This window comes from Macaca nemestrina, chromosome 1 (genome assembly GCF_043159975.1).
Source record: "Macaca nemestrina isolate mMacNem1 chromosome 1, mMacNem.hap1, whole genome shotgun sequence".
Taxonomy (NCBI): Eukaryota; Metazoa; Chordata; class Mammalia; order Primates; family Cercopithecidae; genus Macaca; species Macaca nemestrina.
The window spans coordinates 64,795,023-64,938,441 of record NC_092125.1 but is presented as its reverse complement, the minus strand read 5'-3'; the positions used below and the strand labels follow the sequence as shown (position 1 = coordinate 64,938,441).

Here is a 143,419-nt window from a genome sequence, read left to right as displayed (position 1 = left end):
TTCTATGCCCATCCCAAGTATAGCTGATCCTTCCACGGGCCAGACTCGGTGCTAGGTACCAAGTATGCAAAGATTAATAAAACAATGCCCTGTTTCAGGGAGCTCAAAGCTGATTGGGCAAGGCACGATGTGTACACGAATGACAACCATGGTAGGGTTGTAGGTTTCCTAGTAAGGTAAGCATAGGGCATGATGGGAAACAAAGGAAGGAGGGGTTCACAGCCTCACCCAGAGTTCAGAACCCCTGGCCTGCCTGGTGTCTGTGCTGAGTCCACTTCTGGAACACCCAGCTCAGAGAGCGGGCTAACCCTGCAGGCTAACACAGACACAGCCCAGAAAACCCAGGAGCCGAGGGGGAAGGAGAAAGGTGCAAGCAGGGGAAACCCAGGTCCTGGTCCCCTTCTCTCTGCTTCCTGGCAGCAGAACTCAGACAGAACCCTTAAGCCAGTGTAAGGCTGGCAGGACCAGTAAGTTCTGAGTTAGCTCCATACTAGTTTCTAGAAGGCTCTTTCTCACTTCCTGATTCTTAGGTTTCTACATTGACACTCCCTGAAGAGTTGGGAAGAGACACCACAGTCCCCTGACCCTGATCCATAGGTCACCACAGCAGGGACATCCATAGGCTGGGCCTGGGCCCTCTCATCCCTCCCTCCCATTCACTCTATGCTGGCTGGGCCCCAAGGTGTTTGCGCCCCTTGCAGTGAGTGACCTTCTCCAGTGGAGCAGGCTCAGAACCTTCTGCCATTGGAGATGTCCCATTGCTGATGCAGGAAGGTGAAGAGCCAGCAGAACACTGGGAACGCCCTCCATCTGGGTCCATGGCTACTTGAACTCAGTGCTGCCTGGCAGGCAGGAGGACAAGTGCTGTTGCCCTGTTGGGACAGATAAAAAACAGACACAGGGAGGATGAGTGACTTGCCCTGAGTATAGAGTGACAGGGCCAAGGCAGAGCCCAGGCCTCCTGCACCTAGGCCAGTGTTCCTCCCAGTTACAGTCTAAACTGGAACAGCAGGCAAAGTCCCTGTGGAAGGGGAAGGTGAAGTCTCAAAGGATCCCCAGAGACTTTGCAGATATCTGAAGAAGTCCTGATGTCGCTGTCCTGGTCCTTCACCAGGTAGAGCAATGCTCCACGCCGCAACTCAACTGGCTCCCCTTACCTTGTACACACACACACACACACACACACACACAAACAAATCCAAGACAACACTACTAAGGCTTCTTTGGGAAGGGGAAGTAGGGATAGGTAAGAGGAAAGTAAGGGACCTCCTATCCAGCCTCCATGGAATCCTGACTTCTTTTCCCTGTTATTACAACTTCTTCCTCCCCATCTTTTAAACTTTAGACTCCAGCCACAGAAGCTTACAACTAAAAGAAACTCTAAGGCCAGTTTAATCCAAGGTTTCATTCTATGTGTTGGAGATGGCATAGAGTAGGGTGAGGGAACCAAATTCTCAGTTGGCACTGGTGTACCCTTGTACAGGTGATGTAATCTCTCTGTGCCTCAGTTTGCTCACTATAAAATAGAGATGGTAGGGGTCATGGTGAGCACTACCTGACTAGCATATAACAAGCTTTCGGCAAGTGCAGACTACTCTTACCCACTTCCCCCAAGCACAGTTGGGGTGGGGGACACCTGGGACAGCTGAAGAGGAGGAAATGTGTGCCTGAGAATCCAAATGAAATCAGGGTAAAGGAGCCTGGAGCACATCCTGTGACCCTGCCTGTCCTGTAGGAAGCCGGTCTCTGGAAGGTAAAATGGAAGAGCTGCTTGGGAGCTTTGAGGATATTTAGCCCATCCCCTCATTTTTACTTGGGGAAACAAAGGCCCACAGACCTAAGGTGACTGTCTAAGTTAGCAAGGAGAAGTCTTGGGTATTCACCCTGGGTTGGGGGGACCCAATTATTTCTCAATCCCATTGTATTCTGGAATGGGCAATTTGTCCACGTCACTGTGACCTAGGAACACGCGAATGGGAACCCACAACTGCGGGCCTCTGCGCACAGAACAGCTGTTCTCCCCAGGAAATCAACTTTTTTTAATTGAGAAGCTAAAAAATTATTCTAAGAGAGGTAGCCCATCCTAAAAATAGCTGTGCAGAAGTTCATGTTCAACCAATCCTTTTTGCTTACGATGCAAAATTTGAAAACTAAGTTTATTAGAGAGGTTAGAGAAGGAGGAGCTCTAAGCAGAAAAAATCCTGTGCCGGGAAACCTGTGATTGTGGCTTTTTATGAATGAAGAGGCCTCCCTGAGCTTACAATATAAAAGGGGGACAGAGAGGTGAAGGTCTACACATCAGGGGCTTGCTCTTGCAAAACCAAACCACAAGACAGACTTGCAAAAGAAGGCATGCACAGCTCAGCACTGCTCTGTTGCCTAGTCCTCCTGACTGGGGTGAGGGCCAGCCCAGGCCAGGGCACCCAGTCTGAGAACAGCTGCACCCGCTTCCCAGGCAACCTGCCTCACATGCTTCGAGACCTCCGAGATGCCTTCAGCAGAGTGAAGACTTTCTTTGTGAGTATGATTCCCTCCTGTGCTTTCTCTCTTCCTGGGACTGCCTGAACTAGGCATTTTCCTGGAGCTATAAGAAGAACCCTCCTCCTGTGCCTCCACTTCCATCCCCAACACCTATTTCCCCAAACTGAAATTCTTAAGAGAATCCTAGATCAAGCCATAGGTTTAGTGAGTTAAGCTAAGCCAGATGATACAGTAAATGTGCAGGAAAAGCTGCCTTAAAAAGTAAATGCATTCTTTCTCATGCTAAGAAACTTATTATAAGATCCTGCTAGAGCTCTATACATTATTGGCTAGGAGAAGTAAAGAAAGGTCTGATTTGAGGTGAAGATGCTCCCCATGCCCTGTAACAGGGAAGCTTAAATTGCCTCTGCTTAGAGCCTTTCCAGACCAGAAAGACCAGTGGTTTGGGGAAGCACTCTACATGAGGGAAACCTGCATTAGAAGGAGCTTCTTATTCCCTGGGATCATTTCCAAGCTGAACTGGATGTCTACAGTGGGGAGAAAGAAAAGCAGAGAACAGGACATGAGAGGGGGCTCGAGGCACCGAAGGGTTGACATAGGTGTTCCTTAAAGCCGAATGTAGCTCTGCAGAAAGAAGACCAGGACTGAGTCAAGTTTCTGCTTTCGCTTCAAAATCGGCCAGATTTTTTAAATAACTTGACTCTGAGGAGGAGGACCAGATTTCAGTGATGGTCCCATCACTGTTGAATCCTCTGTTTTTAAAACTCCCCTTTTGATATTTTGGGCCAGAGCCAATTTGATTTTAAAAAAAACAAAAACAAACAAACAAACAAACAAAAACTCGAAACGCAAGGGCATCAAAAAGAGCGCATTTCAGTTATTTCCCCAAACCTCAAGTTCATTCTCCTTTTGTTCTTCATGCAGCAAATGAAGGATCAGCTGGACAACATATTGTTAAAGGAGTCCTTGCTGGAGGACTTTAAGGTGAGAGCAGGGGCGGGGTGCTGGGGGAGTGTGCAGCCTGATTAAGGGAAGGGAGGCTCTGCTTCCTGATTGCAGGGAATTGGGTCTGTTTCCTTCGTTTTGAAAACGAGAAGTGGGAAGATCTTAACTCAGCACATAGCAGCCAGAGGGTTTACAAAAGGCTCAGTCCTTGGGGGGAGGCTTCTGGTGAAGGAGGATCGCTGGAACCAAGCTGTCCTCTCAAGCTATTTGCGGCAGCCCCTCCTCCCAGCCACCTCCACCAATCTCTCACTCACCTTTGGCTCCTGCCCTTAGGGTTACCTGGGTTGCCAAGCCTTGTCTGAGATGATCCAGTTTTACCTGGAGGAGGTGATGCCCCAAGCTGAGAACCACGACCCAGACATCAAGGAGCATGTGAACTCCCTGGGGGAGAATCTGAAGACCCTCAGGCTGAGGCTGCGGCGCTGTGTAAGTAGAAGAACAGTTCTTTCCCTTGCAGCTGCCCCCAAAATACCATCTCCTACAGACCAGCATCCAGAGACACTCACATCTAGAGACACAGCAAAGACACAGACTGGCAGAGCTAGCTGTAAATGTGGAAAGACTCTTGGAGTCAGATCTCTTGCTCATTTCTCTTTGAGCACGCGTGGGGGGTGGCTGCTAGGCATTTACATGTGAAATTTGCGAACAGCTTTCCTGTTATTTGTGAGTCATTTGTGGGTTATTAACTACTCCCCTCTCTCTCTTCATGAAAAGAGCCCAGAGCTTCAGTCAGGCCTCCACTGCCTCTTTGTAACTAGACCCTGGGCTGGGAGCTAAGGTTTCCAAGCAGAGGAAACATCACTCACCTCTTTTAATCTCAACATTTGGAAAGCAAAGCTCTAAGAAGGGCCCAATTGACTGACAGGACTTCCCCTGGCATTTTAGAAGGGACAAGGGGACTATTCATCCCCGGGTTAGTGTCTATGAGTAATTCCTCTAAGTAATTTATTTCTCCAACTGACATGATGCCCTCACTACTAATGGTTTCCCTTGTTCTCTCACCAATATTGGAAAAACAGTTGGTGCCTATTTGTAGGACAGGGCTATGTGAAGGGTTTGGTGCCAGTAGCTTCCCTCCTCAGATGCTTAGAAATGGTCCTCAGTGGCTGTGACTGACAGGGAGGGACAGGATGGAGAGGCAGAAAAGGACAGGCTGAAGAATGCCCCACTAAGCACTGCAGGAGATACTGTAGAGTTCCGGGGGAGGAAGGAATCCCAAGACCGGGGTTGTCATCCAAGCCTTGCGAACATCTCGGAGTGGGTCCTGGAGAAATACATTTTATCTCCCAGGGCCGTGGTTCTTCTCTGACCTTTGGATAGTTAGTAAGGGTGAAGCAGGGCTCAGTTCTCTCTGGGAGCTGTGAGGCGAGGCATTTGGATAAATCTAGCACCCTCATGATGCCACCAGCTTGTCCCCCAAGTGTGATGGACATGGAGCTGGGAGCCGGGATCACCAACACTTTCTCTTTTCTTCCACAGCATCGATTTCTTCCCTGTGAAAACAAAAGCAAGGCCGTGGAGCAGGTGAAGAATGCCTTTAGTAAGGTGAGCTTGGATGGTGGCAGAGAGGGTCTGCAGAGCACAGCCCATGCCCACTCCCCAACCCCAAAGCGTGGAAGGTGGTGAGGACTCAGTAGGCCCCATCCTTCATTGGAAGGAGTGTGGGAACCTGACAGATGGTATGACCTGCTCAGCCAGTGAGGAGCTGCCGCCTTGATTGTATTTGTTTTCTGTTAAGTGTCTTTGGGGGTTTCTAAATGACTGCTCGCTGCCTTTGCAGGCTTGCGGGTTAGGCTGGCCGGCCAGCCTGTGAACACAGTGAGCTGTGTGCTGGGGAGAGTGACAAAGGAAACAGAAAGTACAGAAAGTAGCTTGTTGGGAATCTAGGCTGAACCCACACGTGCAGGAAGCTGGCACATAAATGTGCACATACAAATACACCTGGGGGTTCAGCCCAGACTCCCCAGAACTCAGAGTGAGCAGGAAGCCGGATTCTCACTTAGCTGGAGTTGGTTCAAGCCCACTTTCCATCTGCCCCTTGCACCTGCCAAGGTGCCTGAGAATGTCAGCTCCCAAACCAAATAGGGTTTCACACTTCCAACTGTGCGTGAACTTTTTCAGTCTGATTTCCCAGAAACCATGCGGCCTATGTCCTCCTCGTGGGCTGGGGACAGACACTGCACAGAGTGCCAACACTGTAGTGTTGAACAGTAGTGTGAATTTCTCATAGTAGATCAGGGCGGCAGGGCAGGGCCTGTTCAATGTGTTGGTGGGAGAACGCAGACATTTAAAAGGCTCCCTCCTCTCCTTCTCTCACCATCTTGCTTTCAAAGTGCTTCCTCTAATGTCTTTTCATCACACTCTGCATAATCATCATGTGAATACGTGACCTTTAAAATTGTTGCAAAGGCATCATTTTGAAGACAGCGCTTTGCAAAATGAATGCTCCCTTTGCTAGGCAGTAGCCGTACTTCAGGCCTGGAGGAGATGAAGGTCAATGCACTGCCTTTCCCAAGGCAGCTGGGCCTATCCTCTGGTTCACTTCCCAGCGTGAGGGAGAATAAGCAGCCTCTGCACTCAAGGTCATGCCCATCCATGAGCATGGGAAAGGGGAGCCTATTTCGTCCCCAGAAGGGATTTAACTGAATGTTTCTTATCTCTCTGCACAGCTCCAAGAGAAAGGCGTCTACAAAGCCATGAGTGAGTTTGACATCTTCATCAACTACATAGAAGCCTACATGACAATGAAGATACAAAACTGAGACATCAGGGTGGCGACTCTATAGACTCTAGGACATAAATTGGAGGTCTCCAAAATCAGATCCAGGGTTCTGGGATACCTGACCCAGCCCCTTGGGAAACCTTATTGTACCTCTCTCATAGAATATTTATTACCTCTGATACCTCAACCCCCATTTCTATTTATTTACTGAGCTTCTCTGTGAACGACTTAGAAAGAAGCCCAATATTATAATTTTTTTTCAATATTTATTATTTTCACCTGTTTTTAAGCTGTTTCCATAGGGTGACACCCTATGGTATTTGAGTGTTTTAAGATAAATTATAAGTTATATAAGGGAGAAAAAAAAAAACCTTCCTTGGGAAGCCAACAGAAGCTTCCATTCCAAGCCTGACCACGCTTTCTAGCTGTTTTCCCTCACCTCCCTCTAATTTCTTTTGTCTGTGGGCTTGGGGCTTCCTAACTGCTACAAATACTCTTAGGAAGAGAAACCAGGGAGCCCCTTTGATGATTAATTCACCTTCCAGTGGCTCAGAGGGCTTCCCCTAACCTCATTCACCAACCACTTCATTCTTGAAAGCTGTGGCCAGCTTGTTATTTATAACAACCTAAATTTGGTTCTATGCCGGGCGCGGTGGCTCACGCCTGTAATCCCAGCACTTTGGGAGGCCGAGGTGGGTGGATCACTTAAGGTCAGGAGTTCCTAACCAGACTGGCCAACGTGGTGAAACCCCATCTCTACTAAAAATACAAAAATTAGCCGGGTGTGGTGGCGCACACCTGTAATCCCAGCTACTTGGGAGGCTGAGGCAGGAGAATTGCTTGAACCCAGGAGGCGGAGGTTGCAGTGAGCTGATACCATGCCACTGTACTCCAGCCTGGGTGACAGAGTAAGACTCTGTCTCAAAAAAATAAAAATAAAAATAAATTTGGTTCTAATAGAACTCAGTTTTAACTAGAATTGATTCAATTCCTCTGGGAATGTTACATTGTTTGTCTGTCTTCTTGGCAGATTTTAATTTTGAATAAATAAATGTATCTTATTCATATCATGTTCTGGTGTCCGTTGACTCTTGTCTGACTAAAATTGTTCTCTCGAAGATCCCAAGACAAAAGAGAATGGATGAATGAATTCTGCATTTCAGAGAAAGGAAGCCAGCTACCCCCTCCCAGGAGAGAGGGAAGGCTCCAAACCCGATCAGAGAAAAAGCTATTCTCACTGCAAAAGCCAACAGCAAAGACACCATGGTCTTCCCACAACTCAATCCTTCAAAGATTTGCTCCTAAGTCCTTAAAGATCATGCTGATTTTCAAGGCTAAGGAGTAGATTCTATAGGTACCAAAATTAGAAAGGAAAACGGGGGAAGTTTTTTGGGGTTTGTTTTTGGTTTTGTTTTTGCTTTTTGAGATGGAGTCTCTCCCTGTCTCCCAGGCTGGAATGCAATGGCATGATCTCGGCTCACTGCAACCTCTGCCTCCCAGGTTCAAACAATTCTCCTACCTCAGCCTCCCGAGTAGCTGATCTACAGGCTCATGTCACCATGCCCGGCTAATTTTTTGTATTTTTAGTAGAAACGGGGTTTCACCATGTTGGCCAGGCTGGTTATGAACTCCTGACCTCAAGTGATCTACTCGCCTCAGCCTCCCAAAGTGTCGGGATTACAGGCATGAGCCACCACCCCTGGCCAGCGGAAGTTTTTAGGGTGAATACGAATTGCCTGGGTTATCCTGAGGATTAAGATAATGAGCTCACAGGGCTTCTGTCACTAGCAGATGGTCACAGTGCATACAGTTGGTTGTTATTGGTCATCACAACCAAAAACTCCCGCCAAATCCTCTTTGAGCTGAGATCAGAGGCAACAGGGCTGGATCCAACAGAGTTGAAAATAAGTAAATTAGCCCACTTGAGAGGATAGCCAAGGACATCAGCTGCTGCTCTTTCTATCCCCTCTCTGAGCCACCAGACAAATGTGAGACTGGCTTCTGACTGCGGTCTGCTGGGAGGGGCACGGTGGCTGGGGAAGCCCTACTCAAAGCCCCATGACTTAGAGAAGAGAGGAGGAAAAAAACGGGCTGAGTAAACACTAGTCTGCCTCACGCTCTGCCTGGGCAGCCCTGGTCTGGGGAAGGCTGGGAGCGGACAGGCTGTGGTCAGTTTTTCAGTAAGACCTGACTCACTTTGATTAAAGTAACCATAGGAAGGAAGTGGGAAACATCAAAGCGAAAATTCTGAGATGAAAGGGTAGGAATAAGAATGGAGGTTAGCAGAAGATAAGGAGAGGGGCCAGAAGCTGTCTACTCTGAGGCTGTCCATACTGAACTGAAGAAGACATCCTGAGTCTGTGAAAGGAAAATCTTGGGGCCTCAAAATCACTAGGCTAAAGGGAAAAGTCAAGCTGGGAACTATGCAGGGCAAACCTGCCTTCCATTCTATTCAAAGCCATCCCTCTGTTCACTGAGATAGATGCATATCTGATAGCCTCCTTTGGAAAAGAATCAGAAACTCAAAAGAATGCAACCATTTGTCTCTCACCTACCTGTGACCTGGAAGCCCCTTCCCTGTTTTGAGTTGTCCCCATCTTTCTGGATGGAACCAATGCACTTCTTACATATATTGATTGATGTCTTGGATGGAACCAATGCACTTCTTACATGTATTGATTGATGTCTCCTGTCTCCCTAAAATGCATAAAACCAAACTGTGCCCCAACCACATTGGGTACATGTCATCAGAACTTCCTGAGGCTGTGTCACAGGCACGTGTCCTCAACCTTGGCAAATAAACTTTCTAAATTAACTGAGACCTGTCTCAAATTTTCAGGGTTCACAAGTCCCCTGGCCTGGAAAGCTTAGGCAGTTAGCCTTCCAGGCATTGCATACTGACTTTAGTTTGAGGCTGGCATTTCATTTGAGGGAAGTGGGCATCTGAAACAAAAAGAAACTCACCTGAAAAAAAGCTGTACAGCTGATAAGATGTTAATGATAGCTACAATTTATTAGGCAACTACAGTTTATTAAGCTAGTCACTTATTTTAAGCCATCTGGTAGTATTATGTAGCAATTACATGGCATTATTGCTGTTTTCTCTAAGAGGAAGCTGATACTAAGTCATTTTTTTCTGTTGCATTTGCTCTAACGGTATTTAATAATCTAACATTCTGTAGATCATATTTGACAGTCAAGGCTTCGGAACAAGCATATTAACTCAGCTCTTTAAATCATGAGTTGACCACAGGTTAACCTGGGAGAAAACATAGGCTCTGCACTTCCAATTTATCGTCTGTTTGTGTGTATAATTGTTCCCGTATACCTGATATTTATGTTAATGGCAATATGAACATTGACTAAAGTCATTTGCTGGCTACTTTGCTAAGTATTTGATATATATTAGCTCATTAATTATCATGTAAAACTATGAGGCACTATTAATATCTCCATGTTTTCATGTAGTGAAAATGAGACCCAGAGAAGCTATGTAATTTACCTTTGGTCATCCAGCTGTTAAATGACAGTCCATGGTCTTAATGATTATCCTACACTCCTAAAGTCATTTTCACAGGTAAATCACTGCACCATTCTTCTTTTCTAATATAATTCTGTTTGTATCATGAAACACTGAGATGCAGGTTTTATAGTATGTTGTGTATCCACTTTTGTTTGTCTCAAGATGTTTTTAAATTCTTCTTTGACCCACTAGCTGTTTGGGAGCATGAGAAATGTCAATCTGGCTTAGACACATGGGAAACATGGAGAATGGAGAACTGTGTATAGAATAAAATACTTTTCTCTTTGTATTATTTATTTATTGCTGTCTTCAAAATTTAGCAGCTTAAAACAACACTCATTTGTTATCTCAGCTTCTGTAGGTCAGGAGTCTGGGAGTGACAACTAGGAATTCCATCTCAGGATTCCAATGAGGCTTTGTCAGAAGGACAGCCAGGGCTGCAGTCACCTGGTGGCCTGACTGGGCTAGCAGATTCATGAGTAACATGGCACACTCATAGGGCTGTTGGCAGGTGGCCTTGGTTCCTCTTCATAGGGCTTCTTGAGTGTCCTCACAACATGGCAGCTGTCCTACCCAGAGCCAATGATGCAAGAGAGAATAAGGAGAAAGTTGCAGTATATTTTATGACCTAATTCCAGAAATCTCACACCATCACTTCTGCTATATTCTATTTGTTAGAAGTGAACCAGTAAGTCTAGCCCACATTCAAGGGAAAAGGAATTAGATTCTGCCTTTTGAAGGGAGGAGTGTCCAAGAATTTGTGCACCAGTTTTAAAACAATCACAACCTTCTAAGAATCTAGAAGAAATAGTTTTGTGCTCTTGAGCTGGTAGGGAAAAGGGGAGGAATTGGGTGGGCCTCAGTGTGCCTGGATAGGCCATCATCATGCACACTCCCACCCTCAGTCCTCTCTCATAGGCTCACTCTGATAGATTTATTTCTCTAAGGTTTAGTTTCTCATCTGGAAAACTAGCAAAACGTCTTCCCAGGTGCTATGGCCTGAATGTTTGTGTCTCACCAAAATTCATATTTTAAAGCCCTTTCCCCCAGTGTGATGGTACTTGAAAGGGGGACCTTTTGGAGGTGAGTAGGATTAGATGAGGTCATAAGGGTGGGACCCTCAGGATGAGATTAGTGCCCTAGAGAACTTGCTGTCTTCCCCCCACTACCCCCAAGTGCGCTCAAAGAAGAGGTCATGTGAGCACACAGTGAGATGACGGCCACGTCCAAGCCAAGAGAAGAGGACTCAGAATGAAACTTGCCTTGCCAGCACCTTGATTTTGGACTCCCTAGCCTCCAGAACAGTGAGAAAACAAGTTTCTGTTGTTTAAGCCACCCAGTCTGTGGTATTTTGCTGTGGCAACCTGAGCTGACTAATATACCAGGTTTGCTATAACTGCCAAATGAAATCTCAGGTATGAAGGTACGTATGTGTTTTGAACAGGGAGCGCAGAGATGAGATTTTGATGGGATTTGTTTTTCAACAAGCCTTTATTCTCTAAGAAAAGCAACTATCTCCTCTCTTCCATGTCTACACTGTGCCCTTACACCTGAGTCTGAAAAATAGTGGAGAATGAGAATCTCTGTTTGTCTGTGATCCTGGCTTTGGAGGTAAGGAAGGTGGAAGCAGTGAGAAGTTCCTGCAATCTGTGATGACAATGTAGTTACCTATGGAGCCACTGACAGAAATTAGAGAAGAAGCAAATAGGTTCTTCCACCCTGGGAGTGAAGCACAAGGCAGAAGGAAGGGGAAGAGATCAGAGATGAAAAGAGAGAAGAGGTCAGGTGCCATGGCTCACACCTGTAATCCCAGCACTTTGGGAGGCCGAGGCAGGTGGATCACCTGAGTTCAGGAGTTCAAGACCAGTCTGGCCAACATGGTGAAACCCCATCTCTACTAAAAATAAAAAAATAAAAATAAATAAAAAAAAAAAAGTCGGGCGCAAGCCTGTAGTCCCAGCTACTTAGGGGGCTGAGACAGAAGAATCACTAGAACCTGGGAGGTGGAGATTGCAGTGAGGCAAGATTGTGCCATTGCACTCCAGCCTGGGCAACAAGAGTGAAACTTAAAAAAAAGTAAAGAAAAGAAAAGATAAAAGAAAGAAAAGAAAAGAAAAAGAAAGAGAAGAGAGAGAGAGAAAGAAAGAAAGAGAGAGAAAGAAAGAAAGAAAGAAAGAAAGAAAGAAAGAAAGAAAGAAAGAAAGAGAAAGAAAGAAAGAAAAGAAAGAAAGAAAGAAAGAAAGAAAGAAAGAAAGAAAGAAAGAAAGAAAGAAAGAAAGAAAGAAAGAAAGAAAGAAAGAAAGAGAAAGAAGAAAGGAAAGGAAAGAAAAGAAAAGAGAAGAAAAGAAAAAGAAAAAGGCAAGTTAGCTCAGTGGCAAATATTGCCCATTCTGTGACATGTGTCCCTCTCAAAACACTTATATGAGTAGTTTTAACTGTGGAATGTGGGAACCAGCTTTAGTCCTGGGGTGATTTAGGGAAAACCAGACATAACACTCCAAGGAAATGGGAACTGAATTGTAAGAACATAAACCTAGAATTTTAAATGATGGGAAGATCTTTCAACTTTCATATGCGACAGAACTGTCTACAGAATGAACCAGTCAATTGCATATCTCTGAGGGGCTAGTGGGTCCCAGGTGACACATGGGTTCCATTATTCTATTCCCCTTCTAGGCACTAACTCACTTGGTGACTTCAAAGATTTTACTTAACTCGCCCGGGACTCAGTTTCCTCAATAGTAAATAAGAAAATAAGTCTGAATCAATGGTTTCCCTTGGGGAAAACCATTCACCCTTGCGGCCACTACAGTGGATCCAGTCGCCCCTGAGCCAATCGCCCCTGGGGCCACAAGAGTGACAGCACTCAGAGCATGGGATGGGTAGTCTGAGCAATTTCCAAAATTTGTAAAAGCCTCATAGAAATTGTGCATTCAGCAATACCTCCTCTCATAAGTCTGCACAAGCTTATTAAAAAGCACTTCTCCCTGTCTGGATGGAGTCATCCACTTTGTGTGGAACGACAGGTTGCCCCATGCCAATCAGAGTTCTATTTGGCAGTTATCTATTACATCTTTTTTTTTTTTTTTTCAAAGGAGTCTCGCTCTGTCACTCAGGCTGGAGTGTGCAGTGGCACGATCTCGGCTCACTGCAACCTCTGCCTCCCAGGTTCAAATAATTCTCATGCCTCAGCCTCCCAAGTAGCTGAGATTACAGGTGCCCACCACTACGCTTGGCTAATTTTTGTATTTTTAGTAGAGACGGGGTTTCACCATGTTGGCCAGGCTGGTCTTGAACTCCTGACCTCCAGAGATCCACCTGCCTCAGCCTACCAAAGTGCTAGGATTACAGGTATGAGCTACCACGCTCAGCCCATCTTATTACATCTTTGATTAAGGCAATCAGAAAATGGAATTATTTCTTTAAAAGTTTTTAAGCAGTCAAAACATTTTAAAATAGAGAGTCTCTGGAGGAATTTAATAGCAGCAGTCCTTAAATTAAAAGCTTCAAAACCACTAAAGTAGATGACCTCTTAATTCTGTTCAAGCCTGTAGTTCCTCATTCCAGCCACTGACTCCTCCAGCCCACCAGGCCTATTCCCACTGGACCCTCCTCCAGGACTCATTCCTATGTCTACAGCATCTGCACTCCTAATTTTCCAGGCAGTTCTCACTTGTCTCTGTATCATCAACAGCTCCCTCCCCCAGCAGAATTGAGCTGCCATTGAGCCTTCAGCTTCCAGAGGCCTCCTTGGCATCCTGGCTGGAGAAGACAAGGGGGACATAAAAGACCTAAGGAAAGTGATATAGCATACCTCTGACTCTACAGCACAGGGTGCTATGCACAGCCTCTGGAGTCTAAGCCCAGGCTGCCACTTACTTCTCAGCTACATGACCTTGAGACATTCCATAGCTTGGTATTCTCCTCTGTAACATGGAGAGAATAATTACTCTTTCAAGGTGTCATTGTTAGAAAAAAATAAGGGTGTGAATACATAAAAATCTCCTGGCACAGAGTAAATACTTAATAAAAGCAGCTCTATCGTAGACATTTGGGAAAATGCTTCCATCCAACCAGATGGAACTATAGGTGCCAACACCATGGAAGATAGCTGGACATGCCTTGCACTTGTACGAATCATAGACCTGGGATTTTCCTAACAATGCCTTCTGCCTCCCTACCCACTATTTCTGGCCGGAAAGAGTAAAAGGTTCGTCCCTGCAGTTGGAAGGGAAAAGAAAGGAAGCAACAGTTTTTGAGTGCCTACTTTCAATTTCTTGAAGGTGACCTCAGAAATGCTTGGCTTGGTGAAGTAAAAAAATACATGTTATGAATTATAGCCCCTAGAGTTCTATAAATCCAGTGAACAGCTTAACATACATGCCTAACTGCCATTTAGAACAATAATAGCTACACATATTATTAAGTATGGATTAGATTGAACACGTAGAAAGCTTATTTGATTATAGCACTGGACTTTGCTCAAATATGCTCATTCTCCATCATTGCTGCTGATCTGCTAGTAATGTGAAATATGATAATTCAGGCAACTATTCTGCTTCTCCCTTACTATTATTCAAGAAAAAAATATTTTCCAAGATCATGAAGCCATTACATAACAGAGCTCATTGTGTGTCCAGTATGCAACGTGGAATCTTATGCCTTTTTAAAGAAGTCTTCTTGCATTACTTAGGGAAGTGGGGTGTTATTTCTGCAAACCGACCCTGTTATACACTCTTCACCAAGGCTAAATTAGTAACTTTGGTCAGTATGTGGCATTAAGTAACTAATTGAATCTCCCTACATAATAATCTCCACATTCATATCTGATGATCATGACACCCCAATCAAAGCAGAAGTAGACTGCTTCTCCATAATCTGCAAAGATGGAGTCATCCACTTTGTGTGGAAAGACAGGTTGCCTCATGCCAGTCAGAGTTCTATTTGGCAGTCATCTATTACATCTTTTTCTTTTTTTCTTTTCTTTTTTTTTTTTTTTTTTTTTGAAAGGAGTCTCCAAACCTCTGGCTTGGAGGCAAGCCAAGCCAGAGGTTTTACAAGATATACCCTTATTCCCTTGAACCTATTATGCTCTAGGTACTATGCTGGGTGTCGAAGAAAAAGCAGTGAATAAGACAGACATAATCCTTGCCCTCATGGATTTCTTTTAATTTTTAAAATAGAGATGGGGATCTTACTATGTTGCCCAGGCTGGATTCGAACTCCTGGGTGCAAGTGATCCTCCTGCCTCAACCTCCCACCAATCCTGGCTCCAGCTATATGAATTTAATAGCTAGATGTGGAAACAGATATTATAAAGTTAACTATATAATTTTATTATAATTGTGATTATTTCTATTAATTAGAAGTGTGAGATTTAAGAAAGCAACTAACTTAGACTCAGGGCTATGGGATGCTTTCATGAGATGGTAACATTCAACCGGACATGAAGGATGAGCAGGAGCTGGCCCAGTGAAGAGAGAGGTGGTAAGAAGCAGAGCATTTTGCAGATTTAAAGACTTCTTGGAACAGCAAAGAATGGGGGAGAAGAGGTTTACCTCTGGAGCAAAGGTAGATTTGTATCAATTCGCGACCCAGCTGGACCCTGGGCTCCCTTCACAGCCCTCTGACTTCTCCATCCCATCTCATGTTCTGAGGCCCTGAGGCAAGAAGAAACTTAAACTGTTTGAGAAACTAAAAGATGAATCACAGAAAGTAAGTTACATTATACGTGACAGGGAGAGATTTAAGATGAGCTTGAAGAAGCAGGCATGGGTCTGATCATTCAGGGATGGTAGACTATGGTCAAAAATTTAGACTCTAAGAGCAAAGGGAAGCCATTGAAGGCTACTAAGCAGAGAGGAGAATATATACCTTCTGTATGAGACCATTTAGGAGCCATCTGCTTCCAGTCCAGACAGGAAGAAATTGTGGTCTGGACTAAGGTGGTAATAAACAGGAATTGAGAAGAGCGCAAGGTTTCAAATAGTCTGCAATTATTTAGGTCAGAATGGTGAGAGTGGGTGACGGCCAAGATGAACCCTCATCTCTGGTCTGAGCAGTTGGGCGGAGAAGCAGCAGGTTTGAAGGGGAAGATGATCTGGTCTACACTAGCCCTGCTGAGTTGGAGGTGCCTCTGAGACTTTAAGTGAAAATATACACTTGGTCAGATGGACATCAATATGGAGTCTGGAGATCATTATGTGGGGGTCATTGATACAAAGATGATGAGTAAAATCTTGGGAGTGGATAAGATTACCAAGGGAAAAGAGTGCAGAATGGAAGACAAGAGAGCCCAGAACCAAGCTCCGAAGAACCCAGATATTCATAAGCCAGAGCAGGAGAAACTGTCAAAGGAACTCATTAAAGAGTGGCCTGAGCAATAAAAAGAAACACCAGAAGAGAGTGGCATCCCTGAGCACAAGGAAAGAAACCATTTCAAGAAAGAGAATGGTCAGCTGGATCAAATGCTATCAAAAGGTCAAGTAAAATCAAGACAAAAGAGCCCCTACTGCATGGAGCACATGAAGGTGCTGTTGACTTTATCAAAAGAGCTGTAGGGATGTACAGCTGTAGGGATGTAGAGTGGTAGGGATGGAAGATGGACAGTTGCACATGAAATAGGAGGTGAAAAAATTGCTGACGCCTGCAATACCAGCACAGTTGCTCATGCCTACAATCCCAGCACTTTGGGAGGCCAAGGCAGGCAGATCATTTGAGGTCAGGAGTTCAAGACCAGCCTGGTCAACATGGTGAAACCCCATCTCTACTAAAAATACAAAGTTTAGTCAGGCGTGGTGATGCACGCCTGTAATCCCAGCTACTCGGGAGGCTGAGGTGGGAGAATTGCTTGAACCAGGGAGGCAGAGGTTACAGTGAGCCAAGATCGTGCCATTGCGCTCCAGCCTGGGTGAGAGAGCAATAATTATCAAATAATAATAATAGGATGACAAGCGTTGACAACTATTTCAAGACATTGGGCCAGGAGAGGAGAAGAAGAAGTTGAAGACAGAAGAGTGAGATGGGAGAACTGATGAAGTCAGGTTACTCAGAAAGCAGGACGGGGTGGGATGCAGGCAGAGGAAAGAACTATCTTTGAAATGAAGAGGGCACCTCCTCTGAATAATAACAGGAAGAAAGTAGAGACGGTGGGTACAGAAGTAGGTTGGTTTGAAGAATCGTTGGCAGGAAGTTGAGGTTAATTTCATCAGATGACTTATATTTATTCTTAAGAGAATGAATAAGGAGGAGAGAATGCAGGGCGGTTTGAGGAGAGAAACAAAGATTTGAAATGATGTTTGCAGAGATACGGAAGACAAAAGACTCTAGAGAAATGTAGTAGATTCCCAGGCAATGTTGAGCCCAGTTGAGGTAGGTGATCGTGAATTAAAGTGATCTGCCAGACTGTATCATTTTTCTCAGGATTCTTTTGGCAGCCTGGGGAGCAACACATAGAAGGCAGAATTGCTTTGCCCTGTGAGTATAACAAAAAGACAAGGAGGAGGAGTTGAGAGTACAAGCATACCTCATTTTATTGCACTTCACTTTATTATGCTTTGTAGATAATGCAGGGTTTTTTTCATAAATTGAAGGTTTGTGGCAACCCATGACAAGCAAGTCTATCGACACTATTTTTCCAACAGCACGTGCTCAGTTTGTGTCTCTGCGTCACATTTTGGTAATTCTCAGAATATTCCAGGCCGGGTGCGGTGGCTCAAGCCTGTAATCCCACCACTTTGGGAGGCCGAGATGGGTGGATCACGAGGTCAGGAGATCGAGATCATCCTGGCTAACACGGTGAAACCCCCTCTCTACTAAAAAATACAAAAAACTAGCCAGGTGAGGTGGCGGGCGCCTGTAGTCCCAGCTACTCGGGAGGCTGAGGCAGGAGAATGGCGCAAACCCGGGAGGCGGAGCTTGCAGTGAGCTGAGGTCCGGCCACTGCACTCCAGCCCGGGCGACAGAGCGAGACTCCGTCTCAAAAAAAAAAAAAAAAGAATATTCCAAAGTTTTCATGATTATTCAGTCTGTTGTGGTGTCCTGTGATCAGTGATCTTTGATGCTAATATTGTAGTTGTTTGGGGGCACCACAAACTGTGTCCATATAAGACTGAGAACTTAACTGATCAATGTTGTGTGTATTCTTTTTTCTTGCACAAAATATAAAATGCTTTAATTTCGTCCTATAAATTGCTATCACTTATGTTGTAATTTTTATCTCTTAAAGCAATATCTAGAACCATATGCTACATCTTAAATTATTTCAAAGTTACCAGTTTGCTCAAATCTCTCTACAGTTAAGATTATGGCTTGTTCTATAATGAGCAGAAAACAGATTCCATTGAAATTAGTTTGAGGATTATTTGTGCATGAATTTTTGCCTTCAAAGTCAGGCAAATATTTTCCTTGCTCTGATTTTCTTATGTTGTATTGAACTGTCACTTTTGTTCATATGTCGCATGCAGTTTCACTCAATTTAAATAGTCAATTTTGTCTAAAATTAAAACAAAATTTTAAAAAGTGAATCTATTTTTGGTTTTGTAACCTTTTAATAACTTTATTGATATAAGTGATACACAAAAGCTTTATGGTAGCAAATATAAAATTAATCTTATTTTTCACCAACAACTACAATTCACTCTTTACTTAAGGATCTTCTAATGTTTCACTTATACATCTTCTGTCTTGTCTAGACTAAGTCTAATTGCTTTAGTAGCATTATTTTAGGGGAAAAGAGAATTGTTCATTTTCCTCCATGGGGCTTAACAAGTAATTTCACATTTCATTTATGTTGTGTGTGCTCTGACTGCTCCATCAACTGCCTGCTCCTCCATCACTCTCCTTCTCCTAGGACCTCTCTATTACTTGAGATGTCACAACACCGAAATTAGGCCAATTAATGACCCTACAATGGTCCCTAAGTGTTCAAGGAGAAGGAAGACTCACACATCTCTCACTTTAAATTAAAAGCTAGAAATGGTTAAGCTTAGTGAGGAAGGCAGGTTGAAAGCTGAGACAGGCCAAAAGCTAGGGCTTTCGTACCAAACAGCCAAGCTGTAAATGTGAAGGAAAAGTTTCTGAAGGAAATTAAAAGGGCTAATCTACTGAATACACAGATGATAAGTCAGTGAAACAGCATTATTGCTGATACAGAGAAAGTTTGAGGGGTCTGGATAGATCAAACCCACCACAATACTCCCTTAAGTCAAAGCATAATCCAGAGTAAGGCCCTCACTCTCTTCAATTCAAGGTCCTTGCTCTGGATTAGAAGAAGCTGCAGAAGAAAAGTTGGAAGCTATGTGTAGTTGGTTCATGAGGTTTAAAGAAAAAGAGCCATCTTCTTAACGTAAAAGTACAAGGTGAAACAGCAAGTGCTAACGTAGAAGCTGCAGCAAGTTAACCAGAAGATCTAGCTAAGATCATGGATAAAAGTGGCTACATTAGAGAATAGATTTTCAATGTAGATAAAACATTCTTATATTGGAAGAAAATGTCATCTAGGGCTTTCATAGCTAGAAAGAAGTCAATGCCTAACTTCAAAGTTTCTAAGGACAGGCTTACTGTCTTGTTAGGGGCTAATGCAGCTGGTGACTTTAAGTTGAAGCCAAGGTCCTTTTTTTTTTTTTTTTTTTTTTGAGACGGAGTCTCACTCTGTCACCAGACTGGAGTGCAGTGGCATGAACTTCGCTCACTACAACCTCCGCCTCCCAGGTTCAAGTGATTCTCCTGCCTCAGCCTCTCGAGTAGCTGGGACTACAGGTACGCACGACCATGCCCAGCTAATTTTTGTATTTTTAGTAGAGATGGGGTTTCATCATGTTAGCCAGGATGGTCTTGAGCTCTTGACCTCGTGATCTGCCCACCTCAAGGGCATTTACCATTCTAAAAATCCTAGGACCCTTAATAATTATACGAATTCGACTCTGCCTGTGCTCTATCCATGGAACAATAAAGCCAGGATGACAACACATATCTTTACGGCATGGTTTACTTAATATTTTAAGCCCACTGTTGAGATCTACTGCTCAGAAAAAAGATGTTTTTCAAAATATTGCTCGTCATTGACAATGCTCCTGGTCACCCAAGAGCTCTGATGCAGATTTACAAAAAGGTGAGTCTCGTTTTCCTGCCTGCTAACACAACATCCACTCTGCAGCCCCTGGATCAGGTGGTAATTTTGGCTTTCAAGTCTTATTATTTAAGAAATGCATTGTGTAAGGCTATAGCTGCCATAATGATTCCTTTGATGGGTTTGGGAAAGGTAAACTGAAACCGTTCTGGAAAAAATTCACCATTCTAGATGCCATTAAGAACACTGGTGATTCATGGGAGAAGGTCAAAATATCAACTTTAGCAGAAGTTTGGAAGAAGTTAATTTCAACCCTCAAGAATGACTTTGAGGAGTTCAAGACTTCAGTGGAGGAAATCACTGCAGATGTGGTGGAAATAGCAAGAGAACTAGAAATGGAGACTGAAAATGTGACTGAGTTGCTGCAATCTCATGATCAAACTTGAACAGGTGAAGAGTTACTTCTTATGAATGAGCAAGGAAAGTGGTTTCTAAGAGGGAATCTACTCCTGGGGAAGGTGCTGTGAATATTGTTGAAATGACAACAAAACATTTAGAATACTCCATAAACATAACTGGTAAAGCAGCAGACAGGCCTGAGAGAACTGACTCCGCTTTTGAAAGACGTTCCACTGTAGGTAAAATGCTATCAAACAGCATTGCATGCTACAGAGAAATCTGTTGTGAAAGAGTCAATCAATGCAGCAAACTTCACTGCTGTCTTATTTTAAGAAATTGCTACAACCACCTCAGCCTTTAGCAACCACCACCTTAATCAGCAGCCATCAACATCAAGGTGAGACCCTTGACCAGCACAAAGATTACAACTCACTGAAGGTTCACGTGTTATTATTACCACGTTTGTTATTGAGGAATAACAAAATCCAATCTGTAACCATTAGAGCAAATTGCTGTGTAGAGGCAAAGAAAAGGTCATTGGAAATATAAAAGTCACAGAATTGAAAAGTCACATTTGGTCAGCCATAATGGTACTGAAGCCCATCAGACTCATGGCAGTAGAAGGGAGATTAGTAGAAAGCAGTAGAAGGAAAAATATAAGTGTTCAAATCATTTGTGAATGAAGAAGAGAGGGAGAAGATATTTGAGCATCCTGGAGTTTCTGATAAATTCTAGTTTCCACATGTGTAGTATTCTCAAAGTTTCATATACTGGACAAATGATCATTCCAGATTTCTTAAAACTTTTTCTTTGACAGAGTCTCACTCTGTCACCCAGGCTGGAGTGTAGTGGTTCATTCCAACCTCTGCCTCCCAGGTTCAAGCAATTCTCACGCCTCAGCCTCCTGAGTAGCTGGGATTACAGGTGCATGCCACCACACCTGGGTAATTTTTCTATTTTTAGTAGAGACAGCGTTTCACCATGTTGGCCAGGCTGGCCTCAAACTCCTGGCCTTGAGTGATCCACCTGTCTCAGTCTCCCAAGGTGTTTGAACTACAGGAACAACACCATGCCCAGCTTAGATTTCCTAAAACTTAAAGGAGAATAGATCTAGGTTTCTTGGAAAGACTCCCTAGCACAATTGGAATTTCCTAATAAATGAAAGGACCTCTTTGTTTATAAATATATCTTACCAGATTGAAGTCACTTTTATGTCATAAAAGTAATGCATGCCTAAGTATAAACCACACACAACCTTAGAGTCACTGAGCTCAAGAAGCTTTTATTTTTAGCCAGGATGAATCATCATTCAATGACACATCCAATGGGGAACCTCCAGCAAATCTCCAAAACAGACCTTCCTTTTAAGGCACAGATTCTTAGTCCCTTGAGTCTCTTCTGTCTCACATGTTACCATGGAGCTCAGTCTCTTTCCTACACAGCAAAAAGATGGAAAATCACCATCAAGAAATTGCTTCCTAAGGGGGCCAGGCACAGTGGCTCATGCCTGTAGTCCCAGCACTTTGGGAGGCCAAGGCAGGTGGATCGCTTGAGTTCAGGAGTTCAAGACCAGCCTGAGCAATGCGGCAAAACCCCATCTCTACAAGAAAAAATAAAAAATTAGCTAGGTTTGGTGGTACACGCTAGGTTTGGTGGCACACGCCTGTAATCCCAGCTACTTGAGCAGCTGAGGTGGGAAGATTGCTTGAGCCTGGGAGTTTGAGGTTGCAGTAAGTCGTGATCATGCCACTGCACTCCAACCTGGATGACAGCACCAAGACCCTGAAAAAAAAAAAAAAAAAAAAAGGAAGAAGAAAGAAAAGAAATAAAGAAGGAGGGAGGGAAGGAAGGAGAGAGTGAGAGAGAGAGAGAGAGAGAGAAAGAAAGAAAGAAAGAAAGAAAGAAAGAAAGAAAGAAAGAAAGAAAGAAAGAAAGAAGGAAGGAAGGAAGGAAGGAAGGAAGGAAGGAAGGAAGGAAGGAAGGAAGGAAGGAAGGAAGGAAGGAAGGAAGGAGGGAGAAAGAAAGAAAGAAAGAAAGAAAGAAAGAAAGAAAGAAAGAAAGAAAGAAAGAAAGAAAGAAAGAAAGAAAGAAAGAAAGAAAAAGAAAAAGAGAAAGAGGAAATTGTTTTCTCAAGTCTAATATAAATCTCTTGATGAAAATAGACGTCCTGGAGGGTGGGGGGTGGGAGGAAGGAGAGGATCAGGAAAAATAACTAATGGGCACTAGGCTTAATACCTGGTTGATGAAGTAATCTGTGCAGCGGAACCCCATGACACACGTTTACCTATGTAACAGACCTGCACTTGTACCTCTGAACTTAAAATTTCAAAAAAGAGGCTTAATTTTCCCTGTGACCATTTACTTTAGAAAACTTATAAGTTCTTTCTCTACCTGTTTGAAATTATGTAAATCTTTTTAAAAGGTAAATAAGCCTCTTGCCAGCTTTCTTCCCTTCAGCAATGTCTTTCTCAAGTACCTGGGAGCCATCTCTTTGAAATGCAATCATTAAGGAAGATAGTGCCCCTACTTCCCGTCTCTTCTAGAGAGTAGGAGCCTAATGTGGGCAGGCACCTCTCTCCAAAACTACCTCTTGTCACAAAGATATGACAAATTTATTTTTCCTTTGGATAAATCCAATTAGCAAACACAGATGGTCACCCCAGCTACCAGGTGAATCTAGGATGTGTAACCAATAGTGCAGTCAAGTCCTCTCCCTTGAGGACTAGTCAAGTTGAGGACTAGCCGTGTTTATCTTGAGAACGTGTACGGAAAAAGGATTGTATGGGCTTGTCTGTATAGAAGGGTGAATTTTGTTTTCTGACTTTGCAATCTATTTGCAAATTGCCTATGACGAACATCCCGTTCTAGTTAATGCTTACTGAATAATAAAATTTTCTTCTTCTTCTTAAAAAAAAGAAAAAGAAAAGAAAGGAAGAAAGAAAACAGAAGTCCCTATGAAAACAACGGGCAAAATCTAATCTCTTCCTCTGATGTTTGCCTTAACATTACAACCAGTAATTTTCCCACCATCACCTCAGCAAAGGCATCCAATCGTTGAATATCTTTAGTTGCAGCCCAGGGAAGAGGACGGAGGCAGAAAACTGTCTGAATCAGTGCTACTCAGTGTGGGCTGAAGACCAGGGCTGGTCCATGATCTGTTTGTTGCCAGTTTGTGGCAAGGTAAGTACAGAAATTAAGAGTTTGGAAAATCTTATAGCAATTTGACGGATTATTTGTGTGTGTGTGTGTGTGTGTGTGTGTGTGTGTGTGTGTGTGTTATACTGAATAATTTAAAACAGGGCTGTGTTTTGTATTATTATATTTTCATTTCATTTTCCTGGTATTTCTTTTTTTATATTTTACAAAAAATGTTGATCCATAATGGATTAAAATGTTTTAACAATCTGACTCTTAGCCAAAGGGAGTTTGATAAGCACAGGTCTAAGCCACACTCCCAGGCTTGTTCCAGACTCATAGAAGATTTTAAGTTGGAAGAAAGACATAGTGAGACATACACTGGACAAACACTTATGTTATACGTGGACTAACCGGATTTCATATTCCCACTCTCACTTACTATTGACCTTGGGTAAGTTACAAATTTTAATCCTTTACCTGAAGATAGGAAGAATAATTCTTCACTTGCAGATTTGAGATGAAGATTGTAATAGACACTGTGCTGTGGGCCTAGCACAATACTAGGCTCATGGTAAGGGTTGTAAGTTGCCTTAAAGGTCATCTGATTGAACGTACAACCTACTGCTCCAGTGAGAATCTCAGTCCCCACCAAGGAACCAACCACAGCTACCCCAGCACAGCCAGCATATCCTGATTGGGGCCCCCAGCTCAGGTAATGCAAATAGTACTGGCCGGTTCATCTCTACCCTGGTCTCCATTATCCCTGAAGAACTTAGCATCCTAACTCAGGAGAAAACATGACATCCTTCTCTCTCATGATAACAAACCCTGATTTTGTTCAGGTATCAGGCATCCATGTGCTTCAGGGGAAGTGGACCCCTTCCATGGTAATTCACCTGTCCGGTGACTGGTTTAGGAAAGGGTTTGTGATATAACCTGGACAATAAAACATGGAGAGAGGTCTGAGTCTCTCCAGGACCGAAGGAGTATCAGGAAATATTGTCTTACTCTTAAAAGCAAGGAAACTACGCTTTTTTTCTGCCTCTAAATGTCCACATTTGAAGCCTGGAATTGCCAAAATCTTCTGGGAACCATGAAGGGACTCAGTCAAAGAGGATAAATCAACATGTGAAAAGCAACAAACAAAATAACAGAAAGAAGTAGGACAGCGATGTTTTTGTTAAATCCATGAATTAACCAATCCAAGATCAGAACTACTTCAGCATTTTCAATATGTACGATAATAATTTTTCCTTTAAGTCATTGGTAATTGGGTTTTCAGTTACTTGCAGCCAAAAGATGTACAAAATAGACACATGAGCTCTGAGGCTGTAAACAGTTGGGCACCTTTGATCCGGGGCTTCCCCTACTCCCTTCCTCCTTCTGAGCAGCTAAGTCATCTCCGACTCACCCAGTGAACCCCGAATATTTAAAGGAGTTCAGGATAGACAAGGAGTTCATTCCCTTTCACCACAGGACATGACTCCTGCATTTTAGCAAATTCTCAGGCCAGCCCCATCCCATCTTCCTCATTGGTTTCAGCTAAGGAAATCAGCAATGCAAAGCCCACTGCAGACTCCAAGGCTGTAAATGAAAGGTATGAGGCGCGCCGGCTGTGTACTGGCCACGTCTGCTTCTCTCTCAGGTTCCACCATCAGCTCCTTCCTCCTAAAGTGGACCCTCCCTCCACCTCTTCCCCATCCACTGTGACCGTTTTCAAGCCTCTCCCCTTCTGTGATGCCTTCCAGCATAACGCCAGCCCACACTCTATATTGAACATTTAGACACTCGGTGATACTCTGCAAGGTTCTGCCTTCAGAGTGTGAACTTGACACTGTCCCTCCAACCTGGCTGCGCATCTTTGAGCGCAGGGATGAGTGCAGATCTCTGCATGTTTCCAGTGGTCCTCAGCACACATAAATGCTTGAGTTCAAGTAAAAAGTAAACTTTCCCCACAGCCATACAATCACAGATAAAATTTTGAGTTAGGGCCTCAAAAGTTCTCTTGTCCAGCTGCTGCCTTCAATGATCCTACAGATGGAGTTCGATCCTACAGACTTCAATCTTTGCAGTAAAGCAGAACTCATTACTTTGGGTGCCATCTGTTCCATTTCTGGACAACTCTCAGGATTGGAAGTTTATTTCAATTTTATTATCAGGCCTCAATTTGCTTCCCTATAACCTGTCTTCAGCTCTTTTATTTATGTTTCTGGGATTTAAAAAAAAATGTATTCTATTTTCACATACTAGCCCTACAAATATTGAAAGCAGCTATTATATCTGTTCTAAATCTTCATTTGTCCAAACTAAATATCTTCATTACTTAAATTATTCTGTAAGAGGGGAGGGTTCCAGAAATTTGTTTCATATTTCTTGTACACATTCCCATTAGCCATTTCTCTGTTAAGATCTCATTTATTAATTCAACAAATATTGATTGAGTTCTTACTTTATACAAAACTTACATCAGAGAATCTGACTTGGAGCTTGCAGTCCAGGGGGGAAGACAATTAAACAGTGACAGTGAGGAACAAAGTGTGCTGGCTCATGCATTGCCCCATTTCAGGGGCACCATTCACACATAATACAATGCAAATTTCACCCTTGGAGTTGTGCAACTTGGTGACAGGCACTGATGGGAGCAAGCAAATTGTGGGTCAGGAAAGGCCTCCCTAGAAGAAAGGACATTTAAGCTGAGACCTGAACTATGAGTGTCAGTTAATTATGTAAAGCAAGGGAGGAACAGTGTGCTGGGCTAAAAGAACAGCATGTGAAAAATGTGGGGGAGAAAGCAGGAGGCAGAGGAAGTGACAGAAAGAAGAGGGAATAAAGAGAAATGAGGCTCGAGAAGTAGGGGTCAGAGCTTGCAGTGTCTAGCAGGCCATGTTAGGGAGGTTGACTCATATCCTAAAGAGGGTGGGATTCCACTGGAGAGATTTAAGCAGGAAAATAATATGATCATATTTGCATTCAGCTTGCTGTATGGAAAGTGGATTTGAAGAGAATAAAACCAGAAGCTGGGAGACCGTTTCAAAACCTGTTACAGTAATCCAAGCCAAAAAAAAAAAATTAGAGGGTGGCCAGAAACCAAGGTAGTGGTAGTTAAAATAACTAGGACATTATGTAGACACATTTGTGAGCTAGTTCAAATGTAAAGTCAATTAGACTTGGTGACTGACTGGATGTGAGGAGTGAAGGAAAGGAAGAAATCAAGGACTTCACAGGCAAATGGACAGATGGTGGTGCCACCTACTGAGGCTGGAAATCTTGAAGGAAGCCTAGGTTTAAAAAAATTAAAAAGTGTCGGGGCAGAGGGGGTAGGAATTGGCTGTCCCAAAGGTAGCACCTTATATCAATTGATTGTTCACAGTCAGGTACAGATCAAATTTCTTGTTATCCTCTCTCCCTGCTTCCTAGTACTGCATTTCACTAGTCTTTTAAAAACTTAAATTTAATTTAATTTAATTTAAAAGGACTACAATAAAGAGCCCAATTTAGGCCAGGCACAGTGGCTCACGCCTATAATCCCAGCACTTTGGGAGGCTGAGGCAGGTGAATCGCTTGAGGTCAGGAATTTGAGACCAGCCTGGCCAACATGATGAAACCCTGTCTCTACTAAAAATACAAAAATTAGCCAGGCATGATAGTGTGCGCCTGCAATCCCAGCTACTGAGAAGAGAAAGTTTAAGCCACTGAGGAACACGGTCATTTACTGGTTGAGTTGAGGAAGAGGTCTCAGCAATGGAGACCAAGGGGGAACAGCCAAAAAGATGAAAGGGAAGATGGGAGTGTGAGGTCATGGAGCCAAGGGAAGCCAGAGGAGCCAAGTCCTGCTGACAGCCCTGGAGCTGGCCTGGTCCAGGCAGCTTAGGAGGATCCTCCTCCTCCTCCAGGATCGTCTGTTGTGATGCAGCCTCACCACTATTGCTGATCCTTCAGTGGCAGCTGCACCATGTTGTTGACCACACTGGGTGTTGTGGGTCGAACTGTATCTCCCAAAATTATGTTCAGGTCCTAACCCCCGAGTACCTGTGAATGTGACCCTGTGAATGTGACTGTGTTTGTAAATAGGGTCTTTGCAGTTGTGATCAAGTTAAAATGAGGTCACACTAGATTAGAGTAAGCCCTAATCCGATGACCAGGCCTGATAAGACTAAAATTTGGACACAGAGACATACACACACAGAAAGACAACCACATGAAGACAGAGACAGAGATTGGAATTAAACTGCCATGAACAAAGGATTGCGAGCAACCACCAAAAACTAAAAGAGGTAAGGAGGATTTTCTCCAGAGCCTTCAGAAGAAACATGCCTGCAGGTACCTTGATGTTGGACCACTAGCATCCAGAATTATGACAGAGCACACTTGTTTTTGTTTTTGTTTTTGCTTTTTTTGAGACAGAGTCTGACTCTGTTGCCCAGGCTAGAGTGCAGTGGCACAATCTTGGCTCACTGCAAACCTCTGTCTCCCAGGTTCAAGCCATTCTCCTGCCTCAGCCTCCCAAGTAGCTGGGATTACAGGCATGCACCACTACACCTGGCTAATTTTGGTATTTTCAGTAGAGACGGGTTTCACCATGTTGGCCAGGCTGGTCTTGAACTCCTGACCTCGGGTAATCAGCCCACCTCGGCCTCCCAAAGTATAGGGATTACAGGCATGAGTTACCATGCCTGGTCATTTCTATTGTTTTAAACCACCCAATTTGTGGTAGTTTATTACAGAAGCTCTAGGAAACTAATACCCTGGGGTCAGCTAAAATCTCAAGCCTTTTTTATCTCAACTATTTATTTGCCTCATTTTCATTCTGTGTTGCACACTGAAGCTTTTTAAATTAATGACACGCTCATCCATGTTTGCTTTGCTCTTAGGTATTTTGGGCAATTGATCTACCTTTTAAACTTGTTTTCTACACCTTTGCCCAAGTTGACAAAACATTAAACATGGAAGGTCAAGGCCATAGTATATCAGATACCAAGGTCCTTCTCCTAGTTAGATGGCCAAGTGTGGTGGCTCACACCTGTAAGCCTAGCACTTTGGGAGGACGAGGTGGGTGGATAACTTGAGCTCAGGAGTTCCAGACCAGCCTAGCCAACATAGCGAAACCTGGTCTCTACTAAAAATACAAAAATTAGTTGGGTGTGGTGGCAGGCACCTGTAATCCCAGCTACTCAGGAGGCTGAGGCAGGAGAATCACTTGAACCAGGGAGGCAGAGGTTGCAGTGAGACAAGATCATGCCACTGCACTCCAGCCTGGGCAACAGAGTGAAATTCCATCTCAAAAAAAAGAAAAAAAAAAAAAAAGGCCGCCTCCTAACTAGAAGTAATAGAAGACAGCTATATCTTGATGACTTCTTATGTGATCAAAAGTCTGCTGGAAATCCATATCTACCAGTCCAGTGACCATATGAAATGAGCCACTTGTCTGGACCAGAATGACCTCAAGTCTGCTGTCTCCACACAAGTCAGGTATCAGGCAAAAGTATCTGTTCATTTGGAGTGAACCTCAATTTCTCTACCCTCCATAATCTGACCCCCAACTATGTCACTTGTTCTGGTCTTGCCTCAGCCTTCACATTTGAGGTACTTTGTCTCACCAGGCATGACTTTGCAGCTCCTCTGAAATCTGACTCTGTGTCCACATCTACAGGCTCCTCCTGACACAGTAGCTCCTAAGCACAGTCCCAACGGATACCATTCACAGCCTTAAGGTGGGACCTGAACAGTGAATGCTTACTGGATCCTAACAACTGTTGCCTTCTCTTCTGCTTGCCCACAGCCATTGGTTTAACAGTCTGCCAATCCACTCTACTCCATTCCTATGACAGAAAGAAGCAGGAGGGAGCCTTCCACAAAGAAAGTGGGAGTGAGTGGGAGACTGAGAAAGGAGAGGAGCACACGCATTGGAACTATTCTGTTGATGTGAGAAACGTGTCACAGAAGCTGAGGCTTGTTAAGCCAAAGATGGTACAAATGTATCTCCATGTGTATTGCCAGGAACCAAAGCTTTGTGTAAATGTTGCATATAGAAGGAAGGAGGGTGGGAAAGTGTGCACCTGTCTGGATTCATCCCTTCCCTTCATCCCTGACTTGCAGCTCCCTTGGGCCTGGGTGACTACCTCACTGGGGTACATTTATCTGATGGTTGATTCTGCTGTAATGGGTTCTTCCTTTCCTTCCCCTATTGTTTCATGACATATGCTAACCCTCTCCTCCATCCCCTCTTTTTTCCATGGGAAAATACTATAAATGAATAAAGACATATTACTACTGTAAACCAAAGAAACGATCCATCATTCCAGAACTATGACACCTTTCTTCCTGTATCCTGAATCACAAGTCTTCACTATCCACAATCTCTTCGCAAGACAGAGTCAGCACCTTCTCTGTAGCCAGAAAGAAAAATACCCAGTGATTTCTTTTTTTCTGATTTCCCAAAAGCTACTGGGGATATTGGCATTAATTAGACAGAAAATGATTAGAACTAGAGACAGCTTTGTCATCAGGTATGCTAGTTAAGGTAACACTAGATGCTATAACATAAAAGCCCTGAAATCTTAGCAGTGTAAACACACAGGAGTTTATTTCTCATTCCCAGAAAGAATATATGTGGAGGGGGCAGCAGTGAGGGGAGGTGGGGAGAGGTACAAGCAAGAGCTCTGCTCCACACAGTCACTCATGCTGATGGAGGCTCTGGGTTAGTCACTCTTCAGAAACAGGATGGACCCACACACCCCAAATGTGTTTCAAACATCAAGACAGATGATGCCATGCATGCACCAAGAAGTTATAAAAGGGTTTTTTGCTCACATAATAGGGCTTTCTAGGGAGAGCTGGGCAGGTTCCCAGGTAGGTCCAAAAAATGCCTTGAGAGAGAGATAAGATGGGCAACTGGCTTGGGTTTTATGATGGTTAGGGGAAGGGATAGGGTTAAGGATCTCTGGGTTCAAGCTTGGATTTGCACGGTTTGAACATCCTGCCAGTGCCAAAGAAGGAAGTGCTCAGACTTCTTTTCAGCTTATGGGGCAGATGGGGTTAGAGGAGTGGTGGGCTTGAAAGCTGTCAACAAATACCAAAAATAGAGTCAGATTCCACTACACTTTGCTGCTGTCAATGCATGGCTTCCAAGGTTGCCCTAGATGTCAGCATGCATCCAGACAATAAGAAAAGAGGGATAATGGAGGATTGCACAGGTCTCCGTAAGTCAGGCCTGGGGATGGTGGTCATGTCCCTTCTGCCCACATTCCACTGGCTAGAACCAAGTCCCCTAGATGCAAGAGGGGCTGGGAAATGTAACTGGCTGGGCAGTCACTTCCCAGCAACAACTACCAAAGGGGGAAGGAGTTGAGTGTATAGTCAGCCTCTTATTCCACAATGGAATACAAGCAGCAGTTCATCCAGGTTTCGTGGGGCCCAAAGCTTGAATAATTTGGAAGCTGTCTTCAAGAAGAAAATAAAAATTACAGATACCAGATAAGCAAAGGGTCCTTGCAAGTCAAGGCTCTGTTTTGTTGTTGTTGTTGTTGTTTTGGTTTGGTTTTTGTTTTTTGTTTTTTGTTTTCTGTTTTTTGTTTTTTGACAGCATCTCACTCCATTGTCCAGGCTGGAATGCGGCAGCACGAGCTCAGCTCACTGCAACCTCCACTTCCCAAGTTCAAGCAATTCTCCTGCCTCAGCCACCCGAGTAGCTGGGATTACAGGCACATGCCAGTATGCCCAGCTACTTTTTGTATTTTTAGTAGAGACAGTGTTTCATCGTGTGAGCCAGGCCAGTCTCAAACTCCTGACTTCAAGTGATCCACCCGCCTTGTCCTCCCAAACTGCTGGGATTACAGGTGTGAGCCACTGCATCCGGCCACAAGTCAAGGCTCTGAAGTTCAGCATTCATTGGCTTCCCCATGAAAGCCTCGGGTTATAAGTTATCACAGAATGAAGCTAAAGAGGCATCACCAACCACTCTTCATGTCCTATGAGGACAAATCAAGAAGAAAGGGGTGTGGTTTCCAATGTGGCTACAGAACTCCTTCTTGGGAGTAAGTACATTCTGGGATTGGTGACTTCAATTATAGAGTTCATGGAACTCTAGTCTAGATCCTATGAAAACAATTGCAGGTGTGCTATGAGAATTGGGAAAAATAATAGAGTTCTCTAAGCTCTGTTAGTGAAGATTGATGAAATGTTCTCTCTTTGCAATCACAATACCTAAAACAATTCCATCCCCTCAGTTTGTGCTCTATATATGGCTATTCAGAGGTTTGGAGTCAGTACATCTTTTAAGTAAAAAGTTTGCAGGGGTGGAGCATGGCAAATATTATGATTTGGTGATCTATGATTTCAGAATGTTTGAGAAATAAACAAAAGTATCCTTTCGTGGGCCTCTAGCCCTGAGATTCTATGACTCAGAAATACCCTAGAATGCCCATGTCTCAACCTACTCCTCAATATGCCTGTTTAGGGACATGTGATATTAATATAAACACAGAGAGCAATTGGGACCCCATAAGAATTGTGACACTCCACTTCTCCTATAAGCATGAGGACCAAGTGACATACTCCTACACCCACAATAGGGTTGTGGCCCAGGGTTGCCCTCAGAATGGCTCATTGGAGGAGCAGGGGGTCTAAACATCTAGACAACAGCAGGCTTTACTATCTGGGTTTCAGCTCCACCCGTTTCCAGTGAGTGAGAGCTTTTGGTATGTATCCTCCTCTCCCTACATTCTCGTTATTATTTTCCTATTTCCTTGATTTTGTGCCACACAGAATACGATCATGCAAGCTTCCATTTGGGAAAAGTGGCATAAAATAAAATGCTAAATACAAACACATAGTTAAGTAAAAAAAAAAACAAAAAAAAACAAAAAAAACACAGAAATTTGTTTAAATGATGCCACTGTTGTGTCTAGACAGAGGCTGAATCATTTAAATGCCTTCTCAGAGCATCTTTTTTTATTCTTTTCTTCTTTTTTTTAGGGCACTGCCACCCTGGCTGGAGTGCAGTGGTGCTATCATAGCTTACTTCAGCCTTGAACTCCTGGTCTCAAGCAATCCTCCTGCCTCAGCTTCCTAAAGCACTGGGATTACAGAAATGAGCCACTGCACCTGGCCTCCAGGCATCTTTTAACTCTCAGCTTTGTCCATCCACTCATCCTATATTTACTGAGCATCATCTATGTGTTGGGCTTCATGACAAATGCCAGGATGTGCATCCATGGGTTCAACCCTACTCCGAGAGCAAGCTGTCTGCTGCTTGCCCCTTCCAGGCTGTACAAGCCTGTGGGCAATTTGTCTGCAGCAGCCCATACTTAGCCTGCTGGGACGGTGGGGTGAGGAATGAGATGGGCTGGAATGGTTAGTGTGGTTACCGCCACAGGACCCACTGAGGGTAGAACAAGAGGAAATGGGCAGAAAGAGCAGGAGCGATCTGGGTTTGAAAGAGTGAAGCTTTCCTTCTATCAGGGCAAGGGGAGCTGTCTCAGCTGCTGGGGGAGCTAAAGAAATTAGAGTGCCAACTAACCTCCTCCAGGAGAGCTTCCCTGGATCTCACAGACTTCTGGGGACCTGCTCCTGGCCCCAGCACGTGCTGCTGTCTCTACCACAGCCCTTGGCACTGACTCATACAGCGCCTTGTGTTTTCCTCCACGAAACTGTCAAGTCAGGGAGGTTCATCTTCTTTCTCTGCAAAGAGTACTGGATGCCAGCAGGTTCCCACCAACTTTCAACAAGTAGCTGAAAGCTGCTATGTGCCAGGCACTGGGATGTGTCCACGGATAAAAGAGACACAAATCCCTGCCCTTGTAGAGGTTACACGTCCGCCATTATAAACAAGTTATACAGATTTTTAGAAAGTGATCAGATCTATGGGAGAAAATTAAGTAGGATAACTATGTGTATGTACAGAGTAATTCAATAAAAATGATTTTTAAAAATAGAGCCATGAAGGGTTATAGAGAGTGCCCAGAGTGAGGAGTCAAAGGTGGGAGGGAAAATTGCAGTTCTAAATCAGACAGTAAGGGTAGATGTCATTGAAAAAGTGACATGTGGCCGGGGGGCAGTGGCTCACGTCTGTAATTCCAGCACTTTGGGAGGCTGAGGCAGGTGGGTAACTTGAGGTCAGGAGTTCGAGACCAGCCTGGCCAACATGGTGAAACTCCGTCTCAACTAAAAAATACAAAAAGTAGCCGGGCGTGGTGGCGGGTGCCTGTAATCCCAGCTACATGGGAGGCTGAGACACAAGTCACTTGAACCCAGGAGACGGAGGCTGCAGTGAGCCAAGGTCGTGCCACTGTACTCCAGCCTGGGAGACAGAGTGGGACTCCCTCGAAAGAAAGAAAGAAAGAAAGAGAGAAAAAGAAAGAGAGAGAGAGAGAGAGAAAGGAAGGAAGGAGGGAGGGAGGGAGGGAGGGAGGGAGGGAAGGAAGGAAGGAAGGAAGGAAGGAAGGAAGGAAGGAAGGAAGGAAGGAAGGAAGGAAGGAAAAGAAAAAAGAAAGAAAGAAAGGAGGAAGGAAAGAAGGAAAGAAAGAAAGAAAAGAGAGAGAAAGAAAGAAAGAAGGAGAAAGAAAGGAAGAAAGAAAAAGAAAAAGGAAAGAGAGAGAGAGAAAGAAAGAGAGAGAAAAGAAAAAGTCACATGTGAACAACACTCAAAATGAGTTTTGCTGATAACTGAGAAATGTTCCACTGCGAGGACCTGGAGGATGGAAAGTGGCTTCTACCGCACCTGTCCAGCTCTGCAGCTCCGTGAACTTTGCAGGTCCCTAAGCTGTGGCTTGGCCTTGAGCCTCTCTGAGCTTCAAATGCCTTCACTGCCTCCCGTTTGCCTTTGGGAGGTGTCCCAAGGAGGCGATAAACCTCCGTTGAACCCCAGGGTCCTGTACTACAAAGGATTGTTTCCTAGGTACTTAATCAAGCTGAGCCTCAGTTTACAAATCTATAAAATGGGGATAATTATTTCACTTCCTATGGGAGATCAAAAATTCAAAAGAAAAGAAAGAGTCACAAGGCGGAACTGGCGGTCTCTGAACTGAAGCTGAGAGGCTCTTCCTAGGGCTTTAATTTAGGAACTGGGCTAAAGGTTAACACTGATTCGCTATCTCATTCTCACAACAGCACTATGACAAAGATGCTCTTAAATCACTGTTTTTACTAATGGGGGAATTGAGGCATAAAAACACTGAGGGCTCTGAGCTGCCTAGTGCTAGAGCAAGACCATGAATCCAGAACTGTAGGAGTCTGGGGTTCCAGCCTACACACCACACAACCTCTCTTGATTCTCTCAGGCCAAATTTTCTTTGGTGGTGTGAGCAGGAAGAGCCAGGTTCTAAAACCTAAACTAGACACCGCTGTTCTCACATTTCCTCCCAATCAGCCCTAATCTCTGTGGCCTCCTTTGCTGGGATACAACCCAGCGGTTTTCTCTGCCGCATTCTTATAAGAGCACGATTCCCCCCAAAGCTGAGGGCCTGATTAATCTGGGCGACTGTGGGAGGGAGAGAAGGGGAGGCATTCTTAGAACTGGGGCCTAGGCTGGGGCTGGCGGGCTCCACTTTCAGCACATTTTAGAGACCATGGGTATGGGGGTTTTGAGAGAAACCTGTGACTCACCTCGCCTCTCATGGTCTGTTTCACTCGGAGGCTCACTGTCTTCCCATCATCCTCCCTCAGCCCCCACCGCCAACTCTGCCCGGCTGCCAGCACCCCTCAGTGACCCACCCACCTACTCCTGCTACCTCCCAGCAAGCCTACAGCTCAGCAGGGCAGGGGTTCCTCTCTGCGGGGCTAGAGAGCCACAAATCCACTGGGTCTGAACGTCCCTGCAGCAGACCCTGGTAGCAGCCTCCCTTCTCAATGAAAGCCACTCAGCGTTAATCACCTTTATCCCAAAAAGAGGAGTCCAGGGCCAGCCTAGGGAATTAACAGTAACAACTGCCACTCTTATAAAAAGGGCACGTGTGAGGGGATAGAGAACTCAGGAGATGATGGAGCAGGGAAGGGGCAGGAAAACAGGCTTCTTGACTCCTAAATGCAGTCTCCTAAGTTAAATCAACCTGCTCACACCAGTACGATGATGGCTACAGTACGCACTACATAATACTGATAATAATGAGTGCTAACTATGTGCCACACTAAGGCTTTTCCATAATTGTTTAAATGATTTAACTATGCTAAGTCTTTCATATGATTTTTTTTACCTGATTTGTCATTTAGTCCTCACCACCTTCTAAGGTTGGTGATAATACCGTAGTCTAGATTTTCCAAGCAGATGCCAAAACAGGGTTACACATACAAGGGTTCAGTTAGGGGAAATTTCTTTATGAGAGAAAATAGGGAGTGTGAAGCGAGGCTGGGGAACCACCAGACAGTGTGTGACCCCACTAAGGAAAGAGAGAAAGGAGGATGCGCACAAGGGCCCCAGGCACAAGTGTCTATGAAGTTGCCAGGGACGAAGCTGACCATCCTTCGAGTCCTGGTTCTCCCAGGAATGGTTGTGCCTTTGCATCCCTGTTGTGCTGTCACTGGGAGCAGGAAGAAGGAAGTGTGGCCTCCACACAAATGAGACAATGAATTTCAGAGCGCAGTAGCTGGGGTCCTTGGACAATTAAGCTCCCCATAATAGGAGGCCTGTGGGGCATACGTTCATGGGTGCCTCAATAATAATTCTCATTTTACTGGGTTGACAAGCTGAGGCTCAGAGAGGACTAGTCATCTGCTCATAGTTGGGACCCAGCTTAGAGTAACTCCAAAGATTTATCTTGTGCCATATGCAAATGAGCTACTGACCACCGTATCCCAAGCCATCCCCAAGACTGATGCCTCAGATTCGGTACCCAGCAGAGGGCTGGGCACACAATCAGTGTCACATTGGGAGGCAATGTGGCTGAGCTCCTGTCTAGTGAGCTCCTATATAGTGGGACCTGCATGTGTCCTGTGTGCTCCATAACACCTATGACCCCGAGTCGAAGCCGCCTCCTCCTCCCTGCTATTCCTAACCAGAGGAATGTGCTCTGTAACTTCCCACAGCACTCTGGGCCTGTCTTACAGCACCCACCAGAGTCAGCCTTATGTCACTTACGTTATGTGCACACCTGTCATCCCCCACAGGCATTTGCATGCCAGAGAAGTAGGTAGCCTGGTCAAGATCAAACACCAGGAGGCCGAACAAGGCTGAACCTCAGATTTTTGTCTTTGAGCCATTCTGCCTACACGCCCAAAATGTATGCAAATAATCATAATTGAGTGAGCAGTGCCACTGATGTGGGGAGATGTTGAAGGAATCCCCTAAACCCCTCTACATCTGACTTTTCCACTCACCCACAATGTGACCAAAGGTCTACATCTATCAGTTTTGGGAAGTGCTACAAATGCCCTTTTACTCTCGGCTGACTGACTCTACCCCCAGATTTGCTGCTGACAGCAAACCCTTTCATAAAGCTCTCACTTGGAAAGCAATATGCAAAGTGCATTCATTCATAAATCAATACTGTCTTTTTGACAGTCCCTATCAAAAACTAAAATGTGTATACCCTTAGATCTCGCCATTCCACTACTAGGGATCTCTACTACAGAAATCCTTACGCATGTGCTCAAAGATACTGTACAAGGTATTTGTGAGATCTATGTAAACAGTAGAAAAAGGGGGGCAGGTAGTCCTTCAGTGCAAATGAGGTTAAAAGACAAAGAAAAGAGGCGGGGAAATATCCATTCATAGCAGATAAATTGTGGCACATCATATTATAAAATACTCTGCAACTATTTAAAAAAAGAATGATAGTTCTATGAGTTTGGTCATGGAAATTCACAAGATATGCTAAGTGAAGAAAGCAAGTTGCATGTTGTTTAATGGGTATGAAAAAGTTCTGTCAGTTGCACAACAATGTGAACATACTAGTGAAGTGTACAGTTAAAATGTTTAAGATGGTAAATTTTCAGTTAAGTGTATTTTATCACACTTTTTTAAAAGCAGCTTGCAGAACAATATGCCTAATGATTCCATTTATACTTGTTATAACTGTCAAAGAAATTTCTCAGTTGTGCTTATAAGTATATTTATATCTAGATAAATTAACAAATTTTTGGACAAAAATTTCAAAAAAAATAAAGCCATTCAATGAAGTTATTTCTGGAGAGGGAATTGGCATCACAGAGGTGGAGATTATAAAGAGAAAGGTTCACACCTCACTCTGTATGTCTGTGTATGTATATATAATGTCTTGTTTGAGTTACTAAAATTACTTGTGTTAATTTTCCTTTAGATGCATTCATCCATCCAACAGATACTAAGCACCTACCCTGAGTAAGCTGAAATAAGCCTGAAATAAGCCAATCAGACTGAATTTCTCATCTACCCTTTCTCTTCCTTGCACACGGCTCAAAGAATGCCTGGCTATCATCCTTTCCCTCCTGCCCTCAACCCTCCTGTGGGTGGGTAGGGCTAGAGTCTCATTATGAGGACCATTTCCTTAGAATAGGTTTGTGACCAGAAAAGGAGACAGCTGAGTGCCAGAAAACCAAAGGCCCCTCTAGGTCTTACTACAAATACCAGGTCTCTCTGCACCACAGACTCCATCTAACCAAGGTCTCGGTCTTAAGACTTAGATGAGATCGTGGTTTCTTTAAAAAGTAAACCTTTGACTGGTGAATTCAGAACCACATGTCTGCAAATCAGAGGGTAAGGGCTGAGAGAACTCAGCTCATTCTGAAACTTGAGGCCTTATTACCCCAAGAGGCGGTAGCTGTTTGAGGAACAAGAGACCCACAGCTGCCTGGACAGAGGAAGGAGCAAGATCACGTTTCACACACTCAGACAGCAGTAGTCAGAGCTAGTAACTGCCCTGGGCTAGGACCAGAGCCACCCAGACAGGATGCTCATTTGCATAAACTTGTACAGATATCCGGGTCCTGGGAACACTACTATCCTAGGATCAGAGAGGTTGAGACTAGTATTTGGTCACACAGGACCTCAGAGACAACACCAAAACCAAGGGGTGGGGGAGGACTTAGGAAGGAAGGAGGACTCGTGAGCAGGGAAAAGGGAAAATCAGTCCTGGTATTTCACTTGCAAATCCTGGCAGGGGTGTGGGATGGTGGTAGGAAACTTTACTGTCCCTGAGAGCAAGAAAGTTATGCAAACAAATGTATTTGCATGGCAGCCGTGGTCCCTAAAAATGACTTATCATACACAGGTTCCACCACCTCGGCAGCCCCACCTGAAATCCTGCAGGCTTGACAGCCAAAAGACTTCCTGGCCAGAGGCTCTGGGCAGCAACTTACCTTCCAGGCAACTATGACTCCCTCTAGAGGAGACAAGTAAATTCCTAGGTAATCCTGGGTTCCAGATGGTGGTGTGTTAAAAATGGAAAGGGTGGATGCCAAGTATATTGACATTTTTGTGTGAAGTGCCAGGGAGGCTCCCAAGGGCTCCACTTTCAAACTGAGTGGAGTAAGAACCATGAAGACAAAGAGATGAGAAAGGCTTTTTAGAGGCAGAGGGAAGAGGGACAAGGAAGCCCCTAACAATCCTGCTCTTCCAGGAGGGCTCCCAATTTCATGTAATGTCATCATTTTCCATGATGATTCATAAAGTGCCCGACTACAAAAGATCTAAGTTTAAGGTGTACCACTGTAACACTTTTTAAAAAATTAATGAATTGGGTGAAATGTGGCAAAATCCCCATCAGACCACATCCCCAAATTTTGGTTTTCAGGGAGCAAACATCATTTATGAAGGGAATCCAAGTTGGAGGGGCTGGAAAGGGAAAATGGACAGAAAACACCCCAAGGGCACCCCACAGAGGGACACAAATCAGATTTCTGTGAGCAGAACCCATGAGGGGTCAAAGGTCAAGCTAACAAGATGAGCAGACAGCAGTTCAGACCAAAAGACAGGAGGGGCGAACCTGTTGGAGAAGGAAGGATCTAGCTCTTGCAGAGAGAAGCAAGAGTAGAAATGCAATGGGGAAATCTCCATCATGCTGTTCCATTTTCTACCATCAAAACTGTCAGTCAGGTGCCAGCTCCAAGGGCTGCTAGGAAGCTCTCCTGGGTCTCTAACAGAACAGCTCCATCTTATGCACCCCAACCACCTCTGCTCTTGTTTTGGAGAGCATCAGTTCTCCTTCTGTTACAACAACGCCCGCCACTCCTCTACACTGAGCTCCACAAAGGCTAGCCCCACTTCTGGAGTCATCTGTGTGTCTGCAAAGTCCTGAGCACTGGGCGTGACACAGAGGAGGTGCTCAACATGAGGTGAATGTTGAAAATGGCATTTTTACTCTTGGATAGTGGCTGAAGGTCTTCTTTTTAAAGAGCAGCCTAGGCTGAAAAGGCCAAGGCACTGACCTGTCTGAATGGTGGCCTGGAGCTCGGGGGCAGTCCTATCTTTCCACATATGAGTTGCGCTTCCCCCACCTTTCAAAGTCTTGGCACAGCCTCATTTAATCCTCATGAAATCCTCCCCAACAAGGCATGGATGTGAGGTCTTCGTCCAGAGGACGAGGATCCAGGGTGTGGTTTGCTTTTTTGTTTTGGTTTTTTCACCTCACTCATGGTCATCTCAAAACCTCTGGGCAGCTGCCCTATGCCACCGGGGCTTGGATGACACATTGTTCACAGTCTGGAACAGCCCCTAATGTGTCCAGGCCTGTGGGTACAGGGAAAGGAAAGACAAAGTCACTTGCTTCTGCACACAGGCATTTTGTATCTCCCCAACTAGGTTCTCAAGGGCAGGGACTGGGCCCTACACTTCATTTGTTTCTCCCAAAGCACAGGGCATACACCAAGTGCCTGGATTATCTAGCGGTCGAGTATGCTGGGGAGCCACACTGTTCCGACTGCGTGCAGGGAGGCGACAGGGAGATGAAGTCAGCAAAAGGACCCAGGGGTGGCTGGAGCCCCTAAATGTAGGGATCCGGAGACAGAGGCCGAAAGGAGCTGCATTCTCAGGGCTGAGGATGCAGTGGCTGCCCCTCAAAGCCTCCCCTGTCCCCACTCTGCCCCACCTGGGCAGTGCCCAGAGGGTTTGTTTATATTCACCAGTAAGTGGGCCAGCCACTTTCCCCAGCCTCACCACCCTCACCCTCCTCCCTTGAATAACTGAATTTCCTTCACACCCTGAGCAGGCCCGACCTACCCGACCTACCTGCTACCCACTGTACCCACTCGTCACTCACAGCCTCCTGCATTTCCTGTCTCCAACCCAGTCAAAGGAAACTCCCAAATTTACTGTTACTGTTTACCAACCCAACTACCTGCTCACCCCAAGGCACAGAGACCCTCCCTGAAGCTCAGGGCAGGAACATGGACAAGGCCTAGGCCACTGACTTGACTCCAAGCCTGGGGCTCCCTGTGCCCCCACTGCTGAGCAGCTCACTGAGGGGTGGGACCCTCCTGGTGATAAATGCCACCTGGCAGCTGGCATTTTAGGAGGCATTTAAATCCACCATCTAGGCTGGGCACAGTGGCTCATGCACTTTGGGAGGCCGAGGCAGGTAGATCAGCTGAGGTCAGGAGTTCGAGACCAGCCTGGCCAACATGGTGAAACCCCATCTCTACTAAAAATACAAAAATTAGCTGGGCATGGTGGCACGCACCTGTAATCCCAGCTACTCAGGAGGCTGAGGCAGGGGAATTGCTTGAACCTGGGAGGCGGAGGTTGCAGTGAGCCAAGATCACACAACTGCACTCCAGCATGGGTGATAGAGTAAGACTCTATCTCAAATAAATCAATCAGTCCACCATCTCACTGAATTCCTTAAAACAGCCACGGGCCTAGGACTATCACCCTCCTTCCATAGCAAAGAAAACTAGACCTTCCTCAGTGGAGCGGAATCCAGCCTCATATCTCTTCTCCTCCCCGCCCCCCCTGCACTTGCTTACCAAGACAACGTCCACGTGCTTTGTTAAAGCAGCTCTCAACTTGGAAACAGGAGATCCAGGTCAGAATCCCTGACTAGCTGTGTGATGCTGAGCGAGTCCCTTTACTCCTCTGAGCTAGAGTTTCTTATAGGTAAGCTGGAGACGAGACTGACTACCTCAGAGGGTTCTGATGATGAAGAGATGGAGGCGAAGAGCCCAGCATAGGTGCTTGGCAGGGGCCCAGGAGTGTCTGTAGGCTCCTCTTTACATCTCACACCACTTAAGGGTGTTCAAGAAGCACACCTGCTCCTGAACTCAGGCAAGTCAGCATCTGCCCTTAGGGACAAAAGTTTCCATTGCCATCCCACCCAGGCATTTAGCAGAGGTGTTAAGTTCTCCCTAGAAACAGGGACTCGCAGGGCCACGCCAGCATGGAAGGTCAAGGGCATGGGCATGGGGGGGTGGAAAGGTGTGGCAAGACCCCACTAACCACGCCAGACCCCTCCTGGCCCTTCGCCCCAGCCATTTTCCCTGAACGCCAACCCCAGGCTGAATCCTTGCTGACCACAGAAGCATCCTCCTGAACTGGGCTGAGTCAGGGAAGGAAGCAAAACACAAGGGCCAACATTGGGCACAAGCACAAGAAGGCTGTGAGATGGGCCTCTGTGGCAGAATCCTGGCCCCCAGTGATGCCCACGTCTTGGTCCCAGACTGTGGCTATGTTCCCTTACATGGCAAAGGGGACTCTGCAGGTGGGATTACAGTTAAGAGCCCTGCAATGGGGAGATCATCCTGGATTATCTGGCTGGGCTCAATCTTATCACACCAGCTGGGTCAGAGATGTGACCAGAGGAGGATCAGAAAAACGCAAGGTTGTAGTTGAAGATTGAGAAAGGGGTCCATGACCCAAGGAATGCAGGAAGCCTCCAGAATTGGAAAAGGCAAGGAAACAGCCTCCAAAGAGGAATGCAGCCCTGCTGAGACCCGGACTCCAGCCAGCCTAGGAAGACCCTATCACGCTCCTGACCTACAGATCAGGAACACCATAAATTTGTGTTGTTCTAAGCCATAAAATTAATATGGTAGAAGTTTTGTTAACAGGAAACTAATACAACTTCTAAAGATAGCAGAACTCTGACAACTTCCTCTCCTTCTCTCCCTCACTCCCTCCTACCACCCCTCATTCCTCCTTCTCGGGTTATTGCTTCTAACACCTTCATATTTGCACACAAAATAAATGGATTTCTCTGAAAGCAAACCCCCATGCTGCTTTGTTTTGAGCTGTGATTTTAGAGTGATGAGTAGTGTCTCAAGGCAAGAACCAACTTCAGCAACCATTGTCATGAAGGGGAGGTCCAGGGCCTGATGTTCCCGTGAGCTGACGGTGGAGACATGGTCCCTCTGGCAGCAGAGGGGACAAGCAGGTCTCTCCTCCAGCGGGAAGCGGGATCTGATTTCCAATCCCACCACGCAGCTGCAGCACATTATCCCGCCTTCTCAGTCACTTTCCTCACACTAAAACAGCAATCAGCAGCCACCCTATACTGTCTCTCGCTGGCAGCTCTGAGGGCCACATAAGAAAATGCGGGTGACACAGTGAAGGATATGCCGTTTTCCCGTCTGACCCGGAGGGACTGCAATGGGGCAGGTAGCCCAGTTTCCACTTTAGGCTCTGCTGCAGGTCAAGTCATCACATGGCCCCGGCTCTGGGCTTCAGTCTTCTCATCTGTGCACTGAGAATGGGCCACAGGAATCCTGAGCTCTCTTCTAGCTCCAAGGTAGAGCATTTGGTTGCTGCCTGACCCCTATCACCGCCTCCTAGAGAGTGCCGGTACTACACTAACCTGCTCCCCTGGTATCTTTTCCAGGATTTCAACAAAATTCACCAGCACTCTGTCTTCCCTGGAGCCTATACCAGTCGGCTTTCACAGGCTAAAGGTGCCAGCACCTGGTGGTGGTTATGTAGGTCAAAGAATCATATGCCAAAAAGAGCTTGGCTCCTGATTCTGCATTTGGCAAAAGAACATGGGCTTGAGCCTTGCAGCCTCCCTGTCCTGCTTTGAGGATGCCCTACACACATCCTGCCCAGGTCCTCACCAATGAGGTGCTGGCTCCTGCTCGCCCAGGAGGCCCTCTGCTCCTCTCCCAGGACCCCCAACCCACACCCCCACCACCCAACAAAACCCCTCTGCACACAGAGGGATTGGGGTCTAGCGCCTGAGCCCCAGGAAGAAAGAGAAAGAAAAACTCTCAACTATTAAATCTGTTTAGTAAAGACAATTTCGCTCATACAAAACAACAGTTTACAACAATCGAGTGCTGGACACACCATCTGAGACAAGGGAGGCGCTGCAGGCACCCAGCACCTTCCCCGGTGCACAAAGACAACCCCGGGTGCCCCTCCACCACCTGCCCCTGAGGGAGAGGAAAGGTGAAGCATTCCTGCCACCTCTCCCTCCAAGGGAAGGGGGAGTGGGGGGCCATGGCACAGAGAGCCTACCCCAGCTGCTCCTCAACTGTGCTGGGGGAGGCCCCTCCCTTCACCGGCCCCGAAGCTGAGTTGTTTGGGGTGATGGCAAATGGCTGATGGGCAAGGGGGCAAAGTCGGGACATCTTTGGTGCAAAGACTCCCCCTGACCCACCAGGCCACACAATGGAAATCTGAGGGAAGACCTCAAAAATGGCCCTGCCTTTGCCCACAAGGGGTAGCTGGCTGATGCCCCAGAACCCAGGAGAAACACAGGAAATGCAAAAGCTTTGTCAACAGAAGCTGCCCAGGCTCACCCACATGAGCTGGGCGGCAGCCCATGGAGAAATGGCTAAAAATTTAAGGAAAATAAACAAAAATGGGTTAATAAATGGCAAGAAGGGGAAGTAGAGAGGTCATTCAGTAGATGAGTGCCTCAGAGGACCTAGGACCAGCACTAAGTGGGGGGAAGGGGGCCCTGGGGCTGGGGGTCCAGTCTTCCTGATCGCTGTGCCAGTGCCCGGTCACTCCTCTCTGCCTCCCGGAACCCAGCGAACAGAGACAGGCCACAGAGGGCCTGGTTCAGAATTTGGATGGGCTTCCCAGGCACTTTGGCAGGCTCAGTATGGGCAGGGCAGACCCAAGAAGGGAGAAGGTTCCTAAGCCCCAGCAGGGCCGTCTCCCTCTGCAGCCCTGCCTGCCCCTGGCCCCTCAAATGCACGATCCCAGGCACAGATCTGCGCACTCGTACACACGTGTGCACACACACACACACTCACTCCTTTTTGTCTGGCACACTGGAGATGTCTGAGGGCTCCGAGAGAGGAGGTGCATGGCATCCTCCTCCAAGGTGGCCTTGAGCTCCCAGAACGCCTGAGCCAGCGGGGACGACCCCAGGCTGTTGTGGAGAAAACAGGGAGGGCAGATGGGACAACACAGGGACAATCCCTATGACAGTTTCCACAAATACCCTCTAACAAACCACAAGCCTTTGCAGTATCCAGAGAGGAAGGCGTCTGGTGGAGAGGAGGAGTGGGGCAAGGACAACAAAAGAGGTTTCATAAAAACTCTAAGTCAAATTACTGATAAAATTGCAAAATGAGCACAGGTTCAAGAGCACCTTGCTCACTTCTCTCCATAGCCTCCCAACCTCCCAACCTCTCCCACTCTGGGGTGGCCAGAGCCAAGGCAGAATTCAGCCACTGACGCAGTTCCAGGCTCCATGCAGCTGAGGAGAGGCGGCGGATGTGGACAGTTCCGTGTCTCTTCGTTTAAAAAATATATTCCTGTAGAGAGTTATTGCTTGTCCTCCCGCGGGCAGGAGGGCGCGGTGGCTCAGTGGGCCAGGGCCGCAGCCTCCAGGGCCCGAGCTTTCTTCCGCCTCTTCAGCAGCAGAGGGTTGGACGCATCCTCAATCTTTTTTATCTTGATCTGCTCGTAGTCGACGCGCATTGTGGCCAAGGCACTGGTCATCTCCTCCTGGGGGCACAGCAGCACCAGGAAAGGTACAGAGAGAGCCAGAAGACAGGAAGGAGAGACAGCAGAAGAGAGATGTAAGAGCAGAAGAGAGACGTGAGAGACAGAGACAAGAGCAGGGTGAGGGCGGCAGGGGTGGGAGCACAGAGAGAAGACGGGCTGCTTAGTGGTCCACGCTGACAATGGCAGCCTCACCCCAGCACTGAGCAGCAGAGAGCTTGGCTACAGCACTGCTGCTGTTCCCTGAGAGCCCCCCAGTGACCCCGCAGGAAAGGAGGAAGAGCCCCGGGCCAGGAGTCAGGAAACCTGGGTCCGGTCTGCCCCAACCAGTCACCAGCTGCGTGACCTTGAGCAGACTGCCTGTCCCCCTGCTCTGGGGCCTCAGTTTCTCTTCTGCAAAATGAGAACATTATACCAGATGGTCTTTAAGGTCCCGTTAGAGACCCAGGGAGTAAAGGGATTCTAAGAAACAGTCCTGAGTTTGGACAAGAACACAGAATTCTCTGTTCACAACCTAGTCAGCCAAGTGGCCTGGTTGCTGTTCTTGTAATGAAGACACCCCTGGGATGAAAGAGGCAGAATCAAGCTCTCCCCTACCAGCACCATGCCTCACACCTGGGCAATCCCTGCAAGCCGCCCACCCCACCCGGAGCCCCTCTCGCCCAGTGGTGCCCCTCACCTTGACATCCTCCCACCGCTCCTTGTCCTCCTTCAGGACCCGGCTGGTGTGCAGTGGGGTTTGAGGGACCTTCGTCGATTGCTGAGAAGACAGAAAAGGGGTCCGAGTGAAAGCCTGGGGTGGGCAGGGTCCTAAGACTCTGTCCCGTGGAATAGTCCCGTGGGACCCAAGGTTCCCCAGTCTGCCGAGCTTACCATGATCCAGGGGTGGTTCATAAACTCGGTGATGGTCATTCTCTGGGTGGGCTCTGTTTTCAGCAGGTTCCGAATGAGCATCTTCACTGTGGGATGGGGCAGGGGGCAGTGACAGCTCAGGGGCCACTCTCGCTGGCCTGCTCCTTTCCCCAGTTTTCATGGGGAAACCAGATTCAAAGAGGGGTTGCATGGAGGCAGGCTGCCTGAACAACTAGCCCCAAGGACCACGACGGCTCTACCACTTGATAGGCCCTGCACAGCCCCACAGCCTCGGCCCTGCCACTGGCCCTCCACACAGGCAAAATGAGGCAGGACGCACCCCGCAGGCATGGGCACAGGTGTTAACCCACAGTTACACCAGGCACATGAGATGGAGGCCCATACGTGTGTCTGTGTGTACACACACACACACACACACACAGAGGCTCTTCCCCTTGTCCTGAAAGCCTGGGTTCTTACCTTCCTCTGATACTTCTGACCATTCTGGGTTGGGAAATTCATACTGGCCCATTCGGATGCGAGTCTTCATGCCCGGAGAGATGGCAAGGCCGTGGTTGGAGTAGAAGGGGGGATACCCACACAGCCTGCATCAACAGGAGGAAGGAAGTGGGAGACACAACAGCTGTCACTTAGGGGCCCTGCACCAGGAACAGGATGAGAAACAGGCTCTTCTCCTTGTAAAGGTCACAGAGAAATCAGGGCTCATTGACACAGGCACAACATACAAAGCCAAGGACGGGGCCCGGGAATCCAGCATAGCAAGTATCTAAGGCGCACACTTTCCAGTCCATGAGCTGGTTTACACCCGCCACTTAGCTATCGGAACTGATAGAAGGGGCACGCAGGGGACCTCCCCTGTAGAAAGAGGAATCTAACATCTGCCTCTTCCTCTTGTCCTGGAGAAGTACTGGCCGCCCTGACTCCCTGCCCCACCCAGCGCCCTCCCCAGCACACTCACAGGATGTACATGATGACACCCAGGGACCACATGTCACAGGACTTGTCATACTTCTCTGGACCCAGCACTTCTGGAGCTGCAAACCAAAGGTCAACATGGGTGGGCCAGCCCTCAGAATCCTGTGATCCACTCAGTTTCTCTGTGAAAGATGCTCCCCATCCCAACTTTCAGCCTATCATGAGGTGGCAGCAGCTGGGGTGCAGAAGGAAGAGCTGAAGCCCAGCCCAGGGACTGGAACAGAGTATCCTCCTCCACGAGAAACCCTGGAACTAGGATCTTAAGATTTTAAAGATCCTGAACTGCATGAGACTTTCAGACCTATGCCATCCATTTAATTTCACAGATGCTCTGAACATGCTTTGAAAGCTTTTTCCATGCCAATCAGCTGAGGCTCCAGAACAAGACCTGGGTCCAGATTCCACTGAGAATCTGATGGAAACCATGGCTCTTCTCAGAAAGATCCCAGCAGATCCTTTCTTACAATTCCTCCACTGTAGCTTTGCTCTGACAAGCCCAACTTCTCAGCAGGTCCCAGCAGAACCAGCACCAGAAGGGGCCATAGACACAACTCTCCTAGGATTTGCGGCGCCCCCCGACAGTCAAGAGGAGGGGCTGAGAAAAGTTCTGGGAAAAGACTAGGTCCCTGGGCCCCCTGGGGACTTACCCACATAGTATGGCGTATAACAAGGAGTGGTCAAAGAGTTGTGGCTGGTGGTTTCCTTGGCAAAGCCAAAGTCAGTGAGTTTCAGGATGGCGTTGGGCCTTTTGGAGGTGTATAAGAGATTCTCAGGCTACAGAAAGAGAGACAGAAAAATAGCAACCCTGCTGGACCTGGGAGGGGCTATCAGAAACAAAAGGGTGCTGGTTCCTTCCTTCCTCTGCTCATCCAGCAACCATTTGCCTATCCCGGGCACTGCCCACCACAAGAAGTGGCAGCTCTCTGCGGGTGTCTGCCCAGCCCATGCACTGCCCACTACAAGGAGTGGCAGCTCTCTATGGGCAAGTGCCTGCCTCTGCAGGGTTTCCAGAGTGCCTGGAGATAAGAGAGTGACACACAGAACCCACAGTAAACACCACAGGGACAGAGAAACCAACAGTGTGACTGGGGGGTTCTGCCTGAGGAGAACCACAGGGCTGAGTGGGGTCAGAGAATGCTTCACTACTGGGTTTATGAGTTTGCCCATGGGCAGAGAGGGCAAGGTCCTACAGGGCAGAGAATGGCATGCTCAGGAACCAGGCAGCAAGGACGTCGGGTGGCCTGACAACCATCCCTGGGGTGGCCAGGCCCCCCTGTTGCCCCCACAGCACTCGGGCTTAGGGCTGTGAACAGTTGGCACCTTGACATCCCGATGGGCAATGTTGATTGAGTGCAGATACTGGATGGCCTCACCGATGCTCTTCATGATTTCGGATGCCTCTGTAGAAGGGAGGGAAGAGAGAGTGGGAAAGAAAGTCACAAGGACATGTCATTAGGCTTGAAAACCCAGTGCACCAGTCCCACCTCTGTGTAGCCTGAGGCTCCCCACAGCCACCACCCACCCCAGAAACAAAGCCACCAGGAGCTGCGCTGGTCAGCTGAGGCAGCCCTTGCAGTGTGCTGGAGGGGACAGCAGCCTCAACACCCTTCCCCAAGAGCAGGCACTGCAGAGGCCCCCTTCACACCCCCACTGCCCTGCCTGCCTGCACCTGTTCCCACAACAGACCCTTTCTACCTCTTTCTGTGAACGCCTGGTCTCCTCGGTCCTGGATTCGGCTAAAGAGTTCTCCACCGTCCAAACTGAAATGAAGCCACAGTGAGATCCAGAGAACACAACAGCCCACCGCCACTCTCTACTGACTCCCAAAAAATCAAGTGTTTACATTTCAGGCTTCAGGCCCATCCCTGGGCTGTTCTCAGAGGGCAACGTGCCTGAGTGAGGAGAGGGGACAGACTGGGCCGGGACCCGAACAGTGGCTGCTTACCATTCCATGACAATCAGCAGGCACTTCCTCCCTGCGTACAGATTCTCGTACACATCCACGATCCGTACGATGTGTGGGCACTGGGAGGCCCGCCAGTGCAGCTCCACCTCCCTGCGGGCCTTGGGGCAGTCCTGAAGCATCTGCAGGCCAAACAGCTTCCTGAGTGACTGCGCTATCACATGGCCCTGCTCTAAGCCCCCGGCCCGCATGCCCTGACATTGCCACCGACACACCACAAACCCCCCACTCCTGCTGGCCCTTCCTACCAGCCCCCCTGGCACATTTCCTGAGGCCTCTGCATTTCCTTATCTGCTCTATATGAAATCTCACGATGACTCTTTTGGGGCCTTGACAGCTACACTGAGATCAGCCCTCGGGCCATTCAGTCCAGCTTAGGCCTGTCTCCAGCTTAGGCCATGAAGTCTACTCTAGAAGGCAAACAGCACTCAGGTACTGGGAAGCAGGGGGTGAAGGGGCTTCAGGAAGAAAGGCCGACTGAGAAAAACCAATACAGTATGGGAAAGGGGGCTAGAGAGAACAGAGACTCCAGAGTCCAGAGGAAAAGGCACCTCCTCAATTACTCAGACCCAGCACAACAAATCCAGAGTAATGTTCTCTCTACCTCTGTGGCTGACTTCAACCAGGCAACAGATGGCCTTGGAAGTCAGCTAGATGCCGATTTGAATCCAGTTATTACTAGATTTCCAAGCCTGAGCAAGTTACTTAACTCACTGAACCTCATTGATACCCCTTCTCCCTGGACAAGTTGGCTGGGGGTATTAAAGAAGGCTGGCTTCTCACCAGCCTCAGGGGTTCAATCTTGACTTGTCTAAGCCAGTCTCATTAATTCCAGTCCCTTTGCTAGTGACTGGCTTGGGAACGAGCCTACAACCCAACTGGCCAAGAACCTTGTAAGAAATCTGCTAAGAGGCTTCTTAAAGGGAGCACAAGAAACCTACATCTCTCTCCTGTATATGGCACCTGGGACCATGACAGTCACATCATTACCAGTAAGGGGGGCCTAAGAGGATAAACCAATGCACCAAGGAAGGCAACCAGGAGAGATGGCAACTACCTGGATCCTTGCTGACATCACCAGGGATCCCTCAGGACTTATTTTTGACAAGATAATAAACTCTTCTTACTGTTTAAGCTGCTTTTCGTGAAATTTTTTATTGCCTGGAGCCAAAATCATCCTGATCTACCCTTCCTTTGTAAAGTGGGGATGGATAATGGCTTCTGTTTCACATATTTGTTGTGAGGATTAAGTGAAATATTTCCACAAAGCACCTCACAGAGTGTCTGACATATATGCTCACTAATAGCTGTCATTTTTATCACCAATTGTCTGCTAAGTGCAAGCACAGGTGCCAAAATAATTAAGACAACGACACTCATAGATTTAGCATCTTCATGGGAAGTCAAGAAGAGCCCTATATGGTCTACACTCCAACTGCTTTGGACATTCAGAGGGCTGGGGTGTCCAAGAGACAGGCTGGGAAGGAAATGGACAGGCAGAGGGAAGGCATGCAGGCAGAGGGGAATGTGGCAAGCAGGTGCTGACTGACTGAGATGGAGTGGAGCTGGGGTGATACAGCAGGGAGGCCTAAGAACCTGCTAGAAAGTGTCTGAAGCTTGCAAATAAGATCAGATGGCCACGATGGAGCCAGCTTGCAGGGGGCAGGGAAGGGCAAATGAGCATTTCCAACAAGAAAGCTGGCATACATTCATGCTATGGCCCATGGTATGTTGGGTTTTTCCTAACTGTACATTTGCCATTTTACAGGATGAGGAAGCTGAGGCTCAGGGAAGTAGCATGCCCAAGGCTAAGTTTCTGAGAAAAGGCAGAGCCAAGGTTGGAATCCAGGCCTGGTAGATTCCAAAGACCAAGGCTTTCCACCACACCACCCAGTTTTTAGAGGAGGCTGGAAGCCAAGATTTCTCTGACTGACTTTGCAGAGGCAATTCCCCAAACAGGTGTCTAGAAGGAATCAATGGCTAGATACCATGGAGTAACAGGTGGCTGGAGCCAATAGGTGCAGGAGGCAAGGTTCCCATGAGGTCACACTGCCACCTTGTGGCCATATGAGGACACGGCATGGGTCTTGAGTTCTGCCACCTTTAACTTCCTTCGAGATTTTTTGTTGTTGTTTTGGGGACCGGGTCTTGCTCTGTTGCCCAGACTGGAGTGCAATGACACAATCTTGGCTCACTGCAACCTCCACCTCCCAGGTTCAAATGATACTCCCACCTCAGCCTCCTGAGTAGCTGGGATTACAGGTGTGAGCCACCAGGTCTGGCTAATTTTTTGATGTTTTTAGTAGAGATGGGGTTTCGCCATGTTGGCCAGGCTGATCTCGAACTCCTGGTCTCAAGTGATAACCTACCTTGGTCTCCCAAAGTGCTGGGATTACAGGTGTGAGCCACCACGCCCAGCCTTCGACTTCATTCATTTGGATGTACCAGGAAAAAAGTTTATTTTCCCATGCTCTAAGGGGAGCAAGAGAAGGCAATGGCCAGTTTCCTTTGTATATAATTCAATCCAACAAGCATTTACTGAGCTCCTACTATGGGCCATGCATTGCACTGAATGTCAAAACCAAATAGAACAGTCCTGATCTGGAAAAGCCTAGGCTAGTGGAGGCAGAAGAAGATATGAGGGGAGACACAGAAAATCCTTAAAATCCAGTGAGATTATATGCTGTAAGAGTGCTAAATTCAAAGGGTTCAGGAGGAACAAGGTTTCCAGAGCAGCCACGCAGAAAGAACCTCGATCGCCCCCTACAGGCACATAAGAACTGGAGCCCAGAGGAGAATTAAAGTTGTCAGATTTACTCAGAAGCAATGCATGGTTGTAGAGCTACAATCAGGGAAGACTTGGCCCAGTCTGAAAATTGTCAGTTTCTTCTTGCACAGCTTCACAGAGAGGTCTGCCTTTCAGAGCCTGTGCCACATGCATTTAGGAGCGATGATACCTGCCTAGCCTCCCCTTCACAGAAACATTATGAGCATCTAATGAAATAATACCTCTAAAAGTGCTTTATTGTCAGAAAGGCATTCATCACTGTTAACCAGTACCATTAATGCCACAGAACGGGGGGTCCCTCCGTCACCAGTGAGTAGAGCCTGGAGCATGTAGATGTAACCAGTACAAGTTACTAGCAAGACTGTAGGCTGGGTTTCTGTCTTCAGTGCAGTGACCACCACCAGGACATCCGCCAACCAGAGCTGTGCTAAGTGAGGATGCACCAAGGTCCAAATCCAAATGCATGCTCCTTGGCACCCCCTGAATTGCAAGCGCCCACTGCAACCTCCACACTTTCTGCCCTAGACACGTTAAGAGTGCATGGTACAAGGCAAAGGAGAGTTTGCGCAAGAAGGGCTGGGTTCACATCGCACTTCCAGACTTGCACAAACTCTCTACCCATTAGAGGAGGCGGGTGTAGCACAGTGAACCTGGGTTTTGCAATTACGGGCATTTTGAATCCCAGTTCTGCACTTCCTAGCTTGTGTCAGGCAAGCCCACCTATCTTTCTGAAAAGGGTTTCCTCATCGGTAAAATTAGATTCAACTTCGTGAAATAATATCCTTGAAGGTGCTTCAGAAACTCTATACAGGGTAGTTTTTACTTTTAAAAAATTTACCCTTTTGCATATTTATGCCTTATCTGCCCAACCTAACTGAGTTTCTAATGGGCAAGATCTAATCTGATTTCTGTTTACTCCCTCCCCTCTCCCTTCCCTCACCTAGTGGTTAGGAATTTCTGAGCCAATACCGCCTCATTCTGTTGCTTCTTCTCCCTACTAAACTCTCCCACAGTGACTGAGTGAGGGTGAGCTGTCCTTTCTGTCCTGAATTGGAAAAGGTAGTATTTTTAATTTCTTAGAGAAACACAGCAAGAATTTCCCATGAAGACTGGTCATTGCACATCCTGCATTTGTATTCCAGAACTTACATTAAATTTAAAAAAAAAAAAAAAAAAAAAGGACTGGTCATTGACATTCATCCAGGCACATGTTTATCAGAAATCCCTGACTGGATAGGAAAATCAGCCCAAGCAATGAAAGACCTTCAAATGGGTGAGGCAGGCTGGCTGACGTCATGGGCGCACAGCCCTGAAGTGCCAAAGTGGCTTTGTGGACAAGTGTGGAGCGCAGAAAGCCTGGAGAGAGGAAACCAAGAATGTGCTAATCTGGAGTACAGGGCTAAGTAAAGAACAGCAGGGGAGGTGGCCTGCGCTCCAAGCCAGAGAAGAGACAGGGAAGGAAAGCAGGACTCCTAGGGCACTGCCAGAGGCCATCAGCAGAGTGAGGCTGGGGGCCCACCCAGAAGCCAAGGCCCCCGCTCCTTGGGCATGGGCATGGCCATGGGCAGTGGAGGCCAACAGGCCCTGGACCACAGCTCTGAGGACTGGAGACTAGAAGAAGGAAGGGTCTTCCCACTGAAAGACCACAGATCGTTAGTCAAGGAATGCCTGGAGGAATTGTGAAATATTTTAAGCCCAAACTAAGTCCCGGTCCAACATTGTGACTCACCTCAGCCCCACACAGTTTGTGCCTGAAATGCTCTTACACGTAGAAAAGGTTAATGATTGCGTGTGCTCAGCTGCAATGCAACAGGCAAGGCCCCCTGCCAACTGTGGCAGGGGCAGGGGGTCAAGCCACAGAGCCCATTGCCTGGGGAGGAAGCTCTAGGACAGTGGCAGTGAGGGAGCTGCGGGAGCTGCCTAAATACAGTCCTATGCCTCTCTGTCTCTGCCAGAACCTGAGGGGAAGAAGGACAGGACCCCTCCCCCTATTCAGGGTGTGCATGGTTCCCCTCATCTCCTCCTGCAAGTCTGCCATTGTGGAGCCACGTGGAAAGACTCAGGAGTGGTCGGCATTAGAAGCCTGGCTGAGCCAGAGGACAGGAAAGCAGCCGGCACCCAGGGCCTGACGTGCCACTTGCCAGCAAGGTGGATATGAGGACAAGACTGGGAAGGAGGAGGCCCCAGGCCCTCAGTAGGACCCCCTTCACAAGCACCACTGCTCACTAGCTATGTGAACTTGGGAAAGTTTCCAACCCCTTTGTGCCTTGGTTCCCTTATCCATTAATAGGACAGTAACAGCCCCTACTTCATGGGGTTGCTATATGAGATGAGTTAATAGATGTGCATGATGTAAATAACTAAGAATAATGATTGGCATAATAAGTACTGCATCCGTGTTTGCTATTATTATTCTGCTCCCCACTCCCCATGTGTTGGAGTTCCACTGGGGTGGGCAACTGGGATTCCATTACACCCATTTCAATGAAAGTGTTATTAATAGCTCTGGGCACTGGACAGAGAGGGGACCCCGGGATACAGGGAGGAAAGCAGGCTGTGGTATCCCAGCCCTAGGCGCTCCCTCACTACACCACCAAAGCTGGGCAGCTGGGGGCGGGGATGCACATGTAATGAGAGAAGGAAGACATCCCTCCCAAAGACAGACTGATTCAGCACCAAGAGCGATGCAAAAGGCTCATTCTGGCACCAAGTGTGTTGTGGGTGTGTGGTGCGGTATGTGGTGCGTGTTGTCAAACAAGACCTCCTCTTCACTCCCAGGAGGCAGCTGGGGGTCGGGGGAAAGCCACGTGTGTCACACACTAACCCACCGTGCCTCCAGGCCAGGGCCACCCTCTCCGCCTCCTGGACCACCGGTGCCTCTGCTGCACCACATGGAGGATGGCTGGCCCGGGTGCTCTGCAGGGTGTAAAGGAAAGAGGACTCGGGAGGGCAGCTGCTGCAGCAACCTCTTAGCAAGGTGCTGGAGCAGGCTGCAGGCCGAGGGGCGCTGGCAGTGCTCTGTGCTAAGTGGCTACTAAGTACTGTCGGCCCTTGAACAACCTGGGTTTGAACTGTGTGGATCCATTTATACAGGGATTTTCTTCTGCCAGCCCTGCAACAGCAAGGCCAACCCTTCTGCTTCCTCCTTCTCTTCCTCAGCCTACTCAATGTGATTTTCTTAATGATGTGTATTTTCTTTAGCTTATTTTATTCTAAGAATAAAGATAAAATACCCATAACAGACAAAATATGTGTTAATCAACTATGTAATCAGCAAGGCTTCGGGTCAACAGTAGGCTACTTTTTAATAGTAGTTCTGGGGGAATCAAAAGTTTTCTTTGTTTGTTTGTTTTGTTTTGATTTTTTGAGACGGAGTCTTGCTCTGTCACCCAGGCTGGAGGGCAGTGGTGCAATCTCAGCTCACTGCAAGCTCCGCCTCCCGGGTTCACGCCATTCTCCTGCCTCAGCCTCCCAAGTAGCTGAGACCACAGGTGCCTGCCACCAAGCCCGGTTAATTTTTTGTATTTTTAGTAGAGACGGGGTTTCACCGTGTTAGCCAGGATGATCTCGATCTCCTGACCTCATGATCCACCCGCCTCAGCCTCCCAAAGTGCTGGGATTACAGGCATGAGCCACTGCGCCCAGCCTTTTCTTTTTTTCTTTTTTTCTTTTTTTTTTTTTTTTTTTTGAGACGGAGTTTCACTCTCGTTACCCAGGCTAGAGTGCAATGGTACACAACTTCCGCCTCCCGGGTTCAAGTGATTCTCCTGCCTCAGCCTCCCGAGTAGCTGGGATTACAGGCATGTGCCACCATGCTCAGCTAATTTTGCATTTTTAGTAGAGATGGGGTTTCTCCATGTTGGTCAGGCTGGTCTCGAACTTCAGTCTCAGGTGATCCACCCACCTCGGCCTCCCAAAGTAGGAATCAAAAGTTTTCTGTGAATTGTTGACTGCTGAGGGGTCAGTGGCCCTAACCCTTGCATTGCTCACGGGTCAACTGTCCTTCTGACACACGTGGTGCCAGAACCAGCCTTTTGTATGCTGAAGTACACTGAACTGCACTTCAAATGGGCCATCTCTCCCACTTCACCCCTCCCTGGGAGGAAACATCCTATTTTATAAATGAGAAAACTCACTGAGTCATTAATTCATGACCTTTTGGACAGTTGTCCCTGGCAGGGTTGGAATCTGAATCCTGCTCTAGCTGCTCCTACAGCCTCCTTTCCACCACCCCACAGTAAGGCAAAGAGTTCAAAATCTGCCCAAGACTGCCTGCAACAGCAACAGCCAGAAATGGAAGTTGAAAATGCCTTAAAGTACAAACGCTTTGATGTTAAAATTCTACTTTCAGAATTTCATCCTCAGGTATTAATCATAGATGTATCTTTAAGAAAATATACATCTCAAGAGTTATTTACCTTTACCAGAAATAGCTAACAAACTTATTAGTCTACTTTGTATTGCTATTAAGAAATACCTGAGACTGGGTAATTTATAAAGAAAAGATGTAACTGGCTTATAGTTCTGCAGCTGGTACAAGCGTGGCACTAGCATCTGCTTTTGGTGAGGCCTCAGGAAGCTTACAATCATGGTGGAAGATGAAGGGGGAGCAGGGGTGTCACATGGCAAGAGCAGGAGCAACAGGGGCGGGGTGCCACATACTTTTAAACAACCAGATCTCCTAAGAACTCACTATCTTGAGAATAGCACCAAGCCATTCATGCGGGATCTACCCACTGGGCCCAAACACCTCCCACCAGGCCCCACCTCCCACACTGGGGATTACACTTCAACATGAGATTTGGAAGAAACAAACATCCCAACTAGATCACAAACTTAAGGCCCAGAGATAAGTAATAGAGGTTGTTTTATTTAAAAGTGAGTTTAGCTACACAATCTACAGTCACTAAAATGGTGTTTCAGATGAATATTAAATGGGGAAATGTGGATTCCTGAGTGTCTACTAGATTCTCAGGTATCATCACTGTCATTGTCTAGAATACTATCCTATTTTTTCTTTTGCAACCCAAATCCCAATGTGTACTTTCTTTAAATTTCGTTATCAGAACATGTCTGATGGTAAATGAAAATTACGAACCCTTATGTACAACATAAACTCGGTGCTATATGGATATTTATTTGGATCTGTATATAAAAACAATAAAAGCATAGGTGCCAGGCACGGTGGCTCACGTCTATAATCCCAGCACTTTGGAAGGCCAAGGCAGGCAGATTACTTGAAGTCAAAAGTTCATGTCCAGCCTGGCCAACACGCTGAAACCCTGTCTATCAAAAAATACAAAAAAATTACCCAGGCATGGTGGCACGCACCTGTATGTAATCCCAGCTACTTGGGAGGCTGAGGTGGGAAAATCACTTGAACCCAGGAAGTGGAGGTTGTAGTGAGCCTGCACTCCATCCTGGGCAACAGAGTGAGACTCTGTCTCAAAACAACAACAACAACAACAACAACAAAAACAGTAAAGGCATTAAGACTCAATGACTTGTTAAAAGTAATGATCTCTGAAAGAATCACAGGTTTAATTTCCTTTATCATATCTTTATTTTCTAGGTTATTTACAATTAGTATATGTTACTTTTTAAAGAGACGAAGCTTAGCTCTCCAAATTTTAGTCAGAGGGCAGCCATCCATGCCTCAGGCCCTATGGCCATGGAGCATATCTCTGGGGCTTCCAGAAACCCTGCCAGGTAGAAGATCTGGAGTCAGAGAGGGACACAGGAGGAGACACACGAGCACTTGATCCCATCCTCACAGAACGGATCACTCAGTGAAATCCCAGAGTGCCCAGCATGCGCCACACACTGGTTTAGAGGATGCCAAGGGTATAATAGAGAATATGACAAATAAGGCCCGTGACCACCATGGAACTCAACATTTTAGTGCAGGAGGTACACAAAAAACAAGCTCAAAGAAAACAGTTTTAATTATACACTGTGATTTGTGCTACAAAGGAAAGAAATAAGATGCAGCCACAAAAGTGGCAATGGTTTTAAGGGAGAATCCCTCTCCTCTCTCAAAATTACAGACAGCTGCTTATAGGCTGGAGCGAGACGTCACACTTCTCAATTAGCCCAGCTTGGAAGCATAAGAGGTGGCAGACAGAGCAATCTTGGCTGAACTACTGACTTTCCTCTACATTGATGGGGGAAGAGACTATATCCTCCTTTCAGAGCCTCTGCAAAGTTCAATGAGGAGTGACAATGGTTCTCCCCTAGAACCATGGTCTAAACATAAATCTAACAACAGATTTTAAAAGGCTTAGAAGGTTGATGAGATAAAGATACCACACAGAACCTTCACATGGATGCACACATTCCCAAACATTTGGTTGGGAGGCAAAAGCAAGTCTCTATTTGTTATTAATGTTCATTAATATGATGAGGAAAAGTCCCTAACCAAAACAAAGCTAAAACTTACAACGGGGAATCCCAGTACCAAAAGCCTTAAAACAACCACGCGGCACTGCCCAGAAGATGGGGCCTGGCTCGACTGCGGGCCACCGTCCCTGTCGGCCCCCTCTCCAGAGCTGTCACAAAAGCCTAGGGCTCAACCAAAAAGTCAAGAGGCCTAAAAATCGCACTGTAGATGACAAATATTTAAAATATTTACATCACATGATGGATAAAAGGCTAACTTAACTCAGACAAATCAATTGTTGAAGATCGCCAACCCAGTATAAAAATGGACAAAGGATAAGAACAGGCAGTTCAAAGCAAAAGAAACACAAACGGTGAATGGAAGATGCTCAGTGTAGCTCAAAGAGAAATGTTTATAAAAACAATGATAATCTCACCAGACTGGCAAAAAAAAAAAAAAAAAAAAATTTAACGTTTGACCAAAACAAAACCCCCGGGTTTATGCAAAGATCTAGGGAGAAAAGGCACTCTCTTACACATTCAGTTGGTAGAGAAATAAACTAGTATTTTTGGGGAGGTATTTAGCCATGTCTATCAAAATTGTAAACATTCAAACCTTGGACCCAGTAATTACCCAGCAAGAAACCATCCTACAAATTATATTCATAAAGCATTTTAATGGCAAAAAAACTGGTAACAACCTAAATGCCTACCAATAAGAGGCTGGTCAGATAAACGACAGCAAATCCCTACAACGGAGTAACGTGCAGCGTCGCAGAGGAAAGAGGCAGCTCCCCATCCGCAGCGACGGGGACAGCAGCATGATATTAAGTGGGAAAGCAGATAAGGACCAAGATGATATAATACTTTGGCTTCATCTTTAACATCCTAATTTTTTTAAATGGAACTGCTTCCACCTTACTTAAGTAGCTTTTAAAGTATATTCAGAAAGACAAGCAGCAAACGCACCAAAAAGTTAATTAGTGGTTAATTTAAGTGGTAGTAATAGGGATGACATTTTCTTCTTTGCATATTTTTTAAATTTTCAGAAACAAGTAAAGTACTGAACAGAATACATAGCATAATCCCATTTGCGTAGTTTTGTTGTTATTGTTTTGTTTTTTATGGGAGAGGGGAGAGGATATATGAAATTGTAGATGTTTAAATTTTTTTCTGGAGGAATTTACTTCCCCTGCAAAAAAAAAAAAAAAAAAAAAAGGTAGCAGTGTTGACTACTGGGGAATAGGTACTAGAGAAAGGTGTGTATTTTTTTTTTCTGTTTTATATCTCTCTGTATTGTTTGAACCTTTACCATCTGAATGAAATTTTTTTTAAAAAATTAAGTGAAAGGGTTTGGATTCTGAGGTGCAGTATGATTCAGGTCTTATATTTGAACCCCTGGTTTGAGACGGTGACACGAATATGCCCCAAATGTAGGCCAACCTTCCTGCTGGAGGCAGGAGAGCAAAGATGAGAAATTTCTGCACTGGCCACAGGAGGAAGAGAGGCCTTGCATAACTCTAGGTCAGAGGCCACACTTGACCAGGCCTGGCATCTTCCCAGAGGATGTAACCCTAAGAATTGATAAGGAGCGAGCAGAGGCCGCAAAGCCCCAAACCACTGCTGCAAACCACTTCTGACTTATATGGACATGAACACTGCACACAGCAGTGATGTCAACCACACAGGAGTCTTGGGTAGGAAACTGAAAGATGGGGACAGAGATATTTCTGTTTCTTCCAGCAAATGACTTTGAAAGAGAAAGAGGAATTTTCATATAAACCGCATCAATCGTGTACCAGGTGCACTTTATATATAGAAAATATTGCTATATTTAAGCTTCCTAGCAGCCCTACAAAACAGGATCCATCGCTGACTCCATCGTACAGGTGTGGCAACCAAGGCCCAAGGAAGTATTAATAATTTGCCCAAGGCCAGATGGCTAGTAGGTGATAAAGCCAGGACTCAGATCCAATTCAGATCTAACCTTTTATTCACAACGGAGGAGGCTTTGACAAATAAACCCTGAGTTGGTAATATTAGTTTACCATTGGCCTCTCTCGTCCCCTCCTAAGTGACTCGTCTTTGCTCTGTTCACAGGCCTGCCCTATTCGCATCAGGCCTGGGGCCAGAGCCCAGTAGAGAAGAGCCACAATAAACACTTACTGATTAAATGGGCAGACTGTACACCAGAACAACAAGATACAAGGCATCTTTCCCTAGGAGACCAGGCAGACAGTGGTAGGAAGGAAAAACCCTAAATGCTCCAAGTTGGCTTTAAGCTAAAATCCAAGTGGCAAGAAGAAAAAGATCATGATCTTAGTAGTATCGAGGTATCTAGTATCTACTTAAAAAAAATCCACAGAGATGGGCAAACTAGCAAGAGAAAGTAAGATGGAAGGAGGTCAGCAACACGGTGCCTCTGGCCTAAGCAGCCCCCATGCATATGACCCTGCATGGCTGCCAAAGCAAATCTAAAATCTCACTTTGAAGTGACAAAAGCAATCTCACCTTCATCACCCCAGCTGAGCAGAATGAGACTCACGGCAATATATACCTGAGTCAACAGATCTCATAGCGGGCAGAGGGGAGTTGAGACAGAATGTGGAGGAAGAGAAGGATCCTACAAATCAAGAGGACAGCTCACACACACATCCTCCACCCGGTACACAATTCCATACGCCTAAGACTGGAGACTACTGGGTGAGAAGAGAAGGAAAAAGAACCAGAAGATAGATCATTGTTGTGGTGACACACAGCAGACTACATGGCCAGGGAGAAGACAGGAACCATTCTTTCCTACACAGTGAGAGAAACGGCCCAGACACAAGCGTGAGTTCAAGCCACCAACACAAACACAAGGTCACCTGTGAGAGAGAAGTCGCGTCTTCTGCTACGAGCAGGGCACCTGATAAATTCTCATTCTACATCACCTTTCACACAGCTGAAGACACAAGGAAGGGAACTATTACCCTGTACTTACTTCTGACCAGGAAGAAAAATCTAGTAAATTATGTTAAAAAAAAAAAAAAAAAAAAACTTCAGCTAGCAAAAACAATAATAAGAACACCACATTGGGAGGAAGTAACCTTGTCAATTCCGAGTTCAAAGGAGGGAAATTAAAAAAAAAAAAAAAAAAAAAAAAAACTGAGACAAAAACAGTTGTTTTGCCTAGACTTCAAAAAAACCAATATTTAGGTCAGGTGCAGTGGGTCACACTGAAATCCCAGCACTTTGGAAGGCTGAGGCAGGAGGATGGCTTGATGACTAAGAGAATATAAAAAGGAGAAGGAGGAATTCAAGACCAGCCTGAGCAACACAGGGAGATCCTGCCTCTACGAATAATTTAAAAAGTTAGCGGGGCATGGTGGTACTAGACTGTGGCCCTATCTACTCAGGAGGCTGAGGGAGGATCACTGAGCCCAGGAGGTCAAGGCTGCAGTGAGCCAATGATTGTACCACTGCATTTCAGCCTGGGCAACAGAGTGAGACCCTGTCTCAAGAAAAAAAAAAAAAAGAAGAAGAAGAAGAAAGAAAAAGAAAAAAAAAACAATATTTAGATATTGAGACCAAGGAGTATGATGGGCAGAGATCCCAAAAGGGAATGCATTTTGAAAGACATGGTCCAAGTCTCTAAAATGTGAATTCTGATCATCTAAAATACAATAATCGCCTAAAGAAGAAACCAGGAGAAGGCAGCCACAAATGTCAACGAGGAGTGATGAGCTGAGATAGTAAAGGATGTGTGCAAAGACATGAGCAACTGCCCCTGAGACAGGACAGACCCAAAGGGAGTAGTCTGGGCTCACTAAACAGAATGAGCAGAGCTTGTGAAAATGCAAGAGCTGCTAGGAGCACGTCTTCAAGCTATATCCAAAGCCACAAGAAGAACCAGGGAGGAAGTGGCCCCGGGATGGGGACAGAGACTCTAATACACAAAATGACACAGAATGGGGGAATGTTCATCTCCAGCATTTCCCATCTTTTCTATGAAGGAGAATGCTCCAGACTAGAACAAACTAAACAGTTACACACATTCTTTCTCTCTCAAGAGAGGCCTCACATCTAAGCTAGACCATAAACCAACTTACAATCACCCAGAATTACACCCCAGGATGCAGAAGGAAAGTGCAGGTTGATTCCGGAACTACTGCTGGCAGTGGTTCAGGAGCTGAGGGGAGAGGAGGTGGCGGCGTTCTGCTTTCTGGCAGCACACATTCTCTCGGTACCCGGTACCCACAATGCTCCAGGCACTAGACCAAGCTCACAGGGCTTCGAGGTTCTCAGTCTAGCCAAGAGGGAAAAAGAAGCAATATGTAAACAAAACTGTTAATAAACTATGATGACTAAGAGGATATAAAGAACTGGGGTGTTGGCACTTCTTTTTTTTTTTTTTTTTCTTTTGAGACGGAGTTTCACTCTGTCACCCAGGCTGGAGTGCAACTGTGCGATCTCGGCTCACTGTAACCTCCACCTCCCAGATTCAAGCGATTCTCCCACCTCAGCCTCCTGAGTGGCTGGGATTACAGGCGCCTACCACCACGCCCGACTAATTTTTGTTTTGTTTTGTTTTGTTTTAAGTAGAGACGGGGTTTTACCATGTTGGCCAGGCTAGTTTCAAACTCCTGACCTCAGGTGATCTGCCTGCCTCAGCCTCTCAAAGTGCTGGGATTACCGGCGTGAGCCACTGCACCCAGCCAGCACTTTTGTTTGTTTAAAGGCAAGGGGATAAATAGGATAAACTCCTTAACATCTGTCTCTGGAAAAGCTCTAGAAAAAAACATAATCTGAACCATCACAAGCTAGCCTGGGTCGCTTAAGAGGCCACAGCAAGCTAGTCTCGTTTCCTTTTTAGCAGAGTTTACTGAATTATAGACCAAAGGAATGCCAGACGCAAGAGGTCTGGACCTCTATGATGTGTATGAACACGGTCTCCTGCCAGACCTTAGGGATGACAAAGAAGGAGGCAGTGCGATGACAAAGCATTTAGATAATATTTGCAGTTGTTACAGATGACCAGTAATAAAGTGCTGTTTGGTGGATCTAGGACAGGCTGCTGAACATGCACCCAACTCAACTCACCGCCCCCTTGAATTCGCTCCAGGATCTCAGTAAATTCAATATAATAAATCTTGAATACTCATCCTCAGCCTCTCTCCCTCCCTCACCCACAGAACCAATCCAATTTTGTCTCTGGGAAGATCTCCCAAATCCATCTTTCCTTTTCCAGTCCTGCTGTTGCTTACTGGGTTGCAGCCCCCTTTTCTCTTGTGTGCTTTCTCTTTTTGAGACAGGGTCTCATTCTGTCCCCCAGGTTGGAGTGCAGTGGCATGACTTCAGCTCACTGCAAACTCCGCCTCCTGGGTTCAAAGATTCTCCCGCCTCAAGCTCCTGAGTAGCTGGGACTACAGACATGCAACCACCACGCCTGGCTAACTTTTTATTTTTTGGTAGACACGGGGTTTCATCATGTTGGCCAGGCTGGTCTCAATCTCCTGACCTCAAGTGATCCCTCCACCTCGGCCTCCCAAAGTACAAGGATTACAGGCGTGAGCCACCATGCATGGCCTACTCCTGTGTGTTTTCTAACTGGTTTCTAGAAGGGAGACTTACTTCATCCCAGTATATCCTGGGTCACATGCTGAAAAGCAAAGCTGAGCAGGACATTTTCTTCCTTAAACATCTCCACTGGCTGACATGATAAAATCCAAATTCCCTAACTTACTCTTCCGTAGCTCCTACCCACATTGTTGCTACCCTCACCTCCCGATACATCCCCTATATTGAAGCTACAATGTACTTCCTGACCTCAGGCAAGCCAGGCCTTGTCATGACATCACGTCTGTAAGAACCGTGGCAATGTCACCTCCTCTGTGAAGCCTCTCTGACCACTTCCAGGCAGAGTCAGCCCCTCTGCCTCTCTGTGCCCACAGAGTCTTGCTAAACTCCTACTTCAGCACTCACCAGTGGGATTTATAAAATGGTTTCTCTTCTCACTGTAGACCATGTACCTCTTGGAGGCTGGGACAATGTCTTGTTCATCTTTTTATTGCAAATTCTAGACCCAGTATATGGCATTTAGGAGGTGTTCAATGAGTATTTGTTGACTAAACCCAAAGAACAACCTCAGTGGCAAACCTATTTGTGTGTGTGTGTGTGTGTGTGCGCGCGCGCGTGCACGTGTGTGTGCGTGTATTTGTGTGACGGAGTCTCACTCTGTCGTCCAGGCTAGAGTGCAGTGGCGCGATCTTGGCTCACTGTAACCTCCACCTCCTGGGTCCAAAAGATTCTTGTGCCTCAGCCTCCTGAGTAGCTGGGACTACAGGTTCTCACCACCACAGTCAGCTAATTTTTATATTTTAAGTACAGATGGGGTTTTGCCACGTTGGCCAGGCTGGTCTCAAATTCCTGATCCCAAGTCATTCACCCACCTCGGCCTCCCAAAGTGTTGGGATTACAGCAGGCGTAAGCCACCGACAAGCTGACTAAAGACATTGTAGGCAATAAGCTTATCATACTTCCAAGTGACACCCCCTAAGAAAACAATGGGAGAGGCAGGCTGTGCTAGGTAGTAGAATTTTTTTTTTTTTTTTTTTTTTTTTTGAGACGGAGTCTCACTCTATCACCCAGGCTGGAGTGCAGTGGCACAATCTCAGCCCACTGCAAGCTGCGCCTCCCGGGTTCACGCCATTCTCCTGCCTCAGCCTCCCGAGTAGCTGGGACTACAGGCGCCCGCCACCAGGCCTGGCTGATTTTTTTGTATTTTTAGTAGAGATGGGTTTTCACCGTGTTAGCCAGGATGGTCTCGATCTCCTGACTTCGTGATCCGCCCGCCTCAGCCTCCCAAAGTGCTGGGATTACAGGCATGAGCCACCACGCCCGGCCGCTGGGTAGTAGATTTTTAAAAGATTACAGTAGGAGAAAATATATGCCAAAACTAACCCCCAAAAAAAAAAATCTATAACAGCACAGGATGAAAGAGACTTTTCTCAAGTCGTATCTTTATAACATGAATGAGAGCCAAGGTTCTAAGCCAGGCTGCATGGGGGCAGTCCCAGCTCCTCCATTAAACAGCTGTGGACCCTGAGCACCTTTCCTAACCTTCTTATACCTCAGTTTTCCTTCACTGCAATTCAGGGATAACAACAGTATCTAACTGGCAGGTTGTTATTTAGTGAATAATAACAATGTAATTGCACTTAGAATTGTGCCTGACTCAGTAAGATCTTTTGTTATTATTTGTTGTCATTGTTAAAAGCTGCTTCTAAGAACAGGGAAGAGAAGGTGTAAAGCATTGTGATTAAAAGTAAGGGCTCCGAAATTATGCTACCCCAAGTTCAAACACCAGCAGCGCTAAAGCTTAGTAGCTGCCTGACCTTAGCCAGTTACTTCACATTCTAAATCCCCATTGAACTCATCGATTAAATGGAGTTTATGATAGTATCAGTCAAAAATACTCACTTCAGCATTATTTCAAATTGGGGGACAGAAGGAAATAAACTAAACACCTGTTCACAGAAAACTGGGCCAGGCACAGTGACTCACACCTGTAATCCCAGCACTTTGAGAGGCCGAGGTAGGTGGATCACTTGAGCCCAGGAGTTTGAGACCAACCTAGGCAACATGTCGAAACCCTGTCTCTACAAATAAAATACAGAAAAAACTAGCTGGCTGTGGTGACAGAGGCCAGTAGTCCAAGCTACTTGGGACGCTGAGACATGAGGATCACTTGAGCCTAGGAGGCAGGGGTTGCAGTGAGCAGAGATCATACCACTGCACACCAGCATGGGGTACAGAGTGAGACCTGTCTCAAAAAAAAAAAAAAAAAAAAAAAAGAATGAGGTAGATTAAGACATACTGAAATCAAAAGTTCTTCAAAAATACATTCTTCTGGCTGGGCGCAGTGGCTCTCACCTGTAATCCCAGCACTCTGGGAGGCCGAGGTGGGTGGGTCACTTGAGGTCAGGAGTTCAAGACCAGCCTGGCCAACATGATGAAACCCCATCTCTATTAAAAACACAAAAATTAGCTGGGTGTGGTGGTATGCACCTGTGGTACCAGCAGCTACTTGGGAGGCTGAGGCATGAGAATCACTTGAACTCCGAGAGATGGAGGTTGCAGTGGACTGAGATAGCGCCATTGCACTCTAGCCTGAGCAACAAGAGAGAGATGGTGTCTCAAAAAACAAACAAAAAAAAAAACTTCCATGAAAAAGCAAGTTGTAATTTGATACATATAGGCTGATCCCATTTTGTAAAATGTTTTAAAAAGAGAAAAAGCACGTGTGTGTGCATGCGTGTGTATTCACCCACACTTCTTGTAAATACAGGCAGCTCTTGCTTTGCACAGTGATAGGAACTATAAAAATGACCATGCAAACCAACCTTAATCATCAATGAGGAAAATTATGATTTTTCCATGACATTTAAAAATTTCTGTCAAAACATTAAAAATTCTCTTGCTATCAAATTATAAATAAGGAAATGAGAAAACAGTAAAAACTATTTATTTTGTATCCTCTAATTTAAAACATTAGATTCACTGAGAATGAGTGTTTTATTGCTTTGTAAAAACCTTATCCAGAGTAATCTGAACAGCACTTGCCTTCTTGTTGTTTAACATCCAATATGAAATGAGTATCTTACGTATGCCTTTGCAAACTGTCATACTCCTTTCTAAGTTTGGATCTGTTTCTAACATTTTATCCTTTGCACTTTCAATGTTGTGAAATATGTTCAAGGATGCCTTTAATATGAAGTTTCCTTCTGCAGTGTCACCTCCTCTGGGACCTCTTCGTCCTTTTCATCAAACCACTTTCCCCATTTATGCTGACATGCCGCCTTCACTGAGTTTCCCAGGCTGTACATGTAGTCTTGAACAGTGGCAGTGTTGACAGTCCCACAGTCAGCTATTTAGTCTATAATTCCATTACGTTTGGCTTGAATTTCACTACCAGCATTACCACATTTCATTTGAAATTTCATCATTCCTGGCCAATTCCCTCATCAATTGTCCATTTTTGTAAAATGCCACATGAGTTTCTCACTAGGAGACAGGGAGGCAACACAACTACACACTTTCCTGTCTGCGTGTGAAGTGAACAGACAGGCAGTGACCAATCACCAAACGACTCTTCAAGAAGAAACATGATTGGTCAGTGACCATGAAGAGCATCTGTTACGTACATAGTGATCTGTGGACTGCAGAGCTAACAGCAAAGTTTGTACTCCATGCACCTGCTTATAATACAGATATCTTGGCAACTCAAATTTGAGTCAAATTCTTGGAGGACTGATGTTATTTAACCAAACCATAGTAACTGCAATTCATGCAGATTAGAACCATGGAAACTGAGGACTGCCCGTAGAAAGAGCATAATCTGTAGGTATATATGCTAAAGAGCTGACAGGGATTACCTTTCAGGAAGAGCTATATTGTTTAAATTTTTTATCAGTGACTAAGCTCTATACCTTGGGAACAGTTCTCAAGCTCGTGTTAATTTGCCCCCCAGGGGACATTTGGCAATGTCTGAAGGCATCTTCTATTGTCATAACTTGGGGGGATGGGTAGATAGTTGCAACTGGCATTGAGTGGGTAGAGGCCAGGGTTGCTGCTAACTCCTACAAAGCGCAGGACAATCCCCCACAACAAAGGCTTATCTGGTCCAAAAGGTCAACAGTGCCAAAGCTAAGTACTCTTGTTTTAAATCAAAGGGTTTTTATTAAGCTATTTTGAACAGTACCTTTCTCACCAAGTGGTAGGCAAAAACTAAATGACACAATGGCAAGTAGAAAGTTCACAATAAATGCCGTTAGTATCAGAGGTTCGGACTGACTTCAAGCTGAATGGATATCTTAATATGAGATTTGTGGTATTTTTACAAACATTAACTCATCTGATCTGATGCCATGACGTGGCTGCCAAAAAGTTAATCTTTCCTTCAGCTCATAGACAGATCAAGTACCTAGCTCAAGACAGGGATCCAAATGCACCCACACTCTGTATTTCTCCCATACCTAGAATCCACATGTAGATCACATCGAGCAGCGAGCACTCAGTTCTGGGCAACACATCTGTAAAACAGTATTATATTTCCAGAGGAGGACAACCAGGATATAAAAGATCTAAGGAGCATAACATATGAGCAACAGTTCAATAAACTGGGGTGATATGCCGGAAGAAGAGAAACCCTGAAGGAGCAACTGAGGGACTGGATGTGATAACAGTCGTAAAACACTTGGGTGCACAGTACAATGAGAGGGCAGGGCAGAGAGTCAGATAGGAACAATAAGTAACAGCCTCCTGTAACCCGGCAATCACACTCCTTGTTGTTTACCCAGGAGAAATGAAAACATTACGTCCACAACAAGACTTGTGCAAGAATGCTAACAGGAGCTTTATTCATCATAGCCCAAAACTGGACACAGCCCAAATGTCCATCAACAGGGGAATAAAGAAGCAAATTTTATATCTATACAATGGAATACTACTCAGCATAACAAACTACTGATACATGTCACCATGCAGATGAAATTCACACAAAAGGGAGAGTTCACACTGATTATCCCATTTATATGAGGTTCCAGAGCAGGCAAAACTAATCTACAGTGAGAAAACATCAGAACTGTGATTACCTGCAAAGGGGTATGTGTTGGGATGACTGGGAAACAACACAAGAGAACTAACTAGGTAGTAAAACTTTTTGTTCTGTAGTTGACAGAGGTTTGGGTTGCAGAGATAGAGGGATTTATCAAAGCTTATCAGGTGATACCTTAAAAGTTGTGCATTTTTCACTGTTATATAAATATTATCATCAAAAAAATGCATGAACAAATATTGAACTCAAATTAATGCCTGTGTATGCTGAGATATTTAGGGGTAAAGTACATTGATGTCTGCAATTTACTACGAAATGCATCCCCAAAATAAGATGGACTGGTCAATGGATAGAGAGATTCAAACATGCAGAGACGTGATAAAGTAAACATAGTAAGAGGCTAATGGTAGAATCTAGGTGGTTTGGTGTAATCCTGTTCACTGTACAATTCTTTCGAGTTTGCTGCACATCTGAAATGTTTCATAATAAAAAGTTGTGAGGAGGAGTAGGAAGTAACAACAGGTGGGAAGCACCACAAGGGAAACAAGAGGTGGCTGGGAGGTCACAGGAGGAAAGCGCAAGGGGAGGAAGAGGGCTAGTTTCAGCCAACACAGGGGCCTGCAAAGGGCAGAATTGCAAAAGGCCAGGGTGACCTGGGCACAGATAATCTTAGCCAACAGGGAATCTTAGCACATGTTAGGCTGCTACCCAGAGCTTTACTGTTGTAAGTTCTTGTTCTGACTGTGTGGTCAGAGCAAGTAAGTCCCTGCCCCTCTCTGGCTTTGGTTGAAGGGATCAATGTACAATGTAGAGATAGGTTTAAAGGATCCCTACTAAACGCTTTCCAGCTCTGACAGTCTATTCCTCACAACATTTGTGGAAACCATTTTTTTTAGACAGGAATAAAAGAATGCAGAGACACAATTACAGCTTCAGCAAAATCCAGGTGGTTTCACACAAGCAAAATGCAAGGAGCCTCCTGCTACATCACTGTATTCTCAAAGAAAGGACCTGGGTGCAAGTAGCTCTTAGGTGTCTGCATGTGGACTGTCCACTTTGTAGTTTAGCCACAGCAAACACTAAATCAGTGAGCAGGAGTCCCCTGCCCTACCCCCAAGTCCCCACACACACAACCCAGCAGGTCTCTGGGGCACAGAATCTGAGTGAAGCCAACGTGTTCCCCACCTTAGGCATCTTGGTGGAAACTAAGGTGCAGAGAGTTGCAGGTGTTTACCAAGGTTACACAGCCCGTTAACACAGTGAGGGCTACAACCCCAGGCCCTGGGAGGACCATGTGGATTCCCCAGAAAAGCGCTGGGACCCAGAGAACTCTCCTCAATTTCAATGCCTACAACCAGCCCCTTTTTTCTCTGCCTTTGCCACTCTGGTTTCCAAGGAAACTAGAGTCTAGTGCTTCTGGCTTCACATCTTAAAGAAGAGGGAGAGATGTATGTTTCTCAAAGCAAAGTCTATTGCCTCACAAACCAAAAACAACTTCTGGCAGAACTTCCTTCCCACCATTCTCCATGGGGGGAGGTGGAGTTGGGGACAGACTACTTAGAGGTCACCACTGGAAAGTGGGGGTCTAGAGGAAGTCTCTGGAGTGCCTGGGGGTGGGAGAAGTCCTGCTCCCACCCTGGAATGACTATGGTCATCACCTAGGGGAAATCTGGGATCCTCATCATGCAGGATAACAGGACACTCCGTCTAGGTCCAGATGTGCCACAGCTGCAAGCAGGGCCCTGACAGGAAGTGGAGGCCCAACAAGAATAAGACCTGTGGGAGAGAGAAGGGTGCGGCTGCAATGCCATCCCTTCCTCCAACTACATGCCTACTAAGCTCCAGCTGGAGCCACAAGGCTGCCAAGCTGATCAGGGCTGATGGGTGGAATGACAGGTGAGGGGAGAGAATGAACGAGGGGTAGGAAAGGGGCTCAGACACTGCCCTGCCTTCTAGCCCCGAGGGGCTGCAGGTAAATGCTCAGCACTCAAGCCAGGACCTAGAAAGAGCACATCTGAAGCCTCTTCTGAACAAGTAAAGCCCCACCCAGGGGCAAGAAAAAATTTCCATCATGACCGATTTGTCTAGAAGTGGCCTGAACGTCTTCCCAGCAGCGGTGATGCATCCCCAGCTGAGAGGAAGGAGGGAGTCATCTGCACACTTCTCCTGCTCCCGAGGCCTTCTCCATCCTTACCCCACACCCGCCTCGGTGAGCTCAGAGGTTCTTGGCAAGGGCTTGCTCCCTGGGGACCACAGCAAGCCCACGGGGGTCAGAGCTGCTGGTCCCTTCAGAGAGCCTGGAGCCTGCGAGTCTGCAAGTACAAGCCCAGTTGGCAGCTGCAGCTAATACTCCCGATTCCCAAACCAAACCCCAGCCCACCCAGACGTCCTGCAGGGTGGTGGGGGTAACTGTGGAGCAGCATCTGCCCTTTCTCCACTAACAAAGGGGCAATGATGAGAGGGACTGGCTTTGCTCTGAGTGACTCTGGGTCTCCGTGGCTGTGGCCAGGGAAAGGCAGGGAGAGGGCCAGAAGGACTGGGAGACGAAGGACACCTCCCCTAGCTCCTTCTGGGAACAGACTAACTCCCATCCCTGTGGAAAGACCCGGAGGGGAAAAGCAGCCTTTTAAGATTAAGCAAATAAATAAATAAATAAATAAAACAGAGATAGGAAATCCTGACCCCGCCTTAATTACACTGGAAGCATATAATCTTCAGGAAGAGTAGCTGATTCCCACCCCACACTCCCATTTACTCCCAGTTGCCCATTTCCTGAGAAATAACCACTGCCTCACAGCGAAGCTGCGCCAGAAGGGTGCTGAGGCCTGCAAAAGGCTCCGGGAATTCCCTAGGCCTGGGTTTGTTCCAAGCGAAAAATCCAGTAAGGCCCCAGGCATGTCTCGGGGAGCCGGCCATCTGCAGGACCCATCATTCATATCCACCTCCGACCAACGTTCCAAGCACAAGGCCAGCCAGGGCTCTCGAATTTTCAAACTCCACAAACCTCCATAAATCCAGTTCACAATTCTGAATTCCTCCTTGAATTTAACCCAAAATGCCTTCATCTCAGCTCCCCTGGGTAACAGAGAGCTAATCGCCTTTCCACCCTGGTCCACCCTCCAGATGCCCTTGGGTTGGTGGACAGAGGAGAAAGCATCCAGCCCACCTGCTTCTTCCTGGCTGTCCCTCAAGGGTCAACACAACTGCCCCCATCGGAAAGGAGAAGGCAGAGAGATAAGGGAGCTAAATCTTGTTCCCCTCCGCTTCCAGGATTAGCAAGCAGCTGCCTCAGAATCACCAGGCTCTCCCTTGTCCAATACCCAGGCACTCTCGGCAGCCTGGCCCTCCAGCAGGAGTGTCTGCTCAGGCACCCCCATGCTGCACACTGCTGCTTCCCAGGCATGACAGATGCAGCTGCTATTCAGTATTTTCATGCCAGGACAAAAGCTTCTCCAGAAGCACAAAGCCAACAGGGAGGCAGACAGGGCTGACTTCAATAGAAGCCACCTGCCGGGGCCCCTCCTCTGCCACACCCCTCCCCCCAACCCACCGCACATACACATGCAAACATACATACACCTTTTTCAAATCTCTCCAACTTGTGCTGACCCAGAGTCAGGTGACTTTTGCTCTGAATCACTGAACAGTTCTCCCAGAGGACAGGGGACTGTTGCCATTTCTCAAATAGTATTCCGTAGGATGTTAATAAGTGCTAAGTAAAAAGGGGTCGTATAGATGGCAGAAGCACTAGGTTAAACAAAGTTAAACAGATTCTTTCACTGTAGAACTTCTCAGAGCCTTTAATTCAGTAATGTGCATTGCAGACCGTTCCCCAATTTAGGATCACAGAGTGTCTCGGGACTGGCGCAGCACTTGCAGAAAAGGGCGGCTCCTTCTTCCAAGTTCACCCAGTTCCCTGAACATAGCTCTTCTACCACTTGGAGTACATAAGAAATACCTTGCTACGTGTTTCTCCCTCAATAAGCCTGCAGTGAACAGATGAATGGACAGATTAATAAGTGCACACACACACTTGTGGTGCACTCATCTTCACTTACTCAGTTCAAATGATGATGAAGCTTCCGGAAGGACCATTAGACTTCACAAATGGGACTAAACCCATGCACACCCTCAAGTCAATCTTGACTGCAGATCATCTGTGCCTATGTCACCACAGACAGATATCAGCCCCCAGATGAGCCAGCTGGTTTTATTCCCTTATCAAATCCTCCCCCACCCTGGACCTCAGGCACTGTTTTGCATCTGGCTATAAAGGAAGTTGGGTGACTGCTTTCAACGTACTATACACATCAGCAGTCAGTGAGAAGTCACCATCTTAACCATCACACACAGTCTGGGTGAGCTGAGCCACCACCACCACGAATTCCACAACCTGAAAGGAAAAGCAGGAAGGCCCACCAAGCTTGCCCAGGAAGGGGACCCTGGGAGACTCCATCCAACCTCCTCCATCCGTGGGCCAGGTAACGAATGGACAGGTAACAATGAGTGAGAGACACTCAGACAGGAGTAAATCTTCAACATTTCCCAGAAAGTCGAGTGCGTTCACATTCGAATGACATATCTCAGATTTTCTTTTGGATCTGAAAGTAGGACCCCTCCCCAACCCCAAGAAAAACTATCAGACAGACTCTAACTTTGGGTTGAAAAAATACAGCCTGTGTACCCTGGGATAGACCCAGCAGCCTCTGTGATTTCCTGGGATAGGTTTTTTGCTTCATTCATAATGAAGCAGACCCTGAAAGGGTGTCTCCCACCGACTTCCGCAGGCAGCTGAACCCCGAAGCAGATGCTCACCTCCCCCAGGATGGGGTGCAGAGCACTCTCAAGCTCCCCGCCCTCACAAGAAGCCTCTGCCTCTTTAGCAGGCTGCCCCTGCTCTGAAGCCACTGACTGTTCCTGGCCTGCATGTTTCTTACAACGCCTTCAGCAGAGATGCAGACTGTGGTTAGTGTCTGGGTACCTCAAGGGGCTGGGGAATTCCTCATGCTCTGGTTGTGATCTAGAAGGGAGGAGGCTCTGATGTCAGCTCTCCCCTCCTGCCCCCAGGAGCATCAAAAGAAAATACAATGAGATATTACCAGGCACTACGGAAAAGTCTCTATCGCTGAATACAAGTGTGTGCTGCATCACCTTAGGATAAATGTCAGGGTTGATGCCTACCCTCTGTTTCCCAATTTTTCTTCTTGGTCACTTGGCAAAATTAGTCCAATCTATAGAAACTGGGAATGGAAGAGAACACAGACAGCCCTTTCTAGGGAAGCACCTCCCACCTGCTCTCCAAGCAGCTCCAGCCCCACCCCAGAGAACAGAAACATGAAGGCCCCTCTTCCAAGCTCCTGCCAATATGCCACCCAGGCCTCTTTCCCCTGGACTCTTCTCAAGGCTAGAGAGAAATCTTTGGTTCCACTCATTATTCCATTTATCTTCTCTAACTGGGCAGGATTATGTTTGGAAGTAGCTGCTTCTGAAGCTGACACTTTAATGCTTGATTTTTAAAAACCTTACTGTTTAAATACCAGTTTTGCCTCTGAGGCAGCCAAACCTCACGTCCTGTCTGTTAATTATCAGCTGCTAAGTAGCACTTTTCTCATTGGAGCTGATGAGCTCTGGGCCACTGAGGGTAAGAATACCAGGGCTGGAAAGAGGGGCTCCGGCACCGGTGCTTGCTTGCACTTGGGGATATCAAGCAAGACATAGTTCTTATCCTCAAGGAGCTGGGTCTAGCAGAGAGGGCCTGGCAGGGGGCTGTAATTCGAATGCATAGCAGTCATGCAGGCAGAATGAACCATCACTAGGGCAGAGGAGGGAGGCAGTTCTGCCTGGAATTGGGCAGGGGAGTAAGGGGGTAAAATCTATTATGAGCCTTGAAAGATAAATACAGTTTACAGAAAAAACTTAAGAGGAGCAAATGTAAGATCCAAGAGAAGATGCAAATGTAAGTTCCAAGCAAACGAATGCATGGCAGAGCAGGAAGGAGTGCTCTCCTGGAAGGGAGAGGGTGGAAGGCAGGACAAACCAGCTTGCTTGAATGCCATGTTTAGAAGTTTGAATTTTACACTGGAGATGAAGGGAGGCTACTGAAGATCTCGAAACAGAAATGACATCTGTCATCACCGGGAATGGATGGCTGAATCTCTCAATGCCTCTGAAGAAAACCAGGTCGGTGTTAACAAGTGCTAACGTGCAAAGAAACAGGGACTCTTCCCTACAGAGCAGGATGCAGAGAGGCAGAGGTACACATGGCCCTCACCAGCTGGATGGCCCTTGGGCTGTCCCTATAGGGCTCCACTGAGATTCAGACCTTTCCTCTGGGTCTCAGCAAGGCCTGACAATTGGAAGGATCCTGGAATGATGTTGCATCTCTGCATTTCCCTAGAGCCCTTGGCAGATCAGGCATTCTGATGCGTGCCATGACTTGGAGTGGCAGGGACCACACCACAGCTGACCTCAAATACCTGCTGAAGACTGAGTGCGGAGATGAAGATGATGCGTTCTGCAAGGCTCTGAAGACGCAATGAGTACCAAAGGATTTCACGACCTCAAAGAACCAAATCTCAAGATTTGAAAAACATAGAACTTTAACAACAGCAAATTTTTCTTTAATGGTAAGGTTTTCTCAAAAAGGGATAAGCTCCTCACCATTGGAAGAATTTAAGCATAGGTATGATAGGTTGGTGGTTGCCAAACCCAGATAATTATCACTTGGGGAGCACATTAAAAATGCACATTCCGGGTTACCTTGTCTGAAGAGTCTTGGACTCAATTAGACACAAAGAGTGGTGCCCAGGAATCTGAATCTTGAAATGCTACCCACAAGTGAGTCTAACAATCACCCTGCTTTGGGAGCCACTGGGCCAGGTGACCATCTGTTAGGATGTAGTCCTCAACAAGGTGAACTCCTTTTTTTTTTTTTTTTTTTTTGAGACAGGGTCTCATTCTGTCACCCAGGCTAGAGTACAGTGGTGCAATAATGGCTCTCTGCAGACTTGACCTCCCAGGCTCAAGTGATCCTCCCACCTCAGCCTCCTGAGTAGATCGAACTATATGTGCATGCCACCACGCCCGGCTAACTTTTGTATTTTTTGTAGAGACAGAGTTTCGCCATGTTACCTAGGCCGGTCTCGAACTCCTGGGCTCAAGCAATTTGCCCGCCTCAGCCTCACAAAGTGCTGGGATTATTGGCATGAGCCACTGCGCCTGGCCCTACAAACTAAAAACTTTTTAAGATCCTTTTCTAAATGAATACCTTCTACTTGACCTCTCACCTGGGCTTCAAAACCTCTCCCTGCACCCTTCCTCAAATCCCTTTCCAGCTCAGATAAGTGTTTACCAGGATTAGAAAAATTATCTCAGAATCTCGCATTGTCTAAGAGAATATTCTGTGATGATAAAATGTTCTCTATCTGTGCTGCATAAAACCATGGCCACCAGCTAACTACTGAGCACTTGAAATGTGGCTGGCACTACTGAGGAACTGAATTTTAAATTTTATTAATACTTAATTTTAATAGCCACTTATGGCCAGTGGCTACCACAGAAGCCAGCATAGCTTCTCGTGAAAGAGAGATTCTGTATTCTCAGTGGGATCCAGTAAACAAGTAAATTCTGGCCCCACTTCCTCCACCACTCCTCTAAGCTTGTCTCCAGTCTGAAGAGATGCACCTGATCACAGGGAGATTAAATTCAAAGAAGACAGCAGGACAGGAGGGGCTCTGCAGCAGCTGTACCAGAGGCAACAGGTACAGGGAACACAGTGCCTGAACAAAAACTCTCGCCCCCAAGGACTTTACCCTGTTCTGCCCAGAAACATAATTAACACCAACAGCTGTCACCCCATCCTGGGCAGCAGGGCCTGACACCTGGTGCCATTTCCTAGCTTCCCTGGAGCAAGCAGACCTCATTCTCAGGGATGACCTAGAACATCCCTTAGTTGACTAATGCTGGAGTCTCAAAACTGGTTTGTACTGGAACTTTTGGCTCTACTGGGGTATAGAAGTCCAAGGGAGAGAAACTGAATCTCAAAAGAGGGAAAGAGAGAAAGCGAGCTAAGTTTATTCCAGATATCAAAAGGTTTCATCAGGAAAATAGATCATCTGTACATTTCCAAACACAACTGGCTTCCTACCCAGCTATAGCACACAGGCCAAAATCAAACCTGACCAAGTACTCCAGATTAACATGTGTGGTCTTCTAGCCTTGATTTCTACCTCATACACACATTCTGGGCCCTTTTTCCCAGCATCTGCCTTGACACAGACACACACTGAATCTACCAACAAGGTGGTTATCTGAGTTGAGAAGTAAGTATTCCCTCGGCCTTCTGAGACACAACACAGACCTGTGCAGCAGAAAAAAAAAAAAAAAATGCCAGGTGGGAATCAGGAACCACCTGTCACATTTAAACAGTTCTCTGTCTAGGGAGAGACCACCAGCAACCTTCCAGGTGTGAGTTGGTGCAACAGCTCTCTCACCTGGAGGACAATGGAGAGGATTCTTTCTCAAGGTTGCCTCAGTCCAAGCACTGACTACTTCCCTTTGGAGACACAGCTGGCCTGCTGCAGAGACACAATCTCTCAGAGGAAAGGAGAGTGGAAGGTGTAGATGGGAAAGGAAAAAAGAAAAACTACACAGGAAAAGCACTGCAAGGGGAGGGGCAAGAACCACCCATCACAGACCAGATACTTTTTCTGACGTTTCCTAGAAGATGGTTTTACCTGCTTCTTTATTTAAAAAAAAAAAAGGAAGAAGAAAGAAAGAGAAGAAAAGAGACAGAGAAAAGAAAGGAAGGAAGGAAGGAGAAAGGGAAGGAAGGGAGGGAGGGAGGGAAATGGAAAAAAGAAAGAAGAAAAGAAAGAGAGAGAGAGAGAGAGAAAGACAGACATGTTGCAACTTCCTTTGTCACAGGACATGCTCAGGAACGAACAGACCCGACCCATTGCTTCACTTTCCCATCTGCACTAACCGAAGCCCTGACCTCTGTTCTCTCAGCTCCTGAGCTGCAGGGCACACACACAGCCTCCCCATCTCCCTGCATACAGTCTGCCCACTCCTTCACCTAGAAGGCTAAACTCAAGAAGGATGAGATTCTTCAGAGCAGAAGAGAAGCCATATGAGGGCCCAAAGGAGGATAAAAAAGGCTGTGCCACAGCTTCAGCCCAGCCATTTCTTTTTCATGCCTCCTTCGTGACTTCTCCCGGCTCTATGTGACGGTTCGGTTCACACCAATCTCAAGCATTGCCTATTACCAGATTCCTGGAGAGGCAGCATCTCTCCCTCCTTAGCCAAAATATGGGAGCCCCAGTGCAGTTCCTCACACTTCTCCTTAGAAACCATCCCACTGGACGTATTTTCATCTGCACCCTCCCCTGGGTGTGTCACAGGTATGTGTCCATGAAGTATCCTCTGCCCATGCCAGGCAGTGATCCCACCCTCTACTCCCTCCCACCTTGAAGAGCCCATTGTGTGTCTCTGCATCCTTCATTGGCCACCCTGGTGCCCAGACACTTAACCCCCACCCACTCCCTGAACCTCTTCCTTCAGATACAAAATGAGGAACCACATCACCTGGCGCCTACAAGAGTCAAATGACAACATGCAAGAAATGGTACAACCTGGATTTTGAGAGGAAGTCTTCTTTCATTCATTTTATACACACGGGTGTTCATTCCTCTAAACTGTATGTTTCCCAAGGCAGGGCCTACAACTTATTCATATCATCGTAGCAATGTGCACAAAGTAAGTATCCCATAAATATTGGATGATAAACTTAAATTGCTAGGTCATCTAAGTACCCAGTTATAATGGAGTCACAAAGGACCATTAGAGAGGCAATACTGTCAGCTGGAGGGAGCCTAGGTTTTAGAGCTAGACACACTCATTAATAAGCCTCAGGCTTTTGCCTTTGCATTTGCTATTCCTCTACCTGGTCCCCCTTCACACCCCCCAGATAGCTTTTTTGTCTGTTTTATATACTGATGTATATCCAGAACCCAAGATAATGCTTAGCACTTAGTAGGTGCTCAATAAATAACTGCTAATGAATTATTCTGTATATGTTTGAACATGTTTCTTCTGTAAAACAGGGACTTTCACTTTGCACTAAAAGGATTATTTTAAGGATTAACAAGAATGTAAGTAAAACACCTAACACAATGCCTGATATACAGTATCTGCTCAATAAAGACTTATTATTAATCTAGGAAACCTTCACAGAGTTGCTAAGTTTCCTACAGTGATCTGAATAATAGAAAATTGTTATATTGTATCAAACTCTATCTGCTGTTTTGAGCTATCCTTAGGGAAGCTGTACAAGTCACTCTTGGCATTGCCAATTAATTTTCTTGAGTAGTAAGTTGCTTTGGATCTCAAGGGTATAGAAGGCACCCACAGGCAAATCCTGCTTAGAAAGGCAGGGGTCCTAGTCTAAGCTGCTAGAAGGAATCAATGTTCTAAATTCTTCTCATCTCATATAGCAGAGGTATTAAAGGGGTCTAAACCCAAGAGGATGACCCTTGATTGTTCTGCCATTCCAAGCTAATCCTGCCATCTGGGCCTCCTGATGGCCAGTCAGCAGGAAAGACAGGAGGCAGGCATGGAGAAGAATAAACATTTATAAACATTGTCTGAATGAATAAAAACACTGTAGCCAGGAGAAAGGTGAAGTAACACTGTCCTGCAGAAACTGAGGACAGACATGATGGCTCTTAGTCCCGAAGGCTCCCTGGGACCCAGGCTGACCACTTGTTTCCCAGCATTAGGTTATTTTCCCAGCAGTGCAGATGCAACAACAGTGATGAAAGGCCTTCGGTGCAAGAGTCCTTCAAGGTCAAGTCTGGTCCTGTTCATTTACAATGAGGAGACTGAGTGAGGCCCAGACAGGTCCTAGGACTTGCTTGGGGCCACATAGGTAGAGTTAGTAGCCAGGTCTCTCAGATTCCAGTCTAGTGTCAGGTTCTCTTTCCTGTGCAAATCTGTTGTGGCATGGAGTTAAGAAGCCCCCTGAGATTCAAACCTCTGACCTCAGTCCCGGCAACTGGGTACTTGATATAGTTTGGATATTTGGCCCCTCCAAATCTCATGTTGAAGTATGATCCCCAGTGTTGGAGGTGGGGCCTGGTGGGAGATGTTTGGGTCTTGGGGGCAGATCCCTCATGAATGGCTTGGTGTCCTCCCTTGTAGCAATGAGTTCTCACTCGGAGTTCATACAAGATCTGGTTGTTAAAAAGAGTCGAGGGCCGCCCCCACCCCCATGCTCCCTCTTCTCAACATGTGACATGCCTGCTCCCCCTTAAACTTCCCCCATGAGCAAAAGCTTCATGAGGTCCTGACCAGAAGCAGATGTTGGTGCCATGATTCTTGTACAGCCTGCAGAACTGTGAGAAATAAACCTCTTTTCTCTATAAATTGCCCAGTCTCAGATACTCCTTTAGTGCAACACAAAATGGACTAATACAGTGTTTAACACTGGTCCGTCTTGCAACACACAGGAGCAGGACCAGCAGATAGAACACCATGGACTGCATCTGTGTGTCTATGCCATGTCTGTAGCTAACTAGAAAATGCCAGGAGCTGTAGGAAAGTTGGCAAGCTCCACATCTGTCCCTCCCTCAGTTCAAGTTCTCCAAAGGGCAAAAAGGTCATCTCCATGACTGAACAGGAATAGGAGGGGCCCTGGAACAGGGAGAAGAAGGAGAGGTATCAATGAGAAATTGTGGTCAGGGTCCTTGTAAGAATGAGAACTCTGTAAGCAGAAATAGAAGGTGCCTGCTTGAGTCAGAAGATCCAAGTGGGTAGAGGGAAGAAATGCTCAGAAGACTGTCTAAGAGCAGCTTTTCAGCAGCAGGAAAAATAAAAACAGACACTGTCAGAGATCATCACTCTACCCCAGCTCAGTCCCACAGAGCACAGCGCAGTACTATCCCACTTCTGGGGCTGCCACCGCCCCTGACTCTGAGGATTACCTCTAGTACATTACATTTAATATCTGTGGCATCCACTATTACTCAGTTATCACACCTTTATTCAGCAGCTAAGTATAATGTGTATAATGCACAGTGCCAAAATACTCTAGGATTCTTTTTTCAGAGACAGGGTCTCGCTCTGTCACCCAGGCTACAGTGCACTGACATGATCATAGCTCACTGTAACCATGACTTCCTGGGCTCAAGTGATCCTCCCACCTCAGCCTCCTAAGTAGCTGAGACTATGGGTATGTGCCACCACCGCTGGCTAATTTTTTTAATTTTTTGTAGAGATGGGGCCTTGCTATGTTGCCCAGGCTGATATCGAACTCCTGAGTTCAAAAGATCCTCCCACTTGTCCTCCCAAAGCACTGAGATTACAGGTGTGAGCCACCATGCCTGGCCTGTTTTTCAATGAGGACATACAGTCACTACATGAAAATAAGAGCATACAAAAATAATGAAGATGTGGGTTTTCAAGGAATTTACAATCCAATCCGATATCTAAAGAGGTGCCTTGAGTTCCTGTGCGGAATCTGGAAACAACATGCAGAAATGGCACCTTGAAAGGGGAAGGAAAAGAAGAAAGGTCATCAGCCTCAGAGCTCAGGTAGCTGAAGGAGAGAAATGTATTTGGTGTCTGCCATATCTTTGCATCCTTCAATGACACTTTTGTCCATGTCACTGATCTTTCTGGCAAAGAAATCATCTGCCGTGCGACTGGTGGGATGAAGGTGAAGGCAGGCTGAGATGAATCCTCACCACATGCTGCTCTGTTGGCTGCCCGGGATGTGGCCCAGAGCTGGGTATCACTGCCCTACACATCAAACTCCGAGCCATAGGAGGAAGTAGAACCAAGACCCCTGGACCTGGGGCCCAGGTGGCCCTCAGGGCTCTTGCCCGCCCGGTTATCAAGATCGGACAGATTGAGGACGTCATCCCCAACCCCTCTGACAACACCCACAGGAAAGGGGGTTGCCGTGGTCACTGCCTGTGCGCAGGACTCCTCAAATACTTTCCATTAACAAACTGCCTTCCTGTTAAAAAGAGAGAGAGAGAGATGCCTTGCACATGGAGAAATGCACTTAAACAGAGAAATAAAAGGTAAGAGTGTATCACCAAGTTTGATGGAGAAGAATGGGAAGACCCGCTTGTGGTGTGAAAGGTTCTGGAAAAGCAGCATCTGTGCAGGGTGGAATAGGTAGATATAGACAGGACGGGGGACGGGCATGGTACAGAGAAGACACAGATGGATAGATGCTAAGGTGTGTGGGTGGAAAGCACAGTTCTGTTAAAGAAACAACATATATAAGCCACTTAAGCCGGGGAGAAAAAAAAAGCACGTGTTCCAAAAAAAAAAAAAAAAACAGATTGGGGCCAGATCTGGGAAGGATTTGGATATCTCATGTATTCTGCAGGCAAAGAGACCCACTGAAGGGCTTAAGCTAGGAAGCTACATGATCAGGGCTGGCCTCCAGGCAAACTAATCCCCCACTGCACACCAAAGAATCATGGGGGCAAGACCTTCCTTCCACAGCTGAGGGTTCTCAGAGTTAGCCACATGTTTCAACCACCCATCCCACCCCCTACTACTCTCTATTCCTTCCCTCTCTGGTTACATCTCAAACCTAATTTCCTTTTAAAGCATCCAAGCCCAGGTAGCCAAATCAAATGCATAAAGTTAGCCGAGTTTGAGACCCAGGAGAGGGGGCACTGCCACCCTTCCTCCTCCTCTCTGTGAGCACAGGTCCCTAGAGCACATCAGGGGAAGAGAACACAAAGGGTATGAAGTCACTAAGAGTCCCAGGTGGGCTCTGCTAGAAAGGACATGAGGACATGATGCTCGTGAGCCTGGCAGTCAGAGGGAATGACAGCACTTGGCATGTCTGCAAGCGCAAGCATTTCCAAGGCAGGTTACTACGTATGCTCATTTTCTCCCTGTGGCCTCCCCATCTGCCAGAGATCTGGGTGCCTGTAAGGATGGAGAAGGCATGGGATGACCCCTCGCTGGGCTGTCCAGCTCAGCTGTGCAGCCAGGCTGCTCTGAGCTGCAGGGCACATGCAGCCTCCTCATCAAGCCACTTGCATTCCTAAGATGCTCCAAGTTCCAGACACATGGCCTTTAGTGTCCAGGACTCTCCCCGCAGGACCCTTTGAGCTCTGCAGAAGCCAAGCATGATGAGCAACCTGCAGATTCCTCACTCAGAGAGGCTGCCCTTCTCCAGCTCCTGTGTAAGCCTGGCCTTTAGAATCCTACTAACCTTCTTCTAGGAATCACAGAAGCCAAGGAAGGCAGTTGGGATAGGGAAAGACAGAGGATATGGCTATTCTGAGGACAGGGGCTCCTTCTGTCAGAGTTAAAAATAAACACTTAGCAACTATAACCAACTCTTCCCCGGCACAGGCCAATGGGCCCTGGCAGATTAATCTTCCCTTGCAGAGGAAATGAGGCCCCGGGGAGAGGTGGGAGAAGGAGGCCATGGACACATGGTCAGAGGATGTAACTCTAGCTGAAGGCAGAGGGTTCCTCAAGTCCTATGTCTTGGTTGCCATTACCATCACTCTCCACCATACACCCCTTCCCCCAAATAAACCGTAATTCCCGAAAGCAGACATAGAGCCCTCCTAGGTCACGATTAGTATCAACACCTGTCTAGGGATTAGAAAAAAAACATAAAGAATAGTAACGCCATGCTGAAGAACAGAATGCCAATGTCACACTCTGCCCAGTATCTCTCAGCTAAGCAGATATTCTAGCTACCTGAGCTCCTTTCCTCATCTTGCTCCACAAGTCTCCAGGATCTCTGGGGAGCAGAGGAAGAGGCCACACCTCCATGGACACACATCAATACTGCAGTCAAGAGGTAGAAGAAACCCATGCACTTGGTGATATTCTGCACGTGGCTGAGCTGGGAGGGCCAGAGGTGCCATGGCCTGACTCAGGAAGGAGGTACTGAGAGCCAGGGCCCAGTTTTTCTTGGAAGCTGACAAGATGACGTCACACTTTTGAATGTGGTAGCCCCAAGCCTCACAATGCGGGTGGAGAATATAACGTAGCAACAGGGCAGGAGTACATGGTAGGTAGCATGCTCAGTGACAGGGCAGTCAGGGTGAAGGCCTGGGGCAGACTATGCCCACATGGGGCTGTCCTAGCATCCCTAGGTAACTCTGGCAGAGAAGCCTGCTTGGAGGTAAAACTGGAGGAAGCCAGGTCTGGAGGCGAGCACAGTAGAAGGTCTGATCCACTCTGATGAGCTTGGTCACTCTCCTTTTTGTCTAACCCTTTCCCTACTGGGAAATAAGCAGGACAGCTTCACAGAGCTTTCATACACACAAATTCTAGGCACCTGGAAACATAAAAACCATAGCGCATCTCCCAGCACTCAGAAGAGTTAGCCCCAAATCACCTACCAAGCTCAGGCTAGAAGAGAAAGGGGTAAGCAGGGAGAACATCAGCAACAACTGAGAGAAACAGGTCAGCAGTGTGGCAGGAAGCACTGGGACAGCTAACAGGGCCTGGCTGTGAGGGGAGACTGCAGCAGTGGCAGGTTTATTTTTAGCTGTTGGGCAGAGGGGCTGAGTAACAGTTCTGGGCCCTGGGCAGGAGGCCAGGCTACTAAGGTCTGGTGTGTGCTGAGAGCCCCCTAACAATATGGATCATTAAAATGGCAGCAAACAATCAACTCAATCATCTCCCTGTAGACAAGCAAGAGGATAAGGAGCCCCGCAGGAGGACGAAGGGGGAGGAGTCAGCAAGGGGACAGTCAGTAGATCTCCTATTCAGCCCCTCCCCTTGGAGAGATTTCACCTTTGCTTCTGGTTCAAAAGAATCTTCATGGAGATGAGCCAGAGAGAAGGCATCAACTGTACAGCTCCCTCAGCTCCCTCATATGCTCTGAAACAGAAAAGGCTTCCATCGGGCGGCCACTGGCTTCCGCCTCTGGCCACCACTCTTCACCTCTCAGATGAGTCCAGGATGGACAGTGGCCACAGAGAAGCTTGGAAATGTCCCTCAAGAATAAGATGCCCTTTCATATGACCCTTTTGGAGAGCTCAGGTTCCCAGCAGAATGAGCACACAGCTTGGCTAGTCTTGGAGGAGAACACCAGATACAAATATGGGCTGACCTTGGCACCCTGTCCCAGCTCATTCTGGCACACAGAGGTGTTTACTGATCAGAGAATAAAGACCCCAAGAACCTTTCACTGCCAGAGGCCCAGCCCAACTTTATGTCTCCTTCTACTGTGGTTTTCTTCCTCCTCCCACCAAACCTGATGACCCAGCACAGAGGACCCCACAGTCCAAACCTCCAGGGCTGAAACAGCTGCTCTAGCGTTGCATGGGCAGGAAGAGGAGGAAAGAGAACAGACATCACCAGGCAACCCCTTTTCTTCCTGCTTCCTTGGATTCCTGATATCTCTTCTTACTCAGGCCTGTCTCAGGGGCTGAGGGTCACCTGAATATAAATCCTAATTTCCTCATCAGCTCTGGGAATCAGTCCCCAACTCTAAACTCAGAACCACCCCTAATCCATAACTATACCTTTGGTGAATTAGAAAAAGGCACTCCTTTGAAAGAACCCAGCCACACACAAAGACAAAGTCGAGAAAGGGGACAGTGGCTAGACTTCAGCCCTCCCTTAGCTCCTCAACCAGATCCCTGTGCACAGGGCACAGGCTGCACCAGCAATCACAGTGGCCTTCGAATGCCCCATGACTTGAAATGAGAAAGGAATCTCAAGTAGGGAATAGAGTTCCTCATCTCTACTTTGCACCACCACTACACCATGATTCTTCTGATTTTAAGGAAAGAGAAGATGCACACCCTGCTAAATTATGTAGTCTATCCTCTCTGCCGAGTCACCAGTTAGAACACTTTCTAAGTCTTCATACAAGAGAAGGAGCAGCTGGTCAGTGACGATTACTCATTAACTGAACACAGGCTGCCCTGGAGCCCGGCATTAAGCCCACGAAAGGGCATCTATGCTGACCCAAATACTGCTGATGGTCAGACCCGGAGCAAGTCAGCAAGCTATCCTGCCTGCCCTCCGCCTCTGGCCTGCAGCACCACCTTCTACTGCCTCACCCTGCCAGTGTTCAAGAAGCTGCTCGAGCCGACCCTCTATGCAATGAGCCCTGGCAAGTTTAGCCGACCTGTTCAAGGTCATGTAACTTGTTAGCAGCATATAAACACTAGAACCTTTCTATTTATGTATGTACTTATTTTTGCTTTCTTATCTAGCACATACCCCATGGTAACAAGCTCATCTCTACATATCTGTATCTATATATATCTTAAAATACAAAATATCAGTATTTTCCTAAAAACTAGAAAAGGTACACAGCAATCTGATTTGGGTTCTATAACTGCCATACATGATCACACTGTCCAGTAGCACGGCCCTTTCTCTTCACCAGTGCCCCCTTTTACAAGGTGACCTATGTGGAAAGATCCTAGCTGATGCGTTAGTGGAGCTCAGTTTTGCTCCACCAGGTCTGCAGTCTTCTAGCAACCAAAAACCAAAGGAGCCCAGACCAAGAGCAGGTCCCAAGGAACCAGGTCTCAAGATGTGGCTTGGATGCCAACACCATGTAAGACCTTGGACATGCCACTGAACCTTTCTGCACTGGCCCAGCTTCTTCCTCAGTGATGTGCAAGGAATCAAGAAAGACGGCGAGGGAGTGTGGGTTCTAAGTTACTATGAAGTGTGGGTCGCTTTGCCACTGGGCCTCAAACTATTACCAAGAAAAGCTGCAGTCCCTGCAAAGAACAACTCTTCTCTGCCCATCCACCTCCCTCCAGGACGCAGAACCATCTGGAAAGATACAGTGCAGGGGAAAGAGGGGGAAAAGAGACCTCACATGACCTTTGGCAGGGCCTGAAGTAGAGGGAAGGTAGGAGAATAGAGTGAATCCTGCACCACAGACATCACGCCACCAGGAAGAACCCTGGCTCAAAGCACGGCAAGGCTGCTTGGGAACTGGGCAATGGCTCAGATGCAGACAACTATGCCCTGCTCTTCCCCATCTTGGCTGACATTCCTCTTGGCACCCACTCAGCACACTCCTGGGCTCTGGGTAATGGGAGCTTTGGCCCCTCCCCTAGCCCAAGGATTAAGTTTGCCTCCCGCAATTCTGAGGCTGGACTCTTCCAGGCCCTCCTCCCAATCCCTTGTACCTGCTTCATAAGAAAAATCATCAACTGTGGATGGCCCAATCCCTCAGGTCCTAAGTAGTAGAAACGTCACAGGTCCCAACACCTTCCTCCTCCCATAAAGGGGTTCTTTTGTTTCCTAGACACCCACCAATATTTGGCCCTAAGGCCCAGGGACTGCTTTTCTCTCCCTTCCTCTCAAACACTGATCCCATATCTTAGCTGGAGATGGTCTCCAAGCTCAGTCAAAGCCCAGAACTCACAAGTGAAAAAGGACAATGAGCCAACCCGGCTTCGAACCTGCCTCAGCGGATACCAAGAGCCCTGCTGCAGGAGCCAGGGTCCAGGGCTAGGGCCAGGAAGGACAGGATCTCTGAAACCAGAAACCTGACCCTTCCCTCACAATTCTGCAAGCCCAACCTCAATGATCCCTAACCTTTTTGACACCTTCATGCCCCTCAAAAACTTTAAAGCCTGCTTTGACACAAGATGAGTTAGCTTCAATTTCGAGCCACCAACCCCTGACCACTCTGACCTCCTGTTCCTCTCCTCAGTTCTAGCCAGGCCAACATCACCACACCTCTCACAGACTTGCTTACTCCTCAGAGGCACAGCCATGTCCCACTGACCCCAGCCGGAGCCTCCCTTAGCTCCCAGAGTCACCACAGATTCCCCTCTTTCAAAGTTCCTCTATCCCAGCCACATGATTTAGCTCCCAGACCAGCAAAGTCTAGGAGAACTTTCTGCAAGTATGAAAATGTTCTTCTGCACTGTTCAATTCAATAGCCATTAGCTACATGTTTACTGAACACTTGAAGTGTGGCTAGCAACTGATTTTTCAAATTTAATTTAGTTTAATCCATTCATGTTAATTAATTTTAATTTAATTAGTCATGTGAGGGTAGTGGCTACCAAATTGGACAGTGCAGCCCTAGCCTACATGTGTTAATTTCACCTTCTCTAAATAGGTTTCTTGACTCAAAATTTTACAGGCCAGTTTTTACATGTGTGTCCTCCATGCAACTAAGCTTATGACAGATACGCAGCAAACTGTTACCTATCTGTAACCATATTGCATATAAAAGAGGCAGCTTGGTCAATGAAATTTTCCTAACCTTGTGACTCCTCCAGCAAACTCCAGTTTGGGACACTGCCTCTCACCTAGCCACACTACCTGTCTTGCCCTCCACAGGTACACAGTATGAGGTGTGCTGGAAAGGAGATGGTGCCTGTACTGTGAGGATGTGGGAGCTCTGGCATTTCCCTCCAACAGCATCCAGAACAATCATGAGAGGCTCTAATCATCTCCCCTTCACCAGAACAAAGGAAGTCACATCGCAGTGGCACTTCCACGACGACGTAGGGAGAGAGGACTGCTGGAGAAAGGAAAGAAAAAGAAACTACAGGACCTTGTTTTCTCTAATCCACGCAATGGAAAGATACACAGAGATAAGTTACGACAACATTCTATAAAGCAGCAACATACCTCACCTAATCAGAGTTGCACCGCAAAGAAGAACAACGATACGGTCTTTAATTAAATTTGTTGAGCTAACACCTAAGGGTCACCATGACACAGTGAAGTAGCAAGCAGCTGAGGAACCCTCCCGGGGAATACAACTAATTAATACACAAGTGGGTTGAGACTAGGTGTCCTTATCAAAGAAATAATAGAATTCCCATGTTCTTGTACAAAAAACAATAAGTAAGGTGTCTATCAAATACTCTCTTAAAAAGGGGAGGGAGTGGTTAAAAAAATGCATAGAGCTACTGTTGAAGTTCCCCTCCAACTTTGGGGACTGTGCTCGAGGGCGGGGGGGCAGGGGGGCAAATACCCACCCATCCCCCTTCGCTGACCTCCTCTCCTGTCAGTCAGGGCCTGAGGTGACAGAACAGCTCCTCAGGCTGGAGGCACCCTGGAGCAGCAGCTGGCCATGTCCCTGAGCCTGTGGCTCAGTTAGGAAGTAAGTGGCAAGAAGCCTGAGATTGGGAGTCAGGCAACCTGGGTTCCAATCCTGCCTCTGCCAAGTGAATGGCTATGGTACGTTGAGCAAGTCACTCCCTCACTCTAGGCCTTGGTTTTCTCTTCTGCAAAAGGAGGGGGCTGGACAAAATGACCTCTCAAGTCCCTTGCAACTCTGACTGGAAGCATGACTCAGAACTTAGCAAAAGCAGCCAGGAGAGATGGTGAGGTAAGGTCAAAGCACCCACCAAAAGCATTTAAATGGGAGCTCTCTGAGGTGGAGGGAGAGAAGCAGCAGGGTGAGCTGGGACTGTTTTTCAAACGCTGATTTCACTTAACAGGGCTAAGAGGTCACCAGACTACAGGCAAGGAGAAGAGCATCTAAGCACCTGCCAGCTGCCATCAACTCTCAGAGCTGCAACATAGCAGACTTCTGAACCCCAGCAGAGGCTGGGCTGCTGCCCCCCAGCTCTGCCCTAGCCCCCAGCATTGGCCTCTGCACACTGCAGAATAGAGGTCTCCTCCCCTTTTCTCAGGCACCTTCCCAAGGGGGTAATCCCTCCTGCCCCACTCCATCTTCCTCTCCTGCTTTATAATCATGAGACTTCTGGTTTTGAAAACCATTTCACTACTCAGCATCTGAGGTTAATCAAAATTCAAGATCTAGAAATCTCTTTGGTGTGTGTCTCTGGAACAGGGTTCTTTGAACCAGATTCCCCTCACAGCTGTAATTATGTCTCAGCCAATATTTGGATATGGAAGTGCTGTTAACACTGCTGTCAGACTCCAAATGCCTTGTCTCTCCTTTATTCCCCCATTATTACGTTTTAACACAAAGATGTGTGTGGGAAATCCACAATTTAACAGTTGAGTCAACTTAAAAGATCTGGGAGCAGGCTGCCTGTCAAAACAGACTGACTTCACTCTTCACCCACTTCTAACCTGAGAGGGATAAACTATAAGTGTTATTTAACACACTGCTGGATTTTTCCTTCCAAAACTATTCAAAGTAGAAAAATATCTAAACCTCTATCCCATTAGTTACAAGAGAAATCTGAATTGCCACTCAAAAGCATTTTACAGGATGATTTTGTGCATGTGTCTATTACACAGAATACAGAGCAGAAGCTGGGAGCTTTTGTTCTGAACTCTTTACATAATATTCCAAATATCCAAGAAAATGAACAGCCAGTGTTCCCAAACTACTAATGGGTGAAGGCAGATGGTGTCTCAGAGGGGACAGCAAACGCTCCTGTAAAGACCGTCTGTCACTTCCTCAATGATACAGGTTAACTGTGGTCAAACTGTATTCACCCAACTCCAGTCCCCAAGGTCATGGAGTTGGGTGAATGGTCAATCCAAACAATTTCTCCTCCTCCTTTCCCTTCAGTTATGAGTAGGGAAAGAGAAGTCTAAGGCACAAATATTGAAGTGTTGAAGATACTTATTCCCTCTCCAACAGCCAACATTAAACAACAACCGAGATCCCACAACAAGAACTTACAGCAGAAACCACAGAACTCTGACAGGGTTGGGTATGAGAGCAGCAGGAAAATAATTCTAGAGGCCTCAAAATCTAGAAATGGAACATGCTTGCTCTGTACAACTTCGAAGTACTGGTGTTTTTCAAAACATCTGATTGTATATTCCAATAGTTCCACCCATACCTCATTTCTGAGTTTTGTATTTGATAACTGAAATACAGCTCGCTATGGGGGCTGATGGGGAAGAGAAAAATACAACACAGGAAGTATTTTTCTCCTCCTCCAATCATTGAGACACCCCAGGGGAAACAAACCTGAAATGTCACCTTTAGAGATTGGTTTGACCTGAAACCCCTGTGAGAGGAAAACCTTGTTGGTGTCCCTGCAAGACCGGCTCACACTTCACTGGGGACCCACCCATCTCCAGAGACCTCCCACTCCATTCTGTTTAACTTCTGAAGTCGATTTTCTCACTTGAATCCTTATTCTCCCCACCACCACACCCCTTAAAGAAAGAAAAGGGATGGGCTTCCCCGGCTCAAAGATAATGTTTCCTCAGACTGCCCATCACCGCGCGAGTCCAGGACAGCAAGTGGCCCTCTCCGGGAGTCGGAATCAGCACGGGTCCGGCCGCGGGTTACAGACTCAGTTCACAATCATCAGCCGGGCCGCGGACACCGCCGGCCTCACCCCGGAGCCGCCCCGCGCGGGGGTGGGACGGGGCCAGCTCCGGGATCCAAACAATCCCGCCCCCGCAGCCGGGGGACGCCCAGGACCCTGCCTCAGCACACCTCCTGGCTGGCGCGCCCCAAGGCGGCCCGGATGCCCTCCCGAAGCTCGGGGAAGTGAAATCACACATTCCGGCTCCCAAATAAGGAGCGAGGCTAAATAAACCTCTGCGATCCGACTTCTCCAAACCAACCGACCAACCGGCTCAATGAGTAATGGGCCTTTTGTGCCCGCAGAGAGAGAAAAAGGAGGGAGGAGAGGACGGGGAACCACCCCCCCCCAAAATCACTTCCTTGAGATGGAGTGAAATTAGCAGAAGTCCCGAGGCCAACCGTTCCGACTCGTCTGGATTCCGCTCAAACCCCAAAATGGCAGGGTCCCCTGAGTCCCCGGAGCGGGTTCCAGGGCTCCCGCCCGGGAGCGGCCGGAAGCGGTCAGGGTGGCGAGGGCGCTGGGACCCGCCGCCCGCCCCGCACTCGGCACCCCCGGCCCGGCCGCCCCGCCCCGCCGCGGCCACCCCTCCGCCAGCGCCGCGACCCAGGCCGGGACGGGAACCCGACGCTGGGGAGCTCCAGGGCCCGGGGCCGGCCCCGCCTCCCCTCCCCGGGCCCCAGACCTACTTTGAGGGCGAATTTCTCCTGGGTCCTCTTGTTGAAGATCTGCAAAACTTTCCCGTTGATGCCCAGCCCCAGGACCTGGCTGGTGACCTTGTAGTCATCGATGATGGCGTTCTTCTTGATCTGCAGGCCGGACTTGACATGGAACTGCGGGAACTGCTGCGGGGGCGGCGGCGGCGGCTGCGCCGGGGGGTGCGGCGGGGCAGGGGCGGGGGGCTGCGGCGGCGGGGCCGGGGCGGGGAAGGGCACCGGCGGGCTCTGGCCCTGGGAGTTGGACAGCATGGTGCCCGGGGGTTCGGGGATACGGGCGAGGGTGCCCGCGGCCGCCCCCTCCTCCGGCTCCGGGCCCCCTCCCCGCCGCCCCCCGACCGGCTGCGAAGTTCGCTCCGAGCTGGAGCCGGCTTCCCCGACCCGGCCCGGCTCCAGGCTCGGCGGGTCGCGGGGCTCCGTGGGTCCCGCCGCTCGCCGCTGGCGCCCACCGGCCCGGCGCCCTCCCTCCCTCCCTCCCTCCCCCCGGGGGCCTGGCGCTCTGGGGACCGCGGGGCGGCGGGGGCCCGGCCGGGGGGAAGCGGCCGCGCGACAATGTACCCAGCCCCGGGCCGGCGGCCGCGTCACAGCCTCGTCTGCGTCCGGGGCCGGTCCTTAAAGGGGAGGGGCGGGGGGCGTGGCCTGGGGAGGCGTGGTGTGGGGGAAGGGCGGTCCTTAAAGGGGAGGACGCCCGGTGCCGGGAGCTGGGAGGATCGCGGAGTAGTCTGGGGGCTGCTGCCTGGGGGACAGGGAGCGAGGACGAGGAAATCCTAGTTCTTAACCAAGGCCATGCAAAGGGAGAGGGGAGGCGTGTCAAAGGAGCTGCTTAATTCAGATGGAAAATCCACTCCTCTCCAATTGTCTGGGCCTCTCAGCGTCAGCGAAATTGGGAGAAGGGTGTATTTCCAAGGAGAGGGATGGCTCGTAGGTGTCCAGCTAGATGAGACCTCGCGGGGGAGCTGGAATCGTCCCAGGAAAAGGTGTGAGCCAAAGGCGGGCGTATTAAATATTTCCCTAACTTCAACATTTTCCTCTGAGGTTTTTTGCATCTCTTTTCTCATTAATTTATTGTTTTTCAGTAAAGACGTATTATTGTGTCAGGAGCACTTTACTAATTATACCTTTGAACATGTTTTCATGTAAAAAAACTAAAAAGGATACAGGGTGGCAAGAGGATGGGTTGAGATTTGGGCCGCCATAATTCCCGCCATCCTTTGCCACGGATTGGCTGCGTGAGGCTGAGCAAGCCTTGCACCTCTCTCTCCGTGGGAAGAACAGTGAGAGTTTTTCAAAGGTTGTGGGCAGAGTCAGAGGAGATAATGAAACTGAAGGGGAGGCCCTGGGGAATGGCTTCTGATTTCCGATGTGGAAAAATTAATCCGTAAGAAGTGGGTTAGCCCCGTGTATCTCAGGAAAAGCCCAGGGATCTAGCTGGACCCTGCATAGAAGCTGCCAGGAGGCCTCCACACACATTCTAATGGGGTTCGAGATGACCAAGTGCATCCCTGCTGACCTCCCACCTCTGACTGACAGAACAGTTGAGAAATGGCAGGCGACCCAGACAGGTGAACACAAAACCTCAGCTTAAGTCTTGGTGAGGCCAGTTAGAGAATGAGGCTTGACCTATGGCCACACATTCCCCCTGAGAGGTCCCCCAAAACTCCAGAAAGAAGACAGCACCTCCGGAAGGGGCCCTTGGGGATAGAACTTAGGTAGGTAAGGCACAAGTGCCAATGTCTCTTCCCTCATTCACCTTTCCCAGAAGATGCTTGTGGAGGCAGGAATGAGGGGGAGGAGTGAGGGGCGGGACTTACCCTTCCAACGCTGTCCTTTCCTGGGGCAGGCAGGGCTCTGTGGACCAAGGAGAGACATGGTTTCCCGGACACGAACATTTGCTCTTCTCAAGCAGCATCTGCTTAGCGCCATGTACAAGGTGCCATGCTGAGCCCTGCAGCGGTGGATGGTGTTAATCTGGTGGGGAAGAAGACAGATACCAGTGGCACAGAGAGGATGGCAGACACCTTCCTAGGAGCCCAAAGCACAGGGATTCTCTTCTGTCTGTAGCAGCTAGCAGCTTCCTCCCGAGTCTACAGGATAGATATGGTTAGACAGCTCCCCGGATTCCCTTGACTCTTCAAAGACAAAGACACTACCTAAGGCCAAGGGGATGGGAAAACATCTTCACTCCAACACTTCTATAGCACTGCTGTCATCTCCCGGAAGCACACACAGGAGATGCCCAAGGACAAGAGGAACACAGAGGTGGGAAGGTGGAAGGCTCCAACTGCTCAGGCTCTGGTCTGGGGCTGCTCTGGAATCTGAGTTGGTCTTTTTTCTCTTTGCAGAGTCACTGGAGGCTCCCTATGGCTTGGTGTTGAGGTATCACCTGTTTTTCTCCACAAAGCTAGAGAGTAACTTCTTTCTGCCTTTTCAGAGGCGACAAGGCACAGCGGTAAGATGACAGGATCTAGAGACAAATGAGCTGAAGCCAAGGCTGTCCTCCAGCTGGGTTACCTTGAGCAAGACATGTAACATCTCTCAGTATCTGAAAAAGAATAGAGAAAAACAATAAAATCTACTTTCAGGGCTGAGAGAGAATAAAATGAAATAGTAATTATGAGAACACATCCTAAAGCATAAACTATAATTTATCATTAAATATTAAATATCACCATTATTTGGACATTGTTGGCTTGCTCCTCTGCTCTGTGCCCACAGCCTACAGATCTATTCCTGATATCAAAGCCGCTTTCCTACCAAGCTGGAGCTCTGGGGAGATAGTGAAGCCCTATGACCTAGGAATAACAGGACAACTGAATTCCCACCTGAGAGTCCTCCCAAAGTTGCAAGAGCCAAATAGGCCTAGGGGGCACACAGGGACTCTGAGGGTACATACATAGTGGATAGAGATTATATGAACTGTGCACACAGCACCAGAAAACACACACATATATGAACACAACACATAAGCACAGCATGCCATGTAATAGAATAAACGCCTAGTGGATGAATAATTGAGGAGTGAGATGTGCTAAATGCAGAAGCACTGGACAAGAGATCCTGAGTCTTAAGTTCCATTCTGATACTGTCTCACTATGTAACCTCATGAGAGCCCCTTGCTCCCTCAGTTCCTTCCTTCTCATCTATAAAATAGTGACAATAACATCTGCCTTGCCTACTTTGTAGGGCTTGTGCAAGGATAAAATAAAATACCCACAGGAAGCAGTCCAAAGTCCTATTTGTGTAACACCAGGCTCTCAGCTATCTGTAATGAACTACTTAATAAACAGTTTTTATGGATGTGTAAACGCACTTCAAAACTTGAAAGTATATGCAAATAGAAAGTCCTATTTTTGTCTACTATTAATATGCAAACACATATGCCATACAATATAGCACACACAAAGACAATTTAAGGACCTCAGGTACATAGAAATGGATTAATTATAATCCTTGATTCATGACACACTCTCGTCATTGGATCATTGATCCATGCAGCTCCACTTTTATTGTTAGTTAATAATTATTTTTAATAATGCAGTAAGCACCTGTGAATCCACTACCCAAAATAAAAACTAGAACTTCAACAATTATGTACATCTAACTAGATGATTCCTCCACCCACACTCCCCCAACTCCTCCATTTCCCTGGCCCAAGACCCCATCATCCTGAGTCCTATATTCATCTTTCCCTTGCTTTCCTTTTTATATAGTTTTATTTCATGAAGGCATGTTCAAATGTATCATAAAAGATGAAACTCAAATCATCTTAAAAGGGAGGTGGCCAAGGGTGACTTTAGCAGCAAGACCAGGTTAAAATAAGAAAATGCCTTGTCATAGTTTCAAAGTATTCCTCACCTTCTTATGATGCTGCTGCTGCTGCTGCTGCTGATGATGATGATGATGATGATGATGACAATGTTTGTTGAGTGCTTCCTGAGTGCCCAACACTGTGCTCATCCCTCTACCTGCATTGTCTCATTTAAATCTCATGACAATCCATGGCCGAGATTGCTAGCTGGGTGGGCTAATACCTTTTTTTCCTCTCTTTGACAGTAAAGAGCCCCCCATATTTAGCTAAGCACAAGACTGCCTGGAATAAAAATTACATTTCCCACTTGTCCAGCCTCCATTACAGCCAGTTACCTTCATAAGATTAAGTTGTAACCAATGACTTGTAAATGGAAGTGGTTTATGGAAAGAGGTAGGTCCTTCTCCTTCTCTTTTTTCTTTCCTACTGGCTGGAATAAAAATTTCACAGCTGGAGCCATCTTGGATTGTGAAGTGGAGGTTACAGGTTGAGGAAGACAGAACAAAAGGACAGAAGGAGTCTGTATCCTAGTGAGCCTAGATCCATCATATCAGCACTGAACCACCTATCCAGACTTTTATATGAAAGAGCGATAAATGGCCTTCTTGTTAAAGTGACTGATGGTCTAGGTTCTCTGTCACTCACAGCCAAACCTTATCCTACTTTTATACAGCCCTATGAGGTCTGTACTGTTATCCTCACTTATCTGTTGTCTAAACAAGAAAACTGAGTCCCAGAGAAATTAAAGAACTTAGGCCGGGCGCGGTGGCTCAAGCCTGTAATCCCAGCACTTTGGGAGGCTGAGACGGGCGGATCACGAGGTCAGGAGATCGAGACCATCCTGGCTGACATGGTGAAACCCCGTCTCTACTAAAAAAAAATACAAAAAGCTAGCCGGGCGAGGTGGCGGGCGCCTGTAGTCCCAGCTACTCGGGAGGCTGAGGCAGGAGAATGGCGTGAACCCGAGAGGCGGAGCTTGCAGTGAGCTGAGATCCGGCCACTGCACTCCAGCCTGGGCGACAGAGCGAGACTCTGTCTCAAAAAAAAAAAAAAAAAAAGAAATTAAAGAACTTTCCCAGAGTCATTCCACTAGCAAAGGACAGGACCCAAGTCTTTCTGACCCAAAGTCCAGGCTCACGGTCCTTACTGTAGATCCTGAGCAGACATACACTCACATATCCTTCTTAATGTCAGAAATACGGTATCTGCTATTTCTGGGCAGGAATTGCCTGAAGAGGTATGGGCTATTCTTTCCATTTTAGAGCAACATAAATTTTCCACCTCAATTTCCTTCCATCTTGGCCTAATCGTTACAGCGTATAGGTCTATGTTAATTTGCATGACTGGGTTATATGATAGGATACATTGTGACAATCTTTTTCTTCAAGATTCCCCCACCCAGCCTTCACACCATCAGGGAGTATAAGTTTCCTGTTTTACTATGACGTGGCATTATGAACGAGTGACAGAGGGTGGAAATTTATGGAGGTGGATTTCTTGGAAATTTTCAGCTAACACTCTCTTGATGAGAGAGGATCATCCACAGGCTGGCGGGTCTGCGCGTGAACACAGATAAAGCAGCCTTTGTATCCACTGCTACTACCACAAACAAAATATTGCAAGAAGGAGCATGATTTACAGAAGAAGCTCTGTCCACTAAAAACCCACCCTTGGAAAGAAAATGGCTCAGAGCCAGAAAGAAGTAGTCTTCATGTCATAGGCTAGTATTTCTGTGATAAAATGAGAAATTCCCCCAAAGCAAAAGTGACAGATATATATATACATAAGACTCATTAGTCACAAAAATTTCTGGCCCAGAAAATGACCTCAAAATATTGGTCAGGATGGTCTCTACCATCCCTTCTATCTTAGCTCTTTCTGAAGATGCTAACGGCTGCCTCACAGAAAGGAATTCTACCCAAAGCAACTGCCATTGGTAATGCCCTACTTAAGACATCCCAGAGGGGAAAAATGCTCCCCCACCCACGATGCCCTCGGTGCCCTCATCTGCACTTCATCCTTTGATAGTTTAATGCCATGGAAGGGAACAGCTGGGGCAGTGGCAAAGAATGCGAATAGAAAGAGAAAGAAGGAAGTACCCAAAGGGGAACAGAAACTTCACCTCTGCACATCAACAGACATAATATGGTCCAAAGGGACTACAAATGAGAGTAATTAGGACTACAGCATGCCTAAGTCTTTTTTTTTTTTTTTTTTTTTTTTTTTTAGACGGAGTATTGCTTTGTTGCCCAGGCTGGAGTGCAGTGGCACAATCTTGGCTCACTGCGACCTCTGCCTCCCGAGTTCAAGCAATTCTCCTGCCTCAGCCTCCCGAGTAGCTGGGATTACAGGCACCTGCCACTATGCCTGGCTAATTTTTGTATTTTTAGTAGAGACAGGGTTTCACCATGTCGATCAGGCTGCTCTTGAACTCCTGACCTCAGGTGATCCACCCGCCTTGGTCTCCCAAAGTGCTGGGATTACAGGCGTGAGCCACTGCACCCAGCCAGGATGCCTAATGCTAAATCCACGGTTTACAATGGGAAATGTAGGGAGGAGAGGCAAATATCCAGCTGTATTCAAGAAGGCTTCCAAGGCTGTTGTCCTTGTATTAAAAGCATTGCCCTCCAACCTAACTTATATCTGGCATATCAGTTGCTACTCAGATGAGTAACAGCCTGGATAATGATTGGGAAAGGAGGAAAGGAAAGGGGGAACTATCTAGGAACACAATCAAGGTGGGTCAATGAAAAGGATCATTATCTTCTTACCTGGTGACCTGGTGATGCCTGGAATTTTCTCCCTTGCTTAAGATAAGTAAATGGAAGTGGAAAGGTAGAAAAGGTAAGGGAGAGATATACACATGTGTATGTGGAATGGGTAGAGATTTCCTAAGGGTATAATGAGCCATAGCTCCACATGAGAACATAACTTTAAGGCAGCAGAGAATGGTGGAATCAAATTCTGGGTTCCAATCCCACCCCATCACTCACTACTATACTTAACTGCACTTCATTGTACTGTTTGTATAATGAAGGATTAAATAATATTCCCTAGATTAAATACAGGGTAACATTTTCAATGGTTTCAGACACATAGTACTTGGCCTCTATAAATGTGAGCAGTTACTATGCAGCAGGTACTTTCATAGTAACCATCTCATTCAATCCTCTCAACAATGCTCTAAGGAGTAGTATTTCTGGCATTTTGATCACTGAAAACATTGTGGTTCAGAAAGGTTAAATAACTGGCCAGTCATCACACAACTAGATGGGGAAGACCTGTTTCCACATGTGTCAGAGCCTATGTTCCTCAATGCTCTTGAAAGTGGTCCAGCTCCCTGACACCTGCCAGGCTGACCTGGGGAAGCCATCTCAGCCTGTGTGCATGGCTCAGGAGAAAAAGACAGTCTGCAACTGCAACTGACTCAGAGCTTCCAGAGACTGTCCCTACCACTAAGATAGACAGTTAAAGGCAATGAATAGAGTCATTTGAGCATTAATGGATTTGCAATCTTAGCATTTGTAAACTTTTGAGGAAGTACCTAAATATTTGAGGTATATGTGATATAATTTATGTAGTATATGTGTATTGTATATACATATATAAACACATTATATATATACACTATATATATACACACTGTATATGAGCAAAAACAAAACAAAGTGTGTGTGTATATATATATATATACACACTATATATACACACACTATATATATACACTATATTTTGTTTTGTTTTTGCTCATTCCATGACAGATCAAAGTAGGATCTAATTTTTCTTCCCACATTTCTTATGAAGCGGTGAAAACTACAACATTGTAGAGACAAAAGGGACATGTACAGATAGATCTGTACCTTTCCTCCAAAGACCGCCTCTACACCATCATATAGACAGGTAGGTGTGTGACTTTAAAAACTAGGCTCTCAACCCAGGTACGGTGGCTCACACCTGTAATCCCAGCACTTTGGGAGGCTGAGGCAGGTGGATCACTTGAGGTCAGGAGTTTGAGGCCAGCCTGGCCAACATGGCAAAAACCTGTCTCTACAAAACATACAAAAATTAGCCAGGCGTGGTGGTGTGCGCCTATAGTCTCAGCTACTAGGGAGGCTGAGGCAGAAGAAAACACTTGAACCCAGGAGGCAGAGGTTGCAGTGAGTGGAGATCACACCATTGCACTTCAGCCCTGGTGACAGAGCGAGACTCCGTCTCAAAAAAAGAAAAAGAAAAGTAAAAGAAAAACTAGGCTCTCAGAACTTCTGGTGCACATTTATTGTACCACAAGAGGCTGGGTGCAGTGGCTCATGCCTATTATCCTGGCACTTTGGGAAGCCAAGGCAGGAGGATCACTTGAGACCAGGAGTTCAAGACCAGCCTGGGCAAAAGAGCAAGACTTTTTTTCTTTTTTTTTTTTTTTTTTTTTTTTTTTTTTTTGAGACAGAGTCTCACTGTGTCTCCCAGGCTGGAGTGTAGTGGCGTGATCTCGGCTCACTGCAAGCTCCGCCTCCCGGGTTCACGCCATTCTCCCGCCTCAGCCTCCCAAGTAGCTGAGACTACAGGCGCCCGCCACCACGCCCGGCTAGTTTTTTTTTTTTTTGTATTTTTAGTAGAGACGGGGTTTCACCATGTTAGCCAGGATAGAAGACTTTTTTTCTAAAAAAAAAAAAAAAAAAAACTGAGGATGGTGGCAGGAGCCTATAGTCCCAGCTACTCAGGTGACTGAAGTGGGAGGATTGCTTGAGCCTAAAAGGTTGAGACTGCAGGGAATTGTGATGGCCTCGTGATTCTCCCACCTAATGGATAACAGGAGCCCCTCCTGACCCAGAGAGGTCAACAGGGGCAGGCCCTCTCTGCTATTTGGTTAGCCTTGTATTTGGAAGCTGACAGGGAGGGAATGGGGCAGTGCTAGTGCCATGGGTACCCAGGATTCTCCTAGATGGATGCCAGACATTACTTCCATATTGTGTAATACACAATAGGCATTGTGCATTGATTACACAATAGGCATTGTGCATTGATCTTGGTACTTTTGTTCCTTTTTTGAGACTGAGTCTTGCTCTGTTGCCCAGGCTGGAGTGCAGTGGCATGATCTCAGCTCACTGCAACTTCCGCCTCCTAGGTTCAAGTGATTCTCTATCTTGTGCCTCAGCCTCCCAAGTAACTGGGACTACAGGCGTGTGCCACCACATCAGGCTAATTTTCATATTTTTAGTAGAGACAGGGTTTCACCATGTTGGCCAGGCTGGTCTCGAATTCCTGACCTCAAATGATCTGCCTGCCTCGGCCTCCCAAAGTGCTGGGATTACAGGCATGAGACACTGTGCCCTGTCACACTTCATCTCTTTAAAAAGTTTCTCTCCTTTTTATTCTACATTCTTATATTTATAGAGTGTGTTGAAGTTTGCACAACACATCGCCAATAGCTCCTTATTGACCAAAGTCCAAAGCCTGAGAAGAATTTCTATCGCTTAAATCTGCCTCTTACCTTACATTTTGACACCCTCCCCTACAAACCGTATTTCTTGCTGGTGCTAACCACCTGCTGCCTCAAAACAGGCCATGCAGTTTCTTGTCTCTCTTCGTTCCTCTTTTCGTTAAGTCTTTCTCCTATGTGGTTTTCCTCCTCCACCTGGAGAATTCTTGCCCATCCTTAGAAGTCCAGGTCAAATGTCACCTTCTCAGTGAGAGCTTCCTGCATATATCTCTCCCGTTTCTGAGCCCCAGGGCACCATGCTTAAACCTTCTTAAGGCTATCCCCATTGGAATGGCTATTACTAAAATAAAAACAAACCCAGAAAATAAGTGTTAGCTAAAATGTGGAGAAATTGGAACTCTCGTGCACTGCCGGTGAGAATGCAAAATGGTGCAGCCATCGTGGAAATAGTATGGCAGGTCCTCAAAAAATTAAACATAGAATTACCATATGATTTAGCAATTCCACTTCTGGGGATATACCAAAAAGAATGAAACAGATATATATATATATATATATATATATATATATATATATATATATGTATGTGTATATATATATATATAACTATATATATATATAACTCCATCTCAAAAAAAAAAGGAAATTCTGATACATGCCATAACATGGACTAACCATGGAAATATTGTGCCAATAAAATAAGCCAGACACAAAAAGACAAATATTATATGATTCCACTTATCTGAGGTACCTAAGTAGTCAAATTCATAGACACAAAAGGTCAAATGTCCTTCTAGGCCTGGATAGAAGCTCAGGCCCATCCTCCTCCCTCCAGGACCATCACACTCAGCAACACAACCCTCATCGTGCAAGATTCTGTGTCATTCAGACACTTAGAAAATCTCAAACCCAAGCAGCCACCTGCCTTTGTCAGCCCCTTCTAAGCCTGAAGTCTGGCCCAAATGAGGCCTTTTCCATGAGGCTATCCCACTATCCCTTCCTCCATGAGGACAGGGGCCAGAAATTCTCTATATCTGACATACAAGAGGTTTACAAGACCACAGAATTCTTTAAAAAAAAAAAAATTTTTTTTAATACATTCACATGGTACAAAATGCAAAAGCCCTAAACAGCATCTTGTAAAATTTCTCCCTGGCCACCTAACCCCTCAGCCACCCAGTTCTCCACCCCAGCTTCTGTGTATTCTAGAAGTATTTAAGACAGTTCAACCTTCCATATAGGAACTAGCAAGAACTGTGCTTGGCCTAAACATCCAGGAGACCTGATCCTACACTCAGAAGTCATATTGTGAAGATGAAGGCCCTGGACCAGCTTTTACAGCCTGTGGGCCAGTGCCCCTTCAGGGCAGGCTTCATTCCTGGGTGCCCGGGATCAAGGCCTCTGCACAGGAGCCTAAGGTTTCACCTGGCATTGATGAGAGACATGCATGATTCTCCCTCAAGAAGGAAGGCACAGGGAGTGCAGGATGACAGCCAAGGGTGGGAGTCGGACACATGAGTAGGGAAGAGGGTGGGGAAAATCCTGGAAAAGAAGAGGTGATGGAAGAACCTAGTCTGGTTGGGAGATGGGGGCTGATGGCTGCCCACTCGTATCTGCAGAGCCAATTGGTGCCAAGGCCCCTGTAATTCAGGCCAAGAATGACTAGAAGGGTAGCAAAGAGGGACACGTGGGCAGCCTCTCCCGTGGGCCTTCCCCAAGCAGGCCAAGGCCGAGCAAGAGGTGTTTCTTCATGTCTTGGTGTAATCATACAGCTGCCTCAGCCACAGAGCTCCGGCCTGCGTCACTCCCCAGGAATCTGGTTCTTGTTTACCATGAAGAAGTGTGGTTATTACAGGGCCTAGTGGCCCTCTTCCAGCTTCCCCAGAGAGCTTGTGGGAGAGCTGAGGGCCTGGGAAGGGGAGCCTGGCCCAAGAGGGATTGCTGAGTGGGAGGAGTGGTAGGCTTCCCTGGGGATCTGCCCCTCCCAGGGCCCCCTCACCAAGAAGAGCCCTAGAAGAGCCTGGGGGGATTCCAGGGTCCTTCCTTGGCGGAGACACCTGGGGCCTATCTTCCTACAGAATTCGGAAAGAAAGAGCAAGGAAGCAGAAAAAGCAAATGGAGAGAATGGGTGAGGAACAGGACCAAGGAACAGCAAAAATTGAGTTCAAACTTATTGTATGTTCTGCTCTTAACATTAAGAATTAATGTTTAATTCTTTAAGAAACAAGAGAATTAAGAAATTAAGAAATAAGAGAAACCGGATCAAGAAATAAGAGAAACCTGGGGAGGGGATCAACCCTCTGACGAGATTTATATTCTGCTAACTTTGTGCCTATCCCTAGTGACTTGACCAGCACCTGTCACAGAATATGGTATTTGTATTTTTGCTGGATGGATGAAATGGAGGATGGTGAATGGCACATAGAGAAAGACAAATTTAAAAGGTCATGGTAGTAGCTCTCATTTAGTGAGGACTTATTATGTTCCTACAATGCCTGTGATTCCAGGTGTTGACTCAATCAATGCCCCATAATGACCCTGCAAGATAGGTGTTACTAATATCCTTCCAGGGGCCCAGATGAGGAAACTGAGGCCCAGTGAATTTAAGCAACTTAAAGTAAGGCCTGGAGTGGGGATCTGAATGCAGGAAGCCGGGACCTAACACCTGTCTTCTCAGCCACCATGTTCTCCTGAGCAGGGAGTAAGACTTACAACTGCTGCAATTTGGGATATAAAGCTCCATACTAGAGTTGTTCTTCCTCAATCAATTACCTTGTTATGATCCTCATCCTCCATTCCAGCCCCTGGGTGGGCTTCGCTGGATTCCAAGTCTAGGCTCAGAAAAAATCATAGCGAGAATAAGACAGTTATGTTTTTCCCAACCCAAAATTCCAATAATCTATTAATCTAGCTCAAGATCTTGGTATGACAGCCATAAAAAAGGTGTGGGCCCAGGGACCAGAACATGAGCCCAAAGCCCTGCATAGCTGAAATGCTCTTTCTTTCTCTTTCTTTGCTATCCCCTGCAGATGCCTTTTTCTCTTCTGTTCCCTATGCTTTTTTTTTTTTTTTCTCCCAGAATATTGTCCAAATGAGGAGGTGTTTCTGAAACACCAACTTGGTTCATTTACTCCCCACATAGCTGCCTGCTCTTTTCTCCCTGGGAAGTTGAACTAACAAGGTAGTATGAAAATCAGGTCATTTTCACTGTTTCAGTGTTTCCAGAGGCCATGGTGCTGAAAATGGAAATGTCAAAGTGGGATAATTACATCGGCCCTGAAGCCCTGTTTTCTAACTACCATTTATCCATAATCGATTCCTGAAAAAGACAAAGGACGTGAATAATCAACCAAGCAGATGGAGCCTCAAGCAGTGAGGCAGAAGAGAAAACATGGTTCCCCGAAGGGAAAAGGAAGAAAGGCCTGGGGGCCCAGGGAATGTGTCTGCCCTGGAGACAGACCCGGTGATCAAGAAAGGCACACAGCTCAGACCTGGCCTGGGCAGATAAGGCATGTGTAGTGAGAAGCAATTAATCATTGGACTTCTCCTTTAACGTCTTCTGACAGCCGTGAGAAGCTCTCTCTAGGAAATGGGGAAGGAAGTAGTAAGGAAGAACCCTGAGGATATCACATGAAGCGGGAAGCTTGGGCATAAAAATAAGGTTGAAAGATCACAATTTCTAGAAGCTGTTTATTTAAAGACACTCCTTGTAACACACAAACACACACACACACACACACACCACACACCGCCAGAAGTTGTTAAAGCTTGTGGTGGGGCTACAATTTTCTGTGGCCTGTTTCTTCTTTGCCTTTAGGTTCAGCTGAGGAGACACGGTCAGCCACGTATCACTGGGCATTTTAGTCAGTTTCACTTCCTGTTTCTCATGCTGAAAATGTAATAATCATCGTAATGATAATAATAATTCTGCAGCCTTGCCTCTGGCTTCTATTTATATAGGGCCTCCCAGAAGTGTGTGCATCAGTGGGAGGGGGAGTAGAGCACATCTACTCCATCAATCAACAGCTGAGGGTGGAGGCAGGCTTGGAGGAAAGGGTGGGGACATAGAAATTAGCAATGGAAATTATTAAACTCATTTTTTCAAGAGGGGGAATCTAAGTGGGTTGGTAACTCCCCAAATGGCTATTCTTACCTTAGAGACATTTATAAAGCCCTTCTCCCAAGATCCTCTAAAAATAAATCATTCCCAAACACTTTTCACCCTTCAGCCTGTCCCCAGTCAAGTTAATCTTTGTGATCTGAGGCCCAAAAACATTTAAGCTAACTTCCCAGAGTCCCACAGCAGGCCAGGAGGGAAGACAGGACCAGACTAGGCTTCTTCTACATCTATCAAGAGCCGTAACGAGGAAGGGAATTTCCAACTTTATGGGGAACTTGCAAACTTGTCAGGAAAAAGTACAACTGCTTCTGCTAAGGAAAAAAAAAATGCATAGTTCTTGCAGATTTAAAACCCTAGGACAATGAGAGAGAGTTCTCTCTTACTAAGAATGTGCTGCAAATGTCTAAGATTAGAATAGGGGTAGGAGGGGCAGCTTTCAGACTTTGGTCAAAACAACAGCTTCGCGTAGAGGTATTGAGCCAGTATTTTAATTTTTTACCACTGGTAAAGGGTTATACTCGAAGGACAAAGGTTGAACACTCCACAGGCTCAAGAGAATGAGATGGGAGTGGAGGGAAGCGGGGGAGGAAGCCATTATCTTGATGACAATGGTGACACAGTCATCCTTTAGATCCTGCCCTCCCTCCGCTGGGGATCTGAGGAGAAGGGGAGGGGGAAGGAAGCAGGTGGTTTCAGGGTCCTCTCTATATGAACCAAAAAGGCAGGTAAAGAAAAAAAAAATGAAACCACCAGAGAGAGCCTCTAATTAATTGAATTAAAATTAAATGAAAAAAAAAAAACTCTCTCTCAGACACAAAGCACACAGACATACCCTGAAGCATTAGCTAGCTACACTAAGGATCAAGAAAGGATGTGATATCACCTATGTATTTATTGTGATAATTATTGTTGTTGGAGTTTTTCCCCCAAAGGACAATCATAAGCCTGGGGCTGCATGGTAAGTGACAGGTTAGAAATGCGAAAATGAGAAAAGCCCACTGTGACCCTTCGAATGATCAACCTCAGGCTGTCAGGTGTCGAACCAGTGCAAGGAGGGAACAGTAATGATATCAAACTCTTCCACAGCATTCCCTATGTGCCAGGCACTGTTCTAAGCACTTTCCACATATTTTCTCATTCAACACTTGCAATAACCCTGTGAAATAGACTACTACTATTGGGACATTATCATTCATATGCATTTCCACCCTGGCTGTCTTGGCATCTCCGAGCCTGTAAAAGATAAGGTTCTTTAGTTCCCTACCTCTGTTCAGGGCCATTTATCTCCTTTGCAGGACCCAGTGCATGCAGAGAACCTTGTTCAGAAATTATTAAGAATTCCAGGCAGGGCACGGTGGCTTACACCTGTAATCCCAGCACTTTGGGAGGCCGAGGCAGGCGGATCATGAGGTCAGGAGATCGAGACCATCCTGGCTAACATGGTGAAACCCCGTCTGTACTAAAAATGAAAAAAAAAAAAAATCGCCAGGCGTGATGATGGGCACCCATAGTCCCAGCTACTTGGGAAGCTGAGGCAGGAGAATGGCGTGAAGCCGGGAGGCGGCCAAGATCACACCACTGCACTCTAGCCTGGGTGACAGAGCGAGACTTTGTCTCAAAAAAAAAAAAAAAAGGAATTCCAAGTGAGTATTAAATCCACACAGGGTCTTTATAAGTGCAGGTCCCTGTGCAACTGTATGGCTTGCATGCCCATGAAGCTGGCCCTGCATAGAATCTCCCTGAATCATTGCACAGAACAATTGTGCTGTCTTCTGTTTTCCTACCCTGGTGCATGCCCAGCTCCTAAACAAGGAAAGAGGAGGGAGAAAAACACATCCTACCCCAAATACGTTGGCTGTGTGTGAATGGCTTTGTTGAAGAAGGTATTCCTCAGCTAAATGAAAGTTTGAGAACCATGATCTAGACGATGTTTTTCTTCTCTTCCTATCTTCCCCCATACTTAGAAGACAATACAAATGATTTGTTAAGATCTCTCCCATTGTTGTTTTAGGAGGTTTGTCCTTTTATTCACCGCTCTCCTCACATCCCACATCCAATCAGCTGGCAATTCTTGCTGACTCTATCTCAGCAAGGCCTCCTGTATCCTGCCCTCTTTTCCATCTCCCCTGCCACTGCCCTAGATTTCTCTCACCTAGAATATTCCACTAGCTCACTAACTAGACTCCTTGCCTTCAACCCCCTGCTTTTCCAATCCATCCTTTATGATGCTTGTTATACTTGGGCTTTTATTCGTCACTTTTGAGGACTTTTTTTTCTCCCAGGCTGTCAATTTCTCAAGGACAGATACTCCTTTCCCAGTCACCTGTGCCCCACTCAGTAGCCCCGAGAGGAGCAGTCTGTGATTGCTGAGTATGTGTGCAATGACTCCCTTGCAAATATCTCTCCTTTTCCATCAGGCTCACGTTCTAGACAACAGCTCAGCCTTTTGAACTCTCAGTCTAGAGAGTTCCTTTGTCTTAAATTCTAGAGAAAAGCATGACATCCGAAGTCCTATCTCACACTACAATAAAAATGTAGCCAATTGGAATGATTAGGAGGGTTTACTTCCCAATGTACAATAAGGCATGGTAATAATTATGAGAAGCTGTGGAGCGGACTAATGGGTGTTTCTTGCTTGGAAGGCTGGTTTGACTTGGCTTCAACCAAAAAAGGCAGAAAGGCCTGACTTCCATAATCTTCACTACCCATAGCAAAGTCATTGGTCTGTTTAAATAATCAGGATTGTTTTAAAGAATGATGGCCTTGAGTACTACTTTAGGGAAGAAACTGCAATCAAAGATGGCTTACCTCAACATTTCAAAAAGTCTTACTGGTACCCTAATCTCATTTTAAAACCAGCCTAAATTACCTTGGATCCAGAATATGAGAACCATCCTATATCAGTTAGGATGCATGCAGCTGAAAAGACATCTGGCAGTGGCTTAAATAATAAAGATGCTAATAGTTTCTTAATAAGACTAAAGGGAGGTGATCTTGGGTTGTTCAGCAGCTCAACAAAGTCCTCAAGCTCCATCAAGGATCCAGGTCTGACCGTCCTCTGCTTTGCCATGCTCAGCAGACAGGACATCTCCACCATCCAACTTAGCATATCATTTCATTGTTGCAAGACGGCTATAACAGCTCTAAGTATCACATCTTCACATGGCATGATTCAACAGAGCAAGAAAAGAGGCAAGGGTGAAATAGAAAATAAAAGTAAAATTTTCAAAAAATTGAAGTCTTGGCTGGGTGCAGTGGCTCACTCCTATAATCTCAGCCCCTTGGGAGGCTAAGGCATGAGGATCACTTGAGGCCAGGAGTCCAAGACCAACTTGGGCAACATACAGAGACCCCATCTCTCTAAAATATAAAAATAAATTAGCTGGGAGTGGCAATGTGTGCCTCATCCCAGCTGCTCGGGGGGTGCTGAGGTGGGAGGATCGCTTGAACCCATGTGATCAAGGCCACACTGAGCTGAGACCGCACCATTGCACTCCAGCCTGGGCAACAGAGTAAGACCCTGTCCTAAATAAATAAATAAATAAATAAATAAATAAATAAATAAATAAAATTTCCTCCTATAACTATCTCATTTATCAAGGGAAAAATATTTCCCAAAGAACTTCAGTTGGCTTCCCATAATGTCCCATTGGCCAGAAGTGGGTCACAGGCCCACTCCTAAACCAATGGCTGCACAAAAGAACCAGAATGTCCCCCAGGTCGGGGAGGAACCAAACTTCCTCTGGCACTCTGCTACCGACCTGCTGAACCAGGTGTGGGTTCTGTCGCAAGGAAGGAAAAGGGGGATGGGTTTTTCGTTCTGATATTGTTTTTTAGAGAAAGAAGCTTCAACTGGGTTGCCCAGGCTGGACTCAAACTCCTGGGCTCAAGGGATCCCTCGGCCTTGACCTCTCAAAGTGCTGAGATTACAGACACATCACTGGGCCCAACAAGCGAGGGGGATGGTTTTGAGTAGGGAACAGCATTTGCTCCATTTCCACTCAAGTGACACCTTCCCCTGAATCTGTAACATCTTTAAGTATTTCTTGCCCTCAGTCCTGCCTCTCCCTGATGCCTGCCTGGTTTCCTCTTGTTCGTTTCCTAGCATACTCACTGAAGGAGCAGTTTAACTGTACTTCCTGTCTCCACTTCTTCAACTCCTGAGCACTCAACTCTTCTGAAATTTGGCTTTTGCCTCGGCCACTCACTCCTCTGATCTCCTTATCTTAGCTCACCATCTCAGTTTAGATCTCTCTGCTGAATTTTACTTTGCCCCAACCCTTTCTTCTTCCTTCAAAACTCTGTCCTGGGCCTCTTTGTAGCACAGGACCCTTTGATTATCAGGACCTCACACTCTGAATTCTACTTCTAAATCCTTGCCCACTTTTTCTCAGTTTCCTTTAGTTGCTCTTCTCCCCTACTTCCCTCTAAAATGTCAAAGTTTGTCAGGGCTCCTCCCTTGACTGTCTTTACTAATCATTTTATACTATTTTCCAGGTTTCAACTACCAGCTAATCTATACTCATGACCCCCAAATCTACAAATTCAACCCAAAAACTTTTCTTGAACTCATACCCATAGTGGACTTTCACTACTATTTTCAGACAGCTTAAATTCAGTATCTACAGAACTGACTCTATCTACACCACACACACACACACATACACACTCCTTCATCCTGCACTCAGAGAAGGTACCACTCTCCATCTGGTTGCCAAAGGCGGAAGCTGGTAGTCAACCTTGACTCCTCACTGTCGCTCACCCCCAGTAATCAATTACAATTCCAGCTAATGTCACCTCCCCACTGTTCCCTTCTCTCCATTCCCATGCCACTGCCCTGCTTCAGACATTCACCAGCTTCCATCTGGATTATGGCACCAGCCCCCTGATTGCTTCTGGTCTTCCCCTTTCCAATCCATTCTCCCAATATCACCCCAATAATTTTTTAAAATGCAGATGTGATCATTTGATTCCAGGGGACTTAAAAATCTTGGAACAGCTCTGCAGAGCCTAGAGAAATGGGCCAAACTCCCTAGAGTATATGGGACTCTTCACAGTCTTGACCCCTAAGTCATGAGCACTATTTATATAAACTGTAAGTGCTGTGTAGATTAGATTGAGGAGGGGACACATAGTGACTGGGATATTAGTAAGAGACTATTCTAAAATACTATTTTAAAATCTCTGCCATCAGATTTGCAGATTTCATAAGCTCATATTGCCCCAAAACCTTGAATATTCATAGCACCCAGTGAACATTTACTGGTTTGAAATTGAAGTGCATTACTTTCCTTTGGGTTTTAACTTTTCCAGCTACTTCACATGGTAGACAGAGTCATACATCCAACAGGGTATAGACCTTAGCCAGCTCACTTACTTTCCACAAATAATTTACTCCACGCCTTTATCTTAGAATTTGGAGGTGAAAACAAATGTGCCAAGTAATTGGAAGGAAGGGGTGAATGAAAGAGGCCTTGTGAATGATGATAATTCCTGGCTATTATTAAGACTTGAGTGCCTATGACAAGTACTATGCCCTCTGTCCCAGGGGAATGTGGCCAAGTCCTTGGATTTGGAAATAGTAAAAGACATGATAGTTTCAGTTTAATGAGTGAGAGAAGTGGCTTGTGTCAGTGATTATGCATCATAGGCAGGGATGGGTGGTGGTGAGGGTGAGGGCATGAGAAGAGAGAAAGGGAACACATAACATGCATAAGAAAACACAAATCTGGCTAGGCGCAGTGACTCACACCTGTAATCCCAGCACTTTGGGAGGCCGAGGCGGATGACCTGAGGTCAGAAGTTCAAGATCAGCCTGGTCAACATGGCAAAACCCCATCTCTACTAAAAAATACAAAAAAACAGCCAGGCGTGGTGGCTCACACCTGTAATCCCAGCACTTTGGGAGGCTGAGGCAGGCGGATCAGTTGAGGCCAGGAGTTCAAGACCAGCCTGGTCAACATAGTGAATCCTTGTCTCTATTAAACATACGAAAGTTAGCCGGGTGTAGTGGCATGCACCTGTAGTCCCAGCTACTGGGGAGGCTGAGGCAGAGAATCACTTGAACCTGGGAGGCAGAAGTTGCAGCGAGCTGAGATTGTGCCACTATACTCCAGCCTGGGCAACAGAGTGAGACTCTGTCCCTGCCCCCCCCCCAAAAATACAAAAAATACAAAAAAATGAGCTGAGTGTAATGGCACACACCTGTAATCCCAGCTACTTGGGAGGCTGAGGTGGGAGAATCACTTGAACCCAGGAGGCAGAGGTTGCAGTGAGCCAAGATCAAACCATGCACCACCGTACTCCAGCCTGGGTGACAGAGCGAGACTCCATGTCAAAAAAAAAAGAGAGAGAGAGAGAGAAGGGAAAAGAGAAAAGAAAACACAAATCCATCCAATGAAATAGAAATCGAGGAGGCTCAATTCCAAAACACAAAGAAAGTATCATTTCCTTTTCACATTTTACCAGCATTAGAATCCTAACTTGAAAGGGCTAAGGTTAGAGTTCAGAAAATAGGGAGGATTCTCATTGTTAGGAACTGACAATAAGTGAGGCAATGGGAAAAGGAACTGGCATTGAGAAGAGAAAGTCATTTCTGGAGATGTATCTGTGAGATCTTCTAGTAGATGGAAGGGAGACAGAACTAACATCATTGAGCTTCTACTACTCTGAGGTAAAGGACCTCATGTACATTGCCTCATTCAAACTTCACATCATAAGGTAAGAATTGTTATTCCTATTTTGTGGCTCAACAACAACAAATGAGCCACATACTTAGTAAGGAATCGGGCCAGCACATGAACCTAGATCTTTCTGACTCCAAAGTGCATGCCCTTGTCAATTCATTGTGACCATGAGCAGCTATAAAGTCTCCTTTCCCAGGGATGGCAAATCTCTCTGTCCAGATTCATTTATCAAACAAATCTTTATTAAGTGCCTGTTATATGTCAGGCCCAGAGCTAAGCTATGGGTTGGCTCTGGTTCCGATTTGAGGAGAGACATTCAGGACCCCTGGAGGCACTCTTCTTGCCAAAGAATTCAGCAACTATAGGAAATTGAGGAAGCCCCAGCCCCGTTCTCTGTTGTATTATCTGATTAATTCTCCTGGAGAAGGGGCCAGAACACAGTAGCCCACTACTCTTGTGCCCAGTCTAGGGAGACCAGAAGGAGAGAATACGTGCAGTTGAAAAGATAATTAGCAGTGACTTAAGTCATAAAGAAGCTAATAGTTTCTTTATGGTTCTTGAATAGCGGCAGCCCAGTACAGAGTTTCTGTTGGGGATAATGAAAAAGTTCGAGAGACAGATGATGGTGATAGTTGCACAACATTGTTAATGTACTTAATGCCAATGAATTGTACATGTAAAAATAATTAAAATGGTAACTTTAATGTTGTGTTTTGCCACAATAAAAACATTGAGCAAAACTCTCGAAAATAACTTTAAAACACACAATGCAACATTGCTCCCAAAGAATTGACCTTTCAGACCATTCAGACAACTCAGTTCATTTTTGTTTTTAAGCCAGCGTACAAAAAGAAAAGAAAAGAAGCTGTAGCAAAAGCTCCGCTAACTGACCTGCGGAAAGAGAGTCACAAGCATGGGCAAAGTATCTCCCTTCGGGAGAACAAGAATTTGTTCTCTGTCTTGTGTCCCACCAACAAAATCCAGCTTCTGATAGACAAAGAGTCACCGTGCATAAAAGAAATGTCCGGTAAGATACCTAAAAATAAATGTAAATAATAAGACTGTTAAGTGGCAACAACAACAAATAGGCCCACGACTCCTCCCTATGTCTTTCCAGCCTGAGTGCCATAATCACCATGTCACCCTGTCCTCCCCTGGCCATCAGCCTAGGCAGCTGGAAAGGTGACTTCCTGACCAGAATGAAATAATCCTGGCAGCCATGAGGAGCTGAGCCTTGTGGGGTATCTCAGGACCAGGCATGGGTGATAGTGGTGCTGGCTTCTGACAGGGAAGACCACCCTGACCAGCAATGGAACTAACTGAGTCCCGGGACCAGGAAGCATCCCTCTTCCCTTGTCTGTGATTAGTGGTTCACATTGGATCTCACAGCCTCCTTGGGAGGCAGACAGCGCCTCTAGCATCATCTCCAAATTACAGATATGGAAACAGCTAGGCTTAAATAAAGAAATTCAAACTCAGATTCAGGGCACAGCGCCAATGCTTCCTCCGCTGTGCCATGTTGATCCATAAAGTTGAAAGCCTCTAGCTAGGGACCATAACTGCAAATAAGAGAAAGAGAAGGAAGCTAGAAAGAAAAGGAATCTGGCCGGGGGCGGTGGCTCAAGCCTGTAATCCCAGCACTTTGGGAGGCCGAGACGGGCGGATCACGAGGTCAGGAGATCGAGACCATCCTGGCTAACACGGTGAAACCCCGTCTCTACTAAAAAATACAAAAAACTAGCCGGGCGAAGTGGCGGGCGCCTGTGGTCCCAGCTACTCGGGAGGCTGAGGCAGGAGAATGGCGTAAACCCGGGAGGCAGAGCTTGCAGTGAGCTGAGATCCGGCCACTGCACTCCAGCCTGGGCGACAGAGCCAGACTCCATCTCAAAAAAAAAAAGAAAAAAGAAAAGAAAAGAAAAAGAAAAGAAAAGGAATCAGCCCTGGACTCACACCGCAGGCTCCCAGTCACCTTTCGGGGACTTGGGGGAGAAATTGCAAGGCCAAGTGAGGGCCAAGTAAGCTGTCCCTGTGTAACCTTATCCCGATATTCACCACCAGGGGGGGTAGTTGCTCCACATCGGTGGTCTTTCTGCGGCGCTATTTGCTAAGAGTGAGAGACCCTCAGGGCTCTAAGGGGTCTTTTTCTCTCTCCCTTGCCTGAGTGCTGCCTGCATTTGCTTAGCACGCATCACCCTGTTTTAGATAAGGAAGGCATTGCAGAGATCATCTGGTCCCAGGCAGCTGGCAGTTCCCCCTACTCTTAAGAGCTCCAAAAATAGACTCCAGCACCTCAGTTGGCTGCTGTCACAAGGCTGCCGGTGTGGGCTGTTGGCTGCCCACAGCCCTGAAACAGGAGCCAGACTAGGGCGGGTGAGCCCCAGGCGACCCTGCATTCGCCCTTGCAGAGGAAGCAGCGGTTCCTGCCCTAGAGACCCTGCACAGCTTCCCCGGCACCTGCTCCCATGGCACCTGCTCCCACCCTTCTCGCCTCCTCACTGGCCATGCCGGCTCCCCTCCGTGCCCAGTGCCTGAGACCCTTGGCTTGCAAGCCCAAAGGCTGCAGCCCCTTCGTCTGCCTCTTGAGCTCCTTGTTGTAAGAAGCAGCCTTGGTAGAGGTGAGCCTGGACTCATAGAACCCCATTTAGCATCTACTCCCGCCTTTCCTTGTCCCCATGCATCTGCTTGTACTTCATTCCACCTGGCATCCTTGGAGGAATGGTTAATTAAATGGAAAAGAGCTGGCCTATTTTTTGGTGTTTTTCAGCTAAGACCTGGGGGAATTGCCACAAAATGTGGAACGAGCCCTGGGGAGACTGACAAGCTCTATGGTTGGCTGGTTCCTCTAGGATTGGCAGGTCCTGAGTCCCACAGACTGGCTGTTCCACTTAAGGTTTCATCCCATTCTCTCGGTTTTCAAATTTGGGAATGGGGTAAAAACAGGAGGAAGAGGAAATGTTCTCCTGGGTGTTCAACCCACATTGTCCTAGAAGAGGAAACAAGCTCATTTATTTGGCCCCGTTCTTTGGTTGCAAAATCAGGATGGTAACAGATTTCAAATAACAACTGTTCTCTGGAGAAACATGGGGATGGGGAGGTGAGGAGGTGCGATGTGGGGTGGGGCCCTGAGAGGAGCAGAGGAACAGATCCCTGTCTCAGGTCCTATTGCTTGTATTTGAGCAGTGTCATCTCCTCCTAGAAAATTGCCTTTCCAAAAAGAAGCTCATTATGCCCCTCCCTTGTGTTAGACCATCTTTGGTTCCTTATTTGTCTGCTTAACTGGCGAACTCCATAAGTGGAGCTATAATAACCCTTTAAACCAGCCCACAGCTTTTCCACTAGACTCAATTACTGCCATCCTAGGCTCTGGCCACCCCGAATTTTTCACCATCCTTTCTCACCTTCTTGTTGTTTCCACACATTTCAAGTCCTCTGCCAGGAATTCCCTCCTCTGCCTAGCAAGTCCTACTCATTAATGGAGTTGCAGTGCAAATATTACCTCTCTGAAGCCTTTTTTTAACACCTCTAGGAATGAGTCACTCTCTCCACTGCATTTTCCCAGAACTTTGCTCATAACTCCATTACACCTCCTACCAAACACATTTTAATCATTTCTACATGTCTCTGTTCCATTAGAATATGAGTTCATTGAGAAGAAGAGGTGCTCTGAAGAGGTGTAGCCCAAGTTCCCAGCGCCTTCTACTTAAGAGGCTGGTGAATTTTTATTGATGGATTGCTTGATTAATTAGGACATCACTCTTGGAGTTGGAAGAAAGCTGTCATTCAGAGAACCCACCAGGAATGACATTTAGGCAAACTGATCCTTCCCAGGTGAGGTGAGACGTAATATGTGGAGTCATATGGCTATAGTCAGATGGGTATCTTTGGCCATGCCTATTACGTAAAATCTCAGGGATGGAAGATCTGAAACTTGACCTGGGGGTGGATCGAGTTGCTGAATGACATTCTGCTATAGTGAAGGAAAGCACTCCCAGCTCTCTGCTCACCTGTCCTCCAATCCCCACCTCCACCCCGTCTCACATTCCCACTTCCTCCATGAAGCCTTCCCTGAACACTCCTGCTTCTGACTCCCAGCTGGACTATCAGGTTGCTGAAAATCCATTTCTGTGTCTTATCCTTGGTACACAGCAAAATGCCTGTGCATGGTTTGTGCTCGAAAACCTTTACTGCCGGGTGGGTGCAGTGGCTCACACCTGTAATCCCAGCACTTTGAGAGGCCAAGGTGGGAGGATTGCTTGAGGCTAGAAGTTCAAAATCAGCATGAGCAACATAACGAGACCCCATATCTACCAAAACAAACAAACAAACAAATTAGCTGGGTGTGGTGGCGCGTGCCTGTAGTCTAAAGTAGCTGGGACTACAGGTGCACACCACCACGCCCAGTTAATTTTTGTATTTTTAGTAGAGACAGGGTTTCACCATGTTGGCTAGGATGGTCTCCATCTCTTGACCTTGTGACCCGCCCGCCTCGGCCTCCCAAAGTGCTAGGATTACAGGTGTGAGTCACTGCACCCAGCCGTAAAAAAAAACAAAAACAAAAACAAAAAAAAACGTTTCTTAATGCTGATGAAATTACCTGCTTAGGATCATAGAGATTTGCCGTATATACTCTTTGCTCCTCTGGATCCACTCTCCACCCTTCTACACTGTGCTCTGTGTGCCAGGAGGATGACATTCCCTTTTTTTTTTTTTTTTTTTTAGAGATGGGGTCTCACTATGTTGCTCAGGCTGGTGTTGAACTCCTGGGCTCAAGTGATTCTCCCGCCTTGGCCGCCCAAAGTGCTGGGACCGCAGGTGTGAGCCACTGCACCTGGCCAAGGATGGCATTTTTTGACTATGCCAACCAGACATGGCTTCTGATTAGGTTAGGCCAATGGGAGGCACAGGAGTAAGATAAGCTGGCACTAGCGTGAGGCCAGCACATTTATTCCTCTGGTGTCTCCCCACCGGCCAGAGGTTGCAGTGCCTGCCCTCCTCTACCAAAGGCCACAGCTTCTGTCAGGCAGGCCACGCTCTCCTACAGCCTTATCCACAGCTATTGCTTGCAAAGATTCCAGCAACCACTCCCTTCATTCTGCACCACGTGGCTATCCTGGGTGTACCTCACTGTCCCTTAGTAGTTTCCGGAAACCCTGCCCACATTTTATAAATGGTGTCTTCTTTCGACTCCCCAGTTATCTCACCTTGAGGAGAATTAGACACAGTACCCTCAGGAATGTCTCTGACCCCCACGACGAGCTCCATGTTGTCAGGGCTCCGCAGATGCCTGCTTGACATTGATGCATTGATCCCAACTTGGCTCAGAATCACATTTGTTGATTATATTCCAGGAAGTCAGATGCTTCTGCATATGGCCCAGTTCCACCTTGGTTTCTTAAATTTCCCAACCAGAGAAAATGGGCATTTGTCCCCAGTGTTTAGGATTAATCTCCATGGAGTTTGGAGTTCCAGAATAGTCCTTGAAATTACAAATGATACTGGTTTCCCTCCCTATATGTCCAGTGTTTTTCTAGACCAATTAGATATGCAAACTTGCAGTTGGTTTTTTACAGAGGAGGGACAATTTCTCTCTTGAAAAGCACTTCGGGAGGCCGAGGCGGGCAGATCACTTGAGGTCAGGAGTTCGAGACCAGCCTGGCCCACGCGGTGAAACCCCATCTCTACTAAAAACACAAAAAATTGGCCAGGTGCGGTGGCTCACGCCTGTAATCCCAGCACTTTGGGAGGCCAAGGCCAGCGGATCACGAGGTCAGGAGATCGAGACCATCCTGGCTAACATGGTAAAACCCCGTCTCTACTAAAAATACAAAAAAATTAGCCAGGCATGGTGGCAGGGGCCTGTAGTCCCAGCTACTCGGGAGGCTGAGGCAGGAGAATGGTGTGAACCCAGGAGGCAGAGCTTGCAGCGAGCCGGGATCGTGCCACTGCACTCCAGCCTGGGCTCTGTCTCAGACCAAAAAAAAAAAAAAAAAAAAAAAAAAATTAGCCAGGCATGGTGGCACATGCTTGAATCCCAGCTAGTTGGGAGGCTGAGGCAGGATAATCCTTGAACCCGGGAGGCAGAGGTTACAGTGAGCCAAGATCGTGCCATTGTACTCCAGCCTGGGCGACAAGAGCATAACTCCATCTCAAAAAACAAACAAACAAAACAAAACAAAACAAAAAAACACAACTATTATCTAGTTGAGGGCTACTGAGTATGTCCTGCCTGCCCATGCTATGGCCATCGCTCTAGCTCAGGCTCCTGGAGTTCAGGCATCTTGGGGCCTACAACAGCTCCTGTTCCCTCCACGTCCCCATTCCCTAGCACCGTATCATCCCACAGAGCAAGTTTTCTGTCCCTTCAGGATCCCCAGACACCCCCATCCAGCCAACCCACTGCAATGAACAGGTGTTCTGGGGGTTGCACTGGTCCAACCACAATATATGTGGTACTTTCCTCACCAAAAGGATCTGAGCAAATGAGCCTCTCGACTCAAGGTCCCCCAACATCTCAGGGAACTCAGATCTGAACAGGGAGGTCTTCAGCTTGCTGAATCCTTTAACCTAGTTCTGGGACTTCAGTAAAAGTGAAACTTCTCCCAGGAGCCTCCCACTGTCTTCTGGCCTAAATTGCCTAGAGGGCCCTGGGAGTGGGATCTGAGACACGCTGTCTAAAGGGAAACTGAGGCCTAGAAAGGAGAAGCAGCCACAGGCCTGAGTCCCAGGAGAGAGGCGTGGGAGGAGGGAGAAGTGTCTGTGTTGCTGGAGATAGGCAGATGCTAGCATTCTGAACTGGAAGGGGTGGAGGAGGGGGCAGGAATGCATGAAGGGGATCAAAGCTATGGGAAAGAAAAAGATACGCAGTGGTGTGTGTGTGCGCGTGCGCACACGGGGTGGGGTGTGACGGAAGCAACGGCTTTGGCCAAATTAAGATTTAGTCCTGGAACTTCTGCCAAGCTTTTTCTCCCTTTCAGTCATCTGCCCTTACTAATGTTAGGCAGTCACAGTGTCCTTACCAACGTTATCACCCTTTCCCAGTGCCCAGAGCTGGTGGAGGCTGATAGCTGGAGGCGGACTGGCACTGGGACCAAGTCCACCTGTCCAGCTCCCTTCCTGGCCCACTCCCTCCCTGGCCCAAATTGCCCCTGCCCACTGGGCCTCCCTGTCCACCAGGCCCTGTAAAGAAAAGCTGGCACCTTCACCCCACAGCTCCTCATGCCAGGACAGATACCTGAGCTGGGAGATCACCCGAGCTCTCTTTTTAACCCGCCTCGGCTCATGTGACAGGCTGGAGTCCAGGCAGACATATGCAGGCCAGGCATCCAGGCAGGGCACACAGCGCTATTTATTTCCTACTGGGTTCTCTTCAGGCAGAGCTGGCAGGGTGGGACTTTCTCATTGTATTTAAGCCTCAGCTGGCGCCACAGAACTGCCCCAGCCTCAGCCTTTGCCCCTTTTCCAACCCAGTAGGTAAAAATAAACCCATTTGGCAGCTTTGGGGAGTGGGATGGGGACTGCTGAAAAGGCGCTGTAAACACGACAGTGGGGGCGGGATGGGGTTGGTTGCAGCAGGGAGGGGTCTGGTCGTAAACCCTGGCTCTGCTGTGAACTGAAGGGACGGGTGTTTGATCTCTCCAGCTGGGCACTCTGCCTCCCACTTCTTCAGCTGGGAAGAGCCTGGGCACCATTCATTCCCAATCTCTGAGGCAGAAGGCACTGGAGATAGTGGGTGGTCACTGGTGCTGCGGGTGGTGGCTAGGGTAGAAATAAGGGAAACAAAGGAGAGGAAATGGTCATGGCTAGTGAGGGACCCTTCATCCGAATGGGTCTTTCGAGGAACACTTAGCTCCTAGGGCATTAGTTCATGTCTACCATCATATGCATCTCATTGTATTTCAATTCTTTACATGTTTGACCTTCCACTAAATATGTGTGTTATGTTTGAATGGATCCAGCACAGCGCCTGGCCCACCGAGTACACTGGGCATTTACTGAGCGACTGAAGAGAAGGCAGAGAAAGGTGGAGGCGGGGCCTGGCGCCCCCTCGGGGGGCCCCGTGGAAGTGTAGCCGCAGGGTTTGGGGAGGTAGGACACTTCCCACCCAGGAGGCTCCCGCAGCTGTTCCCTACCAGGTTCCTAACTTTACAACTGCGACTCTGTGGTCTGGGAAATCTCCGCCTTGTGTGTTCCTCCGGCTCCAGCCCAGCTTTCCCAGCGACAGCGGCGCCTCCCCTTCTGAATGAAATAGAATTTAAGGCTGGGACTAAATGAAGAACAGAGGAAGCCCTCTCTTTGAAATGCAGCTGCCCCAGGCCAGGTTGGGTTGGGAAGGGGTAGCAATAGCTTGTGTGACACAGCGGTTGGGAAACAATTGTGCCTGCGGGAAGACCGACCACGGAAGCGCCTGCCCCTCGTTATCTTAGCAGCATTGAGAGGAAGCACCTGTGGTCCATCACTCCTCTTGGTCCCCCAAAGAGCTCTGAAGCCTCCTCCCTCTCACTCATGCCACTTTGCCTGGACATCTCGCTGGCATTTTAAAACAGCTAGTGACTTCAGTTCCAAGGGGAAAAGGGATGAATGAAGAGTGTTTGCTGAGAGGGGAATGGTACCAGGACAATGTGGGACACTGGCTTAAAAACTCAGGTGAGGCCGGGCGCAGTGGCTCAAGCCTGTAATCCCAGCACTTTGGGAGGCCGAGACGGGCGGATCACGAGGTCAGGAGATCGAGACCATCCTGGCTAACACGGTGAAACCCCGTCTCTACTAAAAAATACAAAAAAAAAAAAACTAGCCGGGCGCGGTGGCGGGCGCCTGTAGTCCCAGCTACTCGAGAGGCTGAGGCAGGAGAATGGCGTGAACCCGGGAGGCGGAGCTTGCAGTGAGCTGAGATCCGACCACTGCACTCCAGCCTGGGCGGCAGAGCGAGACTCCGTCTCAAAAAAAACAAACCAAAAAAAAAAAAAAAAAAAAACTCAGGTGAAAGATCCCAGGGATGAGGTTTCTGAATTCATCTCTTGTATTCACCTCAGTCTCAGGCTCTGGCTGGATTGTTGGTGGGACAGAAGCAATGAATGTAGTTTTAGCAACCAGAGAAAAACAGCAACACAGCGGGCTACTTGTTGAGGGAAATGAGGGAATCGGGGAAGAGAGGTAGGGAAGCCTGGTCTGCTGGTTCCTCCTCCCCCGCGGACCTCAAGATGGCTAATCTGGGATAGAATCAGTTTGATGAGGGAGAAGAAAGAGCCAAACCCGTGATCTGAAATCATGGCAGAGAAACCTGAAGGGTAACCCCATCTCATCTTCAAGGTCAGAAACAGGGAGGTGAGAGCCAAGTTGCTACTGGATAACCATGTCTTTCATGCCTTTCATTCCTACCATCTTTTCTCCTCCACCTTCAGCTCAGGACAGAAGCCCCTTATTCTATACTATGCACAGACTCAGAGGACATTCTTTTCTGAAACCATCTCCCTTCCCCATCCCATTCACTTTCAGAGTTACACAAATTTTAAACCAGAACAGAGTGCAGATAACTTGCTGGCAAGTTTTCTCTGAAGCCATTGCCTAGCTTTTGTTAGATTCTAAACATATGGTCAGCAATGCTGCTGACACTCCCTATCCTTGATAAATGCCACTAGGGTGCTTTTTTTGCACACAACAGTTGCTCAACAAGTCACTGGTGAAAGAATCAATGCACCAACAAAGGCCTATATAGACATGCTTGAGAACAGCAGAGGTGAGTGCAGCTTGGGTCAGGGGTCCACCCTGGGAATGATTTAAGAATTCTCTGCAGTGGTTCAGATTGGGTGTCCTGGATCTGCTCCTCAATCAGGAGATCATCAACAGCCAGATTCAAAGGCAGGGCTGAGCAGCCTCTGCAAAATGAGGTCAAATCATGTCCAGGCTCACTCTACCGGAAGGTCAAGGTCAGTCCTTAGCATCTGCACAGACTAGATGCAGTCACTTTACGTTTCTGCCTTTGGACTGACAAATTCCTTCCTAGAAAGTAAAAAGCAATAGGTAATGCACTAGTAGTCCTCATTGCCATTTTCACTGCCTTTTCTAAGCTCTGATAGTTTTTGTCTTAAAAGGCATAAAGAACCATGGGAGTATCCTGGTTTGTGGTGCCTTTGAGCATGGGTTTTGTTTGGTTTTTGAGACAGAGTCTCCCACTGTTGCCTGGGCTGGAGTGCAATCTCGGCTCACTGCAACCTCCGCTTCCTGGGTTCAAGTGATTCTCCTGCCTCAGTCTCCCGAGTAGCTAGGATTACAGGCATGTGCCACCACATACGGCTAATCTTCTGCATTTTTTGTAGAGACAGCGTTTCACTGTGTTGGCCGTGCTGGTCTTGAACTCCTGATCTCAAGTGATCCATGGGCCTTGGCCTCCCAAAGTGCTGGGATTACAGGCTTGAGCCGCCGTGCCCGGCCTGATCATGGGTAAATTTTAACAGCGATATTGCAGGCTGAATGTTCTTTCAAATTCTGCCTGGTCTATAGTTCCTCTAGCAGCAGTTAATGTCTCTAACCTGGATTTGCTCCATGTGAATATGGGAAGGTCCATTTCTAGCTTTAGGCTGGGCTCCCATAAGGCAGAAACCCTGTTCAAGAATCCAGGGAAAGCTGGGCACAGTGGCTCATTCCTATAATCCCAGCACTTTGGGAAGCTGAGATGGGCAGATGGCTTGAGGCCAGGAGTTCGAGACCAGCCTGGCCAACATAGTGAAACCCATCTCAACAACAACAACAACAACAACAAAAAAAAATACACAAACACACAAAAAAAATTGGCCAGGCACGGTGGCTCACACTTGTAATCCCAACACTTTGGGAGGCCGAGGCAGGCAGATTACCTGTCAGGAGTTCAAAACTAGCCTGGCTAACATGGTGAAACCCCGTCTCTATCAAAAATACAAAAAATTAGCTAGGTGTGATGGCACACTCCTGTGGTCCCAGCTACTCGGGAGTCTGAGGCAGAAGAATCACTTAACCTGGGAGGCAGAGGCTGCAGTGAGCCGAGATTGTGCCATTGCACTCCAGCCTGGGCAACAGAGTGAAACTCCATCTTCAAAACAAAAATAAATAAATAAATAAAATTAGCTGGGCATGGTGGTACATGCCTGTAGTTCCAGTTACTTGGGAGGTTGCAGTAGGAGATCACCTGAGGCCAGGGAGGTTAAGGCTGGAGTGAACTGTATTCAGGCCACAACAATCTAGGGGACAACTCAAGGGCAGCGGAAGGCAGTCCCTGTTAGGTATCCAATTAGCTCCTGTTGCCAGGGCAATCGTGGCTCAGGGCCAGATCAGAAGCAGGGTGGAGCAGAGCCCACAGCCCTTAAGAATATTGTTTTCCTCTTTCATTTGCTCAGTTCCCTCAGGCTTTAAAAGTTATCCCACAGACTGAGGCCTGGGCCTAAGAAAAACATCCAAACTTCCCAAATAAACTGTATTCCTTAAAGTTGCCTGTCAGGTTTCATCCTTAAGCTGAGCTTGGGCCCCAAGAGGGTAAATGAGAGAGCTGCTGATTCGGGTTCCTGGGAGATGGTCAGCCCTGAGCATTCTACATGTTTTTCCATTTTCCTTCACAGGAAGGCCGGAGCTCACAAAGCAGGCTGTGAACAGAAGCTCTGGGTACTAAAGGAGGAATACTGGTGGACTCTCTGTAAGGCTGTTTCTCAGGGAAGCCTTGTCCCTTCCCAAGATTTTCTTTCTGTATCATTGTCATCAAGTGAGAGAGGCTATACCTGCAGCACAGCCCTAATTACCCAGTGACTGGTACTCACCTCCTTCAGAGTTCGGCAAACAAGTTCTTGCCTGCGACAGTTCTCGGCCTTGGTTTTGAAACAATCAGGAGATGCTAAAAAATTCTCAAAGTAATTCATTTTTATTTTTTAAAAAACACCCCAAAATAAAAAACCACTGACTCATCCATGCCAAACTGCACTTTCCAGAGGAAGCATGTCAGCAGACTCAAACGGACAATGGATAGAATCCCATGACACCAAAGTCATTCAAACCTGATGCTTTAGAGGCTGACATTCTGAGCTGAAATAGCTACAGGTCACCACTTGGCCCCATCTGGGACTCTCCCTTCTTTTTAGTCTATTCATGTGGTGGCAGAAGATGTGAGACTCTTTCTAGTCTCCAGTCAGGGAGGCTTCTCCTGTTATAGAAAAATATTAGAGTCTAGGCTTGACTTAGCGGTGGGTGAGCTATATTAAGAATCGCATCCTGCTTCTTCAAAGTCTAGACGATGTATTTGTAGTTCTGGCTTCTCTCAGGGCTTGTGGATCTCAGGGACCAGAGAGCTTTTAGTCCTTTTATGGATGGGTTCACTATGACTCTTAAAATCTTTTCTCATTGAAATTAGCCAGCATAATTTGACAGACACTCAGAAAAACACCCTAATCATATTAGGCTGAAGGCCAGGTCTGGAGGTAAATTCTTTAAAAGTTTGGGCTTCGGGAAGTATAGGTTGAAGGTGAAAATGGGATATGTTAAAATGGGGATATTAAAAATATATTTAAAACTGGGAGGCTAATCTCTGGCAGAGCAGAACTCTTCTTTGATTTGCCAATCCCTGGCCTCTTCTTACTCCTTATTTGTACTGACTCCAGGTTTTCCATAGCATGGATGCCTGCCGCTGCTCTAAGCCTAATAAGTTATAGCACTCTACAGACTGATCACCTAGACTGAAGACACGGAGGGAAACATGTTTTGGCAATTCCACCTGGCTCAAGGTATAAGTATGTATTTTTAATTTTCAGAGGAGAAAAAGCATACAGAGGCAGTCTAGAACAATCATTGTCACCTTTCCAACTTCCGTGTTGATGACATCAATAACAGATGCAAAAGAAATAATTAAAAATAAAGGAGAAAGAATTTTCCATGATTCACCAAAGCAGTAGGAGTATTCTGTCAGGAAAGCTTAGAAGCATTTATCAGCTGCTACCTAAAATTTAGCATTTAACTTTAATTATGCCTAGTTACGAATTAAGCAAAACAGAAAGTGTTTTAACATGACTAGTTGCTACAGATCAAAATAGTTTCACAGTAGAAATTTTTATTTTTTTATTGTTCTTTTTTTGATTATGCAATAAGCCCCCTTCTTAACAGATTAAATGTCACAAAAACTAAAATGTAATGACATTAGCCAGCTAACCTGTCAGCCCCAACTCCCTTAAACACTGAGGAATAAAGCATACTAATATGGTCATAAGTCAAACTTCCTCTGGGAAAGAAGATTAAGGCTAGACTCTTTCAGAGCCCCTGGGGGGCAGAAGCAGAATTCTTACATCATAGTTAGGTTTTGGTGATATTCATTTTTTTCATTATTATCAAGGTAACTGTATCTAACACTAGACCAGAAGAAAGTGTCCTTACATAATCCTTATCTGATTACCCTTTCCAAAAAGAAGACATCAGAGACTGTGCAGGTCAACTTAAAAGAAGAGGCAAGCATGCTCCTGGTTCATGGAAGGAAATGAGCTTCCATTATCTGCACATGATCAGCGGCCATCAAAATCTGTTAATTCAGAACAATATGAAGACATGGGCCTGCCCATTTGAAGCTTACTTTCTAATCTAAGCAGAAATCATGATAGCACATGATGAAAGAGTACATCAATAACTCTGAGGGTAGAAGGTAGGATAGAATACAAGAGGATGAGCGGTATTAGGTGGATTAGCCAATTTTCCATATTGAAAGAAAAAATGAGGCTGGGCACGGTGGCTCACGCCTATAATCTCAGCACTTCGAGAGGCTAAGGCGCATAGATCACTTGAGCCCAGGAGTTCAAGACCAGCTCAAGCAACATGGTGAAACTCCCCCTCTACAGATATACAAAAAATTAGCCAGGCATGGTAGCACATGACTGTAGTCCCAGTTACTTTGGAGGTTGAGGTGGGAGAATCACCTGAGTCTGGGAGGTTGAGGCTGCAGTGAGACAATACTGTGCCACTCCACTCCAGCCTGGACGACAGAGTGAGACTCTGTCTCAAAAAGTAAAAATAAAGAAAAAGAAAAAATGACTTGGAGAATGAAACCAAAATTCTAACCCAACTCTCACCATGTCAGAAACAATTTGGAAATTCAATTTTGTTAATTTAGAAATCAGTAAGTCACCTAACCTAACCAGTTTGACTGAAACGACAAGAAAAATGGCTAAAGAACAATCCAGTAACTGAGGAACAGACAGTCTGAATTTCTACACTAACTGATCCAATTCGGTCATTCATTGCTATGGCTGGGCAGGGATCCAAGTGAAACTTTAACAGTGGCCAAAAGGTGGCATAGGGTTACTGCATCTAAAAACCACAACTTGTCCCTAAGCTTGAAATCCACCCATAAACCATCAAATTCATGTGGACAAGCACCATGTTTTAAGCAGCCCACTCTCCTAAAACTTGCATTGGCCTGCAGAAGACAGGCATGCCAACCTCAGTGACTCTGCTCTGCATCACTCTCTAGGTTGCCAAATTTAGGCAGAAACATCCATTTGCCTTCCCGTAGCTTTCTAAAATCTGTCTACAGTGTAAAGAGTTGTCTATGCCCTTTCACTTAGCCCAGTTTCAGTAACCTTATAGTCCATTTGATACACAGAAATAGAGCACGCACAAACCTCAGCCACAGGCTCCTTTCTCTCCCAAGTTCAGGCGCAGTACTGGCTAGAACTCTGAAAACACAAACACCAAAACACAGTGTACATCAGATGCATATGGGGTCGCAATCCTTTTAACACAGTTTGCTTGCAGGAGCACTTCTTCAACACTGATAACAACTGGCAAAACAACCTCAACATATGCTCTGCCTAGATAATGCAGGAGATCCTTAAATTTCTCCAAGTTAGAAAATTCAGGACAACAGCAATATGGTGTTAGGGATTGCAGATCTGTGTCAATCAGATACAGCCTTGCCACCACCTAAAAATGTGCTCGCTGCCCCACACATGGCGTTAGCAGCAGTTCCAAAGGCCAACACATTCACTCTTGGAAGACAGTGTCAGCTGTCTTGACACTGCTGCTGGCTACATTTAACCAACTCTATGATGTGGTACCAGAACCCAAGAAATACATCAAGCCAGATCGTTCTGTCCAAACATCCCAAGGAAACATGTGCCTTGGACAGCACCCGAGTGGGAACAGGCTGCTAATGTTGATATAAAATGCAAAATAGTAAAAGCAGCATTTTCTCTAATTTACTATTCAGTGAGAAACCCAAGCACAAATCCAATGCAGCAAATTGTAGAGGTTCAATGCTCCCTGATCTGCAGTTAAGCCAGGTGTGCCACCTCCTTCATCTGACTTGGATCCTGCTCTGGACTTTAAGGAAACATCTACCTGGCTAGCAGTTCAAGGACTCAATATAAAAATAACTCATGCTTTGTTTCAACTGGAGGGTCGTGACACAGTTGGGCCTACAAGAAAATCATTCATAAGTCAATGTAAGCTCGTATCCACTGAAAAAGTAGATTTGAGTTTTTTGAGTAGATGTGAGCTTTTACACCCTATGTTATGATGAAGAGATTCACTGAAGGATTCAATCGTGCTGTACTACTTCCTGGAGTTGGCAGAGAAATCATGCATTTCTTGGTAGTTGAAGAAGGCTGATCCAAGTACACAGTGAAGAGGTGTTCCCATTTCTCAAGGTGTTTCATCTTCATGGCCATGAAGATTTAGCACCTGCAAAGTTCCCAAAACTATACAATGCAGTTAATGTGGGGAAGCAGACGTTGGATAATTCATTCAGAGACTACCAGTCTTCCAAAGAGTCACTATTTTGACTAGCAGATCATGAGGTAGGTTAGGCAGTTTCAAGACCTCCCTTGAAGAAAGCAGTGATGAGTAAAGATGACGAGGATGGGTTATGAGCAGCATTTAGTGTGACATGTGAAGAGGTCAAGATACCACTATCAGACAAGAAAACCAATGACCAGACAAATTTCACACAGCTTCTTCAGACAATGCAATCAAGAGATAGTACGCAGGCTTAGAAAGAAAGAAAATTCAGCAGCAGTTAGAGGGATCTAAAGGAGTTGTATATTCATTGCCTTCTGTAAACCAGGAGTAAAGGAGATAATTAAGGTTTTAAATAATCCAGTTTCTTAGTCACCAAAAGTACCAAGACTTCCTCCTATTAATGAGGCTAAAGGCTCAGTTTAAGCTGTTCTCTGCCATCTGGCCTTTGTACTTGGGAGACTAAAGCCACCCTGGACATTTAAATGAGAGAGATTTGCACTCTCTCATTTTTCACAGCCTGTGCTACAGCAATCATGACTACTTTTGGATAAAGCAAAAGTTCCCTAAATAATATACCCATGGTATTTTTCTTTTCTTTTCTTGTTACTACACTGCCCAACAAAAAGAGCTTCTTCCAATCTCGTCGAGTTTGCACCACATTCTAGAATAAATGGAACTGGATCATTCTGAGAACTATATTGTAAAAAGCAAATATTCTACTTTAAAGAACACACTTTTTTTTTAAGACAGAGTCTCACTCTGTTGCCCAGGCTGGAGTGCAGCCGCACGATCTCAGCTCAAGTGATCCTCCCACCTCAGCCTCCCAAGTAGCTGGGATTATAGGCACGTGCCACCACACCTGGCTAATTTTTGTTTTTGTAGAGGTGGGGTTTCACCAGGTTGCCAGGCTGGTCTTGAACTCCCAGACTCAAGGGATCCACCCACCTCAGCCTCCCATTACAGGCATGAGCCACTATACCCAGCCAAAAGTACACATTTAGGATAGAACTTGAGCATACTTTTGTTCTGGAAGAGGACAGAAATAGAGGAAGGGACAGGAAAAAACAAACAAAACCCAGTAGCAATGAGTTAGTTTCTGTCCGTTCTCCACCCTTCTAAGTAGGACACTGGCTTAACAACTAGTTTTATTATCAGCCCTCACTGTTTAAATCTTAGCAGAGAAAAAGAAAAGCTGTTGAAGAGAATAAAATTAAGAAACATAAAGGGGAAAACAACTGATTATCACCAGTTTCTGGATTTTTAGTTTTCTTCTAACTGAAGTTCACTCAGATCTAGGGAATAGCACTAAGCTTAAAGTGAAAGTAGGAAATAATGTGGCACACTAAGGTGGCAGGTAGCTGTAAAGAGAAGAGGGAAGCATTTTTAAACTGTAGTAAGGTTTACCCGAGAGTGACTACTTTTATAAGGAAGAGATTCTATAAAAATGCAGCAAGGAGGCTGGTCCATGGAGTACCACAAAGCTGGGGAGCTGCCGTTTTCATGCTGATTCTCTATCTTTAGCATTCTGGGTCAATTGTGGCAGAGAAGCTGTTTTATCTTCCTTGGACACAGGAGCGGAAAGAAGGAGGGATGCATATGACTCAACTTTTAAATCAGCACCTTACAGGGTTATTTGGTAAAGTGGTAAGGCTTCTGTAAAATGCTTTGAGTGACTAGGAAACAAATCAGAGGCAAAATAAGAACATAATAACACCAAACATCAGAGAACTGAAGGGAAGAGGAATGAGTCACTGAAAACCAGGGACACCAATTGTCCAGGTCACCAACAGCTTCCTGGTGCTCCCCCACCCCCCAGTCTGCTGTGAGCTCTTTCACCTACGATGAGCCTAGAGAATGCCCTACTGGGGTAAGGGACCTAGCATTGGCTTTCAGCCACAACTAACACCATATCCCAAATTACCCTTTCCAGAACAGACACCGAGGGACACTAGAAGTGAGGAGTAGTTGGGATACATTTTTTGCTATACCTTCTATCTTGAGAGAAAGAGATTTAAGCCAATAGTATAATACATCAGTTGAAATACTTCTGACGATAATAACAAAGATGCATTGACCTATAAAAAGTCATTTAATGCATATTCCAGATGGCCAATACAAGCTGGTTAGGTAATTAGCCCTTAAAGAATTCCTTTATAGTTATATAAAAATGTTTTGTCTTGTTTAAAAAAAGTCTAGTCTAACAAAAACATCCACCAATGGGCTTGCAATTTTTCCATCTGCAGGTTTGCAAGATCATAAAAATACATACATATGCATCTCTGGGCATATCTCTGTCCACTAGCTAATCAGTTTTGGCAACACACTGCATAGGGGTATACTACCATTGGTTTCTGACATTAAGTTAGCTTTAAGCTTATTAGCTATTCCAACAACTGGAGGCAGCTTAGAACCCAATCCCTGGAAAGCACTTGCAGGATTAACTATCCGTTTCCCTGACACCTTGTCTATGGTGGTGAGAGGTCTGGGGACAGACTTGCTAATCCAAGGGTGTCTTAATGCTTGAGCTGGGGTCAGGCGGGCAGAGGGGTCCCAGTGAAGACACCTTTTCAAAAACTCTATAAACAAGTAGTCATCACACCCTTTCAGTGCTGTTCCCCAGTCTTTGCTGCCCGGGGGACCCCGCTTTTTACCCCTACGTGAGCGACCCCCCACAAGCACAACCCTCCCATCTGCCTGAGTAGTCACAGAGCAGTAGCGGGGTATGCCCTTGGAATTAATAAAGTACTTGGCACGTTTGGATTGCTCCAGAAGTTTTGGTGGTGGCATCCCTAGAAGCTCCATCATGCAGGCCAACTGGTCTCCTTCATCCTCTCCAGGGAAGAGAGGCTGTCCTGTTAAAAGTTCTGCAAGGATGCAGCCAAAACTCCATATGTCAATTGGTGTGCTGTAACGGCTTCCTAAGATGATTTCTGGAGCTCTGTAGAACCGAGACTGGATATATGTGTAGAGCTTCTGGTACTCGAAACAGCTGGACCCAAAGTCAATGACCTTGGTTGAACTGCGCCCGTGGTGTTTCAGGAGAATGTTTTCTGGCTTCAGATCGCAGTGAATAATCTTATTTTTGTGGAGGGCATCCAAGGATTGCAAGATGGACTGGGCAAACTTGCGTACCAACTGGACGCTAAAACCCTGAAACTTGTTTTTTTTAATCAGCTCATAAAGGTCTATGCTCAGCAATTCAAAGGCCATGCAAACATGGTTCCGGAATGTGAAACTTTCCAGCATGTGGATAACGTTCATACTACCAGTTTTATCCTGTTTTTTAAGATGCTCCAAAATCCGGATCTCCTCAGCTGCTTGACGATGAAAGCGCTTCTCATTGCGCACCATTTTCAGGGCCACGTACTGCCGCAGTTTGTGATCATAGACCCTGGCCACCTGCCCAAAACTCCCCTTGCCAATAATTTTCAGCACCTCATATCGATAAGCTAGATGGTCTCGAGGTACATGAATGTAGGCCCCATCTGCATCATCATACCCCCCATTATTGGGACCACCAATAACTCCATGTCTTTTTTTGGCATTTGGACCTACAAAGTAAATTTCTGGATAATTAATTATTTCCAGCTTCTCATAGGCAGTGAGGTGGTGTTTATATTGCTTCAGGGCTTGTTCTGGAGTCAGAGGCACCACTTTGGGTGCCTTGGATGAACTGTTGGATTTTACTGTATTCAAGCAATCTGAACTTTTACCCTGAGAAACAGTAGGAGAGCATTTTTCAGAGTCACTGATGCCATCTGACTGAACAGTATTGGATTTTCTGTTGCCAAATTCTTGAAACAGCTGTTCTACCTTCATCTCACCTCCATCCAAAAAGTGCTGAGTATGATCTCTTATAAACTTCTCAGTGGTCATCTATGAAAGAGACAATGAATATGTTAAAGTCATTAAAGACATCAGAAAGATGGAAGAATCTTCCCTCCTCTAACTGAATAACATCAAAACATATCCAGTCATGTTTACTTTAAGGTTAAAATGATCCAAAAAGGAGATAAGAAAAGCAAGAGTCTCTAGCAACTGATGTTATATTAATTTTCAGACTCCCTGAATATTGCAGCCATCCCTAATCCCCATACATGCCTTGCTTTGTTCAAGACAAGATGGTCTTACCATGCCCCCCACATGCCAGGTTCCTCCTTACAGATGTGTCCTTGTACTGAGAATCCTTCTACCCCTCATCCCCTCGACTCCTACATTCCTTCAAAGCCCAGTTCAATTCCTCTCTCTTCCACTTAGAACTACTCCAAGCCCATACTAATTAACCTCACATCCTAACTGCAGTTTGTCCAGTTTATGCCACATAATTTGGTACTTGATTATGTATAATATATGCACTATCTTAAACTGTTTACTAATTGTTTCAAGTATCTTCCCAAATCTTAAAGACAAATAGCATGGTCAAAATAATGCCTACTGAAGTGTAAACAGTAAGGTACCATCAAGTGACAGAAGCAGAATTTGAACCTAGGTCTTCTGGCTCCTATTCCAGGGCCCTTCCCATTAATATAACTCAGCTCCAGGTTCTCCCAGCATCTGTAGACTAGGAGGGCTGAATGTTGACTGTGGCCTGGAATCAACAAAGTGTTCAATCATACACTCCCAGGTCCCCATACAAATTACTGCAGCCTTTTAACTTAGTTCATTGAATCACAAAAGCTCTAAGTTAGAGAGAATTCTGGAGATCAACTGGACTAATTCTTCAAGTACCTGTTAACAGTGAGGGTCCAAGGTCCCTGGGGTGCTTCTTAAAAACTATTCCCCAGCAAGAGCCTACTTGATTAAGGAGTACCACTTCTTTCACTAGGTTTTCCACAGTCTTCTCCTGGAAGGGACAGTGACCCACAGAAAAAAGCTCTACTTACTCCTCTGAATTAAGATTCTTTGAATTGAAACAAGGTTTCTTGAAATAAGATGGAGGAAAAGAAGGACAAAAACAACCAAACACCTAAGTAAAATTAATATTAATTAATATTAAGAAAAAAGGGTGGGTGCAGCACACCAACATGGCACATGTATACATATGTAACAAACGTGTACGTTGTGCACATGTACCCTAGAACATAAAGTATAATAAAAAAAAAAAAAGAAAAAGAAAAAAGGGTAACTGTGAGATGACAGGTACGTTTAATTGGCTTGACTGTAGTAACCATTTCACTACCTGTATCCAAACAATTATATTGTACACCTTAAAAAATAAAATTTTTTGGCTGGGTGTGGTGTCTCACGCCTGTAATCCCAGCACTCTGGGAGACCAAGGCAAGTGGATCACTTGAGGTTAGGAGTTTGATACCAACTTAGCCAACATGGTGAAACCCTGTATCTACTAAAAATACAAAAATTAGCCGGGCATGATGGTGCATGCCTGTAATCCCAGTTACTTGGGAGGCTGAGGCACGAGAATTGCTTGAACCCAGGAGGTGGAGGTTGCAGTGAGCCAAATCATGCCATTGCACTCCAGTCTGGGTGACAGAGCGAGACTCTGTCTCAAAAAAATAAATAAAATAAAAAATAAAATAAACAATGTGGCCAGGCATGGTGGTTCATCCCTGTAATCCCAGCACTTTGGGAGGCCAAGGCGGACAGATCACTTGAGGCCAGAAGTTTGAGACCAGCCTGGCCAACACGGCAAAACTCCACCTCTACTAAAAATACAAAAAAAAAAACAAAAACAAAAACAAAAAAACAAGGCCAGATGTGGTGATGCATGCCTGTAATCCCAGCTATTTGAGAGGCTGAGGCAGGAGAATCACTTGAACCTAGGAAGTGGAGGCTACAGTGAGCCAAGATCACGCTACTGCTGCATTCCAGCCTTGGCAACAGAGAGAGAGACTGTCTCAAAAAAATAAAAAAAGAAATCAGTGAAAAATATTAAGAAGGGGCTGGAAAGATAAAAATGTTAAATCTGTTGTTAAAAATAAAAGGAAGTCTAGGATACTTAAAAGAACAACTGTTTTTCTCAACGGACCCTGAAGAATTATGTCCTTTATCTGTTTGATAATTTGAGAGAGCCTGTAGTATGAGGAACAGATTAATTCCGGAGGAGCTCTGGGCTACAGTTATAATCTCTAAAAATGTAAGCTAAAAAGTGGTCAAACCTTTAAAAACGAGAAATTTTAATATAACCTAAGCAAAACAAAAATTGTATTTATAAATTACCAAAAATAAATAACAAAAAACAATTATTAAAAAACATAAATGACAAAAATTTAAGTGTTGGCATACTTCAGACAGCCCCCGTAATTCAGTTATAAAAGTCCTTTTAAAAAATCATTTAATCAATTTAAATATTTATAGAACACTTATAGTTACATCATGTCTTATATGATCTTAAAGTCAACAAGCCAGTTCAAATGTAGCCACAGCTTGGCATTTAGTTTTAAAATAAAGGGGCCAGATATTGCCCAAGTACATACAGTCTCTCTGATACCAAAATAGAAACTATCACTGGTCAAGAAAATAAACAGGCCTGCATATAGAATCTAAATATTGGCCGGCCGCAGTGGCTCATGCCTGTAATCCCAGCACTTTCGAAGGCCGAGGTGGGTGGATCACCTGAGGTCAGGAGTTCGAGACCAGCATGGCCAACATGGCGAAACCCTGTCTCTACTAAAAATACAAAAATTAGCCAGGCGTAGTGGTGCGCACCTGCATTCCCAGCTACTCAGGAGCCTGAGACAGGAGAATCACTTGAACCAGGGAGATGGAGGTTGCAGTGAGCTGAGATCGCACCACTGCACTCCAGCCTGCCATCTATCAGGGAATAAATCTGGTGGAACTAGGAAAAGAATTTTAATTGTTTGGTTTTAATTAGATTTACATAACAAAAACAAACATCTACAAGCATCTTGGCTAGTTGTCCTTAAAATCTTTACTACCTAACTTTAATGCATCTAAATATTTACTGCTGAAGTCTCTGAAACACATCCTGAAGAAACAGGGAGTCAGAAGGCCTGGGTTGGGGTCCTGGCTATGCTACTTAAAAGTTGTAGGTCCAGCTGGGTGTGGTGGCTCACGCCTGTAATCCCAGCACTTTGGGAGGCCAAACTGGGCAGATCACCTGAGGTTGGGAGTTGGAGATGAGCCTGGCCAACATGGTGAAACCCCGTCTCTACTAAAAATACACAAATTAGCCAGGCATGGTGGTGTGTGCCTGTAATCCCAGCTACTTGGGAGACTAAGGAAGGAGAATTGCTTGAACCCAGGAGGCAGAGGTTGCAGTGGGCCAAGATTGCATCACTGTACTCCACCCCGGGCGACAGAGCAAGACTCCTTCTCAAAAAAAAAAAAACACAAAAAAAACTGTAGATCCCTGTTGCCTTCCTGAGCCTCAGTTTCTTTATCTGCAAGATGTGGATAATAATATCTGCTCGTAGGATGTTGTCTAATTAATAATAATAACTTCACCAACTATAAAATATTTAAGACACTGGTTACAATTCAGCAAAATTCTCAATACATTGAAGTTTAAGTTCCTATACACCCTTCCCCTTCCCCTTTTCTCTCTTCTCTCTCTGGTGGCTTCCTCCATTTCTCCAGTCTGATCTCCCTCCATCAAGCATCTAGCACTAACTACACCTTCTGCTCAATGAAGGCCCCCACAATAGGCCTTCACTTAGGATACACAGAATTGCCTCACCCACTTTCTCCCCACATAAAACATACTTTCCACTCGCTATACAATGGACTGTGTTACCTCTCCATGGATATTTGAACTTCAACAGAAGATCAATGCCCTAACCCAAAGGAATGCCTCTAGGAACTGCAGTCACCAGTGACAAGCTGTTAGGAAAGGTTATTTGTGGTGCAGGGTCTGTCCCTGGGAATTTCCCCTACTCTGCTTACATGTAAGGCTGCACTGGCTCTGAAGGCCTTCATTTCTGTTTGTGATAATGAGAGGGTCTCAGGTACACAACATAAATAAGAACAGATACATATCAGAAATGTAATTTCCATGGAACTATTACAATAATATTAATGATATCATTTGGAGTCCCTGATTCATGGTTTTTCCTTAAGGTAAACCAAATTTCTCTCCTTGCAAAATAAGTCTTACTTTGCCTTTGGGAACCACACAGAAATGTCCAAATTTCAAGTAGGAGCTCTCTGGATACTTAAAAGGGGCTGTGCTGTCCCTGTCTCCACCATTCTGTAGGTTTACCATCCCCACTACATCTGCCTCACCTCACCCAACATACATCAGGCTTCCTCACTCTCCTGTTCACATTCGCAACATAGGCTGCACTTTATGTCTCTCTTACAGCATGCTCCAGAACGAAGCAGGCTACGTCAGTGTAGTCCACCATCAAGGTCATCTTCTCCAGTGAATCTGGAGAATTCTGGGAGGTAATTTTTCCACACAGGGAGGGGTTCTCTTCTTTTATTATTATTATTACACTTTAAGTTCTAGGGTACATGTGCACAACCTGCAGGTTTGTTACATACGTACACATATGCCATGTTGGTGTGCTGCACCCGTTAACTCGTCATTTACATTAGGTATATCTCCTAATGCTATCCCTCCCCCAGCCCCCACCCCACGACAGGCCCGGGTGTGTGATGTTCCCCACCCTGTGTCCAAGTGTTCTCATTGTTCAATTCCCACCTATGAGTGAGAACATGCGGTGTTTGGTTTTTTGTCCTTGCGATAGTTTGCTCAAAATGATGGTTTCTAGCTTCATCTATGTCCCTACAGAGGACATGAACTCATCCTTTTTATGGCTGCATAGTATTCCATGGTATATATGTGCCACATTTTCTTAATCCAGTCTATCATTGAGGGACATCTGGGTTGGTTCCAAGTCTTTGCTATTGTGAATAGTGCCGCGATAAACATACGTATGCATGTGTCTTTATAGCAGCATGATTTATAATCCTTTGGGTATATGCCCAGTAATGGGATGGCTGGGTCAAATGGTATTTCTAGTTCTAGATCCTTGAGGAATCGCCACACTCTCTTCCATAATGGTTGAACTAGTTTACAGTCCCATCAACAGTGTAAAAGTGTTCCTATTTTTCCACATCCTCTCCAGCACCTGTTGTTTCCTGACTTTTTAATGATCGCCATTCTAACTGGTGTGAGATGGTATCTCATTGTGGTTTTGATATGCATTTCTCTGATGGCCAGTGATGATGAGCATTTTTTCACATGTCTGTTGGCTGCATAAAGGTCTTTTGAAGACATTTCATATCCCTTGCCCACTTTTTGATAGGGTTGATTTTTTCTTGTAAATTTAAGTTCTTTGCAGATTCTGGATATTAGCCCTTTGTCATATGGGTAGACTGTAAAAATTTTCTCCCATTCTGTAGGTTGCCTGTTCACTCTGATGGTAGTTTATTTTACTGTGCAGAAGCTCTTTAGTTTAATTAGATCCCATTTGTCAATTTTGGCTTTTGTTGCCGTTGCTTTTGGTGTTTTAGTCATGAAGTCTTTGCCCATGCCTATGGCCTGAATGGTATTGCCTAGGTTTTCTTCTAGGGTTTTTATGGTTTTAGGTCTAACATTTAAGTCTTTAATCCATCTTGTATTAATTTTTGTACAAGGTGTAAGGAAGGGATCCAGTTTCAGTTTTCTACATATGGCTAGCCAGTTTTCCCAGCACCATTTATTAAATAGGGAATCCTTTCAGGGAGGGGTTCTCTTCTTAACTTTCTTTCCTTTCCTGTAAATAACTCAGATACTGGCCTGAATCAATTACATATCAAGTCTGATGAGCTATAAATAAAACATTCCTTCCATTGCTCTAAAAAAATCTAGTGTTCACACATATTAAAGTATAATTGTTTTAAAACACTAAATATTTCCCCAAATGCCCATCAATCAAGGAGTAGATAAAGAAATTATGGTATATATATGCACATATATACACGTGTGTGTGTATATATATATACATGTATATATATGTGCATATACATGTATATATGTGTGTATATATATTCATATATATACGTGTATATATGTGTGTATATATACACACACACACACATATATATATCTTATAGAATACTACTTATCCATAAAAAAGAATGAAGTAATGGCATTCACAGCAACCTGGATGGAATTATTCTAAGTGAAGTAACTCAGAAATGGAAAACCAAACATGGTATGTTCTCATTCATAAGTGGAAGCTAAGCTATGAAGAGGATACAAGGGCTTAAGAATGATACAATGGACTTTGGGGACTTGGGGGATGGGGTGGTAGGGGAGTGAGAGATAAAAGACTACACACTGGGTCCAGCATACACTGCTCGGGTAATGGGTGCACCAAAATCTCAGAAATTACCACTAAAGAACTTGTTCATGTAACCCAAACACTACCTGTTCCCCAAAAACCTATTGAAAAAAAAAACACTAAATATTTCTAGTCTAGGGTTAGAATTGCAATAACCAAGCAATGTATATGATTGACTCTACGAAGTATTTTCTTAACCATGTAATTATATCCAGAGAGATGAATAATGTCATATTTATCATGTTTTATTTCATAAGAATGCTTCATATACCCTGCTAATTTGATGGGCTTCTGGCATTTCAAATAGAATCTCCTACTACATTAATCAAGTTTTAAAAATCTTGCTGAGAAATTCAAAAGGAATATCCTTCTCACTCAGATATAAAACCCTACCTTTTCCCCGGCTCCCAAACCCTAAATCCCTGCAACACAAAACTTAACCCAATAAAAGTCAGTGGGGCAGATATTTATAGTTTACCACGAGAACATAAGAGCCCCTTGAATAAAGGACGCTAGAAAACTTTGTAAAAAGGGCAACAGGATCTCGGGATAGAGTCATGGCATAATGAAATGTAAGTGGCACCAAGAGGTCAAAACGCATTTTTTTTTTTTTTTTTCAGCAAAATGAGTAAGGACAGCCGGGTGCGGTGGCTCATGCCTGTAAACCCCACACTTTTGGGAGGCTGAGGTGGGCAGATCACCTGAGGTCAGGAGTTCGAGACCAGCCTGGCCAACATGGTGAAACCCCATCTCTACTAAAACTACAAAAATTAGCCAGGCATGGTGGCAGATGCCTGCAATCCCAGCTACTTGGGAGGCCGAGGCAGGGAGAACTGCTTGAACCTGGGAGGTGGAGGTTGCAGTGAGCCGAGATTGCGCCACTGCACTCCAGCCTGGGTGAGAGAGTGAGACTTGATCTCAAAAAAAAAAAAAAAAAAAAAAAAAGGACTGGGCGCGGTGGCTCACACCTGTAATCCCAGCTCTTTGGGAGGCCAAGGCGGGCGGATCACGAGGTCAGGAGATCAAGACCATCCTGGCTAATACAGTGAAACCCCGTCTCTACTAAAAATACAAAAAATTAGCCAGGTGAGGTGGTGGGCGCCTTTAGTCCCAGCTACTCGGGAGGCTGAGGCAGGAGAATGGCGTGAACCCGGGAGGCAGAGCTTGCAGTGAGTGCCAGTGCACTCCAGCCTGGGTGACAGAGTGAGACTCCGTCTCAAAAAAAAAAAAAAAAAAAAGAAAAGAAATGAGTAAAGAGTAAAGACATCTTTACGCGAGAAAGACATCTTTCTTCTTGCTCCCCTCCAAAACTGCTATGCCGAACACCATGCAGTAAGAAATTCATTTTTGATGCTGAAACATACAAAATAAGTAACCTACTGGAAGGTAAATAGCATTGGCTAACTCTGAATCAAAGTTAAAATGACTTGGCCAGGCGCATGGCTCGCACCTGTAATCCCAGCACTTTGGGAGGCTGAGGTGGGCGGATCATGAGCCCAGGAGTTCAAAATCAGTCTGACCAATATGGTGAAACCCTGTCTCTACTAAAAATACGAAAATTATCTGGGCATGTTGGTTGGTGCCTATAATCCCAGCTGCTTGGGAGGGTGAGGCAGGAGAATCGCTTGAACCCGGGAGGCAGAGGTTGCAGTAAGCCAAGATAGCGCCACTGCACTCCAGCCTAGGCGACAGAGTGAGACTCCACCACAAAAAAAAAATCAAAGTTAAAATGACTTAAAGTCAGATGTTAACACTTCAACCCAATTGCAAATAGTTTCCTATAGAGATGAGCCAATTGGCAGCAAGTAACCAAGCAATCTGATGGGCAACACAAGATGTATATGGTTCTGAAGTTCTTAGACATTTTGACATATTAAAGAAACAAACTTGCAAAGAATGGAAAAAAACCCCACTACACTCCAAAAGGAGACAAAAAATAGGGTGACCAGCCTTCAAGATATTTTTAGCTCACGTTTTGTATACTACTAGTGCTGAAAGTGGGGAAAAGGGCCAGGCACGGTGGCTCACGCCTGTAATCCCAGCACTTCAGGAGGCCAAGGGAAGTGGATCACTTGAGGTCAGGAGTTCAAGACCAGCCTGACCAACATGGTGAAACCCTGTCTCTATTAAAAATACAAAAATTAGCTGGGCGTGGTGGCAGGCGCCTGTAATCCCAGCTACTCAGGAAGGCTGAGGCAGGAGAATTGCTTGAACCCGGGAGGCGGAGGTTGCAATGAACCGATGTCACGCCATTGCACTCCAGCCTGGACGACAGAGTAAGACTCCATCTTAGGAAAAAAAAAAAAAAAGGAAAAAGGTTGATTTTAAGCAAAAACTGATGACAACAGGAAGGACTATGAAAAATACAAGTGATTTTTCCATATAGAAACAATTTCAGGTCTTAAACACAGAAATGTGAAAGAGAAATATTACAAATGAGTCAATTCAATTATTCAGTTTGTTCATCTGATAACATATGCAGCAAATTTTAAAGTCATAGGATAGCCTCTCCTTGTCATGGAACTTGGCCAAACCCTGCTCTGCCTACCACTCTACGCATGCCGAGGGAATGTGAATTAATTTTATCTTAAGTTAAAAAAAAAAAAAAAAGCTGCCAGGCGCGGTGGCTCATGCCTGTAATCCCAGCACTTCGGGAAGCTGAGGCGGGTGGATCACGAGGTCAGGAGTTCAAGACCAGCCTGACCAACATGGTGAAACCCCGTCTCTACTAAAAATACAAAAATTAGCTGGGCGTGGTGGCGCGCGCCTGTAATCCCAGCTACTCAGGCAGCTGAAGCAGGAGAATCACTTCAACCTGGGAGGCAGAGGTTGCAGTGAGCCAAGATCATGCCATTGCACTCCAGCCTGGGCGACAGAGAGACTCCATCTCAAAAAAAAAAAAAAAAAAAAAAAAAGGCTAAGTGTCGCAGTCCCAAACTGTGTTAATTACCATCTATCTATAAAATGGTTCTCTTTAGCATACTAATAAACGAAGACTACATTTCCATCGTGCAGGGGGAAAAAAACCCTGCAGATCTATGAATTCCGAGATGTTTTCTGTTTCTTATTTTTGTTAAAAGGAGCCTTTGTAATACTAGGTGTATATCATCCTATACAAAAATAAGCATTACCTACATAAAAGTAGCATATTATTTTTTTCCTAGTGCTATATATTTATCCCAGTGGAAACTGAAATAAAAAGGTGAGCTTCAAATTGAAATCATTCTGAAAAGCTAAATTTGGACCACAGACATTGTTATTTCAAAGTCAAGAGGAATCAAAAAGAAACAAAAAAAAGGTCTGGTAGTCAGTGATACATAAGTGTACCTTGAGCATTAAGTAGCACTTCCTCCTTTCCAAAACAATTCATGTACAAAGAATTACTTCTTTTACTTACATTTAGTCTTCTGGGTGGAGGTGGTTCAGAAGGATTGCAGAGCACATTTGAACAGGGGGGACATTTGGTTTCATCTATCATCATGAAGGTATCATAGACACCATCCCCCAACCTAGTTGAAAGGATTACAGATAAAATGTCAGTAACTGAAGAATATAAAATCCTGTCTCTTAACTGCTTCATATCTGCTACAAGGAACAGTAATAGAAATAAAAGTCTACACTACATTTTGGCACTGAATATAAACAACTGGGGTATTTGGAAGAGGAACAGAGGAAATCCAACTTTTGTTTTTCAAGGACAGCATTTCTAGGTTTTTATTTTAAAATAGTTGAAACAAGTCTCTCTGAATGTTGTTAAAAATAATAAGGACTATCAGGAGGATCTCATAATAACTTACTACTTGAAAATAAAGTCTAGTTTGAATCTGAAGTTCATAGAGAAAAAAAAAGACCAGAAAAAACTAACAGAGGTAATAGTTTTTCAAAGTCAGAGACTTGGATTCTAAACTCAGCTCTAACACTGGCTGTGCTACCTTCTCCTCTGAGCCTGTCTTCCCCATGTTAATGGAAGACTAGCTCCAGTCTATACACTTCTGGGTCTTACAGGCAAGAAATAAAAGGCCTTTTTAAGGCTGTCTTCTCTTTATTAATTTACTTGCTTACCTACTTACATCTACCTAACTTGTAGAAAAATACAGTTAAGTACTACAGCAAACATTAAAAGGATGCTCTAAAATATAAAATGTAATGAATTTACTTCTCTTTCCACTTCATTTTCTGGTGAATGGTGGAGGCAAAATTCTAAATGATTAAGGATCACTTCTCTGTTCTTTAACACTGTGGCTCCACCACTGTAAGGGAACACAAAAGACGGAGAGGATTTATTTCATCCACAAGATGGCCCTGAATAATGTATTTCATCTGCTACCAAGAACACGGATTTCCCAGTTACACACATCAGCATTTCATTGTATCATTTTACATGATACACTATGAATATAACAATGACGATGTTGCAGAGGAATAATTTGTTTAATGTCTTTTAAAATATCCTGGAATATTCTGGTCACCTTTAAAAACTGTTTTGTGAAATTCGTTCTAGAGTTTTCTTTATAGATGTGTTATAAAAATACAAGGGGGAGAAAACCCTACAAATATTTTTGGAATGCTCTTTTTAAAAACATGCTCACATTCTGATAGAATTATTTATATTTTTAACAGGCAACGGCTTCACTGACAGAAACCAAATATTCTGAATGTGACTGACCCTTTGCCATAAGCCTGATAAAACAAACCAGAACAGGCGTCCACATTTATAAAGAAAAAGAAAACGTTCAAAATTGCCTAGTGACTAACAGCCAGAGGAAATTAACAAGAGTCTGCATGCAAATAAAGCGGGGAGCAGGGGTCTCTTCTCTCCATTGAGGTGTAAAATACAACGCAAGGTGGGGAATCTCTCAAAATAGGATCCGGAAAAAGCCGTACCCAGCACAGCCCACAACCTGCACATCCGAAGCTAGACCGCACCCCTCACAGCAAACCCCAAGAGTTCAGCCCTTGGTTATCCGCTCTAAGCAACAGGGCTTCTTTCCAAGGTATCGCTCCCGGTCTCTCCCCGTTTACTAAAAAGCCCCACAAAAAGTCCTAGTTTTCGTAATCCCTTACCATATACCCCGATCTAGGGTTTCAGGGGTATTCCAGGGGTGGAAATTCTTCTTGCTCTAACTCCTCTCTAGCCCCCTCCCCCGCGCCCGGTGAGCCAGGGATGGGGGGAGGGGACCCTGACAGAGAGGAGGTGGGGGGAGGTCCCGGGGAGGCAGTCAGACCCCTGCCCTCGTCCCTCCTGCTGAGGGCTCACTCTACCTCCTCCCAGCCCCCAAGCTTCGCTTGCCAGCGCCAGCCGCTCCCTGAGGCGCCTCCAGCCCGTTACCCCGCGGCGCCGTTACCTTCGCTGCTGGGGCGGGAGCCCGGCCCCGGGCGGCCCCGCATCCTTCCGCCCAGGCCCGCGAGCTGTGCCTCCCATCTGCTAGCTCGGGACCCGGCGCGGGGAGGGGCGCCAGTTGGAGGGTCCGGCCGGCCACGCCACCTACGCCGGGACGGCTGCCTCCGCGGCGCGACGCTCCTACGGGGACTCTCGGCCAGACACTGCAGCCCAGCGCGCCTTCGCTCCCAACTGGCCGGGGCTGGGTAGTGGGAAGACGCAGCTGCAGGGGCGGGAGGGGGAGCGGTCTGGTCGCCTAGCAACCGCGGCACGCCCCCGGGAAACGCCTCGGCGCAGCTACGCGCTGACGCACGGGGGTGGGGCCCGTGGCCGGTACAGGCC

At 46.2% G+C, this 143,419-nt stretch overlaps 3 protein-coding genes across 11 annotated transcripts; 1 reads left to right on the top strand and 2 right to left on the bottom strand.

The window, feature by feature from the left end:
• The first annotated feature begins 2,345 nt into the window (after positions 1 to 2,345).
• IL10 (interleukin 10) lies at positions 2,346 to 6,347 on the top strand. Its single transcript, NM_001305896.1, is given in 5 exon segments — positions 2,346 to 2,517; positions 3,406 to 3,465; positions 3,760 to 3,912; positions 4,966 to 5,031; positions 6,156 to 6,347. Coding segments are annotated over 5 exon segments (537 nt in total). The 5' UTR covers positions 2,346 to 2,352; the 3' UTR covers positions 6,249 to 6,347.
• A 37,092-nt stretch (positions 6,348 to 43,439) lies between these two features.
• LOC105484848 (MAPK activated protein kinase 2) lies at positions 43,440 to 92,247 on the bottom strand. Of its 3 annotated transcripts, none has more exons than XM_011746900.3 (10): positions 91,635 to 92,247; positions 48,924 to 49,063; positions 48,674 to 48,738; positions 48,299 to 48,378; positions 47,626 to 47,752; positions 46,962 to 47,037; positions 46,463 to 46,587; positions 46,004 to 46,089; positions 45,810 to 45,890; positions 43,440 to 45,133 (listed from the first exon to the last, which is right to left on the bottom strand). In XM_011746900.3, the coding sequence occupies exons 1-10, from the start codon at positions 91,911 to 91,913 to the stop codon at positions 44,990 to 44,992; spliced, it is 1,203 nt and encodes a 400-aa protein (XP_011745202.2). In that variant the 5' UTR covers positions 91,914 to 92,247; the 3' UTR covers positions 43,440 to 44,989. The 3 variants fall into 3 exon arrangements, with proteins under 3 accessions (XP_011745202.2, XP_070935455.1, XP_070935466.1); XM_071079354.1 differs by having other exon boundaries at positions 48,665 to 48,738; positions 91,635 to 92,089; XM_071079365.1 differs by lacking the exon at positions 43,440 to 45,133 and adding an exon at positions 45,623 to 45,691.
• A 1,870-nt stretch (positions 92,248 to 94,117) lies between these two features.
• On the bottom strand, positions 94,118 to 143,179 carry LOC105484847 (dual specificity tyrosine phosphorylation regulated kinase 3). 7 transcript variants are annotated; one of them, XR_011613364.1, is made up of 5 exons: positions 143,043 to 143,175; positions 141,095 to 141,206; positions 126,331 to 131,323; positions 112,604 to 112,748; positions 94,118 to 94,203 (listed from the first exon to the last, which is right to left on the bottom strand). XR_011613364.1 is itself a non-coding variant. In XM_011746896.2 (4 exons), the coding sequence occupies exons 2-4, from the start codon at positions 141,868 to 141,870 to the stop codon at positions 129,746 to 129,748; spliced, it is 1,707 nt and encodes a 568-aa protein (XP_011745198.1). In that variant the 5' UTR covers positions 141,871 to 141,947; positions 143,043 to 143,179; the 3' UTR covers positions 123,575 to 129,745. The 7 variants fall into 7 exon arrangements, 4 of the variants coding, with proteins under 4 accessions (XP_011745198.1, XP_011745199.1, XP_011745200.1 ...); XR_011613369.1 differs by lacking the exons at positions 94,118 to 94,203; positions 112,604 to 112,748 and adding exons at positions 119,065 to 119,467; positions 123,493 to 123,566; XR_011613365.1 differs by lacking the exons at positions 94,118 to 94,203; positions 112,604 to 112,748 and adding exons at positions 119,065 to 119,467; positions 123,493 to 123,540.
• Between the last annotated feature and the right edge of the window lie 240 nt (positions 143,180 to 143,419).

Bases quoted from the DNA above. Each gene is read 5' to 3' on its own strand.
- LOC105484848 (XM_071079354.1), bottom strand. From the start codon at position 91,913: ATGCTGTCCAACTCCCAGGGCCAGAGCCCGCCGGTGCCCTTCCCCGCC. The intron at 48,739-48,923 runs GTAAGCAGCCAC...GCTTCATTTCAG, and splicing joins CTGCTGATTGTCATGGAATG to TTTGGACGGTGGAGAACTCT. The intron at 47,038-47,625 runs GTAAGTCCCCAG...TTTGGTTTGCAG, and splicing joins TTATACGCCATACTATGTGG to CTCCAGAAGTGCTGGGTCCA.
- LOC105484847 (XM_011746894.2), bottom strand. From the start codon at position 143,119: ATGGGAGGCACAGCTCGCGGGCCTGGGCGGAAGGATGCGGGGCCGCCC. The intron at 141,207-143,042 runs GTAACGGCGCCG...CCTTTCAACTAG, and splicing joins CTCCCGCCCCAGCAGCGAAG to GTTGGGGGATGGTGTCTATG. The intron at 131,324-141,094 runs GTAAGTAAAAGA...TCTCTTTCATAG, and splicing joins CTCCACCCAGAAGACTAAAT to ATGACCACTGAGAAGTTTAT.